A 142,697-nucleotide genomic window follows, 5' to 3' on the forward strand; every position below is an offset into this window, starting at 1 on the left:
ATCGACAGCTATAAGGAGACCTTTGGAGAAAAGACACCACTAAAGTGCAGCAGCTCCGGCAGAAGCGCTCAGCTGACCGTGGGAGGTCTAAGCTGTTTAGTGGGTGTCTTATTCAAATTGGGGTCGATTTACCATAAGCTTGTAGATCCAGCCAGCTTGGGTTGACCCGTTGAATGTGGAGAATCAGGCTCTCAAAAGGATGTACAATAGTGTAAGCTAAAGCTGTTTTAGAACCACCTATTTAAGAAATTGGGGGAATTTGATGCAGTACAATAGGACAGGGAACTACAATGGCTGAGAGGGAGCCGAGCATTTAAAAGTCCATCCACCACCTTGGGTTTGACATTTACGACCTCTTTCAATCTTTGCCTCTGTTTTTTTTTTCTCCTGCATAGCCCCACAACGAGTGAACAGATCCTCTTAACACACCATTTACAGATTTACTTTTACAGCATCTGACACTCGAAGCATCTCCACCCTTCACATTATGGGATAACCAGTGGAGCATGGGGGAAAGGGCAATCACCCAGACAAGACACAAGGTGCACAGGGTGTGGTGACAATGCATGGCATGCCGTGCCCAGCGGCCCGCGGCGCACCTGCAGCACATACACACACTGGGATATTGAATTACAAGCAATGCATTAGCAGTGGGGTGTTTTACAGCGCGGCATCAATCATGACTGGTTGAGACGGTCGTCGAGTTTAATAATGACATTGACATACAAGTTTACAAACCTTCAGAGGATGCAAAGTTAGATTCACGTGTAAGAAGTGTCACCACCTACTGTACTAACTATGGTTAAGCAATTCAACGCACAACTATTCACACAATAAAATATGCTTCAGTTCATTAACAAAAAACTCTCCCCTATTTTGATTAGTTTCTCTCTTAGAGGTTTCTTTGCATTAATATGACTACATAAAGTTTTTATATTATTTTCCCCGCTGTGGGACTAATAAAGGCATTCTATTAACTAACTAATCTTTACTAGTACTTTAATACTCCAAATACTTGGCTCATTGTTTAGCTGTTATCTATATTATCAAGAAAGGAATTTATGTTTTTATAAAAAGGTTATTGCCCCCCCATAAAGATAACTGGGGCTGGAGTTACTCATCCCATTGTGTTTGGACAACATGGAGAAAGATTATGCAGAACCTTTAATGACAGCAATGAAATTTGGTTTGACACTAAAATGTGTCCATATTTTGGAAGTGTGCAAACAATCTGCCTGTTAGAGCAGTTTATGTACTGTATGTTGTCTTATAACATGTGTGATGTGACATTCGGATTCCAGTACTTTTGCCAAATATATTTTGAATCCACAGCTTGCCAAGAAACACTATTTAAATGTATTGTCCATGTGGACATGCTGTAAAATATGCTGATGTATTATAAACACATGCAGTACGTGTCACACAAGACGCGTGCATTAGTAGGTTGCAATAGTTTCTTAGCACAGTTGTGGGTGTAGTCAAACTCTTAGGAAGAGAAACACTACCCCACAGTGGCTGGACTTTCTCAGTGCTCCAAACTAGTTGCCTTCCACGTACAGTGTTCTGGAGTTTGGACCCCCACCCCACCCCCCCTCTCCAACGCTCCAACGCTGGGCTCAAACGCAACAGAGCATGTGTTGGATTTGGTGAGACGAAAACTGTGTAACTGTACTGTATGTCACATAACAGAAGATTAGTCACCATTTACAACACCATGAATCCAAAATACACTGATACATTACATAGAGTAAAACGGGTTGATAACTGCAGTAAACCAGTTTAAAACCTAGTGGTGGGAAATATGTTAATCATAAACTATTGCGTGTTTGAGGTAACTATATATTTCACAAGTGAATATTGTACATTTCTATAGTTATTATTTATTTATTTATTATTATTTTTCATATATTTTATGATTTTCAACACAACACATTTTTCAAATAACAAATAATTTGTTCACCATAAAACATAATAAACTGACATTTGAAGTGTTACATTTTGACATGAAAGCTACTGAAATCAATATTTTCACCTTTTTTTTAATAACCCAAGTGTCTGTGTGTGTTGCAAAGCATGGTTGCTCATAGTAATAACATAATGATCACGAACTCCGCAGTTGCCCGCTTCATAGAGCTTTGGACAATTAATGCCAGTGAGTGAATGCTAACGCTGCTGTGCGAGTGCTGGGCGTGTAACGAGGCCGCGCTAACAGTCAATGTATCAGCTTCACAAGGCGAGGACATGTCAGTGATGTGTTTACAGCAGCCAGCAGTAAACACATCACGGCGCTTCTGTGACAGCGTGGCCTTTGCTCCTGCACCACCTTCAGGCTTTGCACCTCATGCCCCACTCATCCAGTCAACGGCATCTCTTGCTTGTCACCTGTCCAACAATGATCATAAATATAAACCATAACTGGACATGGCGACTGTACGCACAGATTCAAGTGTCGGATTATTGCTCCTTTATCCTCTTCCTTCATAAGAAGAACACGGTTGTGCTGTATGCTCTGAAAATGTCATTTATTGTCTCATTGTGTCTCCCCTGCTAGACTGACTCAAGAAGAAAGGCGAGCCTAAATGGACAATTTGATGCTAAGGCTACTACAGTTTTTAGAAACCCAGAGATAGTGTGACCGTAACACCAGATGACGCTCTCTGTCTGTCCTCAGAGCACTGTCACTGGTCACAATGATCACCTTCTTCTAGAACAGCCTTGGATGTCCGATGTTCGTCATTCCCAGACTATAATAAAGCTCCTTTTGTCTGATGACTGTGGCTGACACAAATAAGGAGGATCTCAGTCAAAAGGATCACAGAGACGGAGCAGGCTGTGAAGTGAACCAAACAAAACACAGTCTACTTTGGCATTTCAAGGTAATGAAGCACTTGTCATGTTGTTCAGACAGTATGGCTGTATATGCATAACCTTGGGACATGACTGCCTGTGAAAGGGAGCTTTGACAACATACATACTGTAAATGAAGTCATTCCAGTTTCAGTGCTGTGTTGTTGCATATGAGGTTCATTTCCAGCAATTACCCCCCCCCCAACCGAGAACTAGTACATTTACTACGAATCCGTGGTCATGGAATTAAACAGAATCTGGATCAGGGTGTACTGGCTCAGATAGATGAGGCTCGTGGACATGGTGACCTAGAAATGTTAACTATTAAAGCCTACAGCTAACATTCTCATATTAAAGGTTACTCATGGATATAATTCTTCAGCAGCAATGGGGGACAAATTGTTCTAAAGAAGCATCTAAGTCTTAAGGCCTAAAACTACCACTCATTAAAAGTTACTCATGGATATAATGCCTTACTAGCAAATGTGGGCAAATTGTTCCTGGTTTTTAAATCAAAGAATGGTTCCAAGTTGTAACTTAATGAAGAGTCTCATTTACTGGTGCATATGTTTCACTCAAAGCGGAAGGACACTGCAGCGCAACTAAGTTAAGATGTCCCAGCCCCAAATTACCATTTAAATCGTGCAGAATGCATGTCCATTAATTGCATTCTTGCATGATCAGCGTATGTGGTCCTGTCTTTCATTCTTTCCGTCCATATAGATGCTCATTGTGACACTGTCCCCTCCAGCCATATTCTCGCATCCAAGCACGCTAGCGTCAGTACAGTGCTCACTGTTGTTTCTCACCCGGTGGTGTCATGTGTCTGATGGAGAGTATCCTCTCACACGAACAAGATGCGCCTTCATCCGACCGGCTCCTGTCAGACGTGACAGTATAAATCATGATTAGGTTTAGTGTCTGTATCATGACCTATAAATGTGTTAGAATGTTCCTAGTGTGACGATGCAAGAAAAGTCTACGGAATGTTATTTACAGTAGAAATGAATACATATTGCCATGTGAGGCAATTATCTGATAAGACAGTCATTCATTTCATTGGTAATTATCAGTTCATTGTTTAGGTCAGTAAAATATCAGATTGAATAATGAGTCTTGCACTCATTAATTAATTTATGAGTCTTGCATGTGTTACCATGTTAGGAACATCCTTTTGCCTTGTTTTCTGCATTTGAGCATCTCCTAAAACAGCCAGTCTTCCCTACTGTATACGCCGGCATTCATTTTTAAACTGTTCCCTGTAGAAAATATTTATAGTAACAACAACATCATCTACAACAATAACAACAAACACCAAGTTGACGATATATTTAACGTGGGCCTTTTTAGCCACAAAGACCAACTCAGTGTGACACTCCACCCATAAAGTCTCCAAACATAATTAAAAACTGCAGAGGCAAAAGTAAAAGAAACAAAATATTAGCCCGCGTCCGTCCTGTAGCTGCAGGCTGTCTTTTGAAAGCATGCTGTCAGATTAATTTCCAGCCTCTCAATCTGAAAGTCCTGCTGATGGCGAGGTTCGGCTTCTCCTGCCTCTTCATTGTGGAACTGCATTTGCAATTGATGGAGCACCAGAAAACCATGCTGCTTTCCTTTTATATGGCCACAAAGTCTACCGAGCGTAGACAATGGAAGGAAACACTGGTGTAATTTCAACAGTGTGCTGCATAGGGAGTGGGTCATGGAAATCTGTCGAAAGGTCCCATATTTGGACTAAAATTACTCACAAAACAAATGTCACTTTATTTACTGTTGATGGGTGGAATTAATTCAAACATCAATTGTCACCTCATTAAGCAAAAGAGGTCGAGGATTTCCTGGTTTCCTAGTTGCAGTTTGTGTAGGACATTAAAAAGACATGGCCAAACTGACAGCACTGTGAACCTTGCTGCTAAAAACGTTACTCATTAGCGCTCCTAGTGGCCAAAACCTCCACAGGGCACCTTTAAAGAATAGTGTTGGCTTAAGCCATGACATGGTTTCCAGTTTGTTGAGCTTAAGGCCTCTCATTGCCTTCTTCCGTTGACTAAAGTAAACAAGGATCAAATTACCTTTTGAGCATGAATTCGGAAATGAAGGCTCAGGCTGAAGATGCAAAACATTCTTGTTCCCACATGATCAAATAGTGATACTTTGTTACGATGCCACTCATACTGTACCAGAGATATCAGCAATGACTGTTTGTTTAGCATCTTTAAAGATGAGCTACACCTATATTTTTAGTCTTCACAGAATATGGTGCGTGAATCAACCGTCGGATCGACACTGCCCTCGGACTCATGCTCACATCCTGGTGCGACTGTAGCATCTCCTGTCAAATGGAGACGCTACGGGGTTACGACTCTAAAATCCCTGCCCATTAGAAACATCAGACAACCTACTGCGTTTAATGCACTCAGTGACCCTGATATGCATTGCATGAAGCAGACGCTTTTTGTTAGTCGAATCACCCTATTTCCTTTTTTGTCCTTGCAGAGTTAACCCACTCTCTAGTGAGAGAAAAAAAACGATTTTCTATTAGCTCTCAAGATTCAAACAGTGAGTGTGACTCACCGTTGGCTTATACAACACAAACCTAAGCGCTCCTCTTCTATCCTCTCTCATTCTGTCACTCTTCTCATTCTGTATTTCTCTCTCCATTTTCCTAACCATCGTGTAAAGTCTCAAGGGTAGACTGAATGTCCTCTTCCATTTGGCTACTATTTTGGTCTCCATGTCAACAAGATATGAGTCACCGCACCCTCCAAAACCGTAGACATGATCACTAAAGCATGTGGCTATTAATACAGCAATCAACCACTTCATTTGCTGCTCACGTACTGTACTGTAGTCATGCTCCGTTCGAACAGCTGGCCTAATGATGTGGAGATTAATAAAAGTCCGTGAACATTTGAACAAAGCGTTGCACTGTAGGCATTTTCTGGTGAAGGAACTGTTTAAGGATTCTGACTCCTCTGAGCCTATTTTTAAATACTGCTGTTAAAGCACTTTCAGCAAACAAAATATAGGATCACAGACTCGCGATCACACTGCGTGTGTGCGTCAGTGTGTCTATCCACTTATCTGTTATTATTATTAATGGAGCATTTTTAAAGGAATTTGACTGCCTGAGCCAAAAAATAAAAGTAGAGTCAAAAACGTGATTTTAAGGGACGGAAAGATAAACAATGATGTTAGGTTTCAGGGTATTAGAGTAGAGTCAGGAGAATAATTCCTGGAGGGTCATTAATGCAAGCAGACCCTTTTACAGTATATTGAACTCTGACAATACATTGTTTTAGTAAAATTCCAATTATAGCTGTGTTAAGGTTTTTCCGAGTGTGCATATGCCCTCTGCAGGGCAGTGCAGAGAACCACATATTAGTCTGTCAGGAAGTCCAGTGAGCAGCAGGTTGTAGTCGGATCCCATCCTAATGTGAATCTGCAGATACTAAGAGAAAGGACAAAGGAACCAGGGACGACTCTGACAATGCCACCGTTAAGAGAATTTATTTCTTTATTTCACAAGCTCCAGAACATCAAGGAAACACGTCTGTCTGACACCTACTCAGCAAATCAGCCCAAAGAGCCGCTGGTTCTGGACACTGGAGGGCTGTCATGAAGCACAGGTGCACTTCCGAGTTTTGAAGACACAATTAAGCTCCCATTACTCACCTAAAGAGGTCAGTGACATTTTACATTATGGAGCCACTGTATGGGATAATTAGGTGCTGTTAAAACTAAGACTGTGCATTTGATTTATTGTATGTTTGTGTTAAAACATGTAAACAAAACCGGAGTTTAAACAAAAATTTTAATATTACAATGCTCATTCTATTGTGTTCCAGTAAGCCATTATACAACAAGCGAATGGGAAAACACAGGTTAAATATAAATTCTGTAAACAAGCTCATCCATCCATTGAGAAAAATCATATAGGAGCCAAACTTTATAGCCTCAAGTATAGCTGATAGTATTTCCAGCGTACCACTCTAGTGCAAAGCTAATTAATAATTTCTCAGTCGATGTCCTCCATGAGAGACATCAGAGGGTTGAATCACGTCACTAGTTCCCTCTTGCGCACACACTGTACTTCTGCCAGTACAGTTAAGCAAGGCTTTCCCAGAGACCTCCAGGCACTGTGTGTGTTTGACGAGATGCCGTTAATAAAGGAGTCATGCTGCAAAGCAACACAGACGAACTGAAAGGGAATAATTGTGTGTGAGCCTTGTAAAACGAGGGGTGACGAGGCAAACAGTCTGTTGTTTGTGCAACACTTTGGCAAACGTTCGGCCTAGTAGCTTAATCAACAGCACATTTGAAATTAAAAACAGCTTCAAATGCTACAAGTCTTACAGTATTCTATAAATGCAGCTGTTAACCACGAGCAGGACCACTCAGCAGCGCTCCTTCTCCACAGGATTGCTGGAGGTTTTCTTTCACAATTGATGTTCTGCGTCATGCAACACAAACGCCCACAACACACATACTGTGCACGACGCCGCGCTGAACAGGGTTATATGAAACCAGGCTTCTGATTTTCCTGCATCCGTGGATCATGTAATATAGTGAAAGTTAATGTTTGAAATATGAAAACATGAAAGTTAAATACTCCCACTCTTTTAGCTCCACTTAGGTCTCCACCATCGTCCTCTTTAGACGCTTCACTGGCTGCTCTAGCATCTTTGACCAACAAAAGTCAAACAAGAGCGAGCTAATGTTATAAATTACAACCAAACACCAATCCAAATAATACTTTTTGTGGGATTGTCACAATTACTTCATTTACATAATAATTCAATGTTAATATAGAAGTATCTCCTCTTTCAGATGTTTGATGGCTTGTTACTATAGGCAACAGTAACTCGGCACAGATTGTAGGTGATACTGTAATTCATGAGCTCTTTACATTGACTGAGGGAAATTAAAGTTTACCAGATTTTTATACAACGGAATGATTCCCACACGAGCCTCTGATGAAGAGTCCCTGATATTAATCATAAAAGATAAAATGTTTGTAGCTCATTGTTTCTGTTAAAGCATCTTATCTCCTTTTTAAGACTTAATGTAGAACATGTATAGTGCGTATAAATAATAAAAGCTTACATTTCTCCATGTTTTAATTTGCAAGGCACAAATAGTGATGAACGCAAAGCTACAGATCACAGCACCCAGACAGCAGATGTAACAAGTTCCTATGTCCCTAGAACAGGCCTCAATAGGCAGCTGGTGAGCTAGATCTGGCGTGCAAATATTTTTTTTCCTTCCCAAGCTGACAGGGTTTGTTTAGGTCCTGGAAAAGTGGAAAGTCACAGAAAACAGAGGCTTCACTAAAATATGTATGCACATAAAAGTCCAGAAATGGCAAAAGACAAATATAACGCTGATTAAACCACGTGTTTTGTGGTATTTTAATTTCACTCCCTTTTTTTCATTGGACATATATGGTCTAGAAGAATATATGCAGAAATGCAGTTATTTTCCTTTTGGTTAAGACAGTTCTGTGGATTAACTGGATTCAAGAGATTTTCTTATGCTTGAGCCCTAAATACAGTCCATTACAAAAGTCCAAACAGACAGGAATAATGGAGAAATGCACGTTGTGCTGGAGATTAATGCAGTGATTTATTAACCTAACAATCTGTGAAGAAGCTCCAAATTGAAGAGGAAAAGCGTGGCTCAATCTATACATGCAGCACAGTTCTGAGAAAAGCTTCAGGTGACAATACGTGTGTGGGCAGACTATAGGTTTAATAAGGGGTGTGGAGTTGAGACTTGATTCAGTGACTCATTGGACACACAATAAATTACTGCAGCAGAGACCTTATTATTGTTGCTCATATAAACCAAAGGTCTTGCTTCCTGTGTGGGGTTTGCATGCTCTCATCCCCGTCTGCAGCGCACTGCTTTTATTGAAGTGTTGCGTCCTCCCTCCCTGTTTGCAGGTGTGAACGTGTCCCACAGTAACCAGGCACGGAGGCTGCGTGGTTCGTTATCACGCTTGTTGTACTGGAGCCACTGGTTGGTTCTGGCATCTGATCTGGAGGCTTCCTGGACACCTCCTGTGTCTAAGTTGGAGCAAGTCCTGCTGGGATTACTCGTCCATCTGGCCTGGGAAAGCCTCGTGATTATTCGCCACCAAAGGCTGGAGAACATGACTGTGGAGGAGAGCGTTGGGTCTAACAATTGCAAGGCTGCACATCCTGTAAGGAAATCGGGATTGAACAGGTGCATGTGGTTCATACGTCCCATCCAAACACAAGGAAAATGGCAGATCTAAAGAGCAAAGACTAAAACAAAGTGTGACAATATGCTGAATGCGAAAAAAGGGAAGCGGTAACATTTCATCGCAAATTGTAGTTTGTAGAAAAATCCACTTTTAATACCTTAATTTAAGCATCTGAGACATCTTGGAATTGATGCCGTTCCCAAACACACCTGCCCAAGCTCACCTTTGTGTCCTGTGAAGGACACGTCTTTGTACACTGCTTCCTGCTAAATGTCAAACACGCTGATGTTAGTACACTACAAAAAAATCAATTTAAAAAAAGTCATTTTCTGTCAAGGACTTCCAAAAGGTTATTTTCCTAACATTTGCAGAATCAAGGTCTTGTTTTAAGGCCTTGACACTAAGCTCTATATCGCTACAACAACAAACCCTGCTCTGGAAAGTGTCTCCATTGTGTGTTTACCTGAATATTACATTGTTTTAGTCTTTGACGAATGTCTAAAACCACATTTCAAACTCATCACCATGGCTCCGTCTCTCAGTGGTCAGAGATTTCCAGCTCCCTCTGTCAAACACTGTAACATTTCTTTCAGCCTCATTTCTTCGTACTTCTGTCCATCATTTAACACCTAAACTCATGCGTCATCCTCGTCTTGTTTTTTTTAAAGTCAGCTCACAGGCAGTCCAAGTCATGATGACATTTCATACCCAGATCCTGAATACATAATTAACTGGGATTCACATATTTTCACAACTTTATACGTCGGTGACATTTCATCAATCAAGAATCTTCCATATGCCCTTAACTTTTGAAGTTACGTACAGATACACACCAGATTTCACATGATTCATATCAATTTACAAACATCTGCTATGTCCAGGTGCCTGTGGACACTGTGCCTACATGGGCAGAAATACAGAACAAACCATTCTGGCAACTTTAAAATGAGTGAGAGCCACCTTTGAGTTCCTGCTCATAATAAGTGCAAGAAATGGGCCCACCTTAGCATCACCCATGGGGGTGGTGGTGGTGGTAAGGTGGCCACTGACAAGCAAAAAGAAAAATATCCTGGAACATTGTATGAGTTTTTACCCAGAACTGTGAAGGCTGAGTCAGAAACACGCTCTCACCTGCGGTGGAGACTTTAATGATTATGAACTTGTTGTGACCTACAGTAATTCAAACCTTTCTTTAGCCACAAAGCCCAATTAAGACAAAGCCCATAGTTTGGTAGCTGCTCCTGTCAAACAGTACAAATATGAATTGCAGCGCTCATGATATTGTTCTATAATGTAGGATTAAAAGGTAACAGTAAAGTAGGAACCGTTTCTTTTTGTTGTTGAGCTACAGTGTGTTTGTGATGCTAAGCTACAGTAATAAGCGTTTGTTTTCAACCACATGCTTTGACAAAAGTTTAGTCCATATAAATATAATTAAATATAAAACAACATATAAATCTCTCCAAGAAGGCAAATACAGTAAATTTGCAGTCAAGTCTTGCATTCAAACTAAAAGCGTGGGACTCCCCCACACGTCACATTAATAAGAAAACAACCGAGCCATGGTTGTAAACTGAGCCTCTGAATCACTCGTACAGTCGTTTACAGTGTCTTCATCAAACATAACCTTCAGCAAATGTTGTGCTAGTTAATGGATCCATTTTCACAATAAGAAAAGCACAGGGGAAACTAATTTGGTTGTAATGATGGCAATTATGATGACTCGGCTCCAAAAAGTATCTCGGCTAGTAAGAGTGAGCCAGTGAGCGCGTTCGCAGCGAGCCCACACACATGGAAGGCACTCATTTGATTCATTCATTACATGTGCTTTTCCTGTCGGGATGAATTTCCACCGCAAAGACGGAGCCTCCATGGAAATGAACGGCTGCCACGGCTCAGGTGAGACATGGCGACGCCTTCACTGGCGCAGGCACAAGGCTCTTTTCATGTCCGTTCACTTCTCTGCGTTGAACACATTTAAGTGATAAATGAGATCAACAGGTGAGAACTCAGTAAAATGAAAGAACAGGTGTTAGGAAGCGGCGAGAGCAAAAAAACAATCCCCTGAAAGGAAATCATTGAAATGGAATGAAGTTGTATCACTCTCCGTGACTTCTGTCCATATCTTACTAAACTCTAATCCTCAGACACCGTAGATTTGAAAGCACTAAGCCCAAGGTTCCCATTGATCCACGGAGTTATTTTAGGCCCTAATTTGTTATCAGTGAATAATAATAACAGTCTAATATATTTAGTGTCCCGCGTTCAGTGACAGGAACAGGAATAGCTGCAGTATTATGAATGAAAATACCAAAGTGTTTAAACAGCGTGGTGTCATCTCCAAACAATGTCACTGGATGCCTCTGCCAGTGAAAATACAGTCAGCTGTTAAACAGCTCCATAATTAACAGTTACATTTACTGTGACGTTGGAGAATGAGGAGCTCAGCCTCTGGACTAAACACGGCCATGAACAGCTTCGTGGCGCGGGAGGAATGCGGGGTGGGGGGGTGGGGGTAGCAGTACGAGCCTGGCTCATCAATCACCCTCATAGGACCTGAATGCAGAAAGGTGTCTAATATGGTGGTTGCATTCTGAGGGAAACGGTGGGAGCAGCGTGCAGCGTTCACGCACGCTGCAGCGGAGGCTGGAATGCATGCGACGCATGCAGGGGGAAATGAGTCACTTTAGAGATGAACGGCTGGCGTGATGGTGGCCGTTTCAAATGGGACAATTAATGAGGCTCCTGAGGAGGTAACAGCCTCGAACCACTCGAAACGAAACCACGGCTTCTAATTCAACGTCATTTACAAAGGTATCCCTCATTCTCTGTCTCTTTCTGTTTGTATTTTCTCTGTGTCCCTGCCTTCCTCCTCCCCTCAGTGTTATTCTCACCTCCAGCTCCCAAAACTGCAGCCTGGCTGACTCATCGCTGGCCTTGCCATTAGGCTCCTGCCAACATTCACTGATTAAATCATAAAGGAAGAGAAAAAAATGAGGGTTATTGAGCATACTGGGCCTCGTGCATGTGCCAGTGATAAATAAGAAGAATACAGCAAACAGGGTAATAAAGCACATACAGGCAGCGGTCCACCATATGAAATCATATATTACAGTATATTTGAAAAGTTAAATTCTCTCATGTCTGGCTAAAATGTACAATGAATAATGGATATATACAGAGTGGACGGCAGCGGACAAATTCTGAGAATGTGGATATAAGTTTCAGCAGTGTTGTTTTAACAGTGGCCATGGAGACGAGGCTGTAACAAGCTCCGAGAAGCCAGCTCATAGAAATGCAGTCAAACGTGCGAGCGCCTTAGAACGTTGGTAAACGCGGCTGATCTGCTGTCAGTCGTTTGAAGATATCCCACACTAGCAGGGAGTATCATCATCTTATAGAATCAAGAAACAATAATGTTCAGGACCAAGCGCCCGGTGGAGGCAGGTCGGTGGAGACCAAAAACCGAGCTAAAAGTGAGGCTTGTGTGTATTAGATGAACACTCACGCTCAACACGTCTGTCGTTTATTAGGGCTAATGTTTCATTATCATAATCCTAACAGTTAGAAACTCTTTTATCAACACATAAACAAACCAACCTCCAGTGGTTTAATGACTTATTCAATCAACAACGGTGCTGTTGTTTTTTCTGGGCGTCGGCCTCAACTTGAGAAAAATAACCGACTCTCACTACTTTAACTATTTGGCTCCAACTAGCTGTGTATCGGTACGTACCTGTAGCTTGACTCTCTGGTTTCTCCATCACGTCCTTTGTTTACAGAGCTTAACTTTTCTACGTTTGATTCAGCGACTCCTGCTACGAGCGCCTCAGACCTTCGAGACCCGTGGCGCTAACAGGCTGCGCAGTGCCCTCCTTTTTCAGGGCCTGCTGTTTGTCTGCGGGTTGTGTGAGCTTTTCATTCACTTGGTTGCAAACCAAATCCTCCCTCTTCACAGACTTGATACAGACAAATGAAAAAGTACTGACACGTGTCTCCAAGTGGCTTGTCCAAACAACCACTAGGAGTCACCAAAGTTTTTTTTCTAAATCATCCGCATGGGAATGTGAAGGATACTGTAACAACAACAAACATTACGTGTTTTCACAAGGTTTATCAGTCACATCATGAAGCTCTACCAGTGGTCAGAAGTTGCTTTTATTTCTGGACACTTCATTTCAAATCATGTTCTGAGAATCAGCAAGTAATTACAGTATCTCTGCTATAATGTGACACCTGCACTGCTTCAATCTTGTAAATATAAAGCACCTGTTTATTACAGCTGTGTACAGACTTATTTCTCTGAAAGGGATCGCTGGCTGATAGTCAAATCTTAGTAATTTCAACTCACGTCTGTGTTTTATTGTAGGAGTGTGTAGTAAAGTGATGCGGCTCTCTGAAATAAGGCAGGGGAGATAAGTCATCAGCGGAAGTGAGGCTTGCAGATAAGGAATGCGGCGACTGCGGCCTCTGGCTGTGATGAAACCCTCTGAATGCGGGAACGAGACGTACTCCCGCACAACTAAGGTGACCCACAAAGATCTCAGCGTCCCTGGTTGAATCAACCAGGTTCCCCTCATTTACCGTCAATCATTACTGTGCTAATTCCACTACAGTGATTCACACTTTAGACTTTCAATTCACTTTAAATGTACATCCCAGAACTTCTCTATTATGTCCATTGCGTCCATATGTGTCACCACAGTCTGAGAATGAGTCTAAGAATTTCCTTAGCCCATAACCAACTTTCACCTTTACATCAACTCAAACAGTTTAGGAAAGTTTAGTGTGCAGCAGCATACCAGGCCTCTAGCAAGGCCCGCTCCATCATCTCAGCAGAGTGACGTCAGGCTCCTAGCAGCCTCGCGTGCTGTCATGCGGCGATGTCGGCCAGCACCACAACCACTCTGGTGAATCTAAATAAAAGCCAAGTATGTCACTACAAGAATGAACGCTATGTGCAGTATGTTGCCAGTGGACGTGATCCAAGTCATGTATACATCATTTCTAAGAAGTGGGTGAGATGATAAACGAGCAGGAGTCAGAGGTTTGCCCTCCAACTTTCCAACAGGATGCTTCACGATTAAGGTAATGCAATAAAGGTTGAGGATGGAGGGGCTGGTGAGTCATAGGTCAGCTGTAGGTGGAAGGTGAGAAAATCACAAAGCCTAAGGCGTTTAGGGAGATAATGAGGCCTTGTGCATCACCCAAGCGCCAAACACTAAGACTTATTACTTCCTCTCCTGCTGTAGCTACAATCACATTGTTCCATTCACAGCCTCAGTAGGACCTGGCCAATCGCACACACAGTGCCACCAAGTACACTCTGTGGACGCACACACGATGCTTGTTAGAACAATGGTCGTAGACACAATGCTGGTAAATGAATGTGATGACATGAAGTCGTTTTCAGCAACCACTGTACATGTAGGATAAGTGGTCCTCAGGAAGGGACACAGCATCCAGGACCAGGAGGTCTGAGTGGGAGGTCAGTCAGATCCTTCGCTGCAGATGCTCCGCTGTGATCTGCTTTTTAACCCAGGTGGTGCAGAGGTATTTACATCAGACCCATTCAGAAATACGTTTCTCACAGCTAAAGTATGTAAACGCACCGCTTGCTGCCAGGCCCTGACTCCTGGTCCCACTGCAAATTGTGCTCCTTTCAATATTTACATTTTTCTATGGCATCAAAATGCAGCAGACTTAACAAAAGCAGGATGGATGTGGTGCAGGGCTCTTACTTTGTTCTCAAAAAGGAAACAGTTCCTCATCTGCAAATGTCTAAGCACTGTCACTTGGACTCCCTCCATGGAATCTGAAGCATTTACAGGCTCCGTCTTGTAACTGCTTAGTGTTATTTTTACAGTTTAGGAATACCTGTTCTGTCCTGCACTATTTTTTAGATTGTGTATAATTATTATTTTTGTAGAGCTGCAGTATTTTCTAAATATTGAATAAATTGTTTAGTCTATAAATGTAAATAAAAAGTAGAGAATAAGAATCTCACCCTCATGTTAAATAATGACTTAATCTGGAATAATTAGATAAACACTGAGCTAAACCAAGTAAGATCTAGACTTCAGTGCAATAACAACATACATAACATACTGTACAAGACGTTGACACATTAATAACTGACTAGGTCTTGTTTCTATTTTGTGTTTTCTCTTCCATCTCCATTTTGTCTGCTTGGTGAAAGTCTGTATCACGCTGGGTTTTATACTCGGTGGGTCTGAAGCAGCAGCAGTGCTTCCACCTTTAAGTCCAACAGATCATACTGGATGTTGCTTCTAAGATTTAAGCGGCATCAAAGACACATTTGGCCGACCAGTAAAATCCTGTCCGGGGCTGAGAATCCCACCGTGGCGCTTACTGGGGGGATGAGGTGATCTCTGCAGACGCCCGGCAGTGGGCTTTGGGCAGCAGAGATCAGATGAGGTGCAGATAGAAAGTCCGGGGCAGTGAATTAGTGTTGTTGCGCCAGTTGTTGTTTGCTGTGATTTCTGACTTTGTGTGGCAGATGAGCAAGCGGCCAGCTTCAGCACTTTATCTCTCCTCTGTTTGCTGTCATGTGCGTTCGGCCTCCGGCTGCTGATTCCAGGTATTGGAATCTTCATCCTCCAATCGTGTGTGTGTGTGTGTGTGTGTGTGTGTGTGTGTGTGTGTGTGTGTGTGTGTGTGTGTGTGTGTGTGTGTGTGTGTGTGTCTCCCACCTATGAGGAGGTTTGCTTTAGTCTTGCCCATTACTGTACGCCCTTGTGAAGTCTGTCTGGGCTTGTGGCAGCTGCCGTGCTTGATGTCCTCTATGAATTTATTCTCACTCTCATTTGCATTGTCCACACTGTGAAGCTACTCTTTAGTGCTTTAGTCCTTTAGCATTCCACATCTCTTTTTACATCATTTCGTTCTTATTTGATAAGCAATGGATGCAATGGATGGCCGTAAGAATGATCATTAGGGAGTTTATTCTAATCATTTTTAGTTTAATTACACAAACTCACATTAAACAGAGTAAGTTTTGCAAATTCAATTACAACTTCATATATTCAACATCTTACAAGTCTTATGTTTTAAATTCTCTATCACTTCGCGGCTTTGATGACTATTTTCAGGCGACATTATTTAAATTGATAAATAGGTTTTAAATCTGTAAAATAATTAATAATAATAATTTCAGCATTGGCTCATTTTAACCTCCATAGAAAAAGGCACAATCCTGAATTGAAGAAAAATTATGCTTTACTCTATAAATAGAAACACCTAATTAACAAGCGCATAACATTGATCAAATCCTGACATGACTATGCAGACCAGCCTGATTTTTTTGGCCATTATTTTTCGTTATTTACAGTTTATTACCTAACACCCAAATATTTTCTTTAAATAATCTGTGTCTAATTATTGGTCGACAGTCACTCATTTAGTCATTGACAATATTTGATTTTAGATGAGTGGTAATAAAAAATCAGTCTGTTAATGTGCCCTCCTACAATTCTAGACTATGACTCATATCTAAGCCTCACTGCAGAGAGTTATATGTGATGTGAATACTTATCAAGGCAACAGTCCTAAAGTTGTTTCTGCACGTAAGACTCGTGACATGTTCATGTTTCATGAGTGAATCAGGGGCCAGGAGAAGTCAAAGTCTGCTTTTAGAATATGACGGCAGAGCAAACATGCAAAATGATTGACTTCTACTGGTTTAAGGAACAAAAACAGTCATGGCTGCATGCATTTTAAGATCATCACTATGTGCAGCATCAACTAGTATTTGTGTCCTACTTGTTTACTAAGAGAGATTTTTATACATTTATTTTAAGCCTGAAAGTTGCTCCGTTATTGAGTGTGTTTTGAGGAGGGAGGGGGGACGTTAGCTGACCAACTGAAATAACTGTTGTTTGACGTCATGGTTTTATTTTTAGAAGGTAATATATGGGTGTGGAAGTGCCTTTTCATGTTAGAATCAAAATACAAACACGTAACATACACACGCCGATGCACCCGTGTGCACACGAGAAGACAATCCAGCGTGTGTGTTGTGTGTGTGTGTGTGTGTGTGTGTGTGTGTGTGTGTGTGTGTGTGTGTGTGTGTGTGTGTGTGTGTGTGTGTGTGTGTGTGTGTGTGACTCTGATAAGATAAGAGCTCCTTTACTAATAGCAGAAATATGAATATTCAGACCTGCAAATGAGCTAAATTGCAGTTTGCATGTGCACTGGTTTGCAGAGTTGTTACGTTTATGTGTGTAACCTTAACAGAAACATGTTCAGACTGAAAATCATGACAGATCACAGAGTGTTCTTTTTACTCTTCACAGTGGGTGAAGTTATAAACTGAGACCAGTTGGCTCCTGGTTTGTCACCAAGTTAGAGCTAGATCACTGAGCTCACCTCAATGTGAGCATGCCTAAAAGAACATTCACATCAAATATATGCGCTGAAAGTCATTAGTCAAAGGTGCGGAGGACAAACGTGGAACATTCAAGTGCACATGTAGCAACTTACAATCAACAATGAGCAGCAACGGGTTTTCAACATATTTGTCAAAGCACTGTAACCTAATAAAGGAACGTTTCACTCGGTATCAGCATCACATTGTGTCAAATTTTCCAACAATACACAGAGTTTCACACAGAGGTTAAAATTAAACCACCCGTGACTAATGTCAGTGTGAAATGTTGAAACATTAAATTGAAGAATTGTTAACATTATTACTTAACTGTAAACTCTCATTAGCTCTTGGAGACCTTCTCTTGGACAGAAATGTGAGGATGTGACATTCATACCAAAGGGACTTATTAGGGATTGTATAAAATAGCTGACCTGAAAGCTAATTTTCATCCACCGTCCAGGCAGAGACTGTGACATAGTGCAGGCAAGTGACCATAAATTATGTTCTGTACACAAGCTCCATCACAATCAGCACTACGGCTACTACTAAATCTGAAATTTAAAAATCACTCCATTAAAGTTAGTATTTTGTGTCATTTGCAGTTTAAATTTGTATTCAATATATTTTGTTTGATAAATAGAACACTTTAAAAATATGCACTAAGGCAGAATTGTATAGATTTGAATGAATTCTTTATCAAACGAAACATATTTTTTTTATACCTTTATAGTAATAGATTATAGATAAGCACTTAACGTACTGTGCAGGAATGTTAAAGTTACTCTTTTGTTTAGTCTTTTGACTTAAGAACATTTTAAATGCATATTTGTTCCATTACCTTGGATATAACAGTTTAAAAGTGACTTAGTGTGAGTGACCTGATGTTTTGAGATCAGTCAGACTCACCGAGTTTGCCTTGGTGACATAACGTCTCTCTTAGTTGTTAATGTACGTCCTGAAAGTTAGTTAAATCTTTAAAACAAGATTTTTAACTCATTACAGAATCAAGTACCTACAGTAGACATCACTTTGGGAGGTGATATGGTGAAGGTATTAGCAAACAGGGGCTTATTTATACAAGAAAGTTGGTGTTCAGTCACTAAGAAAAACCCAGTATTTGCTGGTTTTTAGCTCTGTGTTTGGTCCCTACCAACTCCTGGGAGGAAATGACTGGCTCCTTAATGTATGTCTGCAAAGCATAAAGGGCCAATTGAAAGTGAGCCAGCGAGCTGGTGAAATGCTAACCAGAACCAACGAGAAAGCGTGAAACATTCATTTTTTCCATTCACAATTGACCAGTGCGGCTGTTCAACTACTACAGCATGTGTTCTGATGCATTATGCTGTTACTGGAGGCTGCTTAGGAGAGACACGAGTCTTCCACTGAGCTTTAATAATGAAATCTCAAAGTTTTAAATATGAAAAAGTGCGATATGAAGTATGAATGAACATGATAATGAAGGAGAGTTCATCAGTGCACGTAGAAGCAGTTTCAAATCTCCTCTAAGCGTAACACAGAGCTTTTCAGTCAGTAGGGGGAGAAGACACTTCATCCCACTCGCAGTATTTGCACACTTGGTGCTCTCTCTCACTCTTTCTCTGCCTCCTGAGTTTCCCTCCCCCACTGTAGGCAACACCATGAGTCAGAGAATGGCACATTGACATGAGTGGCATGGCCAGCCTCACACAGAGTCAAAGATACATCCTGGCCTTCGCTTCGTTGCCCGGACTTTGTAAATATATGTTTGTACCTGCGTGTAACCCACCATCAACAGACTTCTAAATCCAAAGATATGAGGAACAGGTGAGTGAAGTTTGTTATGATTCCTCTGATCAGTAAAATGGTCACACAGCGTCCACCGTGGTTCATCTATCTCGACCTGAGTCTTAATGTGATTGCTCTGACAGGCTTCAGGCGTCTTTGCTGCCTTACACACAATATTCAAAAAGTCCAATGAATGTGAGATAACCTTTGTACGCATCCCGGCACCGCTAACATCAGTGAGGTACAACAACAGCTTTACTCGCGACTACATCAACACTGACTAAACCTCCGACAGCAGCGAACAAGGAAAACATGTGGGCATTCACAGGGTGGAAAGTAAACCTTACCATTTTAATATTGTGTATGTTTTTGGATGGTAAAGTGATAAGCGTGTTGGATGCAAGCCAAAATGTAATATACTGTAGAGCATTGTCAAGTAGTTCAAAGTTAAGCGATGGAGCTGAGCAGAACCTTCTAACAGAGTCAACATGGCAGCTGAGCTCAGCTGGTACCGCTCACTCTGCTTTGAGGGTTGGTGACAGACAACCCTGCTGGCATCTGTTTGGATATTGTTTTTGGCCTTTTTTTGCCTTGCTTTGATACTGCTTGGAGGTGACAGCAACGCTGTTCTCCTTTAAATAATGCTTACTATCAGAGTCCGACCATAATAACAACATCCCTTTCTCCACCGGGATGGAGCATTGGGGGCGTTTAGGGAGGTTCCGGGGACAGAGGTCAGGATGCAGCGACTGGCAAAGACAGAGCTGGGGTCAGGTTAGGTCACAGACAGAGCGGAGGTCACGTTAGGTCACAGACAGAGCTGAGGTCGGTTAGGTCGGGGCCAGGTCAGGAAGGAAAAACTCAGGACATCACTACTCATGTTGGTTCCATGGTTTACATCTATTCAAGTGGTACAGTAAGTTGTTGAGTGCATTTACTCCACCACTGTACTCAGGAATTAGCTGTGTCTTAGTCCTGGGTTGATCAGTGAGGGCTTCAATAGCCATTTATTACTTTCATACTAAACATCTTGCATTTTTCTTTTTCTAATTAATAACAATAACACATCCTACCTTAGAATGCATTCATAACTTGAATGCAGTTATACATACAGCTATTGTGGAAACACTATTAGCATTCAAAGACTGGCCATTGTTGTCTCATCTGACTTCCTACTTAGCGTTGCTAATAAGGACTGACGTACCTGTGTGGGCTTCCTCCTACAGGCCAAAGACAGGCAGGTAAGGTTCACGCTTATTGCCTGTAGGTGTGAATCCAGGTGCAGGGACGATTTGCCTCCTTGTGTTAGGCCTGTGATACACTGGCGTCCTGTCCGGGGGCACAACACAGCTCTAATCCAGTGTCGGGTGAGTTCCTCATGTGATCTCCTCTAAAATAAAACCCACTGGATGCTTTCCTTCCATGTTTGTTGTTACATAAATGGACCCGTGTCCAACGCTTCTCCAGTGTTCCCATTTTATCAATACCAGTTTGTGTTACAAAAACTTTCAAAGCTGTTTCTCGGAGACTCCGCGTTCGCTGAGCGATCAGGCGACTTACCCGAGTTTGCTTAGGGAGAACGGAGAGGCTTCCCTGAGACGGCTCACAGTTGGAGACGTCTAATTCTCTTGCAAAGATTGCTGCTCCCTCTTCTGCGGCTGGGGACTCGCCGTCTCAGTCGAGTTTCTGTCATGGAGACATTAAATAAAGATCAGAGTCAACTGTTGCCTTCTGTATCTCACTCATCACACAGGACTCTAGTGAACTCTAAAGTGGAGAAGCACCAATATTTATACACACTTATAAGCAAAGTGTCCACGCCCACGCAGTCATGCACAAGCTTATTAAGTTATTGATTGGGGTGTGGTTATGTTTCCATCACACAAGTTTGCAGGTTTGTCCCTCGTCTGAGATACAATACAATACAATGTGCTGTTTTCAGAGATAGGATCCTTTCAGGGTTTTGTACAAGCAAAAAGGAATAAGTATTAATTTTCCATAACAATTTTCACATAAACTCCAGTCTCGCCAAAGCTAAAAAGCAATTTAACTCACACGTAAGCATTCTTGTAAAAAAAATAACAGCAATAAATGAACTACAAATGAGGAAGTTGCCATGCTAAAGTGTGATAGATGGAATAAATGCAATGGCTGGATGCGCCGTGTACCCAATCAGACAGCAAACGGCAGACGAGTCCAAAAAAAAATTGAGTCACGATTTCTATGCCTGCCTTTGCCATAAATTGCAGAATCCATTCTAAATAACACATTAGCTATAAATAGAAAAATGTGTAAATGGCATCGCACGCAGACACAACACAGACATGTTGTGCATCTTAACGCTCCTGCCATTTGAAGTAACTTAAAGTGAATATGTGATTTGTCAATTGATTCTTTTCCTCTCAGGCTATGAATAAAATGCTTTAATTATTGATGCGCTGACGTCAGATGTCCCCTTGAATGTTGTATGTGGTGCAGACCTCTTTCTCCGGGCAAGCTGCTTCCTCCACCCGACTCTCAACCTCAACAGCAGCGCCCCCACCCCCCACTCCACCCCCCACGGCTCTGCCGCCGCCCCTCCCCGCCGGCGGACGCCCTCTCGCGCCCCCTAGATAACGCCTCCTGGCATGAATGGAACTCCGGCACGTTGCAGGCAGCCTGCAGACAGGCGTCAGCCAACTGGAGGCGGAAATTAGGTGTGTTTCTCCGCATCTGTCACCCCCCCCCCCTCCTCGCAGCTACTGCAACCCTCCCCGCTGGAGGCTTGACTGTGCCCCGCCGCCACAGCGCTGCCACGGTGGCAAGAACTGGTAGCACCAGTCGACTCCAGTTCTGAAAACACAGGTGTCAGTGTAAGTTAATAATCGTCAGCCCGTTTTTGTGTTTTTCATCCGCTCATCCAAACAGAGACCTGTTGGCGTTTACAGTAAGTTTAATATCCAGTACAGTAGGTGATGTACACATGTATGTTCCAAAGTGACTAATTGAAAACACTTATAAAAATATAATTTAGTTTAGAGTTTATACTTATATCCTATTTCATTAGTAGTCGGTGCTGGATCGATGAGCGTTAGAAGAAGTCCTGGGGTGGGCTGAGTAATGAAGGTTTACAGGGTACTTTGTGTCTGAGCAGTACCTCAAAAATATTTAAAGTGTTGTTCTGCTAGTAATGGATGAATCATCGCTGCTCAGATCTGTCAGCCTTGATCCATCAGTAACAGTATATCCTGCATTAATGAGCTCCTTATCAGCATAAACCTGCACTGCTGAGATTCAGACGCGTTTGCTCTCTTAACCTGTACGTGGTTAGGTCTGAAAGATATTAGAGGATGCCGGTCTGCTGTGCTCTGCTCCGTCTAACTAACAGTGTCGATCAAAGATGTGACTCACTGCACTAATGCCGCCAAAACTGCGCTTTTGTTTGGACCTTATCAATACAAAAACTCTCATTTTGACAAAGTCTTTCGCACGTAATGACTATCCTTGCGTGCTCCCTCTTGTTTTCCTCCTTCAACTAAAAGAAAAAAGGAAGAACGCTTTCAGCGTCATTAGATATAAACCACTTCGTGCTTGATGAGTCTCCACCCTAAAGTGTGGAGAGAGACAAAGACAGACAGGCTCAGCTAGGACTGGCGTATGCCATGGATGCGAAGAGCTTCTCGTGAGGAGGTGGAGGGAGGCAGAGGCACATTGAAGCAGATGCAGAGAAATGTGAGAGGGTGTCAGTGAGACTGGTGATGACGCGCTCATGGCTGCGGAGAGCTGGCGAGGCCGCGGCCCTGGCTCTGACTCACCTCATCCCCACGGGGCCTCCTGCTTGACGTCACTCAGCGTGCGCTGTGGCATTTCTCTGCTTCAACTTCTTTTTGAGCAGCAGCCACACTTGAGCCTTTCTCACATCTGAGAGACTATGAAAATGTGCATTTGTCTGTGTACAGTATCTATCTATCTATCTATCTATCTATCTATCTATCTATCTATCTATCTATCTATCTATCTATCTATCTATCTATCTATCTATCTATCTATCTATCTATCTATCTATCTATCTATCTATCTATCTATCTATCTATCTTTGTCTTTGTCTTTACTACTAGAGGCAAGCAGGTGTGACTCATTGCACTTAAACCAAACTCAATCAGTACAGAATTCTCCAGCATATATTTTCCTCTCAAACAAAGCATGGTGTGGATAGTTAGTCGATAATGATCTATATTCATTTATTATTTCTTTTCAGAAAATTCAAATAAATAGAAAAGCAATCATGTATGGACAAACTGCATTTTAATGATGCCGGTAAACTGCTGCAGAGTACATTTTTATCCACGATGATGTAGTAAGCTGTTGCTCAGTCACAGAGTACAACCCTTTGAGTACACTGAAGAAACACGGAGCATACAGATAACTGCAAATTGGTATCCAGTTACAGATAATTCACGGCTGATTGCTTACTTTCATGTAAATTGCAGCGAGATAAGAAGCGTGGATTTCTATACGTAGCAAAGAATGCAGCTGTTCTGTCCTGCTCTCACCTCCTGGACGTACATGAAGTCCTGTTGGCAGGTAAATGTCACTAAGGTGCAGAATGTTGCCTTGCTAGTTATTAAAGTAGCTGGTACTTTATTTCTTCTAGTGCAGGAAGAAATCCTGCAGTTGGAAACAAAATGTGGCAAAACCTGATGAAGTAAGATTGGAGTACTACGTTTTTGTCAATATAAATATTTTACAGTCGTCTGCGTATAAAGGTTCACTGAGTATGCTATGTTATGTGTGTGTCTTCGCTGGCTGCACATTAAAAGCTACAGCTTCTGCCTTATTTCTACCACTAATGACTCAAAAATGGAAGAAATTCTACAACCGAGGAAAAGGAACACCAGTTACTAAAATGCAATGACCGACCATCCATCCATCCATCCATCCATCCATCCATCCATTTATTTTTAACCGCTTATCCGGTGCCAGGCCAGGTCGTGGGGGCAGCAGTCTAAGCAGAGTTCCAGACTTCCCTCTCTCTGGGCACTTCCTCCAGCTCTTCCAGTGGGACCCCAAGGCGTTTCCAGGCCAGCTGAGAAACCCAGTCCCTCCAGCGTGTCCTGGGTCTTCCCCGGGGCCTCCTTCCAGTGGCACATACCTGGAACACCTCCCCAGGGAGGCGTCCATGAGGCATCCAAACGATGCCCAAGCCTCAGCTGGCTCCTCTCAATGTGGAGGAGCAGCGACTCTACTCCGGATCCTCCCGGGTGACAGAGCTCCTCACCCTATCTCTAAGGGTGCATGCACCCAGCCATCCTACGGAGGAAACTCATTCTTGTCCTTTCGGTCAAACTCGGTAGATTGACTGGTAAATTGAGAACCTCTTCACCATGAGGGGCCAGTACACCAACCGCATTACTGCAGCCGCCGCACCGATCTGTCTGTAGAGCGGCCTGATTGCTCAGCGAACGTGAAGTCTCCAAGAAACAGCTTTAAAAGTTTTTGTAACACAAACTTCCTTCCTTCTCTCAGTCGTGAACAAGATACAAGATACTTGAACTCCTCCACTTGGGGCAGGAGCAAACCACCTTTTTCTGGTTGAGAATCATGCAAGGACTATGAAGACAAATTTTGTGTCAGTAGCAAAAATTCCACTGAAGAATTCAGGAACATGAATGAACCAAAAACACTAATAGTAATACATTAAGTCTTAACAAAGGGTGATAGGCTAGTGGGAGGAAGACACTGAAAGACAATGTTATGGATTCAGCATTTTGGTCGCGTGTGTGCTTAGTTTCCAGTCTTATTTTGTTTTTTCCTGTATTGTTTCCTGTCTGCCTTGGTTTTTGTTTACTTACCTAGTCATGTGTCTCCACTTCCTGTTTTATTTTGGTATCACTTCCGGTTTAGTTCTGTTCTCCTCAATCAGCCATGTGATTTCACCACCTGCATCCCATTAATCATTAGTTTGTTATTTGTACCCCTGCACTTACACCTTTGCCTTGCCAGATTGTTTGTTCATTCACCAGTTCAGCCTTCCAGCCTTTCGTAAGTCCTGTCGTGTACCAGACCCTTGCCTGTCATTGTTGTTTTCACCGTGTCTCCGTGTAATCCTTGCCTGTACCTTCGTTGGAGTGTTTTTGCCCACTTGAGTACCAACCTCTGCCTCTTCGACCAAGAGCTACAATAAACCCCTCTGAAACCTCATGTCGTGTCAGCGCTGTGCGTTTGGGTCCTCCACCGTGTGTTCCTGAGAGACAAAAGTCACTGAAATGAGTCCAAACATGTATCAACCTTCGAGAAGTATCCACCACACCCCAAGCGTCATACGCTGCACTCAGCACAGGCGCGAGCTTGAAGCCTCTCATGTCAACACTTATTATACAGACCTGGTCACAAAGAGACCACTCCCACTAACCCACCGTCTGTGTTTCTATGTGCTGACGCTGGGGGCTTTTAGCAAAGACAGCACGCTTAACAAACCAGTGGAGAGCTGCAGCAGGATTAGGACCCCACAGGTCCCAGGGCACCCAATACAAATGCTGCAGGAACAGGATATATTTACTCTAATGCACGCAAGAAGTGGGTGGTCAGCAGCATAACCAAGGATTAGCACAGGATATAGTTTCAAACGCAACTATAACACAAGTCGAGATCAATATGCAATTTTATACAGTTTACAGTGTAAATACTTCTGAATGCTTTACTTCTGTTTACAATAATACTGTTTGGAAGTCTGACACATCTGGTTTGCATCTACTGTATTATTACAAAAGGAATGTGCAATAGCCATTACAGCATCAGAGGACAATCCAATATGGTTCTAGTCAGTTTTAGTTCTCTTGGCCCTGAGTTGAAGATGTTTGCTGTTTTTGTTTGAGGAGAAACAACCATTGGGAAAATACTAGAAAACAAAATCACGGCGGAGCAGGAATAAACGAGGCCACCTTAAAAAAACACTGACTAACAAACTGAAAAACCATGGGTCAGAGGTCAGAGTGGAGCAAACACACAAAGCATGAGGACCAGGGACGACACACTAGCAACTAGAACAATGACAAGTGTGAGAATAAATACAGACACAATCCAATAAAATGAGACACACATGAACCGAAATGAAGAGGAAACAACACAACCACAGAACACCAACACACAATAAACCCACCCGCAGCCAACAGGCCAGATGGGGGAACGCATGCATTTCTTTGTAACATTTCAAGAATTCTGTAGCCTTATGCTTGACATATTTATACAATTTATATGGTTTTATTTGGTTTTAAAATGTGTCCTTTTCATAATATGCTGATGACTCATATCTATATATTTTGATGTTGCAATTTTTAAATATTGGTGGATTTTCAGTTTTAAAATAGTGTGTTATACTGTTTCTTATTCAGAAATAAGATCAGATTAGATCAGAACTTGGTTTTCCATCAACCTGATAAAGTCTGATGCAACACAAGGGCCTTGGTCTTTAATGACTGTTTAACATGTACTCCTACCTACAGATTAGATTATTAATACAGATAATTTCATATAATTTATTCGACTGATTACCAACTTTTTTCCACAAGCAGAATTTGTGTAACTGAATTTTGTCCCCCTATTTCAAACTGTTGCTTGGCAACCACATTTATTAATGCTTTAATGGTGCACAAAACAAAATCCTTGAAGGTTGTAACAAAGCCAGAAGGAACAAAATTCTGGGCCATGTTGATGGTGACGATTGCCTAAAAGACAACTTAAGACAACACTATACCAACACCATCCAGGCCCATCCATTACATGGCATTATGGTATGTTGTTATTCATTCCACAGAAGGAGAGGGTGGGTCCAAAAACAATGGGAGCCCTGGGATGAGCGTGTTACTTTGTAAGGGGCCATGACTCTTTTGGCAATGAAATTTCAGGAATGAAAATAAAATCTGAACTGACAGCACTGACACTGAAACACAATAAATGTTTTGAAACTGAAGTAACATATTACAATCATCAAGAGCTATAAAAAGAAATCACATACATAAAAAAAACTGTCAATGACAGAGGGTCAAACCCGTTTACTGCATGATGAATTTCCCTTATTTTGCTTTTTTCTTTTTTTTCAACTGTAAAAGTGTAATTTTGCACATTCATAGTTGAACTTTCATTCCAGATTCAGAAAACTTTGATAAAGGAATACTTCACAGCTGAAAAGCAAGTTGTGTCATGAAAATTGGATATTTTACTAGCCAAAATGTGCCAAACCGTTTACTACTGATGGTCTGTGTCCAGAGAAAACAGGAAAAAGCGGCAGTATTATGTGTTGTGGCTGAAAATGGTCAAATCCTACAACAAACAAAAAGAAGGTATTGCGATAAGACAAAACTCCCGACCTTCAGTGTTTGGAACGTACCTGATCCTCCTGGGAGTGTTACTCCTCCAGGTCACAGAAAAAGGTTGGGACATTGCTTTAAGTTTTTAACAAAAGGTTATGTTTTAACAGTTTGTTTCAATAAAGACATTGCTTCTAAGTCGGTTAGCAGCTTTTTACTTTGAATCAGACAGGTATTAGAAAGCCACAGATTCCTCATTTGGCCAAAACCCTCTACTTCTCTTTATCTGCTGTTAGTGGCTGGAAAAACAAGACAGTTGTCGCTTCTAAAAGTCTCTGTGATGATACGCAGCTGGCCATTACATGGGTTAAAATTGAAATTAATTATTGAATTATTATTAGAGTTGATGCCACCCAAGCTAATGCACAGGCCAATGTTAGCAGCATAAGCTAGCGCTACTTCTAACAGTACAAAACATGAGAAGCAGCAGCTCAATAATAATAAAGGGTTGAATATATGACTTACTCAGTGCTCATTCCACTGTTCTGTCCCGGCTGCTTTGTTTACAAAGGTCCCCGTCAGCAGTAGAATCCACAACTTCATCCAAGAAAAATCATCAGTGGTGGATTCATTATAGCGCTGAGCTGCGGGCCGCTGGACTCTGGACACCGGGTACTAATACACAGTAGAACTCGCTATGTCATAAATAATCCAGAGCAGGTCCTCCAGCCATTGAATATTAGTGCTGTATGTGCACGCAAGTAAAAACAATGACGGCCAAAGCAGTTTCGCTCCAGTAGCCAGGCCCCGCCCCCTATGCACATAGGCCCGCCCCCTCCCATTATGGCCCTGCCCCATCTCAGCCTGAGCGTTGCTGGGGCTGGTACAAAGAAGCACAAGTTGTGGTCTGTGGTAGTTCTTGAGCCCAGGTAAAGTTGAGAATGACGTGTTTTGCATCATCTTTATCTGCTCTGGTGACTTTATGAAGAATAATAAATTATAATTTATTTTAATTATTATTTATTTATTTTAGTTTTTGGTCACCCCCCATTGAAAATAGGTGAAATATTCCTTTAACCCCAGAGGGAAATTGTTTTCCCTACTTTGATTGCTGTTACAGGTAGAGGTACACGCAAGGAAGTAGGGGATATTAAAAATGGTAACAGATCACACATCAAAATGACGAAATTTCAAAATGAAATTTTATTGCACAGATGAAGGTCGACCCATACAGAGGGGGGAGGAATTTTACAGATTGATTTTATTTGTTTTATTTTGTCAAATATAGCTGAAATAAACAAACTCATCAAATATTTGTGTTTCAGTCTAAAAGTACTCAATTACCCAAAAGATGTAGTTAAAACAATTCACATTAAATGACACAACTGAAGTTATTGACTGACATCAAGTCTTTGCCTGAAGGGCCTAAAATATTCACTGACATAATAACAGCAGAACATGTCTACACAAATTTGGTTGTTAGGCCAGAAAATTACCAAAACGTTAGACAGAAGGAAGGATGTAAGCAGGCCATCCAGTAACGCTGGATTGAACGTGTCCTTTGGTATAGAGTAATTCACACTTGCTCAGCAGTAGCTCCATCATTTTAACCCCAGGGTGACTGATTGGTGCATGACCTCAGTTTCACTGTCATTCTAGAGAGTGGTGCTTCTCTAAGAGCCAATTGGACAACTGCTGGGAATATTGCAGGCTTGTACCAAGGCAAGCAATTTACCCTACGGTGGGATAACGAAAGCAAGTGTTGTCGCTGGTGGTGAGGCTTAGTCATATTCTGCTGCTGGTGCTGATTACAGGCTACCACTGGTTTCATCTTCTACACCCTGACATGAAAGCTTAGTAATTGTGTCTCTCTTCCTTTTTTTGCTGACACACTTGCTACAAGAAAAGAAAACATAAAGAAATCCAAAACATCAAATCTGAGAAGACTAACCTGATAAACCTTAGTCATGACATGAATCTTTTAAATACCACATTTCATGTGCCACCATTAAAATGAGCTTTAGAATTTAAATATCATTTTTCTTTTCCAGATTCCTGAAGACGCTTAAAACATTTCTAATATATTCACATACAGTAAGGCACACGTCTCCTGTCACTCATTAGACAATATGTAAATATGAATCCCATTAGATGCAGATGTTTAGATGAGGTGTTGTGATGTAACAACATAATTAGGGAAGGTTTACTCTCTTGTAACATCCAGTCCTTTGTGATGAAACCCATCTTAAAATCATAACTTGATAATGATGCTCCAACTGCTATAACCTCACTCCCCAGACTTCAACCACACTGGCAATGCAGATATTAAACATATTCAAACAGCTTGAGATGCCTGATGAAAATCAGTTATATACGATTTGGGAGGAAAACACATTATAATTTGGCAGTGACATAATTTTATTCACTCTTGTAGGACTCTAAGAGTTGTTCTAGTTAAAGGCTGCAGCGGGGTTTGTTATAGTCAGGGAGAAATAAGCAGGTGCAAAATTGCACTTGGCTGTTACGGAAGGGGAAAGCTGGTGTTGTGTCTCCTTCAGCTTGAGACTCTTGAGTAAGTGAGCTGACATCAGGTCACCCTGTACACCACCTGACACAGCAAGTGGTACTCTGATGACGGGTGAGACATAACAAAGAGGCTGTGATCAGCTAAAGCTTCAGGATACACTAAACACCTTCTGTGGATTTTTGGCACCTCAAAGGTGATGAATTTGAGGAAAAAAAGAGAGCAGCACGTGTAATTAGGATTTTCAATGTCATATTTTAAGTTTCAAACTTGAAGTCAGCAAAATCCAAAAGGAGCCTCAGGCTGCACACTAGTGCTGTTATCCAACATGGCTGTCTCCTCTCACAGTTGGAATTTCTCATGAGACCCGCAGGCCCCGTGTCAATCACAAAAAATTATTCAAATAGCTTTGACCTCAGTGTTTTTTAGAGAGAAATCTTTTCACGGCAGCCTAAGGGACAGAGATGGACGGGGAGTGACAGTCGGAGGGAGGGAGAGCAAATGTGCATAGACTAGTTTTCTGTGGCTGCCTCAGTCTGTCCTGTAATGCTGGGAATCCCTAACATTTGTGTTGCACTACACAAAGCGCATCTTTTGTTAAAAAATACTTTTGACATTTCAATGAGGGTGTTTATGATTGTGTGACAATAAAGGTCTGAAAGTCACCATAAGAGATCAGGCATATATACAAAAACGTGGAGCAGTAACCAAAATAAGACAACAATATCTAACACAATGACTACAAGCTTTTAAACTATTTTCAAAAGTATTTAAAACTACATAAAAGTCCAGTTTTTTAATTATTTGTTGATCATCATGATTTAAACATGAATATAAAGTAGGTACTACAAAATACATGTCATTTGCAAGCCCACATTCCCCACAATTTATCTGTCATAACATTAGGTAAGCAACACTGTAACTGTAGGCACTGAATGTATTTACTTGTTAATCACTTAGCCTAAGTCTTGAATTCCCAGCTGTGATGACAAAGTTCACAAATATTACTGTGGCTCGTTGCAGCGCATCTGGTCCTGTGCTGTCCGAGGTTTGTGGCTCAGATTAGAGTTTGCCTCTGAGCTTAATTAGCAATTATTAGCATTTATAATACATGAATTAGTGATGTAGATGGCAAGAGGGCCATAAGTAAGTACACAGGAGAAAAGCTGCCTGCGAGCTGAATAATTATAATATTAATAGAAGTGGATCACCCTGGGCTGAGCATAAACATGGAGGCAGTATGCTTTTTGTTCCGCCGTCTCTTCTATGGCTTCATTGCCGTCCCCCACTTGTTGAGGTTTGGGTTTAATGGATTCAATGGAGTCAAGACACTCGTCCAGTGTTTGCTTTCAGGTTAGATGACGCTCAGTGTGTCAGCCCAGCAGTTTCAAAAATGGGATTTAACAGTAAGCCATAGTTACGCACGTAGTGGGGAATTTATAGTTTGATCAAATTCTACAATATCATAGTGTCATAGTGTATATTTACTCTTATCTGAGGTAACTGTTTCCATAGCGATTGAGAATCTGCAGTAGTAGACAACAATAATTTATAATCACCCATGTTAATCATCTTCTCCTGTACAATAACAAAAAACAGTTGTTGTTTTTGAAAAAAAAAACACAAAAACATCAAACTTTGAGTTTATTTTAGGGCACCTTACCTTAATCACAAAAAAACAGTAAATAAATGCTAAATTTTAGAAATGTTACTGTATTGTCCATTTCAAAGATTTATAGACACCACAATGTTTTAATTCCTGGCAAATATGGTGTGGGAATGTCTGACCTAAAGCAAACTGCTGACTTTTAACTTCAGATTGCAAAACCCTAGAACCTTGTATGGACAAAAACCCACGAGATGCATTGTTACAAGCTAGAGCGCAAACAAAGGCCGACCTAGAGCTGGTGTTGTCATGTGAACCTGTACTGAAATGCAGTCAACTCAGGTAATGAAAGCCCCTGCAGAACATGGAGGAGACACAAGATTCTTTGTACTCCTCAGGACCCACGAAGAGACTTTGATGTGGCAGTTCAGCCAAGTTCACCTCTGACACTGTTTTCAAGACAAGGGACATGGATAGTGTATTGGTTGGATGAGCGCTTGGGCTTTGTGACCTCACAGCTTTGTCAAATCAAGGCTATTATAAATATTGAGCTAGACGCCTTCCATAATAAATCTGAAATGCTGCTGTAGGTACAGTGCGTGAAAAGGTGAATTAGTGTTCTGAAGACGATGTGGCGCACACACGTCAATAGAATGCGTCCTGCATACCAGCTGAAATGGTTTTAGCAAAATAGCCCCAGATGTCAGGCTGATCCTTTCACAGATGCAGCAAGCATTAGGAATATATTAATTTATAAAAGTGGACATTTCACTCATGCCTCCTTATGTTTTTTTATTCATATGAACATTTTCTTAACAGTGTTCACAGGTTTTGCAAGATCTTATGGTAATAGAAACAAAGCTCCAAAGATCAAACGTCATGATATAGTCTGTAAAAGGGACCAGTGTTCGCATTAGCTGACATTCACTGATGTCAAAAGGGAGGGTTGATAAAACTTACAATAAGGCATCCTTTAATATTAGATTAAAACAACATATAATTTTAGACACAGTTAGATGTTATTGCGCAATTTAGTTTCCAAGGCAACGAGAAGGGTATATTTAGAGCACTAAACTGAGACAGAAGGGAAAAAAGTGTTAATAATCTTGATAGAGCAATTACAATTAGTCAAAGTCAAATAGTAAAGATCAAAACACCTCATCTGCTTACAGTCGAAGGTGAGAGAATGCTCAAGAACAGCGACTCAGTTCATTCAGCACCACTTCTGACACTTTCGTCACTCAGTATTTCGAGTCATTACTGATTCATGTGGTACAGTAGAGGTTTCACTTGCGCCACTCGTGGAGTGAGCTTCAGGGAAAATTTAGACGTCAATAAGAAGGGGCGGGTTTTCTGTTCAAGTGTGTTTGATGCTGAGCTTTTTAGCTGCAACAACCAACTAATCTCCTACCGACATCAAAATAGCAAACACATTGGAGTTTTACATTCCTGTGGGCTCAACTGAAGGTTTTTACTTTACATTACATTTACATTAGATTCATGAATGTATAAGTTGCAACTGTATTTTTCAGAACCATACAAATGAACATAATACTCTATAGGATTCATTCATTGTGTGCTTTATTTTGAAAAAACAAACAGCATATGCAACAAAAAACACAAGCATTCTTCTATAAAACAATATCAGATTTTCATCAATTTATTGTCTTTTAAAGCTTGTGAAGTAAGTCAAGTTGTTGCTGTAGCTTCTTCATAATTTTATAATTTAAACTGTACATGCTTTTTTCAAGCATGCGAATTTATTCTTGGCCTCTGTAAACAGTATTTTCAATCAAACACCACATACGTCCTTTCAGAACTCCCAACTGTTTTCAATCAGTGATTGGAGCTAAATTTAGTATCATCAAGTGACCTACAAGTAAAAGGGCGCGCGCGCATACACACACACACACACACACACACACACACACACACACACACACAAAATAACAATTCTTCTTTTTGAAGCTTATTGGAATAACAAATAATCTTTCCGTACATAATTTTGCTGTTGCATAATTAACGTTTCACTGCTGCCCTGAGTTTAGCTGAGCGCCCTCTGGGATTCTCCTGCACATCATCCTTATCTGGAACAATCACTTTTCTTCTCAGTGGAAGCCAAGAAACACTTTCAGGATTTCTTATTCTTATTTCGTCCACTAACTTTTCCCTCCTGGCGCTTTGCTTCCTCGGGCTGAAGTGATACTGATCTAGATTAGACAGGTCGTCTCCCTGGAGGAAGCGTTTGACCAGTCTGTCTTCCAGCGAATGGAAGGTGACGACGCAGAGGCGTCCTCCGGGTCTTAGTGCGTCCCTGGCAGCGCGCAGGCCGGCGTGCAGCTCGTTCAGCTCGTCGTTCACGAGGACGCGCAGCGCTTGGAAAGTCTTGGTGGCCACGTGCGCGGGCCGGTGCAGTCTGTCCTTACGTGCGTGGACCACAGCAGTGGGAAACGATCCTAGAGGAAACACATTGTCACAGTTTGTGAGTGGATGCTGCAAGAAGCAACTACACAAAGGCTTTAGGTGCCTGTACTGTAAGTCAAACTGCTCTGGTCTTTGTGATTGGTTCTCCTTTTTATCCTATACTAAACAGTCTTAATGATGTAACATTAAAAATACATCCAACAGTCATTTATAAATGCAATAGCAATATAAAACAATGTGTATCTACATGTAAAGTGGACTGGAGACATAGTGAACCTTCCCAGCACTGGTCAATCTTCCAACATCATCCAGTCATGATCAACTCGTCTATACTGCATCTACATGTGTGCTCAGGCACGGTGGTGGAAGCGTAATGAACTGAACTAGCTAACAAGTAAGTTCAGGAGATCAAAACAGTAATATCACCAACAAATAATTAGTATATTACACTGATGAGTCCTGGTTCCTTCTGGATTGTGAACCTTAACCAAGGACAGTATCTTTCCATCCATTTCTTTTCCAGCTTCATAACGTTAATCTTTGTTTTACCATCTATCACTGTTCTATAACATACGACAGACATTTTGACGGACTCTAAATGCAGAAATGAACGCACTGAGGCAAAACTACCACTGAACAAGTTCACGGGCCAAGAGAGTCGAGCCTTCAGAGTACAACGTACGCATCCATCTAAAGATCTGGAGGCACTGCTTTGACCTCAGGCATGTGCACATTGGGTACAGATGAAGCCGGAAATGTGGAGGAGGAAGGAACGTGGCCGTCTGTGACAAACTGAAACAACCATGTGTGCGGGGCTGCCCGGCCAATTCTCTGCCACAACATCAATCTATACGCTGATTGTTGCTACTCTGAAGATGCTCATGCGACCTAATGACTCATGTATAAGCTCAACGACCCACGGGTCTTATTAGTGTGTGAATAACACAAAAGGTTCAAATGCCGGAGATCTTCACCGGCCAAAAGAATAAAAGAAGCCTCTTCAATGAAAGCATCGATTTGGGTACCTTTGACTTACTACTTCTATCTATTCTGACCACGCAAAAACTATGAATTACCGTAGCATGACGCAGCACAAAAATCTACAAGTATCTACAAGCCACCGTAACTGGTGGAGAGAGGGCTGCAGCAGGACTGAGCGGCAGGTTTAGCACAGGCTCAGTGAGGAGCAGATGGAGGGTGGGGACTGTGTTGATATGGTTGATGTGTAAATAAAATTCGGAGGTAAATGCAGCCAACTGTCTCTCATGATCTCAGTTCAAGTTCAATCCTACTGAGCACAAGAAGATGGGCTCCCCGTGCTCTTATTACTGCCTAATAGAAATACCCAAATGCTGTGGTCTGTAGTTGTTGCTCTCCAGCTGGTTCACTGACTCTTACCCTGTCTTCTGTAAAATTAAAAGTGATTTATGCTTCTCTCCCCGCCCACAGCCTCCCGCTTTAATACTCCTGGACAAATTGAACCTGCGTTTCGGAGGCAGAGAATTATCCATGCAAAACTTTTTCATAACTCCTCCGGTTATTTCAGGAAGGAGAAAGGCATTACATCACATGCCAGGAGGGCTGCACCTACAGGCCTCAAAATAACACGCAGGCGAAATCTAGGTGCAAACACATCAATAGATGTCATGCTGCTAGACGATTTGATGCAATTAAAAGTTGTTCTCTCACAGATGTGAGGAGTCCGGCTTGACCACGCAAAAGAACAATTAGATGCTTATGTAGACCTACGAAGATACTGCAATAAATAGAGGAGTGAGTGATGTGGCATTTCTCTCTCCTCCTGCACTAAACAGCCCAAGGTGTGACTCACACTGCAATCAATACGATGCCTGCACAGCAAGGCCCAGCCCTGGTCTGGCCTCACCAAGCCATGCTTTCTCTCTCTCCAATTCATCTTGGAAAGATTCTACAGACACAGAGAAATTAAGCGGTGTACATAGACGCAACCACAGCTTTGTGGATGCGCTATGTACCTCAGCATCACACCAATGGAACAGGAGAACACAGACACGCCCACCGGTGCAGCACAGACATTTGATTCACTCCTGTTGAAAGTTTTCTCGTTGGAGCCAAAACGGCGATGCAGCGGCGTCCTGGCAGTGACCGGGCTGATCCCGTGCACCGGTGAGGCGCGAAGCCGCGCTCACCGGCCTTTAAGAGTTCAAAACCGCCCTTAATCCTTTCGGCTGAAACGCTGTCAATTAGACGTTTAGCGCGGAAAAATTAATATTCCCACGTTTCAGCCCGGAATCCATGCAAATGAGCTGAGGGTCACAAAAAACAAGGCTTTGTTGTTGCCAATTTGTGCAGTTATTTCAGATGCATTTCAACCTGGCAGTCGCAGCATACATGCTAACGCTAGTTAATTAATTAGTAGACTGTCACATTTTCCTCTTACAGTTGGTTCGCTGAGTGGATATTAACAGCTTGTTGAGGTCTGCAAATGAATCCATCATGTCCTTCCCTCTGGCTCCTCCAGCACACACACACACACACACACACACACACACACACACACACACACACACACACACACACACACACACACACACACACACACTTAAACACAGGGTGATTATGCCATTTATTCGGTAGTTATATTGAATGTATTTGGAGCTGTAATGCAGCTAGAGATTATGCCTTTTCCCCACTTCATTCCTGCTCCGTCAGCATTTAGTGCTGTAAACAATCCTTCCATTCAGTAACACACGGGGCTGACTTTGGCCAGGCTGCTCTGCTGTGTTTTCATTTTGAGCTATTAAAGTTGCTTTAAAAAGAGCTGATCGTGACCACGGCTTTTTCCCCTCTTCGCTCTACAGCTGTGGGGTCATTTAGTAAACCATCCAGGAACTACCATGACTTTCACACCCTCTCCTTTACCAGTGTACGTTCTGTTGTGTGCCAGGAATTCCAACCGGCCACAGAAGATGTAGACGCCTGTAAGTTGTTGGAAGTCTACAAATACAGAACGGTTTGGACTGAATAAACCAAACACTTTCAGCTTTGTCACAGATGAATTGAAGGTTTATTGTTCTTGGGAGTCATACTTTCCTCCTCCCATTTGCTTCTTACTTCTTTGTATTGTTACATTCCTGTAAAACATGTTCAAATATGCTTGAATGTTTTTAATCTTTAAATGAGAATTGTTATTATGTTGTTCCTAATGTTTTTTGTGTTACATCATAACCTTTACTGTAAAACAATGAAGACTAGAAGTGTGACCAAAGGACCCATCTTACAATACATGATGTCTCAATACCACCACGTCCCATAAGTGCTGCCCTCAACTCATCCCCAGACACACGAGTGCTCGTCATCTGTGTGACTGGAAATTTTTCCTGTCAGCATCACTGTCACTATTGGTCCCAGAGCCCCACCTGGAACTTTCTCAAATCAAGACCTCTCGGATTTTTCCGAATAACATCAGTGGTGACTCGCTGTGCTCTTCAAAGGAGATCAAACAGCTGCTCTTACTCACACCTGTTCTCCCAGGGTGACACTGACGCACACGCTGCTCGGTGCAATAACTATTGAAAAGACATCTCACTCATTCAGCAGCTCAAATCTTAAGCCTTGCGACTGAAAAAATAGAAAAGCAAAACAATCAGTGAAGACAAACAAAGTCATCCCGGCTTTGTGCACAATTGTCGTGTGTCTGATCGTATGTGGGTGTTTGCACTGTTGCTGTGTGTGTGTGTGTGTGTGTGTGTGTGTGTGTGTGTGTGTGTGTGTGTGTGTGTGTGTGTGTGTGTGTGTGTGTGTGTGTGTGTGTGTGCGCGCGCTCAGAGAAATGTGGGGAAAAAAAAGAAGTAAATAAAAGAAAGGGACATCAGAGGAGAAGAGGAGGTGAGTTACTGTATGTGAGATTTATTTGTGAAGCATTAGGCACATTCTGTACGAGCCGTCTCCACCTCTGTCTATCTCATCTTTATCTCTCAGAGGAACAAGTGGAAGAAAAGGCACCCAAAACAGAGGTAGGCAGGAGAGAGGATGACGACAGAGATCACAGACCGTGCAATTTTCAGAGACTGACGCGTTCCAAAGGGAGACAGCCTTAATATCTCCACTCGTCTTTTATTTTCCCTCTCAGCCTTCAGAATGCTGCGGGGAATTAATCAGCAGAGTGTGTAGCTACCTGCCACCACGCTGGCCAGCTGCTGTGTCCGGGTGATGAGGCTGACACGGCGTGCCTCCACAATGGCTGAAGCTATTTTCCTGGCGTGTCTTTCTTCCCCATATGCAGCAAGGATAGATGCAAGAGCCTGTTGATCTAAGGTATTCACAACGTCAGCAGCGCAAGGCATGTCGGGGTACCTACGCACAAAGAGAAGCCCAATTAAGCCGCTTGACGTCACGTCCTTGCTGACACCGGCGAATCCTTACAACCGCGAGATGCAGCTGAAAACCTTTATGGCTGACAGTTATGAATAGGATGATTGTGAGCGAAAGAAAAGAGACATGCAGATTCTACAGCGGCTCGGAACAGGTCGTCCAAGCCGCTACAGCATCTGCGCGCTACGCTGACATTGAGAAGTGACTCACGATCGGAAAACATTGACGGAGAGATCGACTGCATATTTATAACGTACAGTATATACATACTGCACGTCCTGTATGTTTGCGATGCGTGACTTTTGTTTAGAAAAGAATTTTAAAAAATAGACTAAAAAATGGTGACGCTATTCATGACAAAAAAATCTGCTGTATCAACCAAAACATGGATCAATCGATCTGCAATATGATTACACTAGAGAATTAGGTTGGAGACTTAGATGTTACAACTATGTTGAATTCTGAGATTTAAAGTCAGAATATTTTCCCATGGTCCTAATCCTCTATGCTACGTTGGATAGATTTAGTGAACTGTAACCTTTGTCTGTCTGAAAGGTCTCAGGAGCAAACAAAAACACTGTTTTCAAAGTAAGACTTAATTTAGAGACGTGAATAAATTGATTCATGTTTAGGTTATGCTTTGTTAAAATTCAAGTTCTAATTTTATCGGTTAAATTTTTTAAACAACTCATCATGTGGAGTGGAGTAAGTGCTATTGTTTTGGATTTGTAGCCCAGGAGTTCGTTGTGCTTAGAGGGCTGGTTACCACGATTGTGGTCGCGGTTATGTCCAGAAAAAGATCACGTTCACAGTCACAAGAAACCAGACTGTGGCTTGTAGGCGCTGGGACACCACCTGTGGTCTTCAGTGTCAAACTCATACATTTTGTACAACCAACCATGCACCTGGTGTCTACCATAAGTTATAACGTCGCTCCTCTTCTTCCTCCTTTTTCTGACAAATAATCAGAAGGCTACAAAAGACCACAGGACAGTGACACGTACATTAAAAATTAAAACCAACGCTGATGTTTTTTTAATTTTACTGGTTCGCTTAAATGTATCAGGTAACACAAATCCATTTGCTTTCTTCAACAAATTTAGAATGAAATGTAAATGTTAATGTAGTACCATTAATCAGATGCAGGTTCATCAGCGTTTCAGACCCGACCCTGGTTTTCGCTTACCGTTCTCCATCCATTCTCATGTCCAAGGGCCCATCCTTGCTCAGAGAGAATCCTCTCTCTGCTTGGTCCATCTGCATGGAGGAACAGCCAGCATCCAGCAGGACCCCGTCAATGCCGCCCGGCTTAATGTTCAAGTCAGACAGCAGGGCCTCCAGCTCACTGAACCGGCCAAGCACGGGTTTTACGCGAGCACTGGAGAAACAATTGAAGAATATACCAATGAATATGGCTCCTAGATGAAACGTGTCTTTTATTTATTAAGAAATAAATGTCCTTTGTTGTTACAGAACATGTTTGTCAGCCAAGTTTTGTATTAGATTTGGTAAATTCATTAAAACGTTTCAACTTTTAAGGTCAAAACCTGGAAGCTCCCAGGATTTTATATTGGATATCCCGGTGATATTACACAATTTAAAAGAAACCAACAATTGCTGCTTGAGAGCAGCTTTTACAAAACAAAAGGAGCAGGAATGGGAAGCTTCTCTTTGCTAACCAGAGCAGGACCCCGTGTACTCACTCGCTCGTGAGTACTGAGATCCTCCAGCCACATTCATACATTTTTCATGTGACCTTTTAACATTGTGTGAACAAAGATGATGACAGAGAAAAGCAACAGGAGTAAGCATCCATACATTAGGAGCCAAAGGTCTTCTGTTGCCTTCTCCGTCATCCTGGTTCCCCTATATGAAAAAAAATGATTCTCTGCTGCAGTTATTACTCCTCAAACAAAAGCCAGCGAAATAACCCGTGGTTTCTGAATGACAAGCTACATTTTTACACATGATAAACTGAAAGGCAACCTCCATCCTATCCAGCACTCAGTACAGTGTTTAATCAATATGAGGTTAACATGCATTTTTAATCACTTTTAAAAGCTGAAGTTGAATGTTTTAAGATCTCATTATGGGATGTACCAAAGGAGAAACTCCTGCTCTAGTGATCATTAGTGCTGGTGAGGGGTGTGTGAGAGAGTGCTGACAGGACAGGGAAAGTAAAACATCATGTCTGGAGCCGCGTGTCTTGGGAAGTCCTGCATTAGTTGTCACAGCTCAAAACTCAATCACTCCCTTCAATGATGAGTATGTTCACGGTTTCAGTGCTTTAAAAATGCAAAGTAAACATTTTTAAACATTTTGGGGGGTATCGATGACTTCTATAGTACATATTAAGTCTGAATTTGATTAATCCTGCATCCTGTTAAGATTGGCCGCAGTCGTTATGCAAAACTGAAGCAGTTTCTGCTCTTACAGTACAGTGCACTTTCAAACACGTCATTAAAACTGATGTCTCACCCTTCTTTTAAGCAACTAGCAACCTGTGCGCATTGATTGAGTCACTGCCGTCAACACATGAAGCTCCATCTGGAGGAGAAGGCTCGCTGCCTTTACTGTACATCCACAGCGCAGAAGCCACAAACGACCTTTAATTGTGTCGCGGCTCCGCTGCACCTGGATGTACGTCTTTAGCCAGAGAGGGGAGGATTCAAGAAAAGGAGAGAACACAAACTGGCAGGTCCTCTTTTTCAAAGCCTATTAAGACCAAATGGCAGGGGAGCGTTTCACCCACGCTGCCAGGGCCTCCCTTTGTTTTGCTGCTCTTTTTCACTGTCCTGCACAGTGATTAACTTGCTAAAAAATCCATAGTCAAGTCTTTGTTATTCTCTGCTATCACTGCACACTTTTTTTCCCTTTTGCTTCCGCCTCAATAGTAATGTCTTTACTTATTTATCGTTAATTATTAAATCTTGCAGGTTTTCGCAAGCTCTACAGTATAATATCTCACTGGTTTTGAAAAATGTAATAAAGTGCACACACTCAAACAGTTAGACATTAATCAGTGTGATCAATCACTACGATAAGGACAGACTGAAACTCAGCTTTTTATATTGTTCATATAAGCTTTAGAATGGAACGTGCCATTAAAAGCCTGCATAGTCTCAGTCAGCCTTTTATCAATGCCATTTACTGCAGCTTAACTGCATTGGGTTGTAGTAGGAGCAACCTATTTTGGGTTTAAAATGGATTGTAAAATTAATTGCGAGCCCCAGTGCGTGGTGGCCAGTGCCGACTATGTTACAGAAGTTAGGGGCCGTAAAACAATTGCTGAATTCCTGCTTTTATGGAAGCAGGAGGAATGTAAGCTGCTCTATTAAGGGTACGTTCTCTGCAGACAAGACGCACTCCTATGGCGCTGGGAGCGTCAGGCGATGTGCTAACTGGCAAAGGAGGGTTGAGAGCAGCGTTCAGGACCCGGCAGCTATGGGAGAAGTGAGGATGTGGGGTCACTCGCGGAACAGCCACTATGCTGGAAAATACGACATCATCATTGGAAATTGAAATTATGAACTGTGTGTACCCGCCCGCGTTCAGGTGACAAATACACCTTCCACCACACACCGAGAGGGTTTCAACGAGATGCATCTGTAAGCCACTGAAGGATTTAAAAATATGCAAAACACTTACATAACAAATCTAAATTATTAACTTCTTTATGTGGCTTAGACACAGACCTGGAGATATAAATGCCTTATGTAAGGTCTTATATTATTAAACAGGACAAGTTTCAGTGGTGTATGTGCTCAGGTCCAAGCATGGACTCATAATGACTTAGGAGAGCTGGAATATTTATAGTGGCAGGACCCCCACTCCATTGCGTTGACACAGTTTTTTGTCATCCAGGCATCCGTCACTCACACACAAACGGTTTAAAGCTTTGCAGTTGTGAACAATAAGTACCACGGTTCATCTATCCCTGCTGTAACAAAGTACTTTACGCCATACTGTGCATAAAATGCCATGCCAGACAAACTAACCAGCATCCTTATACAGATGAATCCTGAATGATGGTTTCCTCTAGTTCCTTTCTGTGCTATAGAATGTGGAGCCGATTTTACCATGTGTCATTCACACAAATGCAAACACTAAACTATGCCCACGTTCACGTGGCCCCACATGTAATTTATAAAATAAGCAAACATACACTGTGAAGAAGAATACTATGTTTTTCTGCTCAGCTCAGCCTCCGAACTCATGAGTCCATCCCAACTTCAGTTATTTCTATTATTTCCAGCTCTACAGTTTTTTCCTTTCAGGTACAACTTCATCTCTGAAGTAGACTCACAAAGTGTCAGAATAAGTGTGATTTTTTTTGGCTCAATTTGACATTTTCACTATATAGACATGCCTTAGTGTCAGGTCACACTGTCACTTGCGAAATTTGTGTCTAATACATCTAAATCATCTCTCAGACTTCTGTCTGACCAGGTGACGCAGTAAATCGTGTTCAGGAGACTTTCACATTTGTTCTACAAGACCAGGAAAGATGATAAAGTTCTGCGATATACATTTATTTGCCTTATTCGAAATAAAGCTCTTTAGCTTTGATGCTACCTGGGTCTGAATCTTTACCTGTGACAAAAGGCTCTAGTATCTGCAGTGTACAGACATGGCTAGAAATCTATCGACAAAACACTCACCAGAGGCAGCGTTCAGCGCCTTGAAAATGATAAGCTGCTATAAACCAAGAGGAATTATTCATAACATACAGTAAGTTTAATTAATTTACTTTCCACAAAATAGAACATTTGGCTACATGTTACAATTTCCTCTGAAATGATTTTGTATTTTTTTTTTCTTAAATCCACGTGTTCTCGACCATCTGGAATAAAAGAACACTCAGTAAGGACATCAGGAACCTTCACAGCAGCCTCACTTCGAGCGCATGCTCGTTCAACATGATGCTGCCTCTTCACAAATCAAGCCTGAAATATTCCCTTGTGTTGACCTGCTTAGTTCCTTTACCTGCGTCACTGAAGCCTAAGACAAGATGCTGATTGATTGCTTTCAGCAGGGGAGCAGTGATGAAAATATCTACAGTCAAGTGTTCGGGGGGGGGGGGGGGGGGGGGGGGGGGGGGGGAAGAGGCTACCAAAACAGACCGAACACAGGCCAGTCAGTCTGTTAAACGCAGCTTTTTGAAAATTTCCGTTTGTGCTACTGGAGTCGACCTGAGGAAGGTTAAAAAAACCTTAGTGCTTTATTTATTTGCTATTAAATCTACAGAAAAATACACTAGCTGTTAGTTCATTATGGGGGGGTTACTGCTGGCTCCAGTAGCTGTTAAATGATTTCCTGCTGTTTCTTATTTCATCTTTATTTAGTAATTAAACAGCTTGAATGAGTTAAAAAATAGAATCCAGATATGGAAACTAAGACTTTATTCAATGCTACCCATGAAGTGTGATTGACTGATTGAGGTTATTAATCCATTAGGATCAGATTTTCTGGAGTCGTGATAGTTTCTTTTTCTTTAAACAGAACAATTCACTGGAGTGGGAAACTAACAACATGAGCATTTGCTGTATTTAAGAAGCATGATCTGTGGGTGGCTTGACTGCTTGTATAGAGTAAGACACATTTTGCCCAAACTACTTTCTTTTTGTGGAACAATTCGAGCTCAATCACATAAGTAATTGTACTGTACAAGGGTCTGCTGAAAGGCTCAACCAACATCTTCAATAGTGAAGTATCAAGACTAATTTTAGCCCAGTGTAAAACACCACAGTCACCTAAGACTCGATAAACATTCAGCCATTCTGATACAGATTTGCTGGTGCTTCGAGTCAACGTCCTGTTGCATGACCCAGCTGGAGAAAGCTCTCGGACAGATGGGCTCGATTAAATCAAATCAAATCATCACACCTCCTGCATCTGGTTTTCGTCAAACTGGGATTGGGCAACGAGGGCGAAACGACTCCACTTTGGTGTAATTTGTCCATAAGACGCGGTTCCAGGATCTGGTGGCGTGTTCAGTCGTGTTCTTTCATGTTCCAGGCCCGTTTTACCCACTTGTATTACCAATATACTGTATTTTCTGCTAGCCACCTATTTACCTGCCTATCTTCATGAAAATCTAAGATAACTGTTCCTAACCAATCTATCTGCAGCTTTCCTGTCAGCAGATACTATGTAGGTAACCGAAACTAAATCACTTTAATCCGATACATAAATAAACAAAATAAGGCAAAAGCACAGTGGATGAAAATGGTGGTGTGCTTGACTTGGCTTCTCGATGAGGCTCAGCGCCTCCTCAGATTTATAACATTTACTGTGAGCACAACCATGTGGAACCTCAGTCTCAAGGAAGTCATAGCAACAACAAGAGTGGTGAAAAGTGAAGAACAGTGAAGCTCAACATGCAGGAGAGAAATCCCACTAAAAGAGAACACGAGGTTACTTTCATAAGGTAATTCTTTCACGAAGCCATTAGGAGGTGAACGTATTCTTTATCCTGGAGAGAAACGGGTTCAGGTTCACACTCAGCAGTTTGCATTGAGGTTATACTTTCCTCAAGACATGGGAGTAGAACAAGGAGAGAAAATCCTCTAACCCTGTTGTGTGGTTGCACTGCGTAGGCTGGCAGGGTCTTTTACTCAGGCTCCCAATAATATTGGTTAATTACTAGATTTCTCCAGCTTCTCTCAACTTGCATCACAAGTAGGCGTGGAAGAGTTTACAGCAGGGGTAAATTGCTGCTGACAGAATACAGTGTTCTCATTCTCTCTCTCTCTCTTAATTGTCATTCCCTGCTTACAGGCACATTTCTCTGGCAGATTCCCTTGAGAGAGGTTTCCCCAGAATCTACGTAAAAGGATTCCTTCCCACGCCATGGTCTTAGGAACATCTCATTTTCATCCACCCACGCCTGGCTCATGCGCGCACACACACACACGCACAAACACACACACACACACACACTCCCTCTCACCCTGGCATTGTGTCCTCGTGTCTCCCTGTTCTCTCACATTTTTATTTTCCTGTTTCTAACTTCTCTGGGCTTCTCTCTATCCCCCGCCACTCCCCCCGCCCCCCCGCCCGTGTGTCTTATAGATCCTCCGTGGGAGGCAGCATCTCCCTCACACTGCAGGCGTGGGCCCTTACTCTGACAAATGACATGCCGAGCCCACCAGCTTTGCGTGGGGGGAGAAAAGCTTTAAGTTAAGGAGAGGGAAGGATCTGATTGGATGGTGAAACTCAGGGGCTGTTTCTTGGCGAGCAGGATTTGTTCGGGCTCAGGCAAGATGTGAGAAATACTGAAATACTACATCACACCTACATATGTTTTAAGAAATAATGACCACAGCTCAAACTGGTCAAGCTGTCAATACCAATAAAAAGTGATAGTTAAACCTCCACATATACATAAACTGTAAACATTTGTCCAGTTGTGTGTTGGTGCGGCTGAAACCTTTTAATAAATCTACTTACTGGTGTTTCTCAGCTAATTGCTGGGCCAGAGAAACCGCTGTCGGGTCCCGGTCTAATGCCACGATTGTGACTCCAGGAACCGTGTTCAGTATTGCTTTGGAATGACCACCACCTCCAAATGTCATGTCCAGGACCACCTACATATGAAAAAGCAAGAAAACAACACGTTGTTCTCACAACGGGACTCCATATGCATGATTCATCAGCTCCATCCTTGCCATCATGATCATAATAATTACCAACACTTTTTTGAAGTTAGATTTTTTCATCTCTCATGTATAGAGAGACACAACAGTCCCTCTCTCTGTACCTACTTTCAGTTCTGAAGGCCTTTCTTTGTCTCAATCTTTGTCTCGCTACTGTCTAAGTAAGGAAAAGAAGTAAGGCAGAGGAACACTTTAATAATAATAATAATAATAATAATAATAATAATAAATATGAATGACAACTGTGTGTGTCAGTTACATATGAAACAGCATTATTAAAGAAAACATCAATTTAATATTTTTCCTCATCATTTGGTCCTATATGTTTGCATTTGTCTGAACGCAACATGATAAACATAAAGTACATAAATATAAAGTACTTAGATCATCATGGGACCAGCTCGACAGCATGAATGCTCACGTGAAAATCATCCCATCTCCACGATTCATTAATGTTACTGGCTGTCCTTATAAAGGTTACTAATGACGTAAATGCTACTACTATGATGTCAACCCATTTACTACAAGAAACACATTTGGCCTAAAGTCACCACTTAATAGGGATACTCTTTGATTTGAAAAACCGCAGTGCAGTGGTGAGTTCTTTCCAATCCCCTCCACTGACTGACTGAGGCATTAGCTTCAATGTCTCTCACCTAGAACACATTTTGTCAAAGGTGAAAAGCTGTAAAATAGCCAACAAAGTAGTATGACAGGACTATAACTAGAGATCTGAGTACAATTCCAGACCTGAAATTGTTGAGATGATGTGGATAAAGTAAATAAAGAGCAGAATGATTTGCAAATCTCATTAACCCATTCACTCTCAATAAAACCGTAAACCACATATCCAATTTTGAAAAGCTGACATTTGATCAATTTCATGAAAGATATTAGGCCATATTAAACACATCTCAAACAGGGTCAACTAACGGCTGAAAAAGTAATCACCACCAATCAAGAAAAAAACAACAGCATTTGACAAGTAATTAAGGTAATTGGCAACAGGTCAGTAACATGAATAACATAAAAGGAGCATTTCATTGAGACAGAGTCTCTCAAATGTATAGAGGTTCACCAATCTGGGACAAACTTTGTCTAAAAATTGTGATTATTCCAAAGATTCCACCACCTATAGCTTATTATATCATCAAAAGATTTAAAGGACGAGGAGGAATCTCTGTACACAATGACGAAGGTCAAAACTGAACGAATGTGATCTTCTGGCCCTCAGATGGCACTGCATTAAAAACAGGAACGCTTCCAGAAATCAATGTGAACACAGTTTGCCAGGCAATCTAATCCAAACCATCCGTGCAAACTGTATTATGCACAGAAGAAACCAGGCCCAAAAACGCTGGTGTGTTCTCTGGGCTAAAGCTCATTTAAAATGGTTTGAGGCCAAATTAAAAACTGTTCAGGTTAAATACCATACCATCTCTGGTATGGAGGAGCATCGGTGCCTACGGCATGCAGAGGTTACACAACTAGAAAGGCTCCATCAATGATGAAAAGTACATAGAGGAACTTGCTTCCATCAACACTCTCTTTCAGGGAAGGCCTTGCATATTTCAGCCTTGTTCTACCACATACTGAATCCTTATGGCTCAAACCCACATGGCTTTGCAGAACAAGAGTCCGGGTGCTAGACTGGCCTGCCTTCCAGTAGAAAGCAATTGCAGTATCATAAAACCAAATCATTTGGAAAAAGTCCAGGACTGGCAAGAATTCCACTCAGGTCCCAGGCCAGGTCTCCTCACTCCCTGGGCAAAAAAAGGCAGCTACACAACAATAAACATCACAACTTCTTTGAAATGTGTTGATGCCACTATTTTCCATAAGAGGGTAAATGTGTCAGCTCCATCTGATATGTTCTACCATGAATATCATATACCACGAGTATCATGTTTTAATTCGTTTTTTGAAATTAGGATTCAATTTTAAAGCGCTTATGTTATGCTCTTTGGGCATTTTAATACTGCAGCCTCTCTCCAGACTCAAAGTTGGATTTTGGGTCATACGCGGTTACGCTCTTCGATGTGCACATTATGTGTTTTCTGCCGTGTGTTTCTACTTACAATATAAAGCAAAGGACATCGGCACAAGTTCAGATGCATCATAGATACTTCTCCTGAGAGGCTCTGTGTCCTCTACTGACTCCTAAACAAGGCATTTAGATATAGTCGTGCCTGTCAGTGGTTCAGTGCATTTAACTGTCAAACACGTGCTAAGCGTCATGACAAGGAAACAGCCAATGCTCGCCAACCATTCTGCATCATGTTACTGTCAGTCAGGTTCCTGGTTATTTGTCTGAATCCACGGAGAAACAGTTGCAAAGCCAGAAACGTCCTGGTCCAGGAATATTTCAGTGTCTAGACTGCCACTGCTGCAAAACAGTAAAAGAATCGGAGCCCTGCACTGAGCGAAAAGCCTGAGATTGTCTGAATAATTGGCTGGATTATGTCTAACTTTTTATTTTTTTAATTTCCCTTCTGTGATTTATTATAATGTCAGCAAATGGTAGAGAACAGATGTAAAATGACATAAAAGGAAATGCCAGCTATTCACCACAAAAACATTAAACATGTCGATCGATAGTGACGTGGAAGGTGGGGTGTGTGCGTGCATGTGTGAGGGAAGAAGTGATCAATGGCGGTTCCCTTCTCCTTTCCAGCGCACAGCAACAGATGGGGAGGGGGTGTGGGCTAGTGGGATGACTCACACGCATAATGAACTTGCCTGTTGTGCTATTCAATACAAAAAAAGGAAAACACAAAACACAAACAGCTAAGTAAGCTGGCTCCTATCGAAACGGTCGACAGAAAGCAACCAGGAGACAAACTGGTCCTCCGCTGGAGAGTGCAGGACTTGTCACAACAATCTTTTGTCGCACCTTGGGGAAGATGTGGCCACAACAACAGAGCTTAAGCCTATTTCCTTCACTTCTGTGAATGACAGAACAGTCTGCAAACCAGTGGTCGGTATTTTAAGAGCACGCTGATTGCAAATATAATAGATCGTTTTGTTTATGTCTTCATGGGGTTAATGCACGTTTCAGCCTAACTCACTCGTACCCATACATGCACGCATAAAACACACTAAGACGAAAAAAATTTAGTGTGTGCAACCCAAAATGGAGAATTTGATGTTTACAAGGTTATTTGCAAGGTAAGTTGAAAATCTAGTTATTCGCCCTAAGGGAAAAGAAGCTTGTTCAAAAGCCCTGAATGCAGCCCTCCTTTACTACTTGCTTGCTGCTTCTGCCACCAGATGGACAAAAACCACTTCTTGAAAAGAGTTGGTGATAATGGGTTTGGCATTTGCGATAATCATTGACACCAAACTTGGGAGTGAGTCATTCACATTGATATTTCATACTGAGGGGTGTCAGCTCTCACCTAGACCAGGGAAAGCAGCAGACTGGAACTAAGCCAGAACAAAACACAGGTCATCTCAGTCTCTGAAGGCAGTGGTGGTACATAACATAAAACTAATTACAGCTGTTCGCATTACATACACTGTCTAGGTTGTGTAATATCTGCCTTTCCCAGCAGAGGGAATAGGAGAGTTGGGAGTGGTGCATGTGGTGCAGTCCAGCAGTGAGGCTGCAAGGCACCACAACGCAGAACACTTCAGCAATCACCCCACAGCATTATTAAGGAGAGCTGTTTTGCTCAGAAGGACACAGGTAAACACATCGTGTCATTTGAAATGTCAAAACATGGATAAGAGCATTTTTTATGTGACTTTACAAAATATACAACGTGAGAAATGGTGCATTGTGTGTTCATAGGATTTTGCAAGCGTATTGCAGCAGTAAACAATATCCTGGCCATATGGAAAAAGGGGCCTCGTCTCAAGTCATCTTATGGTTGCATTCATTAGGAAAAGGGGAACGGGAACCTGAGAGAAGCCTGAGTACTCACCTAAATCCTACTTGTGACTCCCCAGCCCAGGTCAGTTACAGTGGGGGTTCTAAAATGTCATTGAGGGGAGTTTTTACAGATCTTGTTACACTAACACACAGACCATTAGGGAGACAGATACACAGGTATAGGATCGCTTTTCTTGGCGCGTCCGTTGCCATGGCAAGAGTGGAGGTAAGCGGTTTGCATTTCTCTCTCTGTCACACAAAGTTCACAGTGAGACGCAAGTGAGCACCAAGTGGGCAGGTTTGCGCATCAGGGGCATGGTATTAGGGACAAAGGTTGCAGGTTGTGATTATGTGAATGATGGTTGTTTTATTGACTACAGAGAGTAGTGAAATGTCGGTGTACCTGACCGCGGCATTTGTGAGGTGGATGTAAATCTCAAACTTAAAATTCCCACTGTGGTGTAACTGCATTAAGATTACAGCCCAAATGCAAATGCATTCTCTGCCCCTGTCTCGGGATGTGATGGGTGTTTACCCTTCTCTTTGTGCGGCGTGCGTGGACCATGCTGTCTGAGCTGCGCGCAACCTTTGGCCTAAATTTAAAATGCACTAAACATACCATCTGTGTGTCTAAGTATGAGACACTGAGTGAATGAGTGAGTGACACAGGAGCACAGGGATGTTGACTTTCTGCCAGAAGGTTCATTCCAAATGCCTTCCAAAAGCTAATCTCTCTTTTGTCGAGGAATGCTGCAAAGTTACAACAAATACATTCATTCCTCATCTGTGCAGTGCTGTGCTGTTTGCACTCTGCTGGCACACGTTTATAAGAGACACTTGAAGAGGTATTTGAGCCAGATGAGATGAGACACGTCTACATGGGTAACAACTGCATTTTCAAAGCTACCCACATCATGTAGGTCAAGTTCTGAATGAATGAGTGAGAAGTGATTAATCCTGTCGAGGCTACTTAGGTATAAACCTTTTTCAATGTCTGAAAGTATGTCTTTAAGTACAGTAGAAAAAAATAAATCATCAAGTCATGATGCCATTACAGTCGGACGTTAATCAGTAAAATGTTTGTTCGTCTGGGACATGGTCGTAAGATTTGGGGTATTAAAAACTGACACTACAGAACGACACAAAACGCACCTTTTTTGCATGAGTACATTAATTGCATGAGTTAATTGTGAGCTGAAGGTGCCACAAAGACAAACGATAGTGAACTTAGATATTACTGCCTGAAAACAACTTTAGGAGTAACTATGGTAAAAGTCAGAGACTATCAGGAGATTCTCTGACTTTAGTTCAGGTAAACAATTTTCAACATTTTGAGAAACGCGTTGACTGGTCGCTCTCCAAGGTGCTGATCCTGGGACAGCCAGGCATGTGGGAGAAGTCAGAGGATACTCAGCATTGTCCTTATAAACTGGTGACAAAACATTTTTGCCCGTAGGTGTAAATGTATCATTTTCCATTGCTGCAACAGGCAAGGTCCTGTGGGACTGGGCACCACAACAGAAATAACACTCACCCTCGTTGTGCTGGCGTAAGCCGCAGAAATGCCTGAGACGCAACCAGCCAAACTTAAGACTGAGGTGTTTCAAGTCCTCATTCACAGACCTAAGAGGGATGGAATATAAAAATCCTCCAGACCAATACCACAGCTATGACCTCTGCCAAAACACCACCTAATACTGAATCGTAGTGGTACAGCAGCACAGTCAAGAGTCGAGAGTCCTGTAAACTGTATCACTTTATCACTATTAAGGGTCAGATTCACTGAAGCAGGATGTCAAGCCAGCAGGCCTAATGACTCATAATGTAATATACAGCTAGGTGATTATTTGTCTTACTGGAAAGATTACATTTAAAACTACTTTTACTTAGTAGCTGGTCATGGATTAGGTGGCCTGAGTGTCACTGTCACCCTGTAGCATGGAGGAGGAACTGAAGATTTACTGAGCCACATTAGGCAAGCAACTCCCCACATTTCCTCCTACAGATGCAGCAGTGCCATTTAGCACCCTTCTTTAAATCATTTGTTGAGTAATTCTGTATCAAAGGTGAGAGGAATGAGTACTGAGAGGTATAAATTCAAAGTTGTCGACTATATCATAAACTCAACTTATTTTAATGTAATCCATCAGGTGCAAAACTGTATAGATAAACTCTTAAAGAGTTGTAATAAAGCCTCATGCACAGCTGCTAATACATTATAAAGCTTATTGTAATGTTGTAGAGTAATCTCCCCACAGTATATTCACATCCAGTCAAATACCCTAACATCAACCCCCTCACACTGTCTTCCTCTTTTTTTTTTAATGTACTTCTTTTTCTTCAGCGCAAGTTTCACATAATTCATGGCAGCTCTGCCTTTGTTTGACGGTTACATTTGTTTTATTTTTCAATAAAACTCTGACTGCAAAGAGGAACACCCCAGTCCCTGTCCTCCTCTACATAAAGCTCATAAAGCCCATGTCAAGCATCCACCCACGTCAAAATGCCCTGAGACTGGCTTTTACACCATGATGGTGCTGTGGAAATCCCTAGAGAAACAGGGATAGCAGGCACTTTTATCTCCCCTGAAAATATTAAATTACTCAGTATTTACTGTACGTGGGCAATGCAAGGCAACGGTTATTCACTCTACCATTTCATGCCTTTCTGCATTTATAAATTGTAATCTTAAAGCGACTACATTTTAATTATGATTAATTATTCTAGCTTCTCAGAGTTATGAAAGCCATGAAACTTGACGACTTCAATATATAAAAGTGATTTAATCCTAAAATGTAATCTGTCAATACTACCTACTGTGTTTTAGTTAGTTTTTGTCCAAACTTTGCTTGGGAGTAGTAGGCAGTAGTGTGTGTACTCTGCAACTTTAAAATCTATACTGGGGATAAGAAATTTTGACCATAGGGTTTTATTTGCAAGAACAAAACATTGTGAATTCAGGAGTTTACCACCTGCACTGCAAGCACATCACATCATCAACTACAAATCTGTGTATCGATTATGTAAATGCTTATTTCCATGCATGTTCTACACTTTTGCACATAAAGTGATTTGCAGAGGACAGTAAAGCATTGGGGAGATCTAATTCAGAGGACATGAGTGACAGCTGGGGAAAAAACTGATTGGACACTGAAGGAAATGGAAAGGGAGGGACCTTTACTGTGTGCATGAGTCATCACTCTCCACCCCCACCCCCCAGCAAAACTGTCTGTTTTTGTCTTGCAGGTTGGAAATTTACTGAGCTACATTTTCTCTCCTGAAAACATTCATTTTCATATAAAACTCAATGCAGACCTTAACAAGCAAATTATAGTAAGTGACACAGGCAACATTCAATTTGCATGAGCAATACCAACAACATTCTAGTAACAATGAACTTCGCAGGTAGTGATCCTACAAATGACTGTATGTTGTTATTATTAACGGTGAGTGGCGAGTCTGATGACGTTCAAAAGACTTTGATGTCAAATAAAAATGGGCAACATGTGGCTATGATTTGACAACACCAAATATTAGAAAAGAGAAATAAACAGGAAAACAACAAGAAAAGATCATCTCACAGTTAAAAAATAAAAATACTGCCAGGGGCCACACCCTGCATTCAAACTGTTCCATGCATGACACTGTGTCTAGCTATGACTCCAGATAATCACCTTGCCAGAAAATGTAAGCGTCTTGCTTTACAAGCAGACTGTCTGACCTGAAATAGTCTTATTCAGACATGTTCACAAATGCGCTGTTGTTAAAATGCCATAAAATGTAACAAAAGACTACCACTACTCAAAAGACTATTTATTTATTTATTTACAAGAAACACATGTAAGTTTAAATATGATGCGGTAAATCTATTCCAAAAATGATTACATGCTTCATTTGTGTCTGCTCAGAAAGCGCTCTCTAAAGTGCGACACCACTGTCAATATGGTGCACCAAGGAAACAACGCAAACTATATAAAGCCAGAGAGACAACAGAAGTGCAGCAGAAAGGAGGGGGCAGAATCATTTAACTATATTCACCAAACGTAAAGAAGAATCAAGAATGATGGCTGTTTTTCCTGAAGGTGAATTTCACGGTACTAAAGGAAGACAAAAGAAGAACAGGGCCGAGTCCATTAGGGAGTGCAAAGAGGAGTGGAGCTAAATGAAGACTTCGTGGTGGAAGCCATGGTAATCAGGACGAGACTTCCAGAGGCGTTTACTAAGAGGCATCCGATAGTTTAAAGCGTGAGTTGACAATACAGTGTGAAATGAAAAGAACTAGGGAATGGGGTGAGGGCAGAGGAGGTGGCTTAAGGGAAAGCGTGGGCTTGGAGGGCGGTTTCGTGGCATAGTGGTGCATGGAGGTTTTTCATCAAGTCGCCCTGGGCCTTTTCATGACCGGTACGGCTATCATTTCTGGAATGTTGTGTCCTCACACTACCTGTTTAAAAGAGTTGAAGGCGCAGTAAAGGCCACATTATTCTATCTAGACTAGGCTGATGATAGTAGGTTTGTTGTTTTGGAACTAGAAAATGATGTTCTTAAAAGGGACTGGCTAGCGTTATCCTTTTTATTTGTAAAATGGAAATGACCAAAGATCATGACAAATGGACATCAGTCTGTTCTGGGGCTTTAATCTTTAATCAGTCTTTTTAGTCTTCTGGGGGATGGCTAGTGGATGGTCTCGGGTGCCTTAGGCTGCCTGGATAGTATGTAAGCTTGTGTGTGAAGGCTATATCTCAACAGGATGCTGCTGACACAGTGAGGCTGAAATTTACAGCATCTAGCGTTGCTGCCAGTGTGCATATATTTCATTCAGGTACTCATCAGCAGGAGTTGAAGGTGTTGTGAGCCAAAGCACATCTGCCCTCTGAAATAAAAAAGTTGAAGAGTCGTGCACTTGCAAGAGGATAAGACAAGCCTTGTGGAACTTAATGTAAGAACTGATGCAGTGGTTCTCACAAAAGCATTTAAGATGTGGGACGATGATGCTATTGCGTTTAAGAATAACCATGTAGGTACAGGTCTGTATATGTAAGAAAATTATTTAGCATAGTAGACTGTAACACAGTTCATATAAAATCAACAAACCCTATCGTGGAAAGCAGTTAAACTGTGGAAGTAGACATGTAAGAACGGCAGGAAAAAAGGATGGAAACGTCTGTTACTGGTTTAGGTCAGTTGTGTCATGTAGTGTCAAGCAGACATGCTCTTCTGTGCCAAATTAGTCAGGAAACAGAGTAGGGAAGGAGTGGGAGCACTGCAGCTGAGAGCAACAGCACTTCAGCTGCATACTGCTGCAAATGTAGATAATGTTAGTTACACAGAAAAGGTCACTGCAACTGACTTCTACCATAGAAGGTGCAACCGTGGTTCAATACACTATCATTTAGATGTATGAACACATGCAGAGGGAGAATATATCGCACTTGTTTGGAATTATGTTCATTTTTAAATACAACTTTAGATCTGAAATATAACCCAGGTCCCCTCTGAACCGCGCCTGAATAACAAGTTAAAACAAAGCTATGCATGCATTCATGCAAAAACACATTTAACAATGTCCAGGATCAAAGAAGCAATAAGTAAATCTAAATCCAAATGATACCTATGTTAACTACAATATAGATAAACAGCAAGTAGACAAAAGGATAAATGCATGTTGTACTATTATTATCATCCAGAAGATAGTGTTTAAAAACAGACCACTGAAACAACACGGTTGGACCTCACACAAGCACCAATTGAAGATGTGTTGCAGGAATGAGTCATCTCAATCCAGATGTCCACAGGGCATGCATCTCATTAGCATACCCACACTCCCATAGCAGGATCTAATGTAAATATTGCAATAAAACCTGCTGTAATACTATCAATTCAGCATCAAAGATGGGTACCAGTTTGTTTACTACATTTAGAAATATTGGATACATGTGAATATAGAGGTATACAATTTCAATAATTGTTATTAAAGCTATATGCAAATACCTCTCTGAGTAACTGATGCTGATGTAGCATTGCTCCTGTTGTAGTCGTCAGATGTAAAAGCGTTTCCACTCTGTCAGACAAACTCAATCAAATATTATTAAAGCGCAGCGTTTGGGAGATGACATGCATTCAGAGGAGAAGAGGTTTTGTACAAGCCAATGAAAAGGTGAGAAACTATCACTTGGAGGGTGGGAGGTTGCTTAGACTGCGCTAGGATTGGACACAATCTGTTCAGGTAGGTATAAGACAGCTTGTTTGATTCTTGAAGCGGTTCTTGTAGTGAACCTGAACAACGCGTGACATGAAAGGCTAAAACAACTCATCAGGAAAGCTTGGCGAAGCACCCACAAAGGGACTGCCTGTTCAGTAGGGCTCAACAATTCGGTGAATTGAGGCGCCCCATTTGGCTAATGAAGTCCCAGACTGTCTTCACACCACACCCCCACCCACCTCTCCACTATGAAATGGTCTACTCATGAAAGTAATGAGGCAGGGAGGGAGAAAGACTCTTCTGGCCACTGATAACCTCAGACTAAACTTGCAACCTTACGAGACAAGGGCCTAATATCTGGCCGTCAATCAGCCCCAGCATCCCTGGCTGGAGTGTTTAATTACAAGGATCAATTATTTACCAGCCTCCTCTTTCACCACTCTGCACTCCCAAAAAAGGAGTGTGAAGAAAAAAAAACTTAAATGTTGTGGAGGCAAATTTAATGCAAAGATAAAATTGAAGAATAGAATAAAACAGAAAGATAGTCAAATAAAAAGTTTGTTCTGATGGACATGGCACATTTTTGTGAACACAAATGCTACACATAGTTTAGACAACACCTGCAAAGATTGTGCAATGACTGTTTCAGGAGGCACCGAAGCAACAACAATAAAATAATTAAATAATCTGACAACTGTTGTATACTATCAAAGGGTAAAACTAACTCACATATTCAAATGTTCTGTAATGATAGCTGTGAGTCTCACAATATCTTGCTCAAATCTATGACACTCAACACTTAGAGATATTTCTTACCTCAGCTGGCACAAAACCTGCTGTGCAGCTGTAAACCAATTCATCATTAATTAAAATGTATTAATAAATTATAAATGAAAAACTTATATATGTAATTAAAACATCTGTTAGTTCACTATGTCCTAGTCTGTGTTCTCTAAAAAACTTAAAACTTTGAAGACGCAGCGACTGAGTGTTTGGTGGTCATACACCTATAAAGAGTGTCTGTTTGTGTCCGAAATACAGAAGCTAAATAACCCGAATAAAAGCAGAGGCGAACATTGCGGCCGTAACAAAGTCTGCTGTGGTCTCTGGCCTTAACAAGGTCCACCTGTGATTTGTGGTTTGCCTGTTCTGCTTTACTTTGTGTTGGATCTCCATTGTTACCATGACTTTTGCCTGGTCTCTGCAATGTTTTTGTTGTGTAAACTCCACACCAAAAACCACTTGCTTTTTACATGATCTGGCATTAAGACTTGCTTTTATTCAGAAGGTCTTGAGTGCTTTCATGGTCTTTGGGACAGTCTGAGGGGTTATAAATGTCTCTGCTACGTAAAATGGTGAGTGTACCAATGTTCAAAAGGAATACGGCAAACAAGAACGAGAAGAAATTTGAGGACAATTCCAGACAGCTGCTCAGCGCTTTTAGTGATGCTCATACCTGCCAATAAAATTCTACTGTTATGAATAAAAATAAATAAACATCAATACTAACTTACTTAGGGATATAACAATTCATCTTTATGCAAAAGTGCAAGGTGTACAAGGGCATCTGATAATTATTATCTGCTCAAGTTATGAGTTGAATGAAAGACTCTGATATTGATCCAAAAGGTAGGTTTAACACTTATGGCCTCATTAATTCCACAAGGGGGAGTGTGCTGAGACTGTAAGTGTAGCCAGCTCATTTCTCCTTCTCCAACAGCTCAGGGTTTTTCCCTTGGACTCTCAGCTGATGGCTCATTAATCTGTTCTAGAGGAGGACCCCTACGCAAGCAGTCTGCACCAGTGGACTCTTTATGCTTCATCCTTCTCAGCCCTCCGTTAATTTAACCATAAATATCACTTAGCTGAGGAGGTAAATTCAGAAAATATTGTAATAAAGAAAATCTACAAAACATTTGGTATTGGGTATACGATGACTCAGTCCTTCTTAGCCATTTGGCTCTGCCTCTCTCCATCTCCAGCATAGCTCATTCTCCATCCTCTGCTGACCACCCTGTACATACCATTTTTTTAAGCAACCCACCTAGTTACAAACCACCAACGGTCATTATCCTAACAATCGCTAATAAAACTCCAGGGAAAATGTTGACAAACTAAACAAAAGTCAAGTTGACCTGTTTCACCAACAATGGGTTCCATCAGTTCAACTATCAATAAATCTGTAAATCACAATATATGTTAACAGATTAAAGTTTAGTTCTTAAATTTAGTACTGTATTCATTTTTTAATCCAGCTAATGAAGATAGAGAACCATCATTAGTTAGGTTTTAGAAGCATTTAAAACTAAAAGTGATGCTAAGGTTAAAACTGAAACTTAATTTAGTTGCAACCACTGAATGTTGATATAGTTTAGAGCAAAACACTAAGACAAACAAGATCACTAAAATTATTAATATACACTATCCAAGAAGCAAAATAAATAATATTATAGTACCTGTTATTTTTCCCAAAATAAGTAATAATAACGATAACTAGGAAACACACAAAAAACAGTAACTGTGCTGCATGGTACTGTTAAGTCGGTGGTGAGTTCAGTATCACTTGAGTTAATCTCTAGAGAAGAAATATGACAAACTGTCAAACAAGATAAAACATGATTGCCTTTTGCAAAACGGTGATAAAATAGTGTAGCCCACCAGTGCAAATTATCTACCTGCATCCACATCTACAGACAGACGGCCTGTGTGGGAGGCAGCAGTGCAATGAACAGCTCCATTTACACACGTCGGTTCAGCTCCACTATTCACTTTGACACCTATCATCGCATAAGTATGCCATTCATATGTGTTCTACTTTGGCTGACAAGAGCAATTACACATTGGTAATTACTTTACAATAGCCATTCAAGCCATTCATCTCAATGACCACAGTGACATGGATGGACATTTGTCTGATATTAAGGCTGCATTTCTGCTCCTCACAGACACTGATTTGTTAGTGACACCTTAACTACCAAACGTCAAACAGCTTAACTGGCAGTTCTGCTAGACAATCAACAGAATTCTGAATTCTAATGGACTGACTGACACTGACGGAGCTGAGGGTGAATTTCGCTATAAGGATGTGTCAAATGACAATGTTCAAGTGATGGTTCTAAAAGCAGTGAAAGGGCAATCTTACACATGTGTCATCACAGTAATCACGAGCTACCAACAGACATCTGCAGTGAAAAACATTTAAAACACGACTTCTGAATGTGCCCATTCAACACAGTGCTGCAGAACGTCACGCTAAATGAGGTCTACAGCATGTACTGTACAAAAAAACAAAATCTATCAAACTGTTTTTAATAGCATCTGATTGGCAAGCTGTCTTGGGACAGTTGGCAAATGGGCGGGCAGCGGAGGAGTTTAGAGGTGCTAAAGTTCAGGCAGGAGCGACGCAGCACCCTGTGTCCTGCCAACTGCCTTACAGTGGCGCAATTCCTGACTAAGTTGTTGACCCGTGGCCCCCACCTGCCTTGACCATGCATTATGTAGGGGGGGGCATCGCTTCCCCTCCTAAGCTGCCTGCCACAGCAGAAGGCTTTTGACTCATGCCCATCTGTCCTTGTAGTACATACATTAAGTGAAAGCCAAGATACCGGCACCCGGTCCAAATTATGTGTGCTTTTATAACAACAAATTGTTATATAGTGTGTGACAGAATTTTTTTTGCCTTAGCAACAAACATTTCAGTAAAGAGAATCATTTTCAGTGAAGAGGTCACTTCTAACGGTAATGCTGAAACAGTAATAACATGCTAGTCAAATGGTACACTGCATATTTGGAAAACTGTCCCTATACAGAACTAATATAATTGCTGTTGTAAGTATGATATGTATTGTTGTCGATGCTATTGGAGAGGTGTTCCTTCAAACCTGCCGAGGGGGCAATCGATAGCAGTAACAGCAGTAACAGTTAAAAATATGATGAAGGTTTAAAATGTCCTGATACACATTAGGAAAATATAAAAAAGGGAGCTCTTCTACGTGTGAGTTTGCATGGCTATGTCATTACCACAGCAACAACACAGACCGGAAAACAATGCCTGAAAATACAAATACCCTCTAATCACTTGCAAATGTCAGTGTGGACAGTCCCTGTCCTACATCAGATTTGCCTATTTGAGTACATTCTAATGTGGTAAAATGCAGAGTTTAAAATACATTCTGTTCTAAACCGCAGTGACAAAAAAAATAATTAAATTATGTCATCTAAATACTTTTTCATTCCATAAAAAGGAAAATGCACAAATAGATACTGTAGATGAAAACATACCTGACCTGGCTGGATGTCCAGGAAATGGAGCACCTCTTTGAGCATGACGGGTGTGTGAAGAGGCTTTTCAGGCGAAACAGAAGAAAGGTCTTCAGATCTGTCTTGAGGACCAGGACCAGAAGATGCACAAACTCCAGAAGAGTGCTGTAACTTCCATGGCCTCCACGCCCTCCACACGGCCAGGTGTTCTTTCCGTAACAGTAGGTTAGAGCGCGCACACATGTGGAAAATCATGATCCTAATAATGATAGAGCAAGTAAGAGAAGTGCTACATAGTAATATAAACATAAATTCTTCAAGAATGTATTTAATATGAGGGAAGAGAAGCAACAGCTTGAAATGAATATAACCTAGTGATATTTTAATTAATGTCAGTTGTACCCAAGGAGGCTACAAATATTATTACCGGTATGCAGAATTCTTTTGCAGTGGTAATAAATAATACATTTTCGAAAGCCTACACTATGAGTGAATGCAATCCTCTGAGGTAGCTTGAATATCCGATTAAAGTAATAAAATCACATAAGCAAGCGATCTTGAATCTGATGTTCCCGACCAAGACATAACCGTATCAGAGGTTTCTGAGTTCAAGCTTGATGAAGCCATTCTAGAAGTGAACCATTTTAAACAGCACACATCTGTGGTGCATATACGACATCACCACCACAACCACCCAAAACAAAATCTAGTTGAATGGAAATCAGCTTTGGCATCCTACATGAACAATACTGCCCGCATCAGGCACCAAAGTGAGTGACATTTTGAAAAGGTATTCATGTGTTTCCTGGCAACAAGACGCATTGACAATTACAGCTCAGTTAGTGATGTATGATTCTGCTGAAACTGAAATATGTGCAGGAGCTAAGGACGTCAACAATTTTGCCTGTTGGCTTTGGTTAAAGTATAGCTACTGTTCAATGGCAGCAAGAATTAGACAGATTTAAAGAGGTGGCAATAAAAACGAAGTGAGAAAGCAGAGCTGCTGTCACGTTGTCAGCCATGCGTGCCCAAGTTTTTACATAAACTTACTACTGTGTTTATCTAAATGACAAGCAAAATAGTACACACTGTAGGTAGTGTGAGGTTTTCTGTAACAACAGAGCATTTTATAGCTGCTTTACATTTACTACAACATATGTAACTTTGTGATCATTTATGTGTTGGGTCATTAGTTCGACCTGTCATCTTAAATCATCTGATCTTTAAAGTATCAGTTTGTCACTTCACCATGACTTAGTTTAAATGTGGCAGGGAAATTGTTCAGTAAATATGATAACGGTAAACTTATTTATTCAGTATATTAATAGTGGCAGGCAATGTTATTGTTTCTGAAATAACGTCAACACACAAAATTCATCTTTTGCTGTGAATAGGTTAACCATTTTAAGACACTAGCTATGAGGCTAGCTAACGTGAAGCAAATCTGAATGAGGATCATAGGCGTGGAGTTACACACTAACCTTTGCCAAAGTAGTCAAGATGTGTTTGGCGTCGATCGGCTGTTTTCGTTATGAGGCGCTACACCGATTGTTATTGAACACATATGCGCTACAGCCTCAAATTGTGTTACATTAACTAGCTGTGCATTTTAGCTAGCTAACGTTTCACCAGACGATACAGCAATGCTGTAACGGGGCGTAAGGAGTTATACTAGATGTCCACACAGACACACGAGTGTCGCAACAGTACACTCAGTGTTAACTTAATATCGCTTAATCGGTGTTAACTGTAGAACTATGGAAACGTACACACGCCTCACAAAAACTAGGTTATAGCTTAGAGTGGGGCAACAGCACGTGGGTCCGCCTTCAATTGCAACGTCCCCGTTGCGTCACTAAGCCCCGCCCTATGACGAAAAAATTCCAACCAATCAGCTGCAACAAAGGAAGAGGGCTTGTTTTTGAAAATATTGGCGCTCGTCGTGCTTGCTATTGCGATAGGCGATATTTTCGATTTTTGCTTTATAAAACGAGACTCTCAATTCGTACCAGAGGACGACAGCGCTACGATGAAATAAAAGCTAGCTATTACTCACAAAAGGTAACATAAGATTGTTTATAATGCAACCGACGTGGTGAGATCAGTGTTAACCGTTGGTGGGTTTAATGCTAACGTTAGTTTGCGCTAGCTAGCAGTTGATCACCGTCACAGTTACCTCACGTTGCATTGTGGTCGTAAAATGTCGTTTTTGTAGTCTTTAGCAGGTTTGTATTGTGAAATAGCTTGTTAATTGTCAATATTAAAAAAACAAAACGCTTTACTAACAACAACATATCTACTATTTTATTAATCTTCATTATGTTTCTGTCATTATGTATAATTTATTCACCATCTTACTAAAAGGATTATCACAGTCACCAAGAACACCATTTAATCACCATCTCGCTGAAACTGTATTTAATTTTGTTGTTGTCTCGCAGGAACACCTGTGTCACCAGAGGAACCACAATGGCAAGTGACGTGTGCAGCCATGTAAAGGTCGTTGTTCGAGTGAGGCCACCCAACGACAGTGAAAAATGTGAAAACTGTCGAAATGTGGTCCAGGTTGTGGATAACCACATGCTCATCTTTGACCCCAAAGAAGAAGCAGCACCCTGTTTTGGGTCGCAAAGGGTGAAGAACAGAAACATCAACAAAAAAGCTAACAAGGACCTTAAGTTTGTTTTTGATCATGTCTTTGGGGAAGACTCTACCCAAGTTGATATTTTTGAAAATACAACCAAAGGAGTCTTGGATGGTGTGATGAACGGATTCAACTGCACAGGTAACAAATACATAGGTATAAGCTCAACAGGTTGCACAATTCTAAAATAGCAACTATTTGGAAACAATTGTGTACTTAAAGGTTTACAATATCAGCTTTCACAGGCAAAAAGACAAAAAATTAATAATATTATGTTATTAAAGTATTATACTAAGCCTTCTTTCAATTGCAGTCTTTGCCTATGGTGCTACCAGTGCAGGCAAGACACATACTATGCTAGGGTCACAGAATGACCCCGGGGTCATGTATCGCACCATGAAAGAGCTGTTCAAACGCATGGATGATGCCAAGGAGGAGAAGGAGTTTGCTGTTGCTTTTTCATATCTTGAGGTAAATACTTTGTTTTTAGTTGTTTGCGTGTCATTTTTGCTTTAAGGTAGTAATAATAATAATAATAATAGTACAATTGACCCCTTTTTTAAGGCATTTTAGAAACTTTGAAGTGGAAATTTATGTATTTATTTATTTTACTGTCTTTTATTTTACATTTGCTGTAGGTGCATTTTGACTTTTTTTGTTCTTCTTTTGTTTACAGGTTTACAATGAACAGATCAGAGACTTGTTGGCTAATGCAGGCCCTCTTGCAGTACGAGAGGATGGTTCTAAAGGAGTGGTTGTTCAGGGCCTCACATTGCATCAGGTTAGTAGCAGCGTGTAGCATCACAGCTATTTTTTTGGATTTTCTTTGATTGATTATTTTTGTTCATAATGTTTGTAATGCAAAGTTTTTAATTGATGATACACTATGGATAACATGCATTATTAATATCAATAACAATAATAAGAATGTAGGAGTAGTAAGAGTAAATGAGGTGTCTTGATAGCACCAATATTTTAAATTAAAAAAACATAAAAAATGTAAGGATACATGTATATGTGTGAGCATATACATGCGTGTTATCCACGTTTTTGTTTCATTACAGCCAAAATCTGCAGAGCACATTCTTGATGCTTTAGATGCCGGCAATCGAAACAGGACGCAGCACCCTACTGATATGAATGCCACCTCCTCCCGATCCCATGCTGTGTTTCAGGTATTCAAACATTGTAGCATGATTGAAATTTGAAATTTTTTTGATGAAATTTGTGCAAGTGATGATAAAAGTTAATTAACAAATATAGACACCGAAGTTATGTAATAACACTTCAAATGGAAAGAAGTTTCGGGTTTTTAAATGAAAATGTTAAATGTCGTATCTTTTATATACATATAACTGACTGGGACTACATTGGCATTCTGTTTTATTCTTTTTCTGTAGATATATTTAAGACAGCAGGACAAAACCGCCAGCCTCAATCCCAACGTCTGTGTTGCCAAAATGAGCCTGATTGATTTGGCAGGCTCTGAGAGAGCCAGTGCAACCAATGCCAAAGGGGCACGGTTGCGGGAAGGTGCTAACATTAATCGCTCACTGCTTGCCCTAGGAAATGTCATCAATGCTCTTGCAGACCCAAAGGTGAGTCTATACTACTGCATATATTAAATATGAAAATGCAGCATTAGGCCTGTTTAATCTTTGCACTATACTCTAATCTAGTCACAATACGTATAAGGGATATATGAGTTATGTATTAGCAAGGTTTAGAAGTAAGTGTTGCAAATACACATCCTTTTCCTAAACTTGGTTAAGAGAGTTCTTGTGCAGGACTAAGTTTCTAGAAATTGGCCTTTTTAAATTATTAACACGTTTTTGAGTTACACGAGTTTGCTGCCTCGCACATGTGGCACAAAAAAGCTGTACATTTAAATTAGTGACCTTTTCCCTTTTCTTATTGTCAATGCTTCCCTACCTTTAAAAATGTAGTTCATTCACATGTGTGTTATGTATTGTGTTGGTATTGTTCAGTCTTGTTGTCTGCAAATCGTGTGTGTGTGTGTGTGTGTGCGCGCGTGCGTGCGTGCGCGCGCGCGTGTGTGTGCGTGTGGTCCTTTTTTTCAATCAAGTGGATTATTGTGAGATTGTTATGGTTATAGTTAGCTGCTAACTTTTATTTGAAGCTGAGTCTGGGAACTGGGGAGTCAACTGACTATGGGTATTATTTCATTCCAGTTGCATACATTAACCTGTCAAGCAGTCTTCTCATTTTACACACCAGTCTCAAGGGGCGATGTGCAAGCAGGCCACATGCCTTTAGGAAGTGCTTTGCAAGTGTACCACAGCCATGTTGAAATAAATTCTTCTTCAACGTGTTACTTCATTCTTGGGTTAAAACGCTGTTATTGTGTGGACATTGTCCATGTAGTATTATGCCTTACCCACCCAAGTGTTGCCACTTGTGGATTGTAGAAGAGTTTGATCTTCTAGGCCGCCCACTACTAATCCTCACTCCTTCCCCACCCTGTCCCCATGGTTATGGTGCTCCAGTGTTTACTACTGGCAGACAAGATATTCATGTTGTGAGGCCATTGTTTACAGAAAAGAATGTCCCCACTTGTGTCTAGGCTGAAGTGAGAAGAATGTCTGCTAGTTGTATTTGAGCTGTTCAGTATGTCATCTTGCTGCTATGCTGCACAGAGGTTTTTGTTGTGGGTTGTTTGCCTTAGGCGATGTCCAAACTAATGCACATACGTTTTTCTGCTGCACGTTAGTCCACACAAAGCAGGCACTTCTCATACATGAAGATGGGACTTGAAACTGTTGCAAGGAGGGAGGTTAAGGGGTGTGACATATGGGAGTTCCAGTCTTTTTAAAGGTCATGAACGGAGATATGGAGAAAGTGGGGTTTCTTCTATGACCATTAAAGAGGCACCTGTCTGGTTCTTTGATTCTGTATTTAAGTAATAAACATACAAAACATACTAATAACATGTTGACTTTTAGGGAAATAACCAAATATCTTTTTCTGACATAAGCCATAGTTTGAATCCAGATGTAGGCTCAGGAGTTTTCCAAGGAGAATCCCAAAAGAAATGACTTTATGCTCCTCTGTAAATTCATTTTAATGTGACTTTCTCAATGTCTACGAGATTGTGACTTGCCTGAGCAGCTGTAGTTTGTCTATAGCCCTTATTACTGACTGAGCTGCTTTCACAGGCCAGTTGCAGAAAAATTCCAAGCAAATGTGTTGTATAGACGTCCCTGATGGATTTAACTATAAAATGAACATTCCATGCTGAATTTTGTTTGGTTTATTTTTATTGCTGGTTTGACGTGTTTAGCATCACAATTCACATTTCCAATTGTCTGTGAATCAAAGCATTAAGGTGCCTTTTTTAGATTTGAGTCTTGTTTGACAGACATAGTGATGTCCTACACTTGTTTTTTCCTTCCACAAACTGCTTTGATACATACTGTTCTTTGAGTTTGGCTTGAAGCGCAAAATCTTTGTAAATGGCCAACAAATTTTCTTGTCTTGATCAATTCAGTCCATGATTTTCTTGTTTCTTTTTACTGGACTGTGCCAGCGCCGACTGGTGACTGCTGGCATATGCAGTGAAATATTCTGAGACCGGCACAAATTTCAACATTGTGAGAAATCTCATATGAATAACGTGATCTATGAAAGTGACCCAGCTCTGATATGGAAAGGAAACCTATTTGGTTTGTTTACATTTACATGAAAAGTGTCAAAGAGGACCTTTAACACATAAATGTAACTGAACCTAAACAACTACATGCTACCTTTTGTGGGTTAATTTTAACTCTTTGTTTGTTTTAGAGTAAGAAAGCTCATATACCATACAGGGACAGCAAGCTGACGCGGATCCTTAAAGACTCGCTGGGAGGCAACTGCAGGACTGTTATGATTGCCAATATTAGCCCCTCTTCTAAGTCATATGATGATACCCACAACACACTGAAATACGCCAACAGGGCCAAGGAGATTAAGTCCTCGGTTAGTATTACAGCGATTACATTGTATTGTGATTCCAATTTTAATACATTCACTGACATACCTAAACATCCTTTTTATGAACTTCTTTACTCTTTTCTGCTCAGCTGAAGAGTAATGTTGTTAGCCTGGACAGCCACATTGGCCAGTATGCAGTCATATGTGAGAAGCAACGGCAAGAGGTAACGTGAAGTAGAATCTTCTCTAAAGTTTAGATACTTGTACCTTGTTTGACTGTCATGCCAGGTCACTGTTCTGTTGCTTTTCTAAAGATTCTACAGCTGAAGCAGAAGCTAAAAGAGTATGAAGAGAAGAACATTGTGCCTGGGGTTGGTTCTAATGGGATCTCTACCCAAAAACAAGCAGAGTTTAAAAGGTAAGAATATCAGTAATTTATGTTTTCTTTACATCATGATGAACTAATTTCTCCATTATCTTAATCTCCTTTTCTTCGTAAAAACATAATCCCAGCTCTCACTGGGGGAGAAGCAGGGAACATGCTGGTCCATGACAGGACCACACCTAAAAATAATGCCTGGAAAATATGTACCTGTAGAGTGTGTGGGTACTCTGCCCTCCCCTTTTTACATGTACACTAACCCACCCAGAAGTTCAGATGTAGCTTTCAATCACAAGCCACATGTTCAAGGTGTGGTGCACCAGCAAAATTGCGAAAACAGAAGCAAAGTGAGGACAAAAAGCTCCTCCGTGCTTTGGCTGGTAGCACACAGTGTCAACATGGAAGTCATTAGTTGAATCGTAGCTTGTTTGTGCTGCCTTGCACTGACAACCCAGTGTATTCGTTCTTGATAGCTGACCCACTCAGACTGTTCTGACCACAAACAGTGCGAACTGATGATTCAGAGGCACTGCTGTGAAATTGATAATAAAAGCTTTGAAGCAGTTGACATATTCTGTGTAGGACAGCTCGGATCACTTGGATTAACTGGGTGCCTGCGTACACGTGTTTAACAGCTTGTTTGTTTTGGTTCCATGATATGTGCTCAAACCTCCTGGGAAAAGGGCTACTTCCTAGAAAACAGTATGTCTTCAGTGTTGACCTCGTGCTCTACAAGTGGATATAACATTAAAGTCCAATAACTCACACGAATTACAGATATTTAAATTTTTTGTGATTTGTTTATTAATTTGATCTGTGAGGAAGAGAAGAAAATTAATAATTTCCTTCTCTCTCTCTCCACAACTGGTAGCATATGCAGTTTTACTGACAAAGTCTGTGTTACTTTATTTTCTGTTCCTGTGAGGAAAGCAGGTCCTTTTAAAAAAATATTTATGTTGAGGTATGTGTCTTATAATGTGGTTTGGAATTGAAATTGCAGCGTTGCGCTAACACCTAAATAAGTAAGTGAGCTCTGCAGCATACCAATATTATTATACCCACCCATCCTGGACTTTTCTCTACATTTACTCCTGAACTATATGGAAGAGTAGAAAGCTGGAATATTGGTGACTTATTTCAGGGTGGTTAAAGCATTATTGTTAGTTAAGAAAAGGCAGGTCTCAAAAGTATTTAATCTATTCATAGATTTTATTTATTCTAGTTTAACTATACGTTATAATTCAAACCATTATGAAAGTACATCCTACTACAATTGTGCTGTGAGGAACAAAGTTTAGAATAAATGCTATGGAAATGTACTCCAAATGCTATTCTTCTTTCAGATGCCTATTATGGGAATATGTGTCATATATTTACAAGATACTAATATGGTGTTTTTGTATTTGCTACATTCAGAAGCCACTCACTTTTCTTCATTTATTTCTTTCACATCCGTTGTTTTCTTATTCACAAACAGAATTTTCGAACCACTTTTGTTCTTTGGGGAATATATAAACATTTAGTTAACATAAACCAGACTGAGTGCGTACCATCCAGTCGGCTTTAAGTCATACAGTGGCATCTGTCGGGGTATTTGGGTTGAGGGCGGGGTACACGGAAAAGCTGAATGAATCTCACTCCCACACATTTCATTCACTGGCATCAGAATTCACAACTCGCACAGTGAGAGGCTCTGAATAGAGGCTGCACGCGTCTCACGCTATTAAAAATTCAGCAGTCTAGCAAGGCCATGACGTCTCCTACGTCACTGGAGTTACATTGAAGAGTGCAGTCACATTTCAGCGACAGCTCTCCAGTCTTATTTACCTGCATGGCTCTCGTGTCTCTCCACCCGCTTTAGTGCAGCACAGCCACCTCCATTCTGTTCCAGGAATACAGATGTCATACTGTACATCATGCAGCTAAGAATATCTTTCCGGCGCAGTCCAAACTAAATCGGCGTCGAGTGGTGGAGAGATAGATAATAACAGAAGGTTAAAAGCTTAATCTTAAAAACTGGCTGAGACATTATCATGTGTCAAAACATGTGACACTTTATCAAAGAAATACTTAAAATAATAAATCGGTATCATTTTACATTGTTATTGTTATCTGTATTACTGCTTTTTAAAATATCTTTAAAATGGTTTAACTGTGTTGATAAATGCCTCCTGACCTTTCCGGAATGTGGTAAATACTCGAACAAGCTGCGTTGTAAGAGCTCTTGGCACCGCAATAAATTAAATTTGGTCCTTACATGTGGCAAAGCAGCTTCTAATCACATCTGGCTTGAATCCCTGTGGTGATGCTGATGTTTTATTGAATTGCATTTTACTAAAAGGTGTTTCTAATATTCTGTCTGCATCATGCATGTGAGCCAGAAAGGGCACAACAACAACAACAACAAATCATTTTGGCATAATAGAATAGCCAGAGATGAATTGAGTATTACTGAGTTACACCTTTTACAAATACACTTTATTTTTAAAGCCAAGGTAAATATATATAGTTGGATGTCCTTGCTTTATTGTGAAGGGCCATTTAATCTAGCCATAATAAAATGATTTTCTCCTCGCTGTTTTGTTAAATTCCACAAAAGTTGGATCACAACAGTTTATTGTTAGATGTAATTAAACAGGTCAGGTGGTTTATAGAGCATTGGTCTCGCTCAATAAGTCTGACATGGTACAGGTAAAGCTTCTAATATTTGTTTCATCGGTCTTCTCTCGCTCACTAACACTCCCTCTCTGTGTCTCTATAGGATCTCGGAATCTCTGCAGCAAATCTTCTCAAGCCGGGCCCAAATCAGGAGAGAACAGCTGGATCTGGAGAGACAACTGAAGGAGAATGAGCTGCGCCAGCGCTATAGCGAGGAGGACAACCTGCAGGTCCAATATTTTTGTGCCAAGGAAAAGACTGAGAAGGTAGCTGATGCTTACGCTGCGATCCACAGATTCCATCATCCCCGCAGAAAAACAGCTGCTGAGTCATCATTTCACTTCTCTGTTCTCTATAGTTGTCTTAGCATCTCATTTACTCCCCTACAGGACAGGGTCACTGCTCCCCAGGTCCTGGCCTTGCTCTGCCAGTTGGCTCCCAGTGTTTTATTAAAGAAATCCTCTGTTTTAGAATTGAATTCTATACAATTTATTTCCCTTATATCCTAACATTCAATCTGCATGTTACTTTGGGGCCTTTTGGGAGCTTTAAGTATTGTTATGCACACACCACATGTACTGTTAATAGCGTGTAAATAACCATTTTTGCTGTTGTTTCATTTATTAGGCCACTTGCAAGCATGAGCGCAAGCTTGCCAGCTTACGCGCCCAGAGGCAACACATTTGCAAACGTTTGAAGGAGGCAGAAGCTAGTTTTCAGGACAATGATGGCTGGCTTCACCGTGTGGAAAACGAGATGAAGTTGCTCAAGTCAAATGGTCAGACCTGTGAAGTAAGTAATTCATTCACCATTTTCACAAACTGTATATTGTTTGATTTAAAAACTTAAAATTGCATTTCTTCCTTTTTTTTAAAAGCATGTACATGTTATGTGAAATTCAATTATTATTGCTAGTGGTTTTCCCTTTTTCGACCCAGCGCACCATGAGTTTTTGATAATGGGACACTTTTTTTGTCATACTTCAAACTATACCAGCCGAGACAACAATGACTCAGACTGTATTAATACATAAGTTGTAGACATGATGAAATAGGTTTGTAGTTTGAGCTCATGTAAAGAGGTACATTAGCATAGTCGATATGAAGGAAAAACTTTACAATGTGGGTTACATCGTTCAAAACTCATAGCTTGGTGTTTTTTGTTTGTTTATTTTGGAAGGTAGGCTGTGTCTCCACTGGTGTCGTGACTGTCTTTGTTTTCTTCCCATCTGTTCTCCCAGTAATTAGAACCGTGCTCATTTTATTTCTCCAGCTCACTTGTGCATCACTGAAGAGAATAAATCAATACCCTTTACTCATCCCTCACACAGCAGCCAGTTACCTAAAACCATGTCCATGTTATTTTTTTTCTTCTTTATCCTTTCTTCCAGGAACTGACCCAGAACTATGACGCACCCACCGGTCAAATGTTCTCTCTGCTGTTGTTTCGTAGTTTCTTTACGTCAGAGGTCTTTTTTTTCCCCTCCCCTCCCTCACTCTGGGCAGCTTTTCTGATGAAACATGGATGAAAACAGAACTTTGCATGTTATCTTCAGTGTCCCATCACCAGACACATTTACTTTCTTCTTATTCCGCCCATCACAGTTTGAATTCATTAAAATGATGCATTAAAAGCTGGTGTGATGATTTGTGGTTGCCGGCCTAACTTCTCTCCCTTTTTCAGGTGTTGGAGAAGGATCTGCATCGGCACAGACTGGAACTGCATTTAAATGATCTCAAACAACACATCAAGCAAATGATGGAGCTCACCACGCTCCAGGATCAGGAGAACAAGCGCATGCAGAAGTGGGTTGAGCGTCGAACCCCCAGCCCTGAGCAGTGCAGCTCAGCGAACTGCAGAAACACATGGTCCTCCCTCACCAACATCTAATTATGTCTTTTTGTTGCCTTCCAGAATGGTGGACATCTTGTTGCCAGCTTATAGCCGGCAGTTCTCTGCCATGCGTGGGGCTGGGCTCGTCACAGCAGCAGATGAGATGGAGAACCATGAGGTGGAACACCTTGTGTTGAGGGAGAGAGGTGTGGTCTGGGCAGACCAGGAAGGGGTGGAGCAGCAGCTGAAAGGTGAAAGGGTTGGAATGGAATCACAGGAGATCAATCTTGGAGAAAAGGTTGTGCCCCGTGGTGAGCTGGCGCCTGTCCTGTCCTTCTCACATTTGCTGTACCACCAGAGTAGCCCCTGCAGTAAGTCGTGCTTTTATTATCCTCAATCATATAGTTTGTTGGTCTGTTTTTGTGCATATTTAGATGTGTTTGTTTTCTAAAAAAAGTTCTAAATCTATTTAGATATTATCTATATTTTATTAATAAAACATTTCAATGTGAACATTTATGGGAAAAGAGATTTTCCCTACTTCCAGTACATTCAAAGTTTTTTATGATTTAGTTTTCTTATGTACTGAAGTTGAATTTAGCCATCAGAAGATGTGCCGCAACACTGATCAAACTCAATAAAAAAATTTAGCTCTTAAATTCATTTGCTATAAATATTGAGTTGTTATTTGTCAATAATACTTTTAAGTCCATGTTAATTCATGCCAGTTCAGAAGTTACTTTTCAGTATTTTTTCCCGGTTTCTGTAATGTGATAGGGCTCATATAAGGAATAAATGTAAAATGCTTAACTGCTGCTTACAGCCATGTAAAAATCTTCATCTGGTGTCCTGTAAAGTGTTTCCGTAGACCCCAGTATTTTCTCCTAGTCCAGCTCTAGTATGTATGGTGGGACCCATGAGACACCAGTTCATTTTTAACTGTCATCTCTGCATGACCTAGCAACACCAGCCCCTCATGACATATAAGCCAGGACAGACAGCGGAGCATGAACCAGAGCTGTCCAGCAGTACTCAATTACTGTGATGGTGTCTATCATTTGTCAAAGGGTGAACCTTGCATCTGCCCATCTGTTACACTGATAACTTACTTCAGTTTGTATTACATTTAGTATTTCTTAAAAGGTTTAAGAGTTTAATTTGACTTATTTTTTTATAGTAGCCAAATTATTTAATAAAAACTGTTTCTTTTTACTATTGGTGTAATAGCTTTGCAGTAATTGCTCTTTATTTAAGTGTTGCATTATTGTGTTATCTGGCTGCAGGCCAGCAAATGTGAAAATGTAACCCCTTTTTTTAATGCTAACATTAATTTATGGGTAAATAAACCATATAACAGGAGCAGCAGATCTGTGTGTTGCTACAACTGTAACAACGTTGCTTATTCATCAATATTCAGGTGCAGAGAAACCCAGAACCAAATCATCGCTGTGCAAATTTGCTTCATCACCAGGAGGTAAACCTACTGTCCCCCCACCTCACCCTGCACGTTTCATGAAGCTCTCCTACCACTCAGTCATTCTCCTTGTCATCTTTCACTCAGTCCAGTTACACAAACACACTTCAAGGAGCAGAGCTAACATTTTGTTGAAGTAGACCACACTGATCATAAAGTTGCTTCTAATCTGCTGTATAAATTTGAAGCTGTTCTGCATAAGACCATTTTCACTTCACAATGTTGCATTTTATTTGCTGAACGTGTTTTTAGCATTTTAGCGAAAAATGACTTGCTCAGAGTAGTAAAATACGCAATAAAGATCAGACATGTAATATAATTTGATTTATAGTTGTGCTGCAGACATTTTGGCTCGGCCAAAATGTAATAATGAAATGATGCAAGTACTCACAACCAGTTTTATAGAGAAAAAAAGGTACATGGTCAGCCTTTGGGGAAATGTAACACAAAAACCTTTGTGAAATATTGCCGTTCAAATTGGCGATAATGATATTTACTGCAGGTGGTCTACAATTCATTGAAACACATTGTGGGAAATGTAACTTTTGTAGAAAATGCTTCTGCCAGATGACGGGAGTTTCATGAGTAAAAATGAAATATGAAAGCACTGGGGAGATTATCACCACTGCTATTAAATTTTCCAGCAAGCTATTATAATAACTGAACTCAAATAGAGTATTTATTTTTTTTGTAAAATGAAAAGCCCCTTTCTGTTTTGGTCAGAACAGTTGTTTTATGTATCTTTTGATTGTTTTTTTTTCCATTCTGTGATTTCTTTTATTTGCTCATAGTTTTTGCTTTTTTGCCAAAACAGCGAGCCACATGTGTCAGCACCTGTAAAAGCTCTAACTTATTCCTGTAGTAAAGTTAAATATTTTGACAAAGACCAAACTTACTACCTTAAATTGGTTCAACGTTGTATTTCACACACACTTGAAAAAGCTGAGGAAAAAAATACACTCATTTTTAAATGAATTCATATTAACCCTGTAACTGAAAATAAAAAGTAACCTGCAACCATCTGTGAAATAGGACTAGATGCTGGAACTCAAGTAAAAATCTGCATTCAACAGTTTGGGTCTCGGCTGTAAAGCATTAATGCTAAATTCACCAAAAGCAGATTTATGTAAATATTATCAATAATGTGTTGGCATTTTACGTCACAAACATAAAACATTGAATGATTAATGGTAACAGCCTGATCTTGCCGCACCTTGTAAAATAATTTATTGTCTAGGTCAGCATCACAATTTAGTGCAGTGCACTTGCAAACCCTTTGAGGATTAACAGTGAATTACCAAATATTATAATCTGTATAAGTCATTGGTATTCATTCATAACTCTGTGCTTCCTCTCAATTATGCATTCACTAATTTAAATTTAAAAACCCCAAACTCATCCTGTCTACATATATTAAATTATATGTATAATTGTACATACACACACCTAATGTACAATATGAATATATACAATACATACAACTTCATGCAGCCTATCAGCTGTATATAGTTGGTAAACCGTTGATGAATTTAACATGTATTTAGCATTCAGCACAGTCATTTTTATAAATGCTGCTTTTTATTTGGCATTCAGACAAAGTGCTCTGATCTCATCCTGACACTGTTTGTCAGTCCCCTACTGCTTTCTCAGCTCTTAATGGTAGTCACTGCAGCATGTTATGAGAAATAGCTCCACCCTGCAGTTTGAAAAGCCAATCGAATTTCACAGGTTCTAGAGAGGGCTGCGGTTTGAAAGAGATTTAACTCTTCGTGGGCTGCTTAATAGAAAGAAACCACACACAAGTCACCAGTTTGGTGGAGCTTTTCTGCATTCTACGATTTAACGTGGATTATATCACATCCCCTTGTGCTTTTATTAACAGCTTCAACCTTTTTCTCACAGATACGTGTCCCTGCATCATAATACCATTCGGTATATGCACTGTTCTGTCTGAATTCCACTTCATTCTTCTGTTCCTTTTTGCTTCGATGTCCATTAGTCTGCCCCCCCCTCCATTCTATCTTTCTGTCCCTCCTACCTCGGAATGTTTTTCCTCTGTCTGTCTAGCGTCTAACCTTCCCAATCCCTCCTGAGCTCCATTCATGAAAATGCAGATCCACAGCAGGACAGGAAAAAACGTCAACAGACGTAAACTCCCCTGCTCCACCAACCAGAAAAGGCGCACTATAAAAAACAGGCAGCAGCAACCAGGCGACCCTAATTCAGTGCAGCCTCTACCAGAAATAGCAACTCATGCATGTATTAATCCCCTACAAGCCAAAAATATGTGATTGAAGGAACTCTGCTGCCATTTATTGCTAGGGACAACTACAGAAAGGGGATATTTATCACCATATGACTCTCATTTGCTAAATCGTGCTTTTGATATTTAGGGTAATGGCAGTCGTCTCCTTCATGTTCTGCACTTTAGGTGCTGGTATTTTCTTTCCTTTATATTTGCACCCATGCATGTGTATATATTACGCATATTACTCATTGATATATTTTATAAAGTGTTGTATTATAGAAGTATGGGATATTATACATGAGTGGTTTTATTTCAAAAGCAGAGGCCACATGGTTTGGATAATCTAGCTGACATGAGCTTGACTTCTACACTGAAATTCAGTTTTTTGGAGGAAAGTTGAGCCACCGCTCCGCTCTGACATGTCCTCTGTTATTTAGGTTTATGTGAGCAAAGAGGGCACTGTAATGTGTAATTGCCTTGTGCCATGCATAATATCTGCAACGCTACTTATCACAGTCTGATGTAACTTAGGGGAATGATCCATCTCATTTCTCTGTTATGACATTTTTTAAATTGCACTGTTTAGCCTAAGGCTGGCACTTCACTGCTTATGTCTGATTACTGATTGAGTGCAGAGGACAGCATCGTTTGGGGACTGACATGTTTACTGCCCTGCTTACCTTATAAAGTGCTTTCATTTTCTTTTGCTTTGAGTGCTTAGTAGTAAACAAAGCCCTGCTAATGCCTTATAAGTACGGCTTGTAGCTGATCCTGATATCTATATATTTTGACATTCAATACAATCAAAGTCTCATCTGTAGTATGCCAATATTTGTTTTTATAATACAAACTTTATTCTTATGCCTAAACAGTTACTCCTTAACATTTTTAGTTTTGAATCCTTTGTCTTAAAACCATAATGGTCTTCAATATGATTTCCTTCTAACTTTAAATAATGACAGAATCACTTTTGATAGAAGCTGATGTTGCCTTTTATTTGTTGTCATATTAGCTAAGCTCTGATTGTTGTTTATATTTAAAATTGTACTTTAAATCTGTGTCATTTATTGATTTATTTTGTTGTCGATAGGCAGAGGAAAGCACACCAATGTGAAACAACAACCACTTCCCAGAATGCCCATACGGAGGAACCTGTCTGCGTCACTGCCACCACAAAGCCCCCAGACCAACGCTGAGACCCAAGTCTTTGAGGAGGGCCTGTTTCCAATCCAGTACACGCCAGAACCTGCACAAAAAAACATTCAGGCCGCGTCACTGAGCTCCTCCGCTGTGGATCCCAACATGACCTTTGAGGTTGTGGACGTCGACGATCCAGTGACGAGTAATGAGACCATCATAATAAGCAGCGACACTCCATGTCAAGCATCAACATCCAGAGACGTCCTAGTTCTCCAGCCACCCAAAGCGAACGAGGGGAACCAGATCTCTCATAAAAGGTGAAACAAATTCTCTCTCAAATTGGTACAGCAATAAAGAATCCCTAATTTTTACAGTACTGAAACACTGTATTTTACATTCTTGACCTTCTGTTAGCCAGGAACCTTCCAGCAATTGAGGGTTTGGAAGCATTTTCAGCAAACCCCACTTTAATAACCTGTATGACACAGAAGATGTCAAGTGGAATATGACAGACATCTGACTGTTCTTGACATGTGCTTGAATCTTTTCCCTTCTTGGGCTTCTTCATGTACCGCACTAGTTTAAAATTTAATATTTCTTAAATTAGTGGCGTTAAAAGTGTTAAAAATATAGATCTTAAAAAAATAACCCTCTGGCTGCTATAAATTTCAAACTGAAGTATTGTGTGTAAAAGGCACTCTGTCCTGATGGTAACTAAACCATTCAAAAGTGGTAAATCCCTCAAAACCTATTCAAAACAAGACAGAGGCTAGAATGCAAATAGTATAAGTATTCTCGCCAGCAGCATGTTTCCAGACTGGAACATTGGGCCAAGAGCTTAAGTCCACTGAGCTGAGCAGCGTCTTGGTGTCTTCAACTGGAAATGAGAAATGAAATGGGAAACGCTTAATACTGCAACTATAGCAGCAGGAGGGATTGTATATGTTTTATTTGAGGAAAAATATGACTGTTCTAGGGAAGTGGATTTAGAATTTTGAGAAACTCGATGCTTCACAATGCAAAGAGTGAGAAAACTATCCAGTTGGTCATTTTCAGGTAGATACCTGACTTATGGACAGTGAGGAGGGTTAATTAACTAGGTTGTGATTTAGCCTAGTAGATTTCCAAACCTGTGGTCACGTCTTGTTGTTAGGCACCACCAGCAGTCACTCACTCAGTCACATGATGATTCTCAAATGACCTTGTGAAGGATTATGTGCTTGGGTGTAGTTTACTGGTTACTGGCGACTTCTTGTCAATTATGTGCTCATGGATAATGTAAAGATGCCATTATCAGGATGATGCGGTCTCACTGACCGAAACTTATTTGCAAAACAAAATTCCTCAATAAGGGGAAATTAACCAGCAAATATTAAAAGTGGGGATGCACATACACATGGTTTTTCATCAGTTAAGTTGGGTTTTTTTGTGTGTGATTTTTAGAATGCGGATGAGAAGGTTCCTTGTTTACGTGTCCTAACAGCTGATATGGTGGTAACATGAACGTTTGGTCTTTAGACAACAGATCCTATCTCTACAAGAGTTGAGACGAGCCAACCCGACCTACATGGACATGACGTCTGCCGCACAAGGAAAACGGAAATTCAACCGGTAATGTACCTCCGTCATTGTCTCTCTCATGTACATCATCTTGTTTTTTTGTTTACTGCCAAGTGAAAAAACATTTTAATGTTTCTGGCCACTTGATCCTGGAATAAAGGATTTTCTCCCTTTTCTTCTTTGCTGTTTTAGCATCAAAGAAGAGTTAACGCACGGTGTCTCTGCACCAAAGCGTATAAGGAAGGACCTCTCGGTGGGTCAGAAGCCACTCAGGGTGCTTCGGTTGGCTGGTAAGTGTTCCCAAAGAAGACGCATACAGTAAACACTAATGGTACAACGACACTACGAGAAAAGGTCTTAAGATAAAGCAAACTTTTTTGATCCTTGAAGGGAACAGTCTTTAGTATTACAGTTTACACCATCTGTTATACATCACAGATCATCTAAGGGAAGCTTAGATGATAAAATTCCTGATAGCTCCATAAACTGCATCAACTGAATTTATTGTTACATCCACATCGCTTCATTATTTTCAGTAAATTATTAACACGCTGTTAACTAATTCTCAGTCGATGGCTGATGAATGTAGTTCAGAAACCATTTTGTCCTGGAACTAATGACGTCAGATGATTAAAAAACGAATGTAAGATGCTTGTTATTAATAGCGGAGCAACAGGCGCTTTAATTCTGGATTTTATTCCATGTTCTGTGTGCGTCAGGTTCAGAGGAGAACAGGCCCCAGAGAGTTGTGCGGAGCATTTCTGAAGGAAATCTCAGTCTCCTCAACCCTCAGAAATCCAAGTCCATCTTCTATAAAACATCCCAACAGTTCAAGAGAGTGACTAAGCGACTGTGACATCCTCAGATCACCTTCATCATCCTCTCTAGACTGTTTCATCGTGCACTCCTTTCTCATTTATGTTTAAACTGTCACATATTTCCTAGACCACTTAAAGTTTTTATGTATTTTTCCAACAAGTTCTTTGATGTAAGTTGCATAATTCTTTATTCTTGTAAATCCAACCTCTCCGAAGTAACATTTTACTTGAATGTATATAAACTCTGTATAGTAATTTGAGTATAGTACATAGCAGTGAGGACTGTTATAGTGTAAAATACTAATTTGATCATGTCTGATTCTACCCTCATTTGTTGTGTTTAAAAACACTTGTTTGCGATGACTGGAAGAAACGTGTAAATGTTGTGTTGTATGACTGGTCTGGTTGGCACCCACAGCAGCTGAAGGTAGCAACTGAAACTGTTTGACTTTGCAAAAAAGAAAAGGTTCTTTTTTGATTTTAAGCTTTCTCTTGTTCAGGTAGATTTTTCATAATAAAACTACTTCTAAACTGTTTTGTCTCTGTACTGTATATTATGAAAATGAAACATTTCTGTTTTTCTAATGCACATAGAAAATGTTTTATTCAGTATCCTAATATTTATAAAAGTATTGGATGAAAAATCAAACAATTTCATGTTTGTGAGAAAACTGGTTGGAAAAAAGATGTAGTTACTGTAAATCTGCACCTCATTAGTTACCGCTGCGTCCGCAAGGTTCTACAAACATATTACAAACAATAATTTATTGGTGTAAAACACAAAAGTAGCTGTGACCAAATGAGGGTGGGCACACATCAACAGATTGACATCTTTGTTGAATGTCTAGCTGTCCTGTTTGTCTCACCCTTGTGCAGGTTGGCTATAATTACCTGGTCTAAGCTACTTTGTTCTCCTATTTACAGAGTCAGGAATGAATGAATTCACATTATCTATTTCATTGTTGAGGGCTCATTTTGTGGACAGCTGGAGGAATGTGAGGAGAATTAAATGTTTTAATTAGAATAAAGGCTGTATCAGTAATACATATGCACTAATAATAGCTAAATGTAATAGATGAATAATTGATGAGAGTGAATTACTCTTGAAAGAACTTGGAGATTCCTCAAACCTCCAGCCTCAATTATTATAGTGAGATGAATGATTGACAGGCCAGTTTGTAGAATGACAATCCAGGTGCACGACATAATAAGTGTTGTAATAGTTTCCACTTCGTGCCTCACATCCATTCACAAATCATGACCACACTGACGCTGAACATCAGATGCCACGCACAAAAAAGGCTGGAAACCACTGTTAAATGCCTCGTTTGAATCGTATCCCAGCTTCCCTGCGTTGCATTTTTAGCCCGATCAAATGCGACGAAGGTACTGTGTGAGCTTTTATTAGAATCCAACACTAAAAACAAACGTCAAAAAAACACCTCCTGGATTTGTGACGAGGGTGGGACCTCATTGCTCTGTCTGGAGAGAACTAGACTTGTCACTTTGAATTCAGTCTTGCAACTTTCAGTGGCAGAGCGTTCGGTGTGATCTTTATTTTTAGCTCAGGAGCTCAATGCATATATCAGCACTGTACTGCGCAAGCACTGACACCCTCTTATGCTCTCATTCACAAGAATCTCTTCATTGTGTGTGAGAGAGAGAGAGTGTGTGCGCACACGGGGAGGCAGGTCTTGGCTAAAGTTTATTAACTTTCTCTTAGCCAATGGGGCGCCTTGTGCGTTTTTCCTGCTGACCAATGGGACAGATTGAGAGGTTGGAGGTGGGTGTTGCTTAGCAACTGCAGGTAGAATCTCAGATCATGTCGGACCCATTGTTTTATCTTGCCTCCCTGAGAGACATTACATGCTATGTGTTGTGATTTGTTAGGGAAAAAAACACCTCTGTGCAAATGCGTCACAAAGTTGTTAACTCTATTTTTGTATCGTTAAACAAAGATCACATGATTTCAGCGGCATTTCACCCCCAGGACGGAGCACTTTTAATTGATTGTCAGTATGTTACTACATCTGCTGTCTTATTTTCATCGCTAATTCACAGGCACGCGTAGAAGGACGTTTAGATTTCACAGTTTCAGCTTTAGAGCGAGAGCTGAACCGAACCTCCTGCTCAGTTAGAGAAGTTTGGATGCAAACACGCAAAGCAGTGATTTTCCATGGCGATCAAACATTCGCAGCTGATCTGAAGCATGTCCAGCATTTGACCTCTCACCCCTCTACATAGCTTCACACCAGAACATAAATGCAAATCCTATTTTTGCAGTAGGTCTAAATAAAGCGGCGTGTTTATTAAAACATCCCTTTATATAAATAGGGCCAGGAAGAGATCAACGGATCATCACATCCAAACATGAGCATATGACGCCTCCTGTGACACATCTGACGTCACAGCTGTGAACTTTTCATCCCGGGTAATTACATGACCTCACATCTTAAAGCTGTATGTCCCACTGGATTCACTCATGCAGCCCAACCAGCCCGTCCTCTGCGCCTTTAACACGGATGATGGCACCGGTTGGTTTGTGGCCTCCAGATGTTTGACTAAAATATATATCTGGGAGGTTTGATGCGCATATGCAGATTAGTGAGACTCGTGTCGCTGCGAACCTGCTGAAACGTAAAGATTCCAGCAGCTGTGGTATGCGATATGTCGCGCTGCTCCACGTTTCCTCGCATCCTAAGCATTTGAGACTCTCTAAGTAAAATTAAAAGCTGAGCCAATAGACAAACTCCTTTTCAGCCGCGGAAAGTGAATATGTTTCATTTTCCATGTTCAAAATACAGCATCACAAGCAGGGCTTTAAAGGAGCTGCTCTCACTCATTGCCCTGTCCCGTGATGCTAAATGCAAATATTTAAATGGGGGTTATGGAAATTCCTGGGATGCACCATGGATTTGGCATGTAAAGCAGGGCCGTGAGATGCTGTTTACGCCACGTCCCTTCGAGCTCGCTGAATTCCACGGCACGAGGCGAAGGAATAGACAAACAAGTCCAAAGAGCAAACCCCTGAATTGGATCCGATTTGGGGACACACGACGGTTCGAACGGCAGCCGAGGCCACAGGTAGGTCTCCGTGGCTTTAACGTTTAACGTGAGCAGCTCTAGTTGTGATAGTTTGTCTCTTTTAGTTGTTTGTGCAGCAGAAATGGTTCTCATCAGCCAGACTTTTCCATCTTTTTGATGAAACTTGTTGAATGCATCTCCTGCTTGTTGTGGTGAAGGCTTGTGACGGACATGTTTTATTGTTTGACATTATACAGGACTAATTATCATTATGTCATTTTTCTAACACAACGTGCAGATTTTGTGCAAACACTGGTCGCCGTGGGTGAACTGTGAACTGAAACCCGCACTCAATCACTCACTAACATGGTCCCTCGCTTGCTCATGGTTCTAATTTCCCATTACACGCCTCACAGCGAGCAGGTTGTGGGCATGAATACCTGGCGCCCCTCATCAATACCCGGCTGACTGTAGCGCGGCGGTTGTAGCGGGGGATGGGCGAGATTTACAGTTTCCTTTACCAGGTAATGTCTCCTGTTGTGAAACAATGTGACAGAAAATCAGTGCAGCTGTGATGGCTCAGCAGTGTTCGTTGCCCCTCCGCATTCTCCTCCAGGAGCTCATCTGAAGCCCACCGCAAATGGACTGCATGTAGCCCGCGGATGACTCATCCCCGGGAGAAAGCGCTGTATCGGCGCAGGTAGCCTTGCAAATAAACATTTCACAATTTGCAGAGTCTCCTGAAGTACTTTGCTGACTGAAATCTGAACCCGCAGACTGCGAATACCGACTCTGACAAGCCGCTTGTGCTTTATTGTGCCTATAAAGCACGGCGTGAACGATCCTCCTGCTTTAATGTGTCCCCTCTGCGTCGCACGCGTTATGACTCCGCCAATAAAGCGCGCTGCAGCCAAACGTCTGTAAAGCGCCCGAATATTTAGTCATTTTGTTTATTGAAAGAAGCAAGTTTGTCATCGTTGCAGATATTGCCATGGAGACAGGGTTAAGTCCCAAACCTGCTGGTATTACACGGTACTCGAGCGTGTGCTCATTACCCTTTGCAGCAACTTCTAGGAAACTGCGTGGTGAGTGGAGGGATGAGTCGGCCTCTTTGGGATATTAGGGAGCGTGTGAGCTGGAATGATGTCTGCTTCCCGGCAGACGCTGACACCTGTTCCCCTCAGCATCCTCCGCGGCCGCCCCGGTTCCTCCCGCTCCTCCTCTGATGCAGCAGCGCTCGCCGTCGTCTCGTAGGAAGTGTGTGGCGCTGGATAACGGATTTCTCGCCCTACGATGACATAGCTTGTGTTTGAATGATATTTTAACCTCGTTTGAGTCTCGGGCTGCTGATGTTCGGAACATAGTTAATATTCAGCTCGCACGTCTCCCTGTGCAAATAGTGGGATGAGCGGTGTTTTGGGATGTTTTTGGTTCGTGTGACCCACTGAAATACAGATTACGCGTGACTGTGTGAGGAAGGTTCCGCATTTCCTTTTAATGTCAACGCGTTTTGCGACTCAAAGTCGTCAAATCCATCGCTAATGTGCAACAACACGTACATTGTGGGAGGGAAAAACCTTCCGTGTGTGACCTCGACACAGCGCTTGGGTGTCATCCATCCTGACACCCCTTTAATTCTACAGCTGAAGAACTTTTAATTCATGCCCGGTCCGTCCTGCGAGATTAGACAACACACCCACCGAGGTGTTTCTACGTGTTTTACCTGATTAGACCTCCTCACAGGATTGTGTAGGTGTGCGTCTGACTGCTCCATTCACACATGCATCACTCTTGTATGTCTTATTGCGCCTGTTGAGGCAGTACAGTGAATTAGTTCTTTAACACAGTGTCACGCGTTACTTTAGTATTTCTCTACTTCTACAACTTGTTTCCTTTTGGAAATATCAAATTGGTCACAAAGTATCACAAACTACATGCTGCCGTGTGTTTTAATATGCACGGTCTAATAACTATCACCTTTTGCGTCTTCTCATCAGTTGCCTCTAGTGGCTGGATGACGGTTACAAGGCGTTTCAGGTCTATAGGTAGGTCGTTTTAGGTAGAAAAACAACTTGGTCAGGTTTGAAAACATTGGAATGTCATAAAGTGGCGAGTTGAAAATGCTGAAAGGACAGTGGTTAAAAGCTTAATAATATATTATACTGTCAACTGAATAACGATGAGAAAAACCTGGTGGTTAAACAGTATCTTCCACAGACCTTTGTATGTGTTTACGATGCTTCAGGCCCAGCCTTTCAAATCAGCGCATCAACTTCCTGCTTCCCGCTTGGGCCTGTCATTTTTCTGTCCACCTGCTGACGAGATGAATAATTTTCCATTTAAGAAAAGACTTTAAGAAATGAAGCAGAATGCGCAATCAAGCACACTTATCGTGTCTCCTCCCACTTCCCATGTGGGAGATGAGGCATACTTCTCCGCTGACACACAGAGCACTTCTCTGTCAGATGGCAGGAAGCTGAACTTCCAGACTGAGGCGCCCGCTTGATAAATAACACGCGTGGCTCCGGGCACACAATGCATCTCACAGACTCCAATGTGGCCCTCAGTCTTTTGTCTCGCAGACACACACTCATGCCTCACACACGCACACGCACGCAAACACTACGTGGCGTTCTCATCCCTTTCCCTCTCTCTCTCTCTCTCTCTCTCCAATGATTAAAAAACAATATCCAGCTTATAACTGCAAGTTAGTCAGACACCCACACTCATTTGCAGTGAAAGGCAAATGACCCTGGTGATGAGTCATTGCGTTCACTCAGAGACTTACTTGCTTTATTCAACGCGCTGAAATCTCCTCAGGAGCGAAGCAGTGGTTCTCACCATTGTGCCTCTGAGTAAGCTCAGGTGCGCCTTGATGTTTTTTTGCTCGAATGTTAAAAGAAAAATATCAGACTACCGCGTACTGTCATTAAGAAACAGTAAAATGAGACTACGATCAGAAATGATCTTTTTGGGTAAATATGTCATTATAATGAATGGAGATTAGCGGGAGGCATGAGCCCGCTGCGATAATAATCATGTCGACAATGGCACCTGTATTTTATTCATTATGTAGGTACAGTGATATTTAAATGATCTGCTGCAGTTCTTCCTTCCCGCAGTGACTTTTCAAACAGCATCTTAAAATGAAGCAGCTTCTACTTGTTGCTGTTTGAGCCTATTTGTTTCTAAACCTATGTTTTATGTGTCTTGAGACGACTCTAATTCAATTTTTTAGGGATTTGGTAAATAGTGCAAATGTGGCGCACTTCATATGAATTAGAGGGAATTACGTTGAAATAAACACAATCCAGACGTTTGTACAACTTCTCTATTCATATTAAAGCTGAAATGGTTATTTTATTACGTGAGCAGCAGATCAATAACAAACACAAAATCTTCTTTTAAATGCGGCGCCAGCTGCTTCCACTGCTTTTCGTTGTTTTCTCTTACAGGGATTTAAATGTCTTATGTCTTCAACACAGGCTTAGAATCGATATATCAACTTCTGCTATTTTATGTAGAGGATATTTCACAAATGATTCAGTGAAAACATAAACTAATTATCACTTAGTTTGAATTCTGAAATGTACCTTCAACATTTGTATAAAAGCAGTTCAGTGTGGTGTTTGAACCTAGCAGAGCTGTGTCAGGTGTGTGTGTGTGTGTGTGTGTGTGTGTGTGTGTGTGTGTGTGTGTGTGTGTGTGTGTGTGTGTGTGTGTGTGTGTGTGTGTGTGTGTGATTTTGAGTCGTGTCAGAGTGTGTGAGGGCGGCATGACTACTTTCTTTCTTCGTCTTAGTTGTTTGTGTTGTGTTTTTCTTGGCGTGCCAGAACTTTCTGGGTGATTTATAGAAACTAAAAGCCCAACCGGACGGACATTCCCTGAGATAACCACGAAACGTGTCCAGTGAGTGCGAGCACAGCATGTACATGGCAAAAAAAATAAAAAAGCCGGCATGAACCTGAGACTCATTTTTGGGCATTAGGCCTGAGGGCTGCAAGTGTTATCTGGCTGCATCAAGTTTACTTTGTTTAAGGAGAGAAAGAATAGTGGAGTGCAGGGGGGAGGGAGTGTAACGGGAGTCTTTAACTGGGAGTAAAAGGGACGGAAAGGAGTTTGATCCAGTGATATTATATATCTGTTGTGGTCATGGCAGACAAAAGCACACAGCAAACCACCAGAGAGCAAAGCATGTCATCTGAATAGTACGTCTTCTTTGCAGTGTTGCACATCCAAAGGCTTTGTGCGCCTGAATTTGGCTGCTAGACGGCACAAAGGAGGCAGTTTGTTCGCCCCTGACAAGTGTGCTTTTATTTGCGGAAGCCCTTTGATGTATAGAGAAACTTTGGCTGGGATATCCCTTGCAGACAAACGCAGGAGAAATCCCACTCCTTTGTATTATCCTAAACAATTCCCTCACCATTCACGGCCAAGCTTTTATTCCCTATTTTAAACTTTGTGCCTAGTGTCTGTCTGTCAACTGTAATGGGGAATCTTGTTTGGCTTTGTGTGTGTGTGTGTGTGTGTGTGTGTGTGTGTGTGTGTGTGTGTGTTTGTGTGTGTGTGTGTGTGTGTGTGTGTGTGTGTGTGTGTGTGTGTGTGTGTGTGTGTGTGTGTGTGTGTGTGGAGTGGGGGGGGGGGGGGGTCGACAGGGAGCCGGGGCCGTGCAGTTCAGATAAGAAGCACCATCACCTGACCACGTGATGAGGCGTTGATGGTAATAAAAGTCTGCCGTGGGGTCTGTTCATCTGTTCAGCAGCTTTTGTTGCTGAAATATGTGGAAGTTTAAACTTCAACGCTGCTCTGAATAGTTTGACATTTAGGAGCATGTCTATGCAGTAAATATGAATCTACAGCCAGCCAGAAAAGATTACAGAACCCACCTACAGGCAACTCTAAAGCGCGCTAGTTAGCCCGTTATAGCCTGACATTTGAAACTGTTGCTTATTACCTGATTTGTCTCATTGTCCAAAAATCCTGCTTCTGATACAAACATGTTTTACACATGACAATACTAATAATCCAGTGGTGAGATCATGGTGATGTGATGTTTGGAATAACCTCAAACATGGTAAATACTGGCTGCTATAATATTAGACTGTCTATAATAGTTATGTGCTCTCGGATTTTCACTGACATGCATTGTTTTGCATTTTTCATTTAGTCAGACAGCGTCAAGACGTTTGTGTTTTATAATGAAAACCTATTTCATATTTGAAAGATTTGTTCATATTCATGTTTTTTAAATACACACAATAAACATTCCAGTCAATTTGTTTTCATTTTCAAAGCTAACACGGCGAGGTTAAGGTCAAAACTGCTGCTAAACTACAGCACAGACCGACAGGTGGCCTTTGACCTCAAACTATTATGATCGATTTGCTTTCGGAGTCTGTTTTTGTAGCTGATTTTCATTTTGAATTCATCATGCATTGTCATTCGGTCAAAGCGCAATCTAGAACATTAACGTGTGAAAAAGCATTTGTTTAACCACATAAATCAGCGACAGCAATCACACCGTCACTCGCACGCTGTTACTCAACATGTGGGACTCCAGTGACTCTCCACTCCGGTCAGTCCGGGGATTCGAACCGGCAGCTCCCGGGTCACGAGCCTACGCGTCCTCTGAGGACTGCCGCTGCTGGCTTCCGTATCAGACGATCAGTAAAAGAGCTAAAACTCTTGACCCCTTCATTCCTGGGTGCCCACAAGTGCCTAAGCAGATAAAGATTATTTTCATCACATTGGCATTTTAGTCTAGGGGTCAGATTAGGGCTTTTACATAAAAACATTGGAAAAACAGTTGTTTTAAAGCCTGAGTAATGCTGATATGAGTTTTACGGGGTTGCTGACCTTGATATATTTTAAGTTGGCTTATATAGGATTATACTGCAAGGTATTTACAATGGTCGGTGGTTGTACTAGAACAAACACCGGCTACATATTCTGTGAAACTCTGCTATAATAAGCAAACCTGTGTTTTCTTATGCAAATTAAAAGATATGGGCTCCGTGTCCAGCTCACAAGTCCATCACAGGATCCGACTGGATTCCACAAAATGGATATCTGGCCTCGGCATCTACCTCCTGCCTCCGGAGTGTGTGTGTGTGTGTTGTACAGCTGCACATCTGGAAGCTGTAAAAAACCCCATTCATTTGGAACTTTACTTTTGTAGTTGCGTGCTTCTTTTTGCCAAGCGCTTTAACCAAAAATGCCACAATCGGCCTGAATGAGCTCCCTTCCAGTGAAAAGAGACCTAAACAAATGTTTGTTTCTACTTTCTTAGAAAAAACTGGGGTGGGAGAGACAATGAGATGTGAACATCTCTGTCGGCGTGTGCTGTATATGTGCGCTGCATTGAAGGTCAGTGCCGTACGACACCAACGTGTGATATCGGGCCCATCATAAAGGGGGCTATCATTTGCAGATTTGCCGTGCATGCAAAATTTCAGGTCACTACCTCTGGGAACCAACAATGCCTTTGGCTAAGCAACAACATGCAAATGCAACTATTCAAATTCGCACCACTCCACACACGCCGGGGCTTACGCAAACGCTCGCACACAATCACGCTGCAGAATTAAACCACGCTGCATTGATTTCACTCGCCCAGAAGTGACCCAGTTGATCTGAGACGAGTCAGGATCCATGTTTCGGCGTTTGCCTTCTTTTTCTTTTTTTTCTTTTTTTTTTTTTGCTCCATAAGAAATTAAATCCAGTTGAAATATTCTGGCTCATTTAAATTCAATTTCTGCATTTAACCTCCTTGTCGTCCACTGCAGCTCGGCAGCCTCGCAGGCGACTGACAGGCCCAGATTACCCGTCTCACCCAGGCAGCCATAAAGCTAATGGCAGACAGGCAGCATCCTCCACTCCAGGCTGTCGAGCAGACGGAGGTTAGTCAGAGTTAGGAGATCAATGCACTTATATGTCACACCCAGAGCTCTAAATTTCTCCCCTCGGGCACTAAAGATGGAGTTTACATAGTCACCCGGTGTTTAACTGGTAAAAGATGGTCGGGGGGAGACGGATGACGTTGTATGCAGCAAAGCCAGATAGAAACCCTCAATATCGCAGCCGCACATTCGCTTCAATTTCAGCCTGCTAAGCCACCAGGGCAACCCAAATATCATCCATCCTGACACTGTCCGTCACGCTATACATAGAACGGCCAAATTAGCACAAACGCTCCGCTCGCCATCAGCGTGAAGTATGGTGGCAGTGGGGCGATTATTTACGGGCTGCATTACTTTCTGAAGACCTGAGCTCTGAGTCACCAGCGGAGCCCGATAATTAATTCCTCACTCTACAGAAATATTATGAAGCTGCACGACAGAATGACAGATGTACAGGACGAAGCACATGGTCAACAGGGCGACGGGATTAAGCTATTTGGACTCCATCGTCATCAGGGAGGTTTTTTGGAGGGGAAACAATATATGTGCGTAAATGAAGGAGGGGTTTGTGTTACTTTTACAAACTACACTTAAATATGAGACGCAGGCAGCACAGAGGTAGTAATTAGAGTATTTGTTGTTTTCTGTCTGCTCATTGTTTGTCCCAGAGCTCAACTTCCTGTAGATACAAGCAGTGGTACACGGGGATCTGACAGTAAGAGATAACCTGCAATCAGCGGGCCTTCTATTTTTAACAGCAGGTACTAGTAACGCATGACGTGGGGCTCCTGTTATCAATATTTATGGCACAGAGATTAAGACAGAGTAATGACACACGCAGCCCCGACTGGATCCGTCCTCGCTTAATAGTTGTCATTACAGCGAGGGGGAGGAAAGTGCTGATGGACTCAAAATTTTCGGCTGGCACTCTGCGTTTTTCGTAATGATTCCGGAGACCAGACAGAACCCAAATGTGATTAGCAGACGCAAACAGGCCGAGCGTGACGACGGCCGCGTCGCCGCTGATTCATTTAGGTGCGGCCGCCGTTGGAGGAGGTGGCGCTGGGATCCGTTCCCGGGTTCTATGGGCAGATCCTCGGCAGCTCCTCAGGACAGGTCGGCTTCAATCACGCAGGGCCGGGGGGCGGCTCTGGATGTAAACACTGCTTCACAAAGCACCAACTAATAACAAGTGGTAATGAGCCAGTCACTGAAGAGCAATGCTGGGACGGCTCCTGCTATTATTCCTACATCATACTCCTTCCTTGTTGTGTTTACTCCACCTAATGAATATCCGCGCCGCCCGGGCTGACCGCTGAGATCTGTTATGGCGTCCGTGCAGCCGTATTTATCCCACAGTGCAGGACGTCAAGCTGCACATGTTAATAAAACACTCCCTCTGCCAAAATGCGCTCGCCTCGAACACTTAAAACTTCCAAGAGTGAGCTCAAAAGGGGTGAAGTGTCTTGGCAGACCGTGGAGCAAGATGCCATGCAGTCATACGCAGCCCAGGGGATGGAGTGATTGATCCGTGACCTCGGACTCAGCCATAAGATATTGTGGTGGAGAGTGCGGGGGAGGGCACGGATAGTGGAAAAGGGACGAGCATGAGTCAGTAACAGAGTCTGCGAAAAGCTGTGGGAGCAGAGGAAGTGTTAACAACATCACAAGTAGGAGCAAGTCGAGCTGCCACGTCAGGAAGCCAACAGGACCGAGAGTAGGACGATGGTAGGAGCCGGAGAGGTGATGGGACTCGTGCGTCCTCGTCGCTCCGTCGTGTGAGGAGAACGAGGGGAGGCGCTGATTCGTGTTGCCTCTCTCTTTTACGTCACTGCCTTTTATTAGTAGCCGATAATGAGTGGCCACTTTGTGAAAAGCCTACATTTGGAAGGGAGCGAGTTCAAGGGGAACGAGCAGTGCGTGACTCTCAAGTCCTGCACTTGTTGCCTGGACATGAAAAAGTGTAGGTTGAGAAGCAGAAAAGGCAAAAAAAGCCTCTACTTTTATCTGATTATGCCATCTTGTGTCTTTGACATAGAAATGTATTGACACAAACTGCAAATGAAATACGTTTTTTTGGGGGGGCTGATGTCTCACCAGAGCCAGATCACGTTAGAAATAGCGACATATGCCAAAAAAAAAGACATTGGCGAGCGGCACAGACAAAGTGGGTCTGTCCCGCGTGTCATCACGACGCTGCAGAATAAACCACGCGGAGGTGGCGTCCAACAGGTTGTGGTCGCCGGCTCAAACCCACGGCGTCCACTCGTCCAGGTGGGGAAGGGCAGAGCGACGCCGACTCGACTCACCTGCGGACTCTGACGTGCGGCTTCTTTGTCTTTGCGGGAGAGGGACCTGCCAGATGGGCTGCCGTCGTCTCCCTTCAGACGCACGCCCACAGGTTTCCATAACGCAGCGCCCCGTGCAGCGTGGTTCCCATAAACGATGACCAAAAAAAAAAAAAGTCATGTATAACGCAAGAATGACACTTTATCCACACAAACACGCCACAAAGTTTGGGATGCTGGCAGGGAGTCAGGCAAATATCACCTATTACTCATGTTACTTAGTACATTTGGGGCTTCACTTGCAAGCACGGCGCTTCGTCACTGCATAACAATCAGATGGCTGAGTGTTGGCAGCGCAACTGATGGAATTTTACTGAAAACAGATTTCGCCTTTGAACTTCCACATACACCTGATCGAGAAAGTGCCAGTGTCGGCTCCAAACGCTCCGGTCGCCTCCCGTTGTAAAAAAAACACACACACCTCTGGACGACGTGGACTAATTTTTTTCCTTCTTATTTTTAATTCCCTTTTTTTTAATTCCTCCAACATCTGTCCGACACGAACGCAGCACGTTAACAGAAATTTGGCAACGTAAGTAGCCTCGTTTGGCGCGAGCGTTTGGTCCAGCAAAAGCAGCGGAGGGGGGGAAGGGGGGGTGGTCTTCACGAGCAGCAACAAGTTCCTCAAGAACTTGACGGGCGCCGCTGATGGTTGGTATTTGTTTTGTAAAAAAAAAAGAAAAAGAAAAGAAAAGAAAGAGACGCGACCTCGTCCGCGTTCGCTAGAAAAATGGCAATGGCCAGTTGTGCGTGTGCGTAACAGGCCCGTGGCCCTTCGCCAAGGAGGGAGTTGACGGTCTATAACACATATGGACGTGTCTCAGAAGTTTTATGTCTCTGCCAGTGATGCACGGCGTGGATTTAAAGATTTGAGGCAGTGCGCGCGCGAGCGAGCGAGCGAGCGAGCGATCAGTCGGGAACTAGTATCCCCCATCAACTTGGATCGCCGTCGCTTATTTCAATCACGTAAGACCCCTAATGGCGTTGTCCGGGCGAGGGTGTTACGTATATCTGTGCGGGCTTCACTGACAACCCGGGCTTGTTGATATTGGTCTTTACTGTAGAGCCACCAAGGTGTTGCCTAAGAGAGTTTAAGCACGCCGATATTGCAAAGGGTTATTAGATTCATAAGTCAGCGAAGTGGTGGGCGATCTACTGAGCACAGCAGAAGTTCTCGTATGATGACTTCAAACAAGACACATTACCTACCAGCATCTGTTGGAGTGAGTGGATATTAAGACACTTCTATCTCCAGGACAGCGTGGGGGAAAATGGTAAGTTCAATGCAAGCAACATATGAGAGGTGATTACCGGGGAACAGCCGTGCTTCGCTGTTTAGCCTGACACCGCGTTGCTGGAAGGGTTGGACTCAGTGGCTACTTGAGAAACTCAGTGCCGAGACCCGCGTTAGATGAAGCTGATGTTGACAAAGCGCGCGTGAGAAAAAGAACAGTGTGGCATTTCTCGGCTCAGGATATGCCGGTTCAGTGAGCGAGGTAAGGAAATATTACATTGTGTCTGCGCGTAATGTGGGGATGTGATGCAGGCTATTGACTGGCGTGGAGCGCTGTATGTGCTGCCAGTGGGGGCTTGATATTTTATGCATGTATGTATGATCTTTGTGAGTGCGGTGCCCGCGTTTCAGAGGGGGGAAAAAAGCAACATGTGCCACTTATGTGTGACACCTGCCATAAAGCGTGCCATTGCGAACAATAGGCATCAGCCCCGGCGTTGCCAGTAGTAATTTGGCGCAAGAGTGAATCCTTTAGGAGGCGACTGGGCTGAGCTGAACCCGCGTTTGTGATATAGGTGCCGCTATCTGGAAGGAAATGTCCGACCAACATGTGATCAAATATTAACAGGACTGGTTTGGCAAGGGGGGAAATACACGTGACAAGCTCCGGGGAGGCTGCAGAGCGGAAAAAAAACAGTTTTAAGTGGGCACTCAAACAAAAGTATATAGATAATTATCGTGGCCCATCATAGTTACCCTGGCTGTGTTATGCTTTCAGCACGTTGGACAGAGGCACCGGAGTCGTGCATGGACTAAAACGCCGAGTGGACGCCAACTCTGTTTCTCTCTTTCCCGACCCCCCTTTGCCAAACCTGGGATTGTTTTTCCAACTTTTGGTAAGCTTATTCAGAGGGAGCCTGTGGTTTGTTAACGGCAGATAAACGGGATTCTAACGAGAACGGGTGTTTAAAAAAAGGAGAGAAAAAAAAACGCGCTTGCCGTTAGGAGCTCGCGCTTTTGGGATGTGTTTTTGTAGGGCACTGTGAAAGTTTACATGTTAGGGCGTCTGGTCTGTGGCACACCACATTGTCGGTACCTATAAGCTCCCCCACACTGCGTTAAACTTTGGGACATGCAAGTCTTGGTCGCGGAGATCTAACCACGCACATAGTGGTTGTCAGCCCTTGTAAAGGTAAGAGCACAATCCATTGTTTTGCTGTCACTCTTTTGTTCCTGTCGTCTTAACGGGCTTCTTCTGGGCTTTTTCTCACGCGAACTTCGCCTGAAAACTACAGCATGCCTTCTCCGCCTTGACGCTGCTTTAAACGTGGCCGTCAATGACCGAAATAACTCCGAAATAAAACGCGATCCAGGTGGCCGGTATCTCGCAGGATGACATTTTCCCCCCTCTCTACAATAACGAAGTTGTCTTTTTTTTCTAAATAATCTGCGCGTTGCCGTTTATAGGATCTTTAAGCCGCACGCGAGCGTCTGAACTGGGACTCGTTTTGCGCTTGGGATGTAAAAACGGACCTTTTGGAAACGTTTTTTTTTTTGGAGTTTCCGAACACTGGCTGCTGCAACACAATTTGCGTAATCGTTGCGTTGTGCCTAATCATGCTCCCAATATGGGACTTGAGACGCTGCAGTGATCTTTCCAGCCTGCACGAACCGGAGTACTGATGCTGGTGCAGATCATTAAGCTGTCTGAAAAATATCTATCTCTCTATCTGTCCATTCATTCATCTATGTCTCCATCCATCCATCCATCCATCCATCCATCTATTTATATATCTATCCGTATATCCATGCATCTATCTTGGCTTATTTTTCTGTTTGGTCTGCTGCATTCATGTTTTGTCTTGATGTCAAACCCTCTGGATTTTGTTACCGACCAAAAATAGCCCTACTCTTTACCCCTCCACCCCCTCCCCCCATCTCCCTCCCTCCACCCCCCTCCCGTCATCGCCATCAAATCACTTGTGTTTTTACTACGACCGCTCCACGGTTTCATTCATAAGGTGCTTTTCACTTCACCTGCTACCCTACCCCCTCTTTTGTCCGTACACGGCTCCGCGTCGACCTGTCAAACGTAGGCTGCGAATGAATAATAGAAAAAAATGACGAATTAATTCTTAATCGCCTCGATTCGTCCGAATTCCCGGCGTCGCCGAAGCGAGGCTGTTTTTACAGTATGCAATTTGTGATATTATTGCTGTGTAAAATTACAATAAAGATGGGCGTGGTCAAAGTGCGTGCACTGACAGATGTTATGGCTGAATGTGATGAGAGGGATAAGATGGCTTGATATGCAATTGTTCGGGAGTCGGGCGATCTTCCTCTCTCGTTCTATTCCTCATTTAAATTGGACACGCGCGTAAAAGCTGCCACGTGAGCTGGCTCGATGTAGACGATAATCACGCCACAATGTTCTGGGATTTTATTTCTCTGCCGTCTTAAAGGACTTGTAGCCTCAAAACTCGCCTCGCACCGACGCAGGAGCGGTGGACATTGTCTATTTCCTCTGTCTGCCTTTCTCGTTCGCTCTCTCGCCCTCTTTCTTTCCCCCCCTCTGGTCAAAGATTTAAGATTTGTGATCCAAGACGACGCAACTGCACGGCAAAACAACAGCAAGGGAAGAGAAAAGCCCCAACGCCCACTGTCAGTCCTGTTCCTCTAACCGAGGCTCCTCTCCCCTCGCACGCTGCGCTTTTAAATAAATACTTCAAAACGAATATACCCACTTAATTCATAATTGCATTTGAATTATGTGACTTCTCTGTCGGCATTTTCCGTCATTTTTTCCCAGCAGCATAACGCGCGCAGATCGGTTTCCGCACATTATAGCTTATTACTCCCCATTTTATATGACACTGAAACCAAAATAGATCATGTTACTTATTAGGCTGCTTGACATTCATAAAAAATGCTTCTTTAATAAAATCTGCGTCGCAACTACGAAAGCCACACTTCGGGCTTATCGTCACCGCAAACGCGTTTATTTTAAAATTACAACCAATCCGTTATTTGTGTAATAAAACGACAAATGTTTTTGTTCGTGTAAGATGAAGAAAATCATGACACGTTCAAGAAACGTACGGCCTTTCACTCTTTATTTTATTGCAGCATATTTTCCGCCTGTGTTTGTTGGAAAATATAATATCGTGTTTGCAGAATTTCTATTTTCTGGCCATGTAGCAGTATTTTTATTATTATTATTTTTCTACTGAGACGTGGGATTATGGTGTGGGCGTGGGCGTGTAGGCTGGAGGAGGAGGGATGAGCGGAGGCGGGTTAGGAGGGGTCTGTGGGGTGGCACGACACACTTTGTATGTATGAAGGTTTTTTTATAGCACTTTTCTGCAATGTACGTCAGCGGATCAGTCCATAAATGGGGCTGCGTGTGTCTGTGTGCGGGCGTGCGCCTGCGTGCGCTCGCGCCGGTGTGCGTGCGTCTCCGCGTGTGTTATCTTTACCGAGAATCTCCCCTCTCTCTCTCTCTCTCTCTCTCTCTCTGCCTCTTTCCCTCTCCCTCTCTGCACTCTCAGCTCTGCAGAGTTGGGGTGGGCGTCAATAACAAACCTGATGGTAGGTTTCATTGCAAAAAAAATAATAAATCAGATGAGATTCTTTCGTTAGGCCTATTTACTTAACGAAAAACATATTCATTGCGCAGGAATTAATAGGACATTGTTTTGTAGAGCTAAAGGAAAGACTGGCCTTTGTGTCTTGTTTGTTTCCGTTGCGATCAATTCATGCAGTTCAGGAGTTAAACGGATTTGGCGGAATCAGATTTTCAATTGACGCTCATTTCTATTTTGTTATAAACCTTGAAAATATTAGGTTTTATTCTCATTATAATTCGATTGCGGATCGTGCCGCTCCACTTTGCCAACGCCGTCTTCATTCATGAAATGTATCAAGCCGAGTGTTTATCCAAGCCGGAGTCTGGCATAAATTATAAATAGCCTATTGATTATTTTTGGGCTATATATGGCGGAAATCTCGACTCACGGCTTGGCGGACGTCACGATATATTTAGAGCGAAAATTAATCATCTTAATCATTATGGTAATGTAGGCTACATCGCCCGCCGCCGTCGCTTTTGCTGCTGCCGCTGCTTTAGTCACCAGGACCCTCATCTTCATCGCTAACACCTTCATCCAATTAACAGGCTTGTTTAAACAAGTTCTTTAATTGTCACTTATTCGTCACTGTGGCGCGAGCGTGGTTTTTGCTGCGACGAAGCCCACGGTTGTTTATTAATACACAGTGGGTATAGTTATCCTGGCAGTAAAGACATCTTCGGACTGACCACTGCGGGACTGCGAGGAATCATGACGCTGTGCGTGCGTGTGAGGAAATGTTCGATCATGCCGGCAAACCATTTGAACGTGTCTCCCAGTCGGCGAACACGCAGCGCCATCACTGAATCCATGCAACTTCCCCAAATAATAAAGTGAATCTACTTGCATTTCCTCGGTGAGTCAGGTTTGGACTCACGTCTGTTTTTATTTTCATGCTTTTTTATGAAGGCAAAGTGTCTCATTTTGACGCTTATGTGTGTAGTTGGATGGGCTAAACCATTGATTTAGCTCTATACGTTCTCATTTGTGCAGCAAATGAGAAACGTTGGAGTCCCACAACAGATATTTCCAGCGTTTGGAAGTAATTTTGCAGCATGATTAGTGTGTTTGCATCCAGCAGTAAACCATGCAAAGGTTATTGATGCTATGCTGATATTGGATTGGAGGGGGGGGGGGAGGGGGTTGTCAGAGGAGGATGAGAGAGGAGGGGGAAGGCATAAGCCAAGAAAAGAGGCAGACAGAGACAGAGAGGAGCTTAATAGGCTATGGAGTGATCTACAGGCTGTAATGTATCAGCTAGCAGAGGATGTGGATATGAAGCTTTGAAGGCTGGGCTTCTATGTCTGCCTGATGATTACAATAAAGGTTAATGTCATCACAGGGGGGCTGACATTAACTCCTCACTCCGGCATCTGATTATAAAAGGCCTGCGCTGAGTTTACCTGTTTACCAGTCTGGAGTTTTCTCAGCCCACCGTCATCCCGTTTGACGTCACCCAACCTCATACGCGCCGTTTACCCGGTTGACGCGCTTCCTTCGCCTCGAGGAGGAATGAAATTTTGCTGTGATCAAAATACCCTCATCGCCCTCCTTTATCCCCAGTGAAAATGACATTTCACAAAATGTCATTCCGCCCGTGTTACACGGCTCCTCTCCGGCACAAAGAGGCATAATTCGCCTTGTTAAGTGAAGCCTCCGTCACTGCAGACCTGTCGGCATCGTGCTGCGTTTGGCAAGAGGAGCCTTGAAAGGTTACACAAGTGTATCGTGTTGTCGGCTCCCGCCGTTGTTTCTCCCTCGCCGCCGCACCGACGGGCGGGAGGTTGCAGGTGCGAGACCCAAACCACCCGGTTCCTGCTGCAAGTCGCACCGGGCCGACGGCGCCTGGCTTCATTAGGACCTGCAGAATTGGGCCGCGCACGGCAGCGAGCGGAGACAAAAGGTCTCATCTCAACACCTCAGACAGTTTGAAGTCATTGTTCCCTGAAGCCGTGCTGAGAAATCTTAAACCCGGAGAAATCTTACACCTGGGTTCCAGTGAAATAGTGGTTTATCAGTTTTCAGAACTACTCCCGGTGCCTCGTAACAGTGGTGCTTCTGTTTCACCCCGGGCCGGGGCAATGGAGGCGAGCCCACCTCCGCTCACGGCCCCGTCCTCCTCCGGCTTTGGGGCATCTCATCAGTTTCATTCATAAATTCGGCCCGTGGAACGTCAGACGGATGCAAACCGGCGCTGGCGAGAGAGAGAAACCCTGTTGTTGTTTATGCTCTTCTAATGAGATGCCAAGTGATTTATTTATGAATTACTTGTTTGGAACAGCCCCCTTGTGCAGTGTGCATTTTTTGAATCCTCTTTGGAGTCATGTCGCTCAGTGATTGCTGATGCAACTCTTTGTCATCCAGAGTTTGCCCTCGCCTCCTGTGAGCCTTCAGGGAGGGCTATATCTATCTTGGCATGTCCCTGGGTGTGTTGGAGGTGGGACTGACTCATTAAGCAGGTGTGAGCATCCACTCCCATACTGCTACACGCCAAACAAGAACTCTCCGGCTCATAAAGTCGTGGAGGGGAAGAATCATGGTGGTAATATAGCAAACGCATCACAATAAATCTTTGCACTGGACCGGGGCCAAGTCACAAGGATAATGAGCTGCCATTTCCCCATTATGCTCACTCGTTTATGCATCAGAGGTGGAGTTTCCAAACGTTCATCACCCATTCAAAGGGCTGTGGCTCCACTGACATCTCTATTTGGATTTGGTTTTATAAAGGAAATTAAACGTTCCCGGTACTGGGAAACAAGAGTCTCAGAAAGCGAGGCCGCTGTGCCCTGTGTGTAACGACGTAAACGCGTTTGTTTAGCCCACATTTGGTAAGAATAACCCGCGAACGCTGGTTACTACACTGCGGAGCACTTGCAGGGGAGTCATCCATCTGTTGTGGAGAGGAATCTATTTAAAAGCAAGAAAAGGCAGGATTGTTTTCGAGAAGTTCACGTCGTTGCTGAGTCTCCAGTGACGGCAGGCAACACAGTTAACAGTCACGTGCGGGGAAGTGTCGTGGAGCTAGTGGTCTGGGGTTCAGCACAGACTAGAGGCTCGGTGTTGTACAGGCGTGAGTTAAGAATTAAATGTTTACAAAATGGATTCAAATACCTGACATTGGAAAGAAATCATCTGAAAATGTACATTTTCTTTCAGACGCCGATAGAGGTTTGATCGTAAAATGGATGAAATGCCATTAAACCCACACACACACTAGTGGACGATGACGAAGCAAAAACACATTGTTGTTTTTGTTTGCGAATTTCGTCACAATTACAAACTACACGATTTAGACCCTCAACTCCGGACGCGGTAGGAACATATTGGCAGGGTCCAGTCCTTGCTAACGTCTCCCACCTGGAATGAGGCAGTTTATCCCATCGTTCCTGACGGATCCTCTCGGGCTCCATCTGATCTCCACCTCCAACAGATGTTCAATTAATGTTAAGTCTGGGTTTCGTTAGGACACTGGGGAACAGACACTGGCCCCAAAAACACGCCAAGATGGTCTCCAGGTAGTTAGCCACCGCCAAACGAGCTCCGTGTTTGGTATTAGCAGGTGATGAGCGCTGCCTGTTTCCCCGACACAGTGTTTGGAGTCCTGCCCAAAAGGTTTAATTTAGTCTCATCCAACCAGAGATTTTCTTTCCTCATGCTTTTAGAGTCCTTTAAATACCATTTGGCAAACCCTAAACAGACTGTGGCTTTCATCTAACCACTCTATCATAATGGCCTGATTGATGGAGTGTTATTGAGACATTCATCCTTCTGTCAGGTTTGCTTCTCTCTTCTGAAGCTCTATTAGAGTGAACACTGGGTCCTTGGTCATCTCCCTGACCAAGGCTCTTCTTACCCAATTTGGCTGCAGGCTCAACTTTAGGAGGATTACTGGGATCCAGTGGGAACACATCACATTTTAAAACCTGCGCATCGCCATCATTTACAATAATTGGGAGAATTTTCTGTATTGTTTAAAGTGTATGTGTTTCTAAATTAAGTCCAAACAGGTTTCTGGGTGTATACTGGCATGTCATCCATTAAAAATCAACCTCCGCGCCATTAAAATGCGCAGAAAGTGAAGGAGGGCAGACACTTCCTGGAGCAGCTGGGCACTTTAGCTTGAAACACCATCCTCCTTTAAGCTTATTTTCATATGATTTACCCAGCCTCTGCAGAACAGCACAAGAAGTTCTCTTTTTTACTCATCAGAATATCTAATTTTACGTAAATAGGCCACCTCTAAATGGCACGCAGCGTATCACGACTCCGCGAAGACGCGCTGTTACGCAAAACCTTCAAAAAAAAAAATCCCACCTCTTTGGCCTCACTGAGCAAAATACGGAAGAGGGGAGGGTTCGGTTGTGCTTTATATTTGCCAGGCGTTATGGTGGTGATGCAGGCTGCGCGGCATGCGGACAAACAAAAGCGCACAACGCACACTGAACGCGCATTAATAGTTCCGCCTCGAGGCTGCTTAAACAGGAGTTTGGTGGCGACCAGTCAGCCCACGGCAGGTCACATGTTGCAGCGTCATTGTGTAGTAAAGTTACTGTAGTTGCAAAGACGCTCCTCATTTCAGCTCCAGAGGTCTCCCCATCTCGTGGTGCTGCTGCGGCGCTTCGGCATGCGACAACTTCAAATTCAGACCATCTCCAAAGGAGCCGCGCAGACATGGGAGTGCATTACCTCATCCATGCAATTTCCACCATCAATAATTTAATCTATTTGCTCCAAAGCTGAAGAGATATCCTGAAGCTTGTCGGGAGAGTACAGAGAGGGAAATATCGCTTAAGTAATTTACTCAGGGAGTTGTCCAAAACATCCCAGATGACACCACTGGGCTGTTAAATGGTCTGTTTTACGACTGGGCAGTAAAAGGTATGTGTCGCGTTATTTTCCGATAACTTGTTTTCAGCACTTTCGCTTTGTTTGATGCTCCTACGGGGAAAAATGATAAAGGTGTGCGTGTGTGTGTGTGTGTGTGTGTGTGTGTGTGTGTGTGTGTGGGTAGGAGGAGGAGGGAGGGGGGTCTAAAAGTAGCTCTATCAACTCTGACTATCCTGCGAACAGAGCGCCGCAGCCCGAGAGGGGATATGTGTAACCGAATCCTCGCGTTCATTAATAAAAAACGGAGTTATTATGTTGATTGGGTTTCCAGTGGAGGTGCAGGCTCGGCAGATGTAATCTGGAGCGAAAGGCTGTTGTTTCATCACGACCGGAGCAGCCCGCATGTGCGGCGCGGCTGCTCGGTTATTAGTATTTCTCGTAAGGAACAAATCCAAGCGTGTCTGTTTGAAATCAGCCCCGTTCGGGCAGTTAACGGCGACTTCACGCTTGTAAACAGCTCAATAAACTCTCTCTGCTGCGGGTGTTCTTCTAGTCAAACCTCAGAGCGTCCTCGGACGCGAACGGGCGCAGAAATGAATGCGACGGGCAGGTTTTGTATCGTTGTTTTGCAGAGGAAAAAAAAAACTTTGATGAACTCATTAAGACTTTATAGGAAACCCGAGCCCCAAACGCCCTGCCACGGCGGCCAACACACGGTCGGGTTCGCGTCTCGGCGCTACGTGCCCGCACTGAATGCCTTCAAGTTCCAGGGCGAGAATGAAGCCGGATTAGTCCCATTTACAGGCTGCTGGAAACCTGGCTCGTTTGTGACAGCTTCGTGCGAAAACGTCTAATCCACCAGGATCACGGTGGTGCAGGAGCCGGGTGGTGGAGGGATGAATCCACGGGGCACTTTACAATAAAATGCTAATTAGTGCTCAAGTTGTATCAGAGCGACCAACCTGCATAGGTGGGAGCTTTGCGATTACGCACGGCAAACGGAGCTTGTGCGTAATTGTGAACGGACGACAAAGTTCACTTTGCGTCCTCTGTCTGTCCGTCTGTGCGTCCGTCCGTCCGTCGCGTTTCACGTGGGGAGGGGGGAGAGAGGGAGACGGGGGGGGGGAACAGCGCGAGGGACAAAGAGGAGCCGTGACGATTCCACGGTCTCACGCGCCATCTAGCTCGCGAAGCGAGGAACTGCAGCGCTGCTCACTTTGAGGGTTGGGTGTTATTGTGATGGCGAGCGCTCACGTTTGGTGATCAGAACGTCCCTAGGACACGTTGCGGGGCCGCACAGGGCACGGTGAGGATCATACAGAGGAGGTTGTGTCTGTTCAGAGACGTAAATGCAGCACGTCGCCGCTCCCGTGGAGAGCGTAGATCACTCAGCGGCTGTTTGAACGGCGGGCTCTTCTGTGGCAGTGGCCGCGGTCGGCCTGGAGGCCAGGTATAATCCCTCAGTGATGCTCATCCATTACTAAACATGCTCTGAAGCCGGCAGATTGAAAACAGATCTTCCACAAGCTTCCACATGTGTCAGCCATTACTGTCTAATTGCCTTTTTTCTAAGCGCTGCCTGCATTGTGGCGCACAAGGGGTTTTGTCTTTTTTTTTTCTTTTTTTTTTTCCTTCCCCACCTGAACATTTGGCATTATGTGCGTTGCATGTTGGACGTGACAAAACATGTTGCTAGGTAAATAGCTCCAGTCTGCACAGTTCTGGAGGAGCCGAACAAAGCGATGCCCACGAGGGAGCAGCGCGGGGAACAAATGTTGCTACAGGTCACACGTTTCTATTCAAATGCCGCGGCCGCGTTCGCCGCTTTCATCTCCCCTGTTTGATGTTTATTTTCCTCCCCTGACGTTTTCCACGATATCATGTGCGCTCCTGGTAAAGATGAAGCCATAAAGTATGCTGACATGTGCAGCGAGGCCGCCGAACGCCGCTGAATGCGTAATAATACCAGCTATGCTAGTCCTTTCATGCTTTAGAGCAACTTTTCAGCATCTGTCAAAAGAGACATTTATCACTTTAATCCCCACCTGGCTCAAAGAATAAATGTGAGGATAAGTTACATGTCCCTGCCATACAGCTCTGCTCTCAAAGCCGCTGAACAGGTGGTCATCCAGAGACACCAAAGCCAAACAGCGGAGCGAGTCCTCCCAGTCACCTGCCGCCATTGTTCCGAGTGTCTCGCGGCGTGGACGTGTTGTCGTGGACAATGGCGTGTTTGATCAGCGGTTACTGCGGGCTTCGCGTCCCTCCGCCCTCTCAGTGATTTACATCTTTGCTCCGAGGAGCTGTCATACGTGCCGCGCATCATAGATCAGCGCGCTGTACCTGGATTCTACGCGATCATTCATATTTCCAGCCATCTGGATTGAGGGAATGTCACCTGGAACGCATCACTCGAGCCGCCGTGAAAAGTTGATTCCATTTCAGACATTCCCCCGCACGCCGTTCCCCTCCCGTTTTGTTATGCATGCTCGTTATGTTAACTAGCAGGCTGCTTTTTATTAGCTGCGAAATCCAGCCATGCGCATAAAATTTGCCTTCGCCGCATGTAGAACACCAGAGCAAAGCCAATCAATTGTCACATTTAGCCCGTAGTAGACGTAAGCCAGTCCCATAACAATTAAATGATTCATTGGCTTTATCACATTTGAGCAGGATGTTGATTGAGGGAATGAGCCATATTGATTGTCCTGATGGAAACAGGAAATAAAATAGATAGAAATAAAATCATTTGTTGTTCCCGGTGTGAGGATACCCGGGGGAGCGGCATGCAATTGCGCACCGTTGAGTGGCATTACCCCCAGCAACCTCCTCCCTTCCATTCTCTCCCCTATGGAGACCTGGAAGAGACGTCATCTGTGGTTGTTATGCTGCGAAATGACGCTGGCACTCTCTCCACCCCCTGCTACTGCAATATTACCCCTGTGGTCTGTTACAGAAGATGCAGCACTCTTCGTCTGCACCATTTCCAGCATGAAGTTTGACGCCTAGCAGTAATCATCCCCCTGCCTTCATTTCCCTCATGTGGAAGTGGAACCATTTGAGTGCGATGCAGATAATAATATCAGCCTAAATGCATCCTACACATAAAGCTCGTGACTGGCCTCGATCCCGTAAACCTACACGATTTTCTATGCTGGGAAGCCTCACACGTAATTCTTATTATTGGAAGCGAAGCCTTAGCAACACTGAAGGCTAATAGTCTCAAATCTGCCTCTCAGATAAGCTATTAATACCAACATTTAATTCAATATCCAAGTCATCTCCTTATTTTCGCCTTCGTCCTAATTGTTGTTTTAGCTGGTGCAAGGAAAAATACCCCCATCTCCCTGCGAACGCATACGAGGCGGCCCCTCCCCGTGCCCTCCCCCTAACACACACACTCACACACGCCGGAGGAGCACGTCACTGAGCTTGGGGAATGAGTGGCTCATTAAGAAGAAGGATGTGATATTCTGAATAGAGACTGTGAGACTTCCAACACATCTATTTTTAGAGCAGATATCTCTATGGCAGTCGCTGTGCTGTTGGTTAATTGCAGCCGCGACCCCAGATACCAATTAAGAGTGAAACAAATGCTTTAAAGGTGGGGTTCGGCTCCTTCCTGCTATCGAAGGTCCTCGTGTCCAGTCGGAGCGCGGGCGCGCGTCACGTTTCCCTGTATCAGGTTGGGACACGCAGAAGCAGTCAGAGCCTCAGCCGGGCTATTTTTAAATGAGCCCCTGTGGAAAGCAGCATCTAGATTTTCTTTTCATTATGGCTGCTTTTATATTTCTGGTTGCTGGATGTGCACCAAGCCATTGATTGTACACCATAGAGCTGCTCAAAGGTAGGCCATGCATACGTGTTCAGGCCGAGGACGTATGTACAGTATTCTGGATACACCTGACACCCCCCCCCCTTTTTATCTTTGGAGCTGCTCTACCGAAGCCTTGAGATTGGTGCGTTGCAGCGCGGGGAGGATGACACATGTTTCTGTCATTCAGCTTCCTCGTGACATCCTGTTAGTTCATTCTGCAGCACTCCACCTGCCAAAAAACAAACAGCGGCCCTCGACAAACTCCGCTGCTCCCCATTCACAACCGTGAGCTTCAGCATCAGGGCTGCGCTTCCCTTTAATAAGTGATACTGCAGCACTGGTGTTTGTCAGAGCGGAGGCAAACACAGCCTTTCCCACTCAATCAGCCAGTAAGTGATGTCCATGTTGGAGGTTTCCGGAGCGTTGATAATGGTGATTTTCCTAGTTGGGTAATTTCCTAGTCCAAATATAATACATGCACTCTTCAAACAAACAAATCAAACAACACCGTATCCCTCTGTCAACACATCAGCCATGAAGCGTCTCATCATTGTGCCAGTTCACAATTGAGCCTCACGTGGCTGAAGCCTGAATGCGTCTATTATTTGCCACCTGTTCTAACAGTTGATGAAGTCACTTGGCCCAATCAACTTCAAGTTCAGGAATACGATAATACAGCGTGTCCTTATTGAAGGGAAGATATGAGCTTCCAACCGTGACCAGATAAGGCAGCGATGTGCTGCGCATCACATTTGACCAATAAAACCCACTACAATGCTCAAAGAGGAGCCCACAGATTGGAAGGATGGGCTGCTAGGTAATAGCAACCCTGTAACCATGACATTTATTTGTGTAATCTTATCTCGTGTAATGAGTGATCTCTCTGATGCTCAGCACAGCCTTTGTGCATCACTGCCAACAAATAAAAACCCAAGCCAGGCCTCACATAGGAACAGAACGATTACAGTTTGCAAACAATTTGAAAACACTGATGACTCGGCGCCAGGATCAGTTGAATAAAAACATTTTGTGATGAATATTCTCCGGCTCTCTTTTGGGAGAGGGCGGAAAGTAAGGGAAAAGCCTTCAGCGGTGCCTTATGGATGTAGTCGAAGGATGCTGGACGTCCTCTTTGACTAACTGTCTCGTTCTCTCCCCCCTTCTCTCCCCTCTTGTTCTCTGTCCTTCTCTCCCGCTACAGTTCCACCAGGTTAGAAGAGTGATGACCATCCTGTTCCTTACTATGGTTATTTCATACTTCAGTTGCATGAGAGCTGCGCCCCTGAGAGACGCCCCGGGCATGCGGGGCCACCGGACGGACGGCTACCTGGGCGCCGCTGCAACGGCCCCTCGAGGCCACGGGACTCCACAGAGTGGTGGTGGGCCGGGCCAGCGCGGGGACCTGCCCTCGCTCACAGATACGTTTGAGCAGGTGATAGAGGAGCTGCTGGAGGTGGAGGGGGAGGCGGCGCAGCTGGGACAGGGGCCTGATAAGAGCCAGGGAGGTGGGGGCCCGTCCGCAGTGGTCACCGCAGACACCAAGGATGTCGACCTGTACGACTCGCGGGTGATGATCAGCAACCAAGTGCCTTTGGAGCCGCCGTTGCTCTTTCTTCTGGAGGAATACAAAAACTATCTGGATGCCGCTAATATGTCCATGAGGGTGCGGCGACACTCCGATCCCTCGCGGCGTGGAGAGCTCAGCGTGTGTGACAGTATTAGCCAGTGGGTGACAGCTGTGGATAAAAAGACGGCAATAGACATGTCTGGGCAGACGGTTACCGTCATGGAAAAGGTCCCTGTCCCCAATGGCCAACTGAAGCAATACTTTTATGAGACCAAATGCAACCCCATGGGGTACACGAAGGAGGGCTGCAGAGGAATAGACAAGCGGCATTATAATTCCCAATGCAGGACAACCCAGTCCTACGTGCGAGCGCTGACCATGGATAGCAAAAAGAAGATCGGCTGGCGGTTTATAAGGATAGACACTTCATGTGTATGCACATTGACCATTAAAAGAGGGAGATAGTGTATAAAATGTATAGATTTTATTGAAGAGTTTAAAAAAGAGAATAAAGAGAAAATATCTATTTGTATATATACATAACAGGGTAAATTATTCCGTCAAATGAAAATTTTATGGACTGCATGTAAAAAAAGATGAAGTTTATACAGTAAAAGTGATATTACAGTCTATTTATTGAACATATTCATGACCTTGTAAACAATTAAAAATCTGATCAGTCATTTGCGCCCAGTTTAAATTACTATATCACATTCCTCAAGACATTGTGATTTGTTTACGTTGCCAAGAATTAGAACATGAAGGAAAGACACAGGCAAGGAGTGAGAGAAGACAGCTCCATCTTCAAAAGCTTGCATGCTGCTTCAATTGTGAATTTGAGAAATTCTCCTCTTACAAAAAAGAAAATGATGCTGACCAAAAAACATTCCATTTACATATTCAGCAGAAAACAATTTTCCTCTCGAGTAATTTATCTGTTTACTGTTCTAAACTTCTCAAGGTAATGTTGGAATTACATACTATGTCAAGGTGCTGTTGTCAAAGCTTTGCTGTTTATTTTTTTATCCCCACCAGAGGACAAGATATATATACAAAGAAATCATATATATATATATATATATATATATATATATATATATATATATATAGATATATATATATATATATATATATATATATATATATATATATATATATATATATATATATATATATATATATATATAATTTATTCATTGACATGTTTCTGGGTTAATATTATTCATTTTGTATGTTGTGAAGTTGTTTGCAATATTAAACTGAAATATTTCAAGAAATAAAAATGACTATAGGCAACTGAAAACAAAATCAATGTCGATAGTTTCAACAGTCCGCTCTTAGGCAGAATAGAGTTTATTAGAGAGGCAGGCAGGCAAGGGAGGAACGCAGACACACGCATGCATGAGTACAAACTGCACTACCAAAACAAATGGAGTTGTTTTTACAAGCTGCAGGAAAACCCAGACAGAGGAGTCAATGCATTGGATGATACATCAAAGAAATAATGACAGCATACACAGTTGTTATTTACTTAATTATTACTCCAGCTGCATGTGTGATATTTCACAATTACATGAACTTAGCATTGCAAGGAAATCGCCTACACATGCAAGACAAGACTAGTACAACTAGGCTACAGACGCACATGAAGCGCTCTCTGCTTTGACAGTGATGGATTCTCCCACCCAAGCTGCTGTGTACATTAACATTATATACACCCCACTTTTTTACTAGCTCATGGTAATCCCATCTTTAAATCTTCAGTCATTGCAGATTTTATTATTTCAAAGGTCACTTCATTCATCAAGAGCAAAAGGAAAAGCCGTTCTAGGTAACCAGTTTGGTATTTGGGTGAAAAGCGCGATGCTGCTCCTGATCCATATTCCCTCCAGCAGATGAAAACGCACTGCATTACACATCGCAGGGCTCATTGCTTGCCAAGTCCAGATGCCATGACTTAAGGTCGTAATGCGATACCAATAAAGTTTGTACAACTTTGCATCCGCACACCATAAAACAGTCATATAATCACATATTTCTAAGAAGAAGGCGTAAGAAAAGCAAAGCTCCGGTCAAAAGCCTCAATTACATCGTGTTGTTGTGTTCAATGGGATCCAAACAACTCTTCTTTTGCAACCTGAAGGTAAGTGCGTGACTTATAAAGAGAACTGTCTCTGGCATTATATAGAAGAGATGAATTTTTCAAGATCAATGAACAGTTTTCTTCATTTATTTAGAGTTTCTCTCTAAATCTGCAGGAGAAGGTTTCTAGTTGAACCAAGTAAGAATTAACAATGTCAAAAGTAATGCTAACGTATGGGAAGTAAAGCAGCTGTTGAAACAAAATCCACCTTAACATCAAACTATAAGGATTTAGTAAGACTTAATGAACGTGCCTGAGCACCAACACATCTTCAGCATTCGTAGCAATGAATCAGACTTTTTGTGATAAGTTTGACCGAGGGCATTTTGAACTGCTCTATTTATCACGAGCCACTGGCTCTTATGTGTAACGAAGCTTAAGTAATAGAAAACTTCCATCTGACAATCATGCTGTTACAGGAATGAATCATATGAGTCTGAATCACCAGATGTCTTTGATTAGAGTCAGTGTGAGCCAGACCACATTTGCAGAAAGGCCCATATTTATTTGTGCTCATAAATCATGCATGCGAAAGTATTTTTGTTAAGGCCAGGTTCACAGCTGATGCTTATAAACAAGAAGAAAATGAAGCAAGGGGAAAAAAACATTTCTGCACAAACAAATAACAAAAATTACTTGCCCTTCCCCTAAATTTGGGTCCTACACTCATATGGGTCCTGTTTCAGGCAACACTCCAACGCTGTTAAATATTTTGTGTTTTATCACCAGCTGCGTGACAACAAGTACTGTAAATGTTGGCGGAAAATTGGAGCGATGTTCTGCATTAAGATTTGTTTTCCTGCCACCAACCAGCAGAGGGCAGTATAGAGCGAACGTCCCAGGTGCGACCGAGGAACCCTGTGGTGGGGGGACTCCTGCCCCGTCACGGCACAGCACACAGCTGTTTAAAGAACGATGATCCGTGCAGAGATTAGGTACAGACGTCAGCTAAGTGCGTGATGTGTTAAATAATTACTTGGAACCTTTTGCTCATATGTTTTTTGGATGCTGGCCAGAGAGACCTCCAGGGACCCACACGAAATTACATCTCCCTATCCTTTGTTAACAAGAAAAACACATTTGACAGGACATTACTCATATTTACAGTTAAAGCTGAGTCATAGTAGTGTCTATTATTATTGTTATTATTATTAGGAGTTTTAATTATTTCAAATACATATGGTAGGAAGGTAAAAATGTGTGAAACATGAAAACGAGTATTGCCCAGTCCCCATATCTATGGGAGAAAATCTGATTAATTAAATAAATCTGGCAAAGATTTACACACAAATAATATACGAAGCAAAAGAGCACCCAGTGAATGGATACAACGACATGCTGAGTTCACGGTGGAAATTGGAAAATTAGTTCTCCGCACGCGCATCACCTGAACGCACCATGACTCTGGCAGCTAGCCTAGCCAGCTAACTTGGCTAATCTGATTTACCGTCTCGGTTAAGCAGACGCGACGTTAGCCAGGATTACTACATTTAGTTTTCCATATCTAGCGTTTAACGCTTTATCTTTAAGACGTGAATATCATACACACATACATCAACAATGGCATCGCTTGGAGAGCCCGTACGATTGGAAAGAGGTAAAGTTAAATGGCTAGCTAGCGTTAGCTTAAAATAATTGTTGTGATAGCACATACATTGTAGGTGATACGGAACATTAGCCTAGCTTAGCTGGCGTTAGCTAAACTGAGCTGATGATTGTTTTTTTCCTCTGTATATTTTTGTTTTTAGACAGCCAGCGTTGCATGAACAACATTTTTCACATAGGGGATGTCTGTATTTCGATTGTATCATTAGTATATTTGGCACTGAACTAAATTAACGATCGTTTCTGAGGATGCATTGAATTTGTAGCTAGCTAATGTTAGTGACAACACAGTTTGTTTCCTCAGCATATAGTAGCGTAAAAAACGAAGCTTTGTCTAATTCATTCAATCAGCTACATCGTTTCTAACGGCAAGGATGAGCAGAATAAGGACATGATGAGTTAAATTACAGAAAATATCGCTCTACAGCAATGCTTTGTCAAAACTCCATTCGATTAATAAGAAGGATGACTACTCTAGCTAATGATTGGTTAAACGGGTTAACAGATAAATTGAACAATTATTTTTTTATATAGGTAATTATGACAAACACCAACAACAAACAAAAATAAAGTATGTTCATGTTTGCCTGAAGTCCTATGTTGGCCCTCTTCATCTCCATACCACCAATAGGGGCTTTCATTTTCTAATCATAGTAAATTAATTCCGATTCCTGTCTTGGTGAATCAAACCTCAGACTAATTGTGAAAATTATTAATTTTTCCTGACCATTTGTAATTTTTAGACATTAAATAAAGCGGCACTACTGTGCCGATCGAGTGCTGACATTTGAAGCCGCTTCCATTTAGAGTTATAAATGAAAAGCTTCAGGGTGATGTGTTGTCTTGTTGACAGACATTAACCGTGCGATTGAACTGCTTGATAAGCTCCAGAGGACGGGAGAGGTTCCTCCTCAGAAGCTGCAGGCGCTACAGAGGGTCTTACAGAGTGAATTCTGTAATGCTGTGAGAGAAGTGAGTTAAGTCCTTTTTAAAAAAAAAAAAAATCATACAATTGTAAGATGCCATTAGATCACGTTTTCTTTCTGATTTTCAACAGGGATGTCTACACATTGAGCTTCGTCTGATCTAGTTACATTTGTAAAGTTTTGAGATGCAATAGTTTATTGTTCTACAATATTTTACAGGTTTATGAACATGTATATGAAACCGTGGACATCAACAGCAGTCCTGAGGTCAGAGCCAATGCCACAGCTAAGGTAGATGCCATATAACACAAGCATTTATCTTTTCTCCTCTTATATGTATATGTATGGACTCATGTTACATGTACTTTATCTCTAGGCCACTGTGGCAGCATTTGCAGCAAGTGAGGGACATTCGCATCCACGTGTCGTGGAACTGCCTAAGACCGAAGAAGGCCTGGGTTTTAACATAATGGGTGGAAAAGAACAAAACTCACCGATTTACATCTCTCGGATCATCCCAGGAGGCATCGCAGACCGACACGGAGGCCTGAAGAGAGGCGACCAGCTTCTCTCTGTTAATGGAGTGGTACGCTCGAGCCAGTCATTGTACACATCAGTCTGATAACATGCACATTTTGGGAAAAATTTATGCCCCTTCATATATAATAAAATGAAAACCAATAAAACACAGTTGAAGCTTTAATTGGCTCAATCAGCTAATTTGTGCCAGGTGATAAACACAATCTATTTCAAGCTGTATTGAACATAAGTTGTAAATTGTAAAGTAAAAAGCTCAAAGAAAAATGAACAAACTTTAAGAGCAAATGTGGGTAAATTCCTACCTCCCTCAGCACATACTGTATGGTTCAGCATAGAAAATTACAGCAAGGACTCAACTCTGCTGAGTTTAGTTACCACAAATTATAACCTCTCATTTTTAGCACGCTCACCTTCAATGTGGGCATAGGTGTGTCCAGAATTCAGTTACAGACAAGCCTGATCATTATCATTATCATGGCTATATGACAGTTCAGTTCCACTTACACAAGGATTAGTAAAGAGCAACTGTCAGAAGAACTACATTTAATAACCTGTAATGTAACAGAGCAGTGTTTTAGGAGTTGGCCTAAATTCAGTGTGGAGCATGAAGTATGCACTTTTCATGCATTGTCAGCTCTATGGATAATTTTATGCCATTTTCACATACCAATAAATAATTCTATGTGCAACACATGCTTGTTTGTTACAAAACACCAGAGGGCATCTAGAAGTGAAGGTCAATCAGGCTGTTTATTTTACGCCTTGTCGATCTCTCTTAACAATTGTCCTCGTCACTTTTGTGGTAAAAACCTTTAACAGTTGTGCTTTTATTGTATTAAAGTCTTCACAGTACAATTGTCTGTTTTGGGTTTCCCACAGAGCGTGGAAGGTGAGCACCATGAGAAAGCTGTTGAACTCCTCAAAGCAGCTCAGGGCACAGTGAAGCTGGTGGTGAGGTACACCCCCAAAGTCCTAGAGGAGATGGAGTCACGCTTTGAGAAAATGAGGTCGGCGAAGCGCCGGCAACAGAACAACTTTCCCAAGTAGGATCCCTGTTGATGCCCAGCTTCCATGTCTCTCCTCCTCTAGCCTTCTGGCCATCTGTTCTGGTGTCTTTTTTTAACTCCCTGCCCAAACAAGGGAAAAAAATGAATATACCCACATATTTTAGTTCCCACTCACACATACTGCGTTTTGTGCTTCTGCTTTGTTCTGTAGCATGTTTTGTATTTATCATTGTTACTGTACAAGACACTAAGACTCTAGATGAACACTAGAATGAACTGGTCTGTCAGAGTAGGTGGTCACTCACACTTGTGCATTATTTCTGAATTGACAACTTGAATGCAACTGAGACCAACTACAGAGCTCATTGACTGGAAAGGTAGTGGTGATCCTTTTATCACAACTGCTACAAAGTGCCTCAGGGCAGACACATTTAACATATGTGTTCACGTTTTATAAGGTTTTAAAGGACCCTTATCAATAATTTTTGCTTGTATGAATTACTACATGCTTTGCAATTGGTATTATCAATAGGGAATCTGATCTGATTAAAAAACATGGTTTTCTTAAGACCCTTTAACATTAGACATAGATTAAAATGGCCATTGTATATGCTGTTCTGGGATACAGAGGCTTTTGAGGAGTTGATGATAGTTTAGAATAATTTAAAATTAGATAGTTTTACAGTAAGTTTAATAAAAAGGGAAAATGCTGAGAAGACTCAACAAAAGTGGAGTTTTATTTCTGGCAATCTACACGCCACACTATAAATAGCCTAGTAGGCAGTGTGGGGTTTAAGGAGCCCAGCACATGCTGTAAATGATCTAATGAGGTCTGAGCAACATGAACTAAATTCCTGCCTCTGTTGTTAATAAAATTTTCATAATCTCAGCAATTGGCCTGACTCGAGAAACAGATTCAGCTTTAGATTGATTTGACATAAATCAGGAATGTAGTTAATGTTGTTTGTCAGCGGAGTATTTCATCAATAGACACTTAATGTTTTTTGGAACTGCTTGTTATTATTTGCGTCACGTCGTGAAGAAGTAGAAGTACTGCATCCATAATATCAAACTACTCTCTTTATGCCACAGTAATGCCTCATGAGCTTTCCTCATCCAGTAGATGACACACGCTGTATATGATCACTGCACGTTCATCAAGGCCACAGTGTTTAGAAGAGTATGTTGGGTTTTAAACAATTTTGTTACACAATGTTTGCAGAAAAAATTAAGTGTCTTAAATGAAGCATTCACTACTTCTGAACTTTTATATCCTGGTGTCCATGAGAGCTTAAAGCTTAACTGTACTCATAATACCAGGTTTGCTATAAAATTACAGTAAAGATGTACAGAAAAATGTCTTGAGATTTTAATTAACCCATCATTTTGTTGCATTTAATTGTATTTCATTCAAAAACACGACTAATAACATATTTCAATAATTTATTACAGCAATAAGTTAGTACACCACTATGGATGCATTCCTATGTTCTCCTTAGTTTTATTTCATTATAAGTAGTGATGCCACTAGAGCCATTAATGCATAGCAGTGATAGTGATACCTATGTGGACATTGTAACAATGACCAACATGTTTATTATTGGAAATAGTAATAAACTGATTTGCAGCAGCCAATAGCAGTAACTCCAACACACCTTTTGTCTAGGATTTACAATTATTATTTATAATCTAAGGTTTTGACCAAGTGCATACAGACGCAGATGTCAGTCATTTGAAAAAAAAAACATTTTATGATGTGCTTAAATTCTTACCTGATATCCAACATGTCAATCAAACACAAACTAAGAAAGGTTTACTTGCATAAAGGCCTTCTTTGTTTTTCCATTCATTTATTTATTTTCAGTATGTGGGGAAGCAAATGAATTTGCAGAACAAATCTAATTACAGAGATACAGTCTGAGTTGAGGCAATATCATTTATACAGAACACTATAAAACTGTAAGCCATATTACATTCCAGGCTCAGGATTAACACATCACTTTCTCAAGAAAGAAAGGTAACAGTAACACAACTGAAGGACAAGGTATAAAAACAGTGGTTTATTTTTTAACACAGTTCACCCTTGAATATACAGTTGACTGTGTGCTTGGCTTATCCTCTTGTGGCAGATATCACTTGCCACCTTAAAATAGAAATTCATCCTCAAAAATGCACTGAACTGCACAAAAGTAAATACATTAGATTGTCAAAATGTGGCATTTCAGCGACAGTTATAATCTTTCACCAATAAATGGAACTAAAATTGTACATTTGAATAGAAAATAACAGCATGCAGCGAAACACTGTCTATATAAGATTATTTTGTAACACGTCTAAACTAAAGATCTTTGACATAAAGACAGCAGGTTTCCACACTAAAACTTAACTCTGTGAGGAACTGCTATATGTCCATTATTATCCTCCATGTCACATCCTTTACCTGCAGGTTCATCCTCATTCATGTCACTGGCAGGTGTCATTCACTTTTATTAAATTGTTTTGTTTTAACATTGCTTTAAATATTGCAGAGAAGTTGTATTTTTCTCACAAGAAAATGCCGAATTTGGAGACAGAAATAAAACACATAATACTGCAAACACTGAATGCAAACTAATTAACTATGCAAGGTTATTTCAAAATTAGGGAAATACCCTGTTTTGGTGCAAAATGTAATTTTACTACAGAATGTTATAAACGTTCATGCTTTGAGGTTGTGTGAACAGATGCCCAATGGTTTGTGACATGTTCAACAGTTTTGGCACAACTGCACTTGAGACACATTGGAGTTACAAAATGTTACGAGACTTAAATGAGACTCCTCATAATCAACCACCACAGTAAATATTTCAATGTAATATTAGCCTTGCGGTCTAATAATGATTGTAAGAATGCATGTAGGACAATAGGCTTATGTGAAAGCAAGCAAGTTTACATTAGACAGATTTATAGGCTACTGAGCAGAAAATCACAGCAGAGGAGTTAAGATTGTACATAAGAGTTGAAACACCTCTTAATGAATAGTTTGTCCTGTGTTGTACTTTAACTAGTAGCTCATACACATGTATCATAAATCAGGAAGAAATGTAAAGAGACTTCGTATTAATATTGCACATCCACTCTCTCCACTGAATGTCACTGACCATTTTCTTAGTTGCAAAATTTTATGGAGTACCTTCAATTTTCTACCCTTTTTTCCTCGTCTGTATATTGGAATGGTCAATAGAGTATTTTTTATAATAGTTTTCTTTTGATATTTTTCTCAATTTTTATAAGTGATTTTCCTAAAAATTAATGCCAGGAATGATTGGTACTACAAAATTTGATTCGGTACCAGGGCCATTTCAGCAACGTCATAACTAATGGTTAATTAGATCTAGTGACTATGTGAACAGAATATGGGGATGAAACTGTCTTTTTTCAGAGCTTTTTTTCTGAGATCTGAACTAACTTTTCTCTCTGGTACCAAGACCAAACTTGCAACATTTGTGACAATTTTGATAATGTTTTAAGATGTTTTAGTTGGTGCTTGTTTAGGATTATTACCTGTAAACAGTGTTGTGTTTTATGTTGCCTAATTGACTGTATTAGATTAACATGGAATGTAAAATGTTGTGATGTAGATCATATTATTCATGAGTTGAACTGGAGGCTAAATAAACAGTACTTAAATTCATGACTTTTCTTCTCATATCTTCAAATTCAAACCAGTATAAATACAAATTCAATGTATTTGTGTCACTTTGTAGATGATTCACAAGTTTTCATGTGTACATTGTAACACATTAAGAACAAACACTGTGGAGAAATAAACTTCCACTTGGGAGTACTGAAAAGAAATTGTCTGACAATTTGCCAAGCTGTTGTATGTATTGTCTGCTGCTGTAAATTTGAACTTTTCTTTAGTGCTCTGCTTTAGCAGCGACACCAGTTGGTTTCAATATACTGTAATAGGTGTTATAGTTGAACCTAATATAGTCTCAAAACTAACTTTTTAATGTTTTACTTTAAGCTCTGAATATTATGCTTAAAAACCATGAAAGTGATGAAATATGCAGGGATGCTTTAAATGAGCTCTGAAACAGAAGAGCAGTGGTAAAGCAGGGCCAGTTGCCTGGAACCAAACAGCGCACGTGACAGCTATTCATTAAGGCCGGTTGTTCACACTACAGCTTGAGACCAGGGCACAGCTGCTGGTTTCCATGATGTGGACCCAATCTGTTACAGTGTCTCGTGTGAGGATGGTTCACTTTGCCTTTTCTAGCAAACAAAATCAATCACGCCGCGGAGCCGGCGCAGCAGCAACAGCAGGCGCCCGGGACGAAGGAGGAGGCTAAACTGCATCGAGAGCCAAATCAGCAGCGGGGGCAGACGAGGAAGAAAGAACTGATGCACTTTATAGGGCTGGAGTAGAAACAAGGCCAAAGAGAACTGAGAAAGCGTCTCAGGTGTGGCTTTGTTTTAAATGTAAATTATTTGGAGAATAAATGACTTCTAATGAACGAAGTGTAGGTTTACAAGCACTAGATCCCACTATACTATGCACCTTTAGTTCCTTACAGTGTAACGTGAGACTGACCGTTGTCATTTAAACCTGGGTCCAGGTCTTTGTATGTGGATATCTGAGCTATCCAGATTAAATGTTGACATTTTAAACCGAGGCTGGGAAATTTGACCAAAATATGCCTTTTCGCAGTTAGATACATCATTATAAGCGAGTTGGTGTGCATACACACACAGATCACCTGCATTTACATTTGTACTGGTATGGTGCATAGTATCAGTAACAAGTCTTCATCAACCACCTCTCAGTTTAAAGTTAAGGGTCTTCTGCTGCTCTCCGGCTCAGCAGGTGACGCCTCTGCGTCTCTTTCTATCCACGAAGAAGAAACAGCGATACTTCCGTTTTTGCCCAGCTACGTAACTTCCTTTCTATCTGCGCCAATCTCGACGTGAACACGCGTTCTACCGTTTAGCTCAAGTAAGTGACTTTTTTATAATGTAGATAATACATTGTTAACATTAAACAGAACCAATATGTCACATAAAGTGGTTAAACATTCAACCCCTTAAAGAAATATTTGTAAAAATGGTATTCTACCAGTATTTCTTCTTTTAAAGTTGCAGCGGTTAGCTTACGCTAGCAAGGCAGAGGAACACGCCGTCACATGGATGTAGGAAAGCGTTATCCTTTGTCACTTTCTAAAATAATACATTTATATAAATGTAGATATGTTACGTAAAGCTCCTTTTTCTATACACTAGAAGCTATATTCGCTAACCGCTCGGCCAAAGCTAAGTGCTAATTAGCCGATGAGCACTGCTTGGACTTGAGCTGTTATCTGTTCAATTAGTTCAACATTTAAATCTTGACTTATTGATTTTTTTTTATTAAACACGAAAGCATCGAGTATCGAATGTACAGGTTTTACACTGAGTGCATGCAGGAATAAATCGAATGTATTTTGCCAATGGTCAAGTTAGTTTTTTGACTGTAATAAATTACTTCATACAAATATAGTCGTTCGTAACAAGTAAAATAACGCGAGACAAAATGGACAATAACTTAAAACAATTATATTAAAACAAGTAGGTTTTAAGCTCCCTGCTTGTATACTTGTATGTGTGAAGTAAATACCAATCTTGGCACAATTAAAGATGGATCTGAAATGCATTTACTAAACTATACTAATGGACAGTTAGTACTATTGGAATATTTTATACATCAATGTTATAAACTAACTAAAGCTGGATTGCCGCAGGATGCGTTACGTTGCTGCTTACTTGCTTGCTGCCCTGGGAGGCAATGAGAACCCTGAGTCCAAGGACATCAAGAAGATCCTGGACAGTGTTGGCATTGAAGCCGACAACACGCGTCTGGACAAGGTATTATTATTATTATTATTATTATTATTATTTTATTGCTGCTGATTTATTCAGTATCACCATTGGTTGATTACTAATTTTGTTTTAACAGGTAATCACCGAGCTTAAGGGGAAGAATGTGAACGATGTGATTGCCACAGGTGAGTTCTGACACAGTGCAGTTTACTTACGTTTGTCTTGTGATTAACTGTTTTTAGTCTTTAATTTAAAGCAGCACATAGATGCATGGATTGCATCACAGTCATCAGTTGAACTCATTGTATAATAAGTTACTTACCAGTTGAACTGAACAGCTTTATTTTAATACGTAATCAGGCAGAAGAGATCAAGACTTTCAATTTGACGCCTGCTTTTGGGAATACGACTGTTTAAATGCCTGATTATATGTAATCATATCCACATTGTTTCTGACCTCTGCCTTGTTTCTGGCAGCCGAATGTTATCGCTTGTGCTTAATGTCTGCCAACTCCTGTCTCCTCAGGTTACAGCAAGCTGGCCAGCGTACCAGCAGGTGGTGCCGTAGCTGTTGCCAGCTCTGCAGCTGCTGGCTCAGGTGGAGCTGCAGCTCCTGCTGCTGCAGGTAAGAATTTCAGTTTAGCACCTTGTTTGTCATCATCCTTGACATCTGGCACTGAACACCTTTGTCTTTTTATCAAAATTACATGTAGTTAAAATGTCCGTTTATTGTCTTATGTAAGGACAAATTTTCATTTGAAGAAGGGACATGATGCAAAGAGGGTTTGATGTTGATTTATTTTTGATACACGTGCTACAGTTTTAAAGATTGTTAACTTTGTTTAAATTGGTGAAAAACTTAAACGTTCATGAGAATTATTAATGACTACAGGAAAATAACAAAAGAATAGAGGTCTCTATGGTATAAGCTAATAACAGTCACACAAACACTTAAATAATTGAATTATTCTTGTTTTTTTCAGCTGAGGAGAAGAAAGAAGAGAAGAAAGAGGAGTCTGAGGAGTCTGATGATGACATGGGATTTGGCCTGTTCGACTAAACGTTTTCAAAAGGCTAATAAAGTTTTTAAAAGACTCAAAAATGTTTCCATCATTTCCAAAATGTGAATCAAATGCAGTTCTTCTGCATGACAGACAAGTCATGCTGTGTTTAAAAATAGGCAGTTGCATTTTGAAGTTTCTACATGTGTTCAAGAGGTTTGTTGGTTTGACTCAACCATGTACAGTTGTTTTGAGATTCCACACAAAGTACCCAACAGTTACAGACGATCATCTTAGAATTCACGTCATGAATTATGTAATGTACAAGTGTGGTCACCAGATGACGCTGTTGGGATTTCAGTTTACAGTAAACTGACTATTGCTCACTTTTAATTCCTGTGATTTTTTTTTTTGTTGGTCATTGTTTAAAGACACTCCATGGCGACACGTGTTAATACCTGCATTATTTACTGCGACCGTCAGTAACAACCGCAGCATGTCACGCTATGGCACGTCTGCATCAGCACGTAGGCGTCTGCAGCTGACGGGTAATCATGTGATCTGTGACGTCATCTTTGATTCTTGTGCAATTCTTAACGAAAACGAGATGGACAACGTGTTTCTGCGACGGGCATTTTGTTTAGTGGCTCACTGTACACGTACTGAAAAGCATGAATGCAGCTCAGGTAAAAGTCTTTCCTAGCAGCTAAACCTTGTATGATGTTGCATGACTTTTAATTAAATTAAACCGTACAAATGTGGATACTGTTCCCAATCTATAATCGACATCAAACTTACAGAACTTTATTCTGGGTGTTAATTGTTTACAGAAGCATCATAGCTAGTAAATAAATTGCACCAGGCCAAAGTCCCCTCCCTAGTTATATTTAAATGTCTGAGTGGTAAGCGTTTCCACCAAAAAGACTCTTGCCCCACTAAATGAACTCAACACTGTTTCACAAATAGTGACGACTGAAACGCAACCAGGCTTTGTGTACATGTGCTTGTTTGTAGGTGCTTTGCCTGATACTGACACTTTATCTGACATTAGGTTATAAACATAGGATGTAATTGAAATCGTAGTTGTGATTTCCTATGGATTGAGAAAATTGGCAAATTTATACAAGCAGGTTGAATTTGCCTCGTGTACACAGCACTCCCAGACAGAAAGACCCACAGAACACTACCAACAAAGATTTGGTTCTGTTCAGTAATCCAGTTAAATATAAAAACTACTAAAATGTAGTGACACTGGCATTTCTAAAATAACACTGCAAAGCTGTGAACCTCAATGATAATAATAATAATAATAATGATAGTGTAAATGACAGATAATATAATATAAGAAAGGAGTGTGACTTTTATTACTTAACTAACTCTACCTCTGCATGCGTCAAATACATCAGAGCTGCTCGGCTACATAACTCCACAAAGCTGAGTCATGTCATGTGTCTACTTACCTTTGAACACATGACATGACTCAGCTTTGTGTATTTTTCTGTAACATAAGCAAATTTTTAAAAAGTGCAGATTAAGTAAGAACTTTTCAATTGGCACACATTGGGAAATTACTTGAAGTCCTGTTAGGACATACAGTATTAGTGGCCTTTCTGAATCAAAGAAGTTTGGTGGGTCACATATCAGGGACAAGGAAGTAAACATGACTCATGTAGCTGAGCAGCTGGGATGTAATTGACGGAAGCAGAGGTAAAGTTAGTTCAATAATAAAGGACACACTCCTTTCTTTTATTATACTATCTGTCATTTACTGTCATTATTATGACATGTTACATTTAGGCTCATCACTGAGGTTCACAGCTTTGCAGTGTTATTTTAGAACTGCCAGTGTCACTATATTTTAGTAGTTTTTATATTTAACTGGATTACTGAACAGAACAGAATCTATATCAGTAATGTTTTGTAGTTTGAATGTCCCGCAGTGCGGAAATTGCATCTAACAGCAGCACAATAAAGCATAAAACAAAGTTGAAAAATACAGAATTAGAAGTAAGTCAAGTTGAGTTGGCGCAGTACAACACTATACAAGTGGGCAGAGTAAGTATGGAGTCATGGTAAGGGTTATTGCAGAGCACAGCGCAGGACAGAGCTGGACTTTTTGATGACTCCAGCGTCTTCCTGTCCCTCACTGCGATGCTGCTGCTCCATCAGACCACATTGTACAGGATGGCTGATGCCACCACAGTCATAGAAAGTCTTCAGGAGTGGGCCCCTCACTCCAAAAGACCGCAGTGTCCCGCTGCCTGTACAGTGCATCCTCTGTTCTCTGCATTGTTGTCATGGGTGATCAGTCCGACAATCGCAGAGTGATCAGAGAACTTCTGTAGAACTGCTGTCCGTGTTGTGTCTGAAGTCTGTCGTACAGACTCAGGGTGAAGAGGAAAGGGGCCAGTACAGTTCCTTGTGGGGCCCCCATGCTGCAGGTCAGAGTGTCAGACACACAGTCCCTGGCTCTCACAAACTGTGGCCTGTTTGTGAGGTGGTCCATAATCCACTCTCAGATGGAGGTCCACACCAGCCTCCTCCAGTTTGTGTTTCAGAAGCACCGGCTGGATGGATGTTCAAGGCACTAGAGAAATAAAAAAAATTATACTATACTATAAATTAATCTTAAAAGGAGGGGTATTATCTGTTAAACACAAACGGGAGACACTAAAGGCTGAGTTAATGAGTGTCTGACTTTAATTCAGACTGAAACGCACAGTTTGGTCGCCATTGTTAGTTGTGTGTACACTGTGTATCAGATTATTGCCCACATCTCTGCTGGAGCTTTAAATATTTTATCGTGTCTGCAGGTGACTTCCTTACCGACCTTTAGGACAAGTCATGTTGACGCTACAAAAGCGAGCTTTTTGCGCAAACTCAGTGCAACCCCCCGCCCACCTCCGACTTGCTGTGACGTCACGCCCACTAACAGTTATGTACGCGCGCTCGGGCTCGGTCCTTCAGTTGATCTCTTAGCGGACGGTGAAGGTTACCTGCTTCAACAGTGCTTGAACGGCAACCTTTTAACTGTCTTCAACCACCCCGGGACGCGAGTTATCGCTTTAGCATCGCTCACCTTTCCATCAACAACATTTCTTCAAATTTAAGCCACCCGCTCGCTGATTTATTCTAAGCACTTCTACAGACGTAGCTAATAGCTAGCCAAGTGTTTGTTTTGCTAATACGCAAGAAGCTTATCGACCTGCTCACGGAAAGACCTGCCGCGACAACCTGGTAAGATGAGCTTCTCGCATCTTTTTATTTTGCACTTGTAACGCTAAATTTGCTAATCAGCTGTTGTAATGTTGGCGCAGGTTTAGCACAGTAAAGCCTTCAACGTCAGTAGTAGTGATGCTAGTGCGCGTGTTTCTTACCTGCCGCTCGTGTGGCCTTGGCGCAGTTGGTTCTCTATAAACAATTACGCACGAGGCTCCATGTCTAGGCTTCGGTGACAAACCACATTTATTTATAATGGGGGGCTAATATAAATAGACGACAGCTTTAGAGATGTTTAAAATTTTTTTACTTAATCAGAATTTAAAACTTTAATCAGATGTTTTCAGATGGCTCATTTTGCAGTCTTAAGCTCATATTTTTTTTCTTTTTGCTGTTTCAGAACAATGACTTCACAGGTGAGACAGAATTTCCACCAGGACTGTGAGGCTGCCATCAACAGGCAGATCAACCTGGAGCTGTATGCCTCTTACGTCTATCTGTCTATGGTGAGCAGTTAGACCGTACAAATTACGAAGCAAATGCAATTTCCCCACTGTGGGACTAAAAGGTATTCTTAAAAAAAACAAAAACACAATCAAGTTGTGCAGAGAAGTGGGAAAACCCAGGGTGTAACTGCATATAATGATATCAGTAGATGTGGTCAGCGCAAAGGGAACTGCGAATACTTGTTTAGTTGGCTTAGGTTTTAATAGAGAAGTGATTCTAATGCCTGTATTGTATTTATGTAACTACTTGTTGGATTTGCAGTGTAATGCACACCTGAGCATGGCCAGTTTGCCAACATTCATGAGATTAATTGGGGGAAAAAAACGTTAGAGCATAACCATGCTGCTAATAAAAGTGTAATTTTGATGGGCTTGATATGAGGCAAAGTCCAAAGAAAACTTGTGCGACAAAGCCATAAAACAAAGGTTGAAGTTCAGTTTCACTGTATGTACAGAGTAAGGGCAGCAGGTGCATCACTAAAAAAAGTTACTTTGTACAATCAATTGAAATGTGTCCTCAATTGTGTGGGTTTTTTTTTTTTTTTTTTTTGTCTCCATGTAACACTGTACGAGTGTCTGCCACGTCTCAGGCTGCTTGTTTTTTAATATCAATTTTTCCTTCAACCCCAGTCGTACTACTTCGACCGTGATGACCTGGCATTGCCCAACTTTGCCAAGTTCTTCCTCAATCAGTCACATGAGGAACGTGAGCATGCTGAGAAACTAATGAAACTTCAGAACCAGAGGGGAGGAAGAATCTTCCTACAAGATGTCAGGGTATGGTTACTTATGCTTAAACTTGTCACTAACAACTGGCCGGGTGTGTTTATTTGCCTTGTTATCGTTAGACCCATGTCAGAGGGGCGTCATTGGTCCAAAAGATACAGAGGGTGTGAGTGGGCTGTGGCTCTTATCTGCCACTACCAAACAAACGTGAACTTCAAAGCTGGAGTAAAACGTTAAACTGCAAACCCATTTAAAGATAATCACTTTGCTGTCTGGATTAGGTCAGTGACTGTCTCCTTTTCATTAAGTGATTCCTGACTTCTTTTGCGTTGCAGAAACCAGAGAGGGATGAGTGGGGCAGTGGCGTTGAGGCTCTTGATTGTGCCCTGCAGTTGGAGAAGAGCGTGAACCAGTCGCTGCTGGACTGCCACAAGCTCTGTGCTGATCACAACGACCCACATGTAAGAAAGTGTGGCTTGATGGTAGCAAATCATTTGAGAACAAGACCCTATGATTGGTGGCTGTAAATTTACCAGGTTCACCTCATGTGTAACCTCACGTGTAATCTTTTTGCGATCTGGTTCTAATTTGATGATTTCCCCCACAGTTGTGTGATTTCATTGAGACTCACTACTTGGATGAGCAGGTGAAGTCAATCAAGCAACTGGCAGATTGGGTAACCAACCTGCGCCGCATGGGAGCTCCTCAGAACGGACTGGCTGAGTACCTGTTTGACAAACATACCCTGGGCAAAGAAAGCAGCTAAATATCTTCAGCTTCAATATACAAACTCTTGTTTAAATTCATATTTGTGTCTTTATTCCAAAAATTTCAAAGACTTAAGCCATTTGCATGATGTTAGTACTGGCTAGTAATTTAAACCGCCCTTTACTGAGATGTTTTCACCCACACTATGCTTTACACGTAAACCCCTGCCAGCTGTATTCAAAGCTCACTCTTGTATCTTGTGCTTGGCTTTATTTGCTGTGTTTTATCCCAGGTGTTAAACAAACTTAATAAATAAAACCTCTGGATTCTGATCAATCTGTCTTGTTTTAAACTGTATATTGCCTCAATTGGAAATACTTGTGCTTTGTTTCTGTTATCAGAAAATAGAACTAGGTAGCAGGGAAACACCTGCAGTCAACTTTCACAGGAAGCGTGAAGAGGAATAGAGCAGCAGGGGAACGTTGGTTTGCAGATAAAATGTTTGAAGCTCTGACAACTGCAATTCAAAATGGTGGAATATCTTATTTTCTGCAAAAGAACTCTTCCAGTCTCACTCATCACTAAAATGCTTGGTATAACACAAGCTGCTAATTTTAGCAGCTTGTGCTGAATTAAATTTAAGATTTTGGCATCAATGTCCAGCATTAAGATGTCCTGTGTGCTGGAATAGTTCACTCAAGATCTCCTTCAACCTAAAGACCAGTTGTGTAAATGGAAAGGCCCCACAGACTTTTTACTGGAGGGGACAGCAATTACTATTGTCTGAAATCACTGGACAATGTGTCATAACCACACCAGTTCTGTAACCAGACATTTGGTTTGTTGGGGGTTGAAAAAACACTAGGTATTAGTGTCACTCTACTGGAGATCTATGATTAAGCTGCAAAAACCACTAGGTTTAAATCACCTAGCTACAAATGTTTATTTCAAGTCAGCAAGTTGCTGGTCATATAAAAATTGTATCAACACAATTTACAACATACTTCCATTTTATACACTAAATATATTAATGTATAAACTGGTTTCTCTGTGAAACTTGTAACTTGATGTAAGGAAACTGGCAAAACACAAAGTAACTCTTATTCCCTATTAAACAGGAACCGACCACACTGAAAGAGAACTTAGGCACCTTTTGAGGAAATCAAAATTTCCACAATTTATGTCTGTTATCATAACAAATATCATACACCTGGATTTATACAAGTGTATTCTCCCAGTGACACTCAGTGTTCATGCTTGTTCGAGCTCCACCAACACACCGTCACAGTCTTTTGGATGGAGAAACATCACCGGTTTGCCGTGAGCACCTATACGGGGCTCTGCTGACAAAGTCCGGATGTTCTTGGCTTTCAGGTCGGCCACTGCAGCGTTTATGTCATCTACCTGCAGCAAAACAAGTAAATGAAGGGAAGTTGTAATTACTGAGAGTATGTGTATATCAAACAGCCCTTCACATGTTAAACAAAAACACATAAATCAGCAACACATTCCAATTCACACTGGTAAATATATACAAGGAGGAAATATAAGGAAATACTTCTTTGGCTCTTACTAATTGTGGTTTAGGCCACATTGATATGAAAAAGAAGCAAACCAAATCATAAATTTACCACCCCCACACACCCTCTTGGCCAGGGAACCAAATTTTCTTGACCTATGCCAAGATCGAGTGTAAGGGGCGACTGTGCCTTTGCAGTAGTAGTACAACTCTGTACTAGGGTTGCACCAACACCAGCCGGCTTTAAGTCTCGCTTTGACCCCTTGCCCTTAAAACCAGCCTGAGATTTATTTTTAAGGTTGTCTGGCTCTCTTTGGTCTTGTGGAATATTCATACCTGTGCATTGTATAAGCACAGGTGTACGTAACGAAATGGAAAAATGCTGAGTTGTATTGAGCTGTTTAGTCTCAGGTTTCTCGCTCAGTGTCACACTTCCTCATCTTACTGCGACATCTGTTGACAACAAAGCCATTATTAATGCAACACCTGTGTGTGTACTCATATTGCAAGCTAAAATGACTGCTGGGAAAAGGCATATTGTGCATGCTGATAGCAGACATTTTACTGTCATCATGTCATTGTTTACACATTATAAATAAGTTCTATTAATGCTGATATGAGGATAAAGGTTGGTCTTACACAATACTGACAGGAAGTACCTAATAAAGGGTTCACTGACTGTAACTAACATGGCCTGCATTCTCACCTCAATACAAATGTGGTGCATCCCTCCAGATCTGTTCTTCTGTAAGAATCCAGCAATCGGACTCTTCTCCCCCAGAGGATGGAGCAGCTCCAGTTTAGTGTTGCCGAGCTCCACAAATACTGTATAGACGCCGTGCTCGGGCAGTGGCACCTTGTCACTTACTGTGGCCCCCAGCACATCCCTGTAAAGAGCTGTGGCCCTCTCCATATCAGGGACAGCGATGGCAACATGGTTCAGCCGCCCCAGCTTCCACAATGATGCAGGAATGCCCTGATGAAGGGATGCTGTTGTTGAATGTGCCCGGAGGAGCGCGAGACGAGAACATCTGCGAATACCTGCAGCTGGATTAAACACCGGGAGTTAGCAGTTATATCAGGCTGAATTGGTCTGTAATTTTCCCTTCAGATCTTAAAGGTGGTTAAATTAATCTATCGTTTGAACAATGTTTGGCTGCATTGTACTAATTTAATTGCGGATAAGTGTAACATAAAAGTAAAGTAAAGTAACGATATTTGGCAAGAAATCATCTGTGCATATGGGGTTCAAATTTAATAACGACAGAATCAACCCTAATAACATCGTGTCAGGTTAATTTTATCATATTATTATTATTATATTCATCAGATGCGGATCTTATCAATGAAGTGTGGTTATGTTTTGAAAAACAGAGTTCACAAACGTTGCAACATGAAAATAGAAACGTTGTAGGTAATTCACGCTACACGTATTTTTACTTAATAAATGTGATACGAATCATATCAGCATACATTTAGCCTGATCTCTAATATGCACAATTATTGTTAGATTACAGGGAAGTGTGGTTTGTGAGTAATTTTGGCATGAACCAACCTGCAACCTTCAGGACGGGTGACGCCATGTTTGTACGCCGGAACTAATAGCAGGGGACGAGTTTCTTGAGGAGCCTGTTTACCTGCGACACGAACCACCACACATGTGAGCGAAACGATGGCTACAAGAGATGACTGGAGCGTGCTGGGCGAGTGTGTTAAAAAAATAAATGCTAACACAGCACAGCCGGAGAAATTTTTGAGGCAAGTGTTTACTGTCTGTTTATCTGTGTTGTTTATTGTGAAATGTTTTTCAACGTGATTTACTCTTATTTTAAAGCCGGGGCTGGAGTAGCTAACCTTTAGCTAAGGCTAACTGCGTATTATTTTAGCTCAAACAACGCTTGTGATTAAGTGTTACTGTTCATATGGATTATTACATTGTACATAGGGTTCATATTGGATGCTTTAAGAAGCGTTTGTCATAGTTTTAACTTCCTTATTGTTTTAGGTATTTTAGCGCGATCTTTGGTGGAATACGTATTTAATAAGTACATGTGCAAAGGTTGCACACTTACAAGTAAACCTCTTGCAGTCAGATCACCTAAACATTTAATCAAAGATAAATTCTGTAGTTAAATATGTGGAATATTTAACTACAGAATGATGTGCACCAATATATCGCATTAAATACAGCTGTAGAGAGGAGAAAAATACTGGTTTGAAGACTTTTATGTATGTCCTACGACCTTTAGCTTAAATACCATAATATTGCTAAGTATTATATATTATAATAATTACTTAGAGCTACTAAGAACATATAGTTTGACAATGAACCCTAAACACATTCTACCTGATTGTACCATGTCAAGATCAGAATATCTATGTCAAACATAATAAATACATGATTCAGAAATTTCTATTGGAGGCTGAATTAATAATAAGAAACAAAGACTTAGTTAAAATCTCTGGTGTCTTCTGTATTATTGTTTTGCATGTAATACTGCTTATAATGCTAATAGAAACTGGGGAAAGGAACTTGTTGCAAAGTAACTAAATTACACTGTTTTTTTCTGTTTAACTCTACTGCTGAAAATCACAATAGTGCACAGAACTTAAAGATGGTCCTTTATAAAAATCCTCTTGAGTGTAATTAAACCTCAGAATTGCAAAACTGATATTTTGTTTTCATCTTTTTAGCCTTCAAGATGGAGTGGCAGCAGACTTTATTACCCTCACTAAGACCCTTTATGACCTCCAAAAAGCTGATGAACCTGCAGAATGCAAAGGCAGCCCGTTGGCTCAGCTGGTGGTGGAAAATTTTGATGAAGAGCAGATCTGGCAGGAGCTTGAGCTACAAAATAATGCTGTGCTGAAATACTTTAATACTACCATTATTGAGGGGTTGTCTTTTGACACATTAACAACACTAGTAGAAAAGGAAGAGAGTGCTGATGATGAGGAGAAGGACGATGATGATGATGATGATGATGATCATGAAGAAGAGAATATACCTCAAAAACGCTCTAAGAAAATGGCAGTGGAGGCTAAGGACGAGGATTACACAGATGAGGACTCTGATTTGGATTTTGATGTGGACGCTCTGGAGATGCGAGAGAAACAGAAGAAGGAATTTGGAAAGAATAGCTCCAAAACAAAAGTAGTTCCTTCTGAGGTTGATGATAAATTTTTCAAACTGTCAGAGATGGAGTCATTTCTTGATGAAATGGACAAGAGAGAAGGAAAGGAGGATGAAGATAATGTAGACTATTTTCAAGACCTGCCCTCTGATGAGAACGATGATCTTGACTTTGATCACATAAGATCGTTCGGAAATCAAAAGCAAAGCAAAAAAAATGTGTGTATTTCATCTCTCACGTTCACAATTTCACTTTGTGGTGATGGTACAAGGTAAAGGAACTATATTGATTGTTTTTAATATTGACAGGTAAAGAGCTCAAGGAATCTTAAATACAATGACTTCTTTGATGCTGTGGATGGTGAAGCAGCTGAGGCAGGTGACGAGTCAGATGGCAAAGACGACAGCATGGATGAACACCAGGAGGACGAGGAAGAAGAAGAAATAGATAATGAGGAAGATGATTATGAGACTGAAGAGGATGGTGATGATGAGTAAGTGTGATTACATTTATGTAAGGCCTTTTAATTATGCATAGGAGAGGCACATTTGTTTGAGCGTCATTGATTTCACCATGTGTGCATGCCTACCCTTTGCCAGGCATGAGGAGATGAATCAGCTGAAAGCCTCTGGTAAGAAAGTCACTTTTGACCTCTCTGGGGATGAGGACAGCGAGGGAGAAGACATGGCGGACATTTTTGGAGGCAAAACAGCAAGCTCTACGAAGTCTGAGCCAAAATCTTCATTTGAGAAACGGCAAGAAAAGGTACTTTTGACTTTTTTTATTTAGAAGCACTTCAATGATTTTGGAACACAAACAAAAATTTTCCTGTCATCACATGCACAAGAGCAACTGGTTTAATTAATACTTGATAAAGTAATAGTAATTGGATTATGGTGGTTGCATTAGGTTTGTTTTTTCAGTTCATTAAACTTGAAGCCTGTAGTGCATTATTATAATGCTGTTGTTTAACTTTAGATGTCAGCAAAGATTGAGGAACTGGAGAAGCATGCTCTGGGGCAGAAGTCCTGGCAGTTGTCTGGAGAGGTCACAGCACAGATTCGTCCAGAGAACAGCATGCTGGAGGAAGATGTGGAGTTTGAGCAGATATCTAGAACGGGTCAGTGATTCTGTTTTTATGTTGCCTTTGTATTTTGGCAAGTAACTGTCTGTTAATTTAGCTTTATTTAACTAATTGTACCAGTGTTATGTTCATATTGCTTAATTAATGTTATTTTAAGGTTATATAGTGAGAAACTTGAAGGATTTAACCTTTGCTTTCATAGCACTTGCAAACACGGAGGAATCCACGCTGCAGCTTGAAGACATCATTAAACAGAGAATTAAAGACCAGGTTAGTCATGAGAAAATATATTACTCTGAAAACTGTGTGCTATTTTTTTTGTTGACTGATAATAACCTTGCCCCTCTGGTTTGTTATTACAAGGCATTTGATGATGTTATCCGCAAGGAGAAGCCCAAAGAGGACGTTTTTGAATACAAGAAGAGGCTAACACTGGACCATGAGAAGAGCAAGCAGAGTCTAGCTGAAATCTATGAGCAGGAATACCTCAAGCAGACTCAGGTTTGTCATTGGGTTGCTGCTACTGTAATACATCTGAACCTGTGCTGCAGCTATTTTGTTTTATTTCCACTAGAAACAAACTGAAGAAGAAGAGAACCCAGCCCACGTAGAAATCCAAAAGCTAATGGACACACTCTTCTTGAAGTTAGATGCTCTGTCCAACTTCCACTTCACACCTAAACCAGTAGGTTTTGACAATTGCACCAGATACTCTTAATATAGTGAAATTGTCTTTCTATTAGAGGGAATGTAAAACATAAGAAAGATGCTGTGTCATTAGTCATAAGCTTGGTTCATTTGTCTAACCTTTTGTCTGCAGTCTGTTCCTGAGGTCAAAGTGGTGTCTAACTTACCAACTATTACAATGGAGGAGGTGGCTCCAGTCAGTGTTAGTGATGCTACACTTCTCGCTCCAGAAGAAATAAAGGTTTGTCAGCAATCCATGATCAGTCAACATTTTTATTTCGTTTTACGCTAGTTAAGCAGCCTAACGCTAAGTTTCCTATAACCAAAGGAGAAACACAAGTCCGGAGACCTACTGGGTGCCAGTGAGAAGACAGCAACAGACAAGAAGCGTGAGAGACGCCTCAAAAAGAAGGTGAAGCGTGTAAAGATCAAGGAGAAAGAGAAGAGACAGAAACTTAAAGAGGCCAGTAAAACTGGAGTGAACAACAAGCCATCAAAGGCTGAAGTCAGAGAAAACCTCAAGAAACTCACACAAGCAGGCAAAGCCACAGTTCTGAAGGTGAGAGTTTGAGTAGTGATACTTTTATTTTTACTTTCACATCTTTTATAAGGATGCCAACTTAAGATAACTGTTTGTGACTGGACTTGCATGGTGTACTTGTTTGTTTCAGGATGAAGGAAAGGACAAGGCCCTGCGCTCCTCTCAAGCATTCTTCTCTCAGCTACAGGACCAAGTCAAGAGTCAGATCAAGGACATAAAAGATCAGTCGTCCAAGAAAAAGAAACACACAGAGGTTTCTGTCAGCAAACTGAAGTTGTAATAGCTTTAGTTTGTGTTGTGAGATCTTTTGATTGTACAGAGTCATTTATTATAAAGCTGCAATATATTAATTCAGATAGTCTTTGTAAAATGTTTCAATTTTCATACACCCTAAAAAGATGGATGGTATTTGTTTTGTGTGACAATAAATTTTAATTGACCAACAAATTTGGGTGTTTTCCTATTGTGAAGATTAATGCATAGTGTCTATATGAAGACCAACAGTTGTTCATCTTGCTGATTGTAATTATTTCGAAAAACTAGCACTATGCACACTGATTGTAAACACAACACAAAATGGGCTCAAATTGACAATTATGTGGGCTCATAACAAAAAGAGAAAAAATCTACTAATTCCTACAAACATCTCACTAACAATTAATGGCTGCTCAGTGCATATACCTTATGGTATTTTAATCTAATAAATCATCACTTGCTCACGCATCATCTGAACAAGGGTCATGGGCAGGCTTCAGCCTATTCCAATTGTCATCAAGCGCATTTGGGGCCTGTCCGGGCTGTAGTTCTGCCACTCTCACACATATACACTCACTATTCACTCTTGCAATCACACGTCTATGCAATTTGGACTCTTCAATTGTCCTGGCTGCTCATGTAGGAGGAGGCCAGAATACACAGTGATACACTACACTTTTTTCATTATTTAAACTCTACACAAATGAGGGCTCATGCTCCTTTTTTCACTACTTCACTTTTTCACTACATGTATGTATTTAGGCATTTTAGTGTGTCTGTCTTTGCTCCTGGATATTATGTTTACGCTCACACGTGCCAATTTTAACCGACACTAAAACACTAATGCGTGAAATATTCATAAAAGCATATATTTTTGAAACTTGCTTGAGATAACGAATTTCCATATTTTAAATATTTCCAAATTGATGACAGTCATTCCTTCAGATCGTTTTTTTTATCATATAAGAGGTTTGATAAACGTCTAAAAATAACAAGAACGCAGGGGTCTCGCCTTTACAAATTTGCATATGTACCTGAAAATCAGGTGCGTCGCGTGCCTCGTCTCAGCGACGTTATCTCCATGTGACAGAAAGTGTCGACGCCCCGCCTCCGAGGAAAAGTCCCATGACGTCACTACAGCTCATCACGGAAGTGAACGACGCGAAGAAACAACACTGAAACCCAAATAAGTTGGTGTGGCCGCTTGACTGCTATTCACGGGTAAGTTGCTGTCGCTTTAATAACCTATGCCGCTTTGAAAGAATCGTACTCATGTTCTGCTAAAGTGTATCGTTAATGGATCGGTTTGTTCTTCTGCTGACGTTACGTGAGCTGGGCAATGCTAGCTAACGTTAGCTCAAGCGATACCAGCAGGCTTCTGACAAAGCAATAGCCAGCGTCAGCTAACTGAAAGACTAATAGTAAGGCTCGGGTCTAAATTTATAAGCGTAAACGTAATCATATACTTAATTATAATAATAATAATAGGTAGAAAAATCCTATAGTAAGGCTATCTTCGCCTTGTCAGTTGTCCCTAGCATCAGGCCGAAGGTATCTGATGTAATGCTAAGTTGTGTAGTTTATTTACCAAGCCATCTGAATGTTTTGTGGTGTGTTGTTGCGTGTTGTATATGTTTGAAGTAAATCCGCGGACTCATTGTTGTCGTCATTGTTGAGCTGGGTTGGTCATCCTCACATGACTGGGTTGAGTGACTCATTGGAAGGTGGGACGAAGTTGGCTGGGCTATGCGGGTCAGTATCGGTTGTAAACGTATTCTCCCCTCGTGCCCCTGTTTACAGATAGTCCATCATCATGCTCGGAGGAGGATTCAAGGCAGAGAGGTTGAGAGTCAACCTCCGGCTGGTCATCAACAGACTCAAACTTCTTGAGAAAAAGAAAAGTGAGCCCTGGGTCGACCAATGCTAATGTGCATATGAAAATCAACTTGGGCTATAGAAACACTTTTCTGACGCTCTACCTTGTTCTTTCATTTGTAAACTAAGCCGAGCTTGCTCAGAAAGCACGGAAGGAGATCGCAGATTACTTGTCGTCAGGAAAGGATGAGCGGGCACGCATCCGTGTGGAGCACATCATCAGAGAGGACTATCTGGTAGAAGCCATGGAGATCCTGGAGCTTTACTGTGACCTGCTGCTGACCCGCTTTGGCCTTATTCAGTCCATGAAGTGAGTATTGAAGTAGTGGCCTCACTGATGTACAGGGGTGGTGAACCATAATGTTTTGCCTCTTTGTCTGTTTTTTATTTTCTACAACAGGGAACTAGATCCAGGTTTACAGGAAGCAGTGTCCACCCTCATCTGGGCAGCACCTCGCCTTCAGTCAGAAGTGACTGAACTAAAGATTGTAAGTAAAGCCTAACTATGCTTATATAGTTACACAGTGATGCCAGCACTTCAACACTATGCTGTCATGTATCTAAATGTGTATTTCAGGTGTCTGAGCAGTTGTGTGCAAAATATAGCAAGGAGTATGGCAAGCTGTGCAGGACAAACCAGATCGGCACAGTCAATGATAGGGTAGGAATTATTTTACTGATTGTTCCCAAATGTGTTCAAGAATGCATAAACCTTGCTTGGTAAGACTTTACCATGTTCTAATCAAACATTTCTTTTAGCTGATGCACAAATTGAGTGTGGAAGCACCTCCTAAAATTTTGGTGGAACGCTACCTGATAGAGATTGCAAAGAACTATAACGTGCCGTATGAACCTGACGCGATGGTTCGGGTGAGCTTTTAAAATCACTTCACTTATGACTCTGTATAAAGGATGAAGCCATACATTTTTTATATTTGTCCAACCATCTGTCTTTGGACAGCCTGAGGTCTGTCCTGGAGAGGAGGCCGACTTGATTGATGTTAACAATGACAAGAAGTTTGGAGGCGGAGGTGGAGGAGGTGGTGGAGGTTTTACTGCTCCTCCTGCTGGAGCCATGCCAATGGCCATGCCCATGCCCATGCCCATGCCTATGCCGACAGCTTTCAACTACCCACCTCCCAAAGGAGCGGTAAAATACTTTTTATAAAGAGATCCATAGAATCTTATAAGTAAAGATAATTCACACAAATTCTTAGTTCGGGTTGTATTATGAAATGAACAAATGTATCAGGTTTGTGTGCAGATTTTTGTTTTTGTATTTTAGGCATGAACTATTTGGCTATGAACACACTAATATGATTAAAATAACTTTGGACTCATGCAGCTTTTCCTTTCTCTAGGATCCATTTAACGCTCCTGTTGGCACCTACAACAACTTCCAAAACCCAATGGGAGCAGGGCAGCCTCCCCAGCTGCCCACCTCTCCCCCTACATATGAATCTGTAAGTGAACGAACCCCTCCCATCCATGCCCCCTTCCCGTTCCCACAGATGGACAGATGGAAAGGGCAGGGCACCACTCAGGGAAGAGCAGTTTGTTCAGCTTGTTTTTTAGTTTTACCTGTCCTCTACACTTTAACTCTACTTCTCAGAGTAGCCCCAGGCCCTGCTTTATTGACATGGATTATAGGTTGCAGGAAGCACTAATACTGTCACTCCAAACTATGATCAGTTTAACTTGATATTAACTTGGTAACTTGATCACTTGCTCTGCGTGGGATTGCAATGAGCGCTACGTGTGTTTTGGAGTAACCTTGGGTTAGATGAAATCTGTTTTTGTGGCACACACTAAAGGTGATGGTTTGCAGTAAATCTACTGTAGTTGGTCATTTTCTAATATAAAATGGTACTTTGAATCATTAAACAACACAGTTTCTTTTTTCAGTACTAACATACATTTTATTTTAGTAACAAATGACAAACTATAACATGTGTTTCTGTTTCAGATTGATGACTTGACTGACACAGATTCTGTTCCCTCTCAGGTTATAGGTGAGTTATCGTAATGATCACAAACGGATAAAGATAAAGCTAGAGTGTCAATAATAAACAAAAACAAGTCGCGTGGTTTGTTGTGTTCTCAAACCGAAGGTCTTATAGGTCATAACACCCAATCACTGTAGTTATTATTTGATCTAATAATACCCATAAATAATACCCCAAATTGTGTCTTTCTAGGTGAATTGTGGACAACAGTGCAGTTTTGTGGCATAATATCATAAATATATAAACTCAAGCATGATCACACCACTGTTCTTCCCTTTTTATATACAGTATATAAGTATAAGTAAATAAGCCAGATTTTACTAGTTCGGCCTTTAGACTTACTCTTGCTTCCTGCTGAACCTGCATATGCTTTTTTAAAGATTTGTCAGTAAAACTGAAGTCTTTATTCCTAACTGCTCATTTTAGTTTTAGTCCGTTTATGTATTAAATATTTGATTTAACCGTTAGAGAGTGTGGGGGAAATTTAAACAAAAGTTTACTGGCTTGGTTTGACAAAACAATTGATTATGGGAAGATTTGTTTTTTACACGTGATTTTCACCTTGAAGTCACAACAAACTATCCAAGAGGAAAGTCTTTCTTTAGCCATCCAGACAGGTAGCCTATTAAGTGTAAACCACAAAAATAGAATATAACATTAGAAGTTGTGGGGTTCTGCCGATAATCGCTGTATGCATCATCATCATCCTCATCTTCTCTTCACCATGTGATGGGATGTGGTAAGAGTCTGAACACTGATGGGTTTTTCTCAAACCAATAACATAAAATGAGATTTTTAAGCATGTAGTGGTGAAATCAAATGGGTAAAACATACACAGACCTTTAAGCTGGATTTTCTGCTGCATAAATGACATTGAATACCATGTGTTACTCTCCAGGTCCTGGCCCTTCAACTCAGATCTATGACAACAACGCTCTCCCAGAGTTGCCCTCCGTTCCAGACACTCTCCCCACGTCCTCTGTTGGCGGAAAACCCACCAGCTCAGATGACATCGACTTTGATGATTTAACACGGCGATTTGAGGAATTGAAGAAAAAAACCTAATTGCTCCATCCTTGGCATATATATATATATATATATATATATATATATATATATATATATATATATATATATATATATATTATACATTATACATTATACATACATACATACACACACACACACACACACACACACACACACACACACATGCCTGTGTCATCACTTACATAGCTCCAAATGGGAAATTGGAAATGCTCTGGATCAGATTTCATGAACTAACATCTTTTACAGATATACAGATATTACTTACCTCATTTCTATAAATCCTACAGAGGTGTGAATGCTCACCTAATTTTGTCAGTCAGGCAAAATCCCATTTGTTTTTGGTAGTACAAGTGAAACCACAGCTTTTCATTTCTTTTTTCTTTCCCACTGTGTCACACACCTCTGTCTCAGCCTAGTCAAACAAGCTCAACTGGTTTTTTGTCCCGCATAGGTCATGATCGTCAGAAGCCATTTTTTCTGTCTTGCACAGTCATGCAGTTTTGTCGCTGTAGAAATTAGTTTAAAAAAGCTCCTAATTCACTGAGGTTCTCCATCTAAAGAATGGGTATAAGAGCCCTCCAGGCCGAACATATATGACAGAGTAAGAGATAGTTACGTAAATGATATAACTGTACAGCAGATAGGAGGCAGGTGTTTTTATTTGCGGTATCTCCTAATACACTTTTTTTTTTCTCTTTTGAATGTCATGAAATATTTGCATTTTCCTAACATTAAAGTCATGGCAAACAACGCAGTCACACATTCGATTGACTAGATAAAATTTGTGTTGTCCTCAGTGAACTAGTGTGCATGTATTTGTTGTATGTGCACCTCTACATTTGCCTTAGCTGCCATCTTTCATCGAGGCCTTCCCAGTCAATAAGGATTGTGTATTTTATTTTTTATTATTGTTGGATGTGTCACTTGCATTGAGTGTCGGTTAATATCATAATTTTTTCAATTTGCTTCTAATTGAAGAAATATTATAGAATAGAGCAAATAGAATTTGCTCTATTCTCAAAGAGCTGTTGAGTGTGTATTAGGAAAAGTTTCCCGTTTAGTAGCTGGTGTGGAGGGTTTTGACGTTGTTCAGATATGATGTGTCGCTGCAACCTGGCCACACGCATCTCCCATCACCCAGCTTGCATGGCAAATGGACAGTGGCCTTGAATAATACGATCCAGCTGTCTCTGGAAAGCGCTTTGTAAAACTTTCCAGCTGGGTAATGGACACAGTTTAATAATAGGTTTTACACTTGTCAAAGCAGAGCAAGAGTATTTAACACTACAGAACTGTGATCGGCTCACTGTCTTTTCTATGTTGGACTTCTTTTGTGCTGAATTTTGAGACACAACATTGTGTCTTGTTGCAGCAGGAGTTATTTTCCATTGTATACTAAATTAAAAGTTTAATAAAAGATTATTTGGAACTGGATGCTACTGAGGTTTTTACACTTGCACTGTTTGCTGCACTTTCTCCACTTTGCACTGTAATATGAAGCGGCGCCCAGCAGAGGTCCTCAGTGCAAAGCTAAATGCTTCCTGAAGAGGAAGTTCCTTGTGAACCACAACATCAAATTGGTGATGTAGATTTGATTGGTTTCTTTCAGAAGGCATGAGTAATAACTGGAGTGTAATATTGAGACAGATCTCTGGAAAATTGGAGTTTAGTGTTTAGCATTTTAGCACATCTCTGTGATCCCATCAGTCTACAAAACATAAATATTAAACTGACATTGAAAACATTGAACCTTATTAGCTCGACATCATCTGTTTCTACACAGGAAGGTGTGAATCAGTCTGTTACAGTCTGTTAGCATAAATAATGTGGGTCAGCATATGCTGCTGTTTGTGCAGCGAGTCAATGAAAGCTGCTGATAGCACTAACTCAATCAGGCGCTCTCATTCGTTTTCTACGATTTAATGGACACACTGAAAAAAAAATAATCAGGCGCCCACTTTATTGTCGGCTTATCACACTGATGCTGAGAGGTTGTGTTGTTTTCTGTGTTTGAGACTATTTGTCAGACCAGATGGTGTATTTCTTGCTGAGTAAAAGGTTAATGTGAATAGATGCAGAAAGTTCCTTTTTTTATTATTTTCTTTCTCAGAAGATGACTTTGTGAAGCACAGTCTACAAAGACGTGTCAGTCTGGCACACATATAGTTGTCAGCGCAAATATGAGATGACAAATTTTTAGTCATAGTCAAAAAAATGTTGCAACAAAAGACCTGAATATTTTTATAAATAAGACATTTTATTCTTTATTATTGAAGAAAAATAAATAAAATATAGAAAATTGCTAAATGTTTTAGCATGTCTTTACTTTGCTATTATGTCTGTTTGTGCATAGATTCGTATGTCAGTGATTTCAATTTGCCACACAATCATCCAGATATCAGAAAACTTAGCAATCACTTTCTAAAAACTAATAAAAATATAATTTTTAAGTTTGTTATTATATAAGAGCGATGACATTTAAACAGGATCTGTATAGAGTATTAGTCTGTAGGTCACAGCAGTTTATCTGCACTCACAAACTAAATTACAGTAGCAATGAAATAAATTAATAAATAGTGTGTTTCTATGATTAATAAAAGCACAAAACACTAATAGAATGGATTATTGTAGTGTGAATGAATTAAGTAACTTAAAGTGTAAATATAATATTTGACATCTTAACTTCAATAAATGGCAAAAGAAGATGGAATGTACATATTTTGTATTCTGACATGAGATGAATGAGCTCACAGATGAACCAAAGCTGTTTAACTTAGGCTTAAAGAGATGTTAGTCTCTATATACTGTACATGTACACCATCATAAATAGTACATTACCCTAAGTCCCTATTTCAGAAACCCTTTCTTAAACATTCAAAACTCTGTACACATACAAAAAACACCAGAATGTGTTAGAAAATCTACATTCAGAACATAAAACTCAGAATAAGTGCAAAAGAGTGTTACGAAGCAAGAATGTTGGGGTAACAGCTGTCCCCGCTGGAGCCCAATGCAGCTTCCTCAGAGCGTTTCCCTGCCAGAGTAGCGTCTGCACTTGGCTTGTTGCTCTGTTAAATGGAGAAGACAGTGCAGTGAAACCTGTGGTTCGTTACCCGTGTTGGACTGAAGGACAGATGCACTTAAGAGAAAGAAGTCACTTGAGAGGAGCAGCGTCTAAAAGGGTCACTGGTTTATAGTTGTCAGCACGAATGCCGCGCTGTTTCCTATCAATCATTGTGTAAGAGGCATCTGAAGTAAACCAGGAACTAAATGTAATGGAGTCCTCCATTCAATATGAATAAACAGTTTAGACAAAGCATTTTTCTGATGTTGATATCAGGTCTACTCAGACACTGTTCATTTTTTATTTGACTATCGAAAGGTATTATGACAGAAATGCGAAAAGCAAAAAAGTTAGTTAATGCATAAAACAAGTCTCAAAGTGTTTCATGTGCTCAGACTCGTTTTCCGGTTCTTACCTAACAGCACTTGCTCAACTTCTTCAGTCTCCTCCACAGCTACAGGTTTCAGCAGCAGGGCGAACACCACAGCGACGCCTAACACCTGTGAACAAAGCCAAGGCAACCTCACTGTAGCGTTCACCTGATGCACAGACGCTTTCGGATTCATGTTAAAGGTTTCCCCATCTTTTCGTACCTTGAGAGGCTGCAGCACGAAGATGCTCTGGAAGAGGGAGAGGCCCAGAGACAGGACCCACTTGATGGACTTGTCTTTGCCGTACTGAAAGCTGTAGAGCAGGGTGAAGTAAGTGGATACTCCACTAATGGACAGCAACAGGAACCAGCCAACGAACGCAAACCACCACGGCAGCCAGAAGCCTCCCGTCATCTTCCTCTTCGTCCTCTTCACAGGAGTCGGGCTGGGCCACAGAAAAAGAGATGTTCCAGGTCAGTATTAGCCATTCTGACCCTACAGAGACTCTAATGTTTGTGTATTGTGATGGAAGCAGTGATGACCAGCATGCTAGATGGCTGCTGAAGACCATCTCAGTCTTGCGGACCAGCAGGTTGGTGATATTGAGGACCTGCTGGTACTCCTGTGGATGAGGGAAGTTTCTTTCATCCAGTTTCTCCAGACACATGAGGAGGTGACAGAGGCCGGCCAGGAGGAACTTGCTGCAGTAGACCCAGTGCTGGTCACTCTCACTCTCTCCTGTGACGGGAGACCAGCCTTCAATCACATTCCCCGACACTAAGTCCATTCCAAGGTTTTCAGATTTAAAATGAATTTGAATCTGTAGTACCTTGCATGAGTTGGACGAATTCATGGAGCCTGTCCAACGCATAGTAGAGGTCGGAGCTTGACTCCAGCTTGCTTATCTCTGATAACTTGTTCCTCGGGCTGCTGCTCACAGTATAAATGATTACCTCTGTTTCCTGCACGGGGTTCACCCGTAAATATTTGACGATGATGTAAACGTAGAAGTAAAACATATCAAGTAAATTGTCAGTAGAGGCCAACGGGATACAAAGAAAAATATTGGATGGAAAACACGTTTCTCTGTGATTATAGGCAGTTTGTCAAATATATAACAAACCTTCAGTATCGCTGGTACGTTAATTCCAGCGGCTCTCAAGGTCACGTTTTCATCTTCCTGGGGTTTTGAAACAACGCGAGCTCGGATGCTTCGGAAGATGGTGATGATGAGGATGTTGATTGGGAACATGAGGAGACCACACTCCACCCCCACCATAAACTCCTGCCAGGTGATTTGCAATGAACCTGATGAAATACAAATTAAAATAATAGACTAGTGTTGCTGGCGTGAGGCAACTCTGTCAGTGTTTTGATGATAAAACGCTTTCAAACGTACCTATTTGGAAAATGACGGGTGCGTTTGGGTCCAGAGGCACGTTCCAGAAGGCGATATTGATGGCCATGGTGCAGAGGAGTAGGCTCATACAGCAAGAGACCCTCTGGGCGCGCGTGAAAGGACTGCGGGAGGGAGGGTTCACTATAGACACCCAGATGTGTTCATCCCTAAAACCAGTGGATGTTCTGGACTGGAAAATATTCCTGACGGAGAAATGCAGAAAACCCGTACATAAAGCAATTCACGTAACCTTCTTTGACGTTCGATGCAACGCAGTCAAACTCCAACCTGAAGCTGGCGATCTCGTTGCTCTTTGCTGCGTTAAAGGTTTTCTTGGTCATGTTGTCTCCACGGTCTGCGCTCAGCCAGCAGTTGCAAAAGAAGTGCCACGCATGTCGCGTCTGGAGGTCTTGTACGATGACCTTGTTGACGTACCTTCATAAAAGGAGGAATACACAACAAAAAATACACAAAACAACAAAACTGATTAAAGTGAGAACGTCACACAGGAGTGAAACATACTCTGTGCATCTTATTTTTCACTAGTACCACGATGGGTGACCTCCAGAGTTGTCGTGCTGCATCCTGAGGTTGCTGACTTCACCGAGTGGAAAGGCCGTGGACAACAGGAACATGTCAACGGCTCCCTTCTCAAACACGGGCTTCTCAGGATCTGTGAGGACGTGTGCGTCACTCTCCCCTTCTGAGCCGATCAGCGTCACTGTGACCTACAAGAAAGCACGCAGCAATGCACCAGCCATCAACCTGTCAGCGATCCACACTGAGCTGAATGCACCGCTCGTCTGGAGGCCGGGGATTCTTACGTTCGCCGTAGTCCCGGCGTTCCTACGGTGGCCAGTTTGGACGTGGATCAGGTAGTTGTAAAGAGCACCTGGATGGTTGCTCTCCACTAGAGTTATCTTCCTCTGATGGTGAAACATAAACAGTGTGATGCAAAGGAGATTATTGGCTGGACAGAGTGATAATGTGTTTTTGAGACACACACACAAACACACACACACACACACACACACACACACACACAC

The 142,697-nt window shown here is 41.7% G+C and overlaps 10 protein-coding genes and 1 long non-coding RNA gene across 18 annotated transcripts in view; 8 read left to right on the forward strand and 3 right to left on the reverse strand.

The window, feature by feature from the left end:
* The first annotated feature begins 2,269 nt into the window (after nt 1-2,269).
* Nucleotides 2,270-9,599, forward strand: LOC129603917 (uncharacterized). Its single transcript, XR_008694273.1, has 3 exons — nt 2,270-2,876; nt 6,377-6,530; nt 8,793-9,599. It is a non-coding gene; the product is annotated as an uncharacterized LOC129603917 (long non-coding RNA).
* Nucleotides 9,600-33,208: 23,609 nt separating this feature from the next.
* Nucleotides 33,209-62,230, reverse strand: mettl15 (methyltransferase like 15). The gene is made up of 6 exons (XM_029144652.2): nt 61,894-62,230; nt 60,434-60,671; nt 45,874-46,010; nt 39,608-39,799; nt 38,225-38,403; nt 33,209-34,100 (listed from the first exon to the last, which is right to left on the reverse strand). Exons 2-6 carry the CDS (start codon nt 60,665-60,667, stop codon nt 33,664-33,666), a joined length of 1,179 nt encoding a protein of 392 aa, XP_029000485.1. The 5' UTR covers nt 60,668-60,671; nt 61,894-62,230; the 3' UTR covers nt 33,209-33,663.
* Nucleotides 62,231-62,320: 90 nt separating this feature from the next.
* kif18a (kinesin family member 18A) lies at nt 62,321-79,636 on the forward strand. Its single transcript, XM_029144651.3, has 18 exons — nt 62,321-62,473; nt 62,854-63,197; nt 63,370-63,527; nt 63,733-63,837; nt 64,121-64,231; nt 64,457-64,654; nt 66,858-67,034; nt 67,139-67,213; nt 67,304-67,407; nt 70,133-70,295; nt 70,657-70,821; nt 71,713-71,834; nt 71,944-72,233; nt 73,280-73,336; nt 76,675-77,041; nt 78,243-78,335; nt 78,477-78,574; nt 79,004-79,636. Exons 2-18 carry the CDS (start codon nt 62,882-62,884, stop codon nt 79,138-79,140), a joined length of 2,736 nt encoding a protein of 911 aa, XP_029000484.1. The 5' UTR covers nt 62,321-62,473; nt 62,854-62,881; the 3' UTR covers nt 79,141-79,636.
* A 12,021-nt stretch (nt 79,637-91,657) lies between these two features.
* On the forward strand, nt 91,658-107,130 carry bdnf (brain-derived neurotrophic factor). Of its 8 annotated transcripts, none has more exons than XM_029144766.3 (3): nt 92,123-92,647; nt 93,386-93,503; nt 106,082-107,130. In XM_029144766.3, exon 3 carries the CDS (start codon nt 106,103-106,105, stop codon nt 106,910-106,912), a length of 810 nt encoding a protein of 269 aa, XP_029000599.1. In that variant the 5' UTR covers nt 92,123-92,647; nt 93,386-93,503; nt 106,082-106,102; the 3' UTR covers nt 106,913-107,130. The 8 variants fall into 8 exon arrangements, with proteins under 8 accessions (XP_029000602.1, XP_029000599.1, XP_029000596.1 ...); XM_029144764.3 differs by lacking the exon at nt 92,123-92,647 and adding an exon at nt 92,712-92,869; XM_029144769.3 differs by lacking the exons at nt 92,123-92,647; nt 93,386-93,503 and adding an exon at nt 91,658-91,905.
* Nucleotides 107,131-109,950: 2,820 nt separating this feature from the next.
* Nucleotides 109,951-116,341, forward strand: lin7c (lin-7 homolog C (C. elegans)). Its single transcript, XM_029144708.3, has 5 exons — nt 109,951-110,187; nt 111,049-111,167; nt 111,341-111,412; nt 111,498-111,707; nt 112,541-116,341. Exons 1-5 carry the CDS (start codon nt 110,151-110,153, stop codon nt 112,706-112,708), a joined length of 606 nt encoding a protein of 201 aa, XP_029000541.1. The 5' UTR covers nt 109,951-110,150; the 3' UTR covers nt 112,709-116,341.
* Nucleotides 116,342-117,493: 1,152 nt separating this feature from the next.
* Nucleotides 117,494-119,608, forward strand: LOC114852705 (60S acidic ribosomal protein P2-like). Its single transcript, XM_029145280.3, has 5 exons — nt 117,494-117,646; nt 118,428-118,551; nt 118,643-118,691; nt 119,033-119,131; nt 119,490-119,608. The coding sequence occupies exons 2-5, from the start codon at nt 118,429-118,431 to the stop codon at nt 119,564-119,566; spliced, it is 348 nt and encodes a 115-aa protein (XP_029001113.1). The 5' UTR covers nt 117,494-117,646; nt 118,428; the 3' UTR covers nt 119,567-119,608.
* A 2,841-nt stretch (nt 119,609-122,449) lies between these two features.
* LOC114851958 (ferritin, heavy subunit) lies at nt 122,450-124,998 on the forward strand. The gene is made up of 5 exons (XM_029143897.3): nt 122,450-122,744; nt 123,127-123,232; nt 123,863-124,009; nt 124,294-124,419; nt 124,566-124,998. Exons 2-5 carry the CDS (start codon nt 123,131-123,133, stop codon nt 124,722-124,724), a joined length of 534 nt encoding a protein of 177 aa, XP_028999730.1. The 5' UTR covers nt 122,450-122,744; nt 123,127-123,130; the 3' UTR covers nt 124,725-124,998.
* On the reverse strand, nt 124,752-127,839 carry mcee (methylmalonyl CoA epimerase). Its single transcript, XM_029143899.3, has 3 exons — nt 127,741-127,839; nt 126,892-127,232; nt 124,752-126,070 (listed from the first exon to the last, which is right to left on the reverse strand). The coding sequence occupies exons 1-3, from the start codon at nt 127,766-127,768 to the stop codon at nt 125,918-125,920; spliced, it is 522 nt and encodes a 173-aa protein (XP_028999732.1). The 5' UTR covers nt 127,769-127,839; the 3' UTR covers nt 124,752-125,917.
* Nucleotides 127,784-132,078, forward strand: mphosph10 (M-phase phosphoprotein 10 (U3 small nucleolar ribonucleoprotein)). The gene is made up of 11 exons (XM_029143894.3): nt 127,784-127,943; nt 128,880-129,537; nt 129,628-129,812; nt 129,919-130,084; nt 130,298-130,439; nt 130,606-130,673; nt 130,767-130,904; nt 130,978-131,088; nt 131,224-131,331; nt 131,419-131,649; nt 131,762-132,078. The coding sequence occupies exons 1-11, from the start codon at nt 127,858-127,860 to the stop codon at nt 131,909-131,911; spliced, it is 2,043 nt and encodes a 680-aa protein (XP_028999727.1). The 5' UTR covers nt 127,784-127,857; the 3' UTR covers nt 131,912-132,078.
* Nucleotides 132,079-132,949: 871 nt separating this feature from the next.
* On the forward strand, nt 132,950-136,893 carry ist1 (IST1 factor associated with ESCRT-III). The gene is made up of 10 exons (XM_029143895.3): nt 132,950-133,107; nt 133,687-133,787; nt 133,891-134,071; nt 134,162-134,249; nt 134,339-134,422; nt 134,521-134,631; nt 134,723-134,911; nt 135,123-135,224; nt 135,728-135,773; nt 136,666-136,893. Exons 2-10 carry the CDS (start codon nt 133,700-133,702, stop codon nt 136,830-136,832), a joined length of 1,056 nt encoding a protein of 351 aa, XP_028999728.1. The 5' UTR covers nt 132,950-133,107; nt 133,687-133,699; the 3' UTR covers nt 136,833-136,893.
* A 2,160-nt stretch (nt 136,894-139,053) lies between these two features.
* pkd1l3 (polycystic kidney disease 1-like 3) overlaps nt 139,054-142,697 on the reverse strand; it is a 7,905-nt gene continuing 4,261 nt past the window's right edge. Inside the window, exons 14-23 of the mRNA XM_029143893.2 lie at nt 142,476-142,577; nt 142,201-142,379; nt 141,940-142,086; nt 141,652-141,854; nt 141,376-141,560; nt 141,082-141,214; nt 140,795-140,990; nt 140,475-140,697; nt 140,297-140,381; nt 139,054-139,885 (exon numbers count right to left, since the gene is read on the reverse strand). Coding sequence (XP_028999726.1) covers nt 139,839-139,885; nt 140,297-140,381; nt 140,475-140,697; nt 140,795-140,990; nt 141,082-141,214; nt 141,376-141,560; nt 141,652-141,854; nt 141,940-142,086; nt 142,201-142,379; nt 142,476-142,577 — 1,500 coding nt within the window. The 3' untranslated portion in view covers nt 139,054-139,838. The remainder of the gene's footprint in view (nt 139,886-140,296; nt 140,382-140,474; nt 140,698-140,794; nt 140,991-141,081; nt 141,215-141,375; nt 141,561-141,651; nt 141,855-141,939; nt 142,087-142,200; nt 142,380-142,475; nt 142,578-142,697) is intronic.

The sequence above is a fragment of the Betta splendens genome, chromosome 3 (genome assembly GCF_900634795.4).
Source record: "Betta splendens chromosome 3, fBetSpl5.4, whole genome shotgun sequence".
In the NCBI taxonomy this organism is placed as follows: Eukaryota; Metazoa; Chordata; class Actinopteri; order Anabantiformes; family Osphronemidae; genus Betta; species Betta splendens.

Excerpts from the sequence above, each read along its gene's own strand:
- mettl15 (XM_029144652.2), bottom strand. The coding sequence starts at position 60,667 with ATGATTTTCCACATGTGTGCGCGCTCTAACCTACTGTTACGGAAAGAA. Across the intron at positions 46,011-60,433 it reads TGGACATCCAGCCAGGTCAG|GTGGTCCTGGACATGACATT; the intron begins GTATGTTTTCAT and ends TTTCATATGTAG. Across the intron at positions 38,404-39,607 it reads ATGAGAATGGATGGAGAACG|GTACCCCGACATGCCTTGCG; the intron begins GTAAGCGAAAAC and ends CTTTGTGCGTAG.
- kif18a (XM_029144651.3), top strand. The coding sequence starts at position 62,882 with ATGGCAAGTGACGTGTGCAGCCATGTAAAGGTCGTTGTTCGAGTGAGG. Across the intron at positions 63,528-63,732 it reads TTGCTTTTTCATATCTTGAG|GTTTACAATGAACAGATCAG; the intron begins GTAAATACTTTG and ends TTTTGTTTACAG. Across the intron at positions 67,214-67,303 it reads GTGAGAAGCAACGGCAAGAG|ATTCTACAGCTGAAGCAGAA; the intron begins GTAACGTGAAGT and ends GCTTTTCTAAAG.
- lin7c (XM_029144708.3), top strand. The coding sequence starts at position 110,151 with ATGGCATCGCTTGGAGAGCCCGTACGATTGGAAAGAG. Across the intron at positions 111,413-111,497 it reads GAGCCAATGCCACAGCTAAG|GCCACTGTGGCAGCATTTGC; the intron begins GTAGATGCCATA and ends CTTTATCTCTAG. Across the intron at positions 111,708-112,540 it reads TTCTCTCTGTTAATGGAGTG|AGCGTGGAAGGTGAGCACCA; the intron begins GTACGCTCGAGC and ends GGTTTCCCACAG.
- LOC114852705 (XM_029145280.3), top strand. The coding sequence starts at position 118,429 with ATGCGTTACGTTGCTGCTTACTTGCTTGCTGCCCTGGGAGGCAATGAG. Across the intron at positions 118,692-119,032 it reads GAACGATGTGATTGCCACAG|GTTACAGCAAGCTGGCCAGC; the intron begins GTGAGTTCTGAC and ends CTGTCTCCTCAG. Across the intron at positions 119,132-119,489 it reads TGCAGCTCCTGCTGCTGCAG|CTGAGGAGAAGAAAGAAGAG; the intron begins GTAAGAATTTCA and ends TGTTTTTTTCAG.
- LOC114851958 (XM_029143897.3), top strand. The coding sequence starts at position 123,131 with ATGACTTCACAGGTGAGACAGAATTTCCACCAGGACTGTGAGGCTGCC. Across the intron at positions 124,010-124,293 it reads TCTTCCTACAAGATGTCAGG|AAACCAGAGAGGGATGAGTG; the intron begins GTATGGTTACTT and ends TTTGCGTTGCAG. Across the intron at positions 124,420-124,565 it reads CTGATCACAACGACCCACAT|TTGTGTGATTTCATTGAGAC; the intron begins GTAAGAAAGTGT and ends TTTCCCCCACAG.
- mcee (XM_029143899.3), bottom strand. The coding sequence starts at position 127,768 with ATGGCGTCACCCGTCCTGAAGGTTGCAG. Across the intron at positions 127,233-127,740 it reads ACCCGTCCTGAAGGTTGCAG|CTGCAGGTATTCGCAGATGT; the intron begins GTTGGTTCATGC and ends TGTTTAATCCAG. Across the intron at positions 126,071-126,891 it reads TGCACCACATTTGTATTGAG|GTAGATGACATAAACGCTGC; the intron begins GTGAGAATGCAG and ends GTTTTGCTGCAG.
- mphosph10 (XM_029143894.3), top strand. The coding sequence starts at position 127,858 with ATGGCTACAAGAGATGACTGGAGCGTGCTGGGCGAGTGTGTTAAAAAA. Across the intron at positions 129,813-129,918 it reads GAAGAGGATGGTGATGATGA|GCATGAGGAGATGAATCAGC; the intron begins GTAAGTGTGATT and ends ACCCTTTGCCAG. Across the intron at positions 131,650-131,761 it reads GCAAAGCCACAGTTCTGAAG|GATGAAGGAAAGGACAAGGC; the intron begins GTGAGAGTTTGA and ends TGTTTGTTTCAG.
- ist1 (XM_029143895.3), top strand. The coding sequence starts at position 133,700 with ATGCTCGGAGGAGGATTCAAGGCAGAGAGGTTGAGAGTCAACCTCCGG. Across the intron at positions 134,632-134,722 it reads AACCTGACGCGATGGTTCGG|CCTGAGGTCTGTCCTGGAGA; the intron begins GTGAGCTTTTAA and ends GTCTTTGGACAG. Across the intron at positions 135,225-135,727 it reads CTCCCCCTACATATGAATCT|ATTGATGACTTGACTGACAC; the intron begins GTAAGTGAACGA and ends TTTCTGTTTCAG.